This window comes from Macadamia integrifolia, chromosome 4 (genome assembly GCF_013358625.1).
Source record: "Macadamia integrifolia cultivar HAES 741 chromosome 4, SCU_Mint_v3, whole genome shotgun sequence".
Taxonomy (NCBI): domain Eukaryota; kingdom Viridiplantae; phylum Streptophyta; class Magnoliopsida; order Proteales; family Proteaceae; genus Macadamia; species Macadamia integrifolia.
Window position 1 is genome coordinate 11,951,199 of NC_056560.1, and position 117,761 is coordinate 12,068,959.

General features: G+C 38.7%; 11 protein-coding genes across 26 annotated transcripts; 6 read left to right on the forward strand and 5 right to left on the reverse strand.

Annotated features, from left to right (window-relative positions):
• Nucleotides 1-4,546: 4,546 nt before the first annotated feature.
• Nucleotides 4,547-10,440, forward strand: LOC122076757 (disease resistance protein RPS5-like). Its single transcript, XM_042642268.1, has 4 exons — nt 4,547-4,880; nt 6,060-9,774; nt 9,950-10,041; nt 10,322-10,440. Exons 2-3 carry the CDS (start codon nt 6,238-6,240, stop codon nt 9,986-9,988), a joined length of 3,576 nt encoding a protein of 1,191 aa, XP_042498202.1. The 5' UTR covers nt 4,547-4,880; nt 6,060-6,237; the 3' UTR covers nt 9,989-10,041; nt 10,322-10,440.
• Nucleotides 10,441-12,831: 2,391 nt separating this feature from the next.
• Nucleotides 12,832-18,328, forward strand: LOC122076241 (probable disease resistance protein At4g27220). The gene is made up of 3 exons (XM_042641570.1): nt 12,832-13,179; nt 13,270-13,346; nt 14,948-18,328. Exon 3 carries the CDS (start codon nt 15,245-15,247, stop codon nt 18,326-18,328), a length of 3,084 nt encoding a protein of 1,027 aa, XP_042497504.1. The 5' UTR covers nt 12,832-13,179; nt 13,270-13,346; nt 14,948-15,244.
• LOC122076760 lies at nt 14,482-46,661 on the reverse strand. Of its 4 annotated transcripts, none has more exons than XM_042642275.1 (4): nt 46,322-46,661; nt 46,148-46,190; nt 37,820-37,946; nt 14,482-14,744 (listed from the first exon to the last, which is right to left on the reverse strand). In XM_042642275.1, the coding sequence occupies exons 1-3, from the start codon at nt 46,556-46,558 to the stop codon at nt 37,840-37,842; spliced, it is 387 nt and encodes a 128-aa protein (XP_042498209.1). In that variant the 5' UTR covers nt 46,559-46,661; the 3' UTR covers nt 14,482-14,744; nt 37,820-37,839. The 4 variants fall into 4 exon arrangements, with proteins under 4 accessions (XP_042498209.1, XP_042498207.1, XP_042498208.1 ...); XM_042642273.1 differs by having other exon boundaries at nt 14,489-14,744; nt 37,820-37,960; nt 46,322-46,659; XM_042642274.1 differs by lacking the exon at nt 14,482-14,744 and having other exon boundaries at nt 37,652-37,946; nt 46,322-46,660.
• On the reverse strand, nt 33,981-35,593 carry LOC122076758 (DNA damage-repair/toleration protein DRT100-like). Its single transcript, XM_042642269.1, has one exon. It carries the CDS (start codon nt 35,537-35,539, stop codon nt 34,094-34,096), a length of 1,446 nt encoding a protein of 481 aa, XP_042498203.1. The 5' UTR covers nt 35,540-35,593; the 3' UTR covers nt 33,981-34,093.
• A 28-nt stretch (nt 46,662-46,689) lies between the features above and the next one.
• Nucleotides 46,690-65,174, forward strand: LOC122076759 (GTP-binding protein ERG). Its single transcript, XM_042642271.1, has 9 exons — nt 46,690-46,906; nt 46,993-47,489; nt 50,526-50,615; nt 54,859-55,007; nt 59,060-59,218; nt 59,297-59,363; nt 63,882-63,989; nt 64,063-64,202; nt 64,510-65,174. The coding sequence occupies exons 2-9, from the start codon at nt 47,001-47,003 to the stop codon at nt 64,592-64,594; spliced, it is 1,287 nt and encodes a 428-aa protein (XP_042498205.1). The 5' UTR covers nt 46,690-46,906; nt 46,993-47,000; the 3' UTR covers nt 64,595-65,174.
• Nucleotides 65,175-66,544: 1,370 nt separating this feature from the next.
• On the reverse strand, nt 66,545-70,192 carry LOC122075911 (mitochondrial import inner membrane translocase subunit TIM14-3-like). The gene is made up of 4 exons (XM_042641132.1): nt 69,972-70,192; nt 69,737-69,794; nt 67,844-68,022; nt 66,545-67,003 (listed from the first exon to the last, which is right to left on the reverse strand). Exons 2-4 carry the CDS (start codon nt 69,737-69,739, stop codon nt 66,847-66,849), a joined length of 339 nt encoding a protein of 112 aa, XP_042497066.1. The 5' UTR covers nt 69,740-69,794; nt 69,972-70,192; the 3' UTR covers nt 66,545-66,846.
• Nucleotides 70,193-72,092: 1,900 nt separating this feature from the next.
• LOC122075808 lies at nt 72,093-74,855 on the reverse strand. The gene is made up of 4 exons (XM_042640979.1): nt 74,628-74,855; nt 72,906-73,132; nt 72,650-72,770; nt 72,093-72,566 (listed from the first exon to the last, which is right to left on the reverse strand). The coding sequence occupies exons 2-4, from the start codon at nt 73,092-73,094 to the stop codon at nt 72,391-72,393; spliced, it is 486 nt and encodes a 161-aa protein (XP_042496913.1). The 5' UTR covers nt 73,095-73,132; nt 74,628-74,855; the 3' UTR covers nt 72,093-72,390.
• Nucleotides 74,856-79,189: 4,334 nt separating this feature from the next.
• LOC122075342 lies at nt 79,190-80,458 on the forward strand. The gene is made up of 2 exons (XM_042640337.1): nt 79,190-79,422; nt 79,513-80,458. The coding sequence occupies exons 1-2, from the start codon at nt 79,250-79,252 to the stop codon at nt 79,943-79,945; spliced, it is 606 nt and encodes a 201-aa protein (XP_042496271.1). The 5' UTR covers nt 79,190-79,249; the 3' UTR covers nt 79,946-80,458.
• Nucleotides 80,459-91,529: 11,071 nt separating this feature from the next.
• LOC122076750 lies at nt 91,530-96,067 on the forward strand. Of its 3 annotated transcripts, none has more exons than XM_042642252.1 (2): nt 91,530-92,377; nt 93,081-93,697. In XM_042642252.1, the coding sequence occupies exons 1-2, from the start codon at nt 92,011-92,013 to the stop codon at nt 93,158-93,160; spliced, it is 447 nt and encodes a 148-aa protein (XP_042498186.1). In that variant the 5' UTR covers nt 91,530-92,010; the 3' UTR covers nt 93,161-93,697. The 3 variants fall into 3 exon arrangements, with proteins under 3 accessions (XP_042498186.1, XP_042498187.1, XP_042498185.1); XM_042642253.1 differs by lacking the exon at nt 93,081-93,697 and adding an exon at nt 95,822-96,067 and having other exon boundaries at nt 91,531-92,377; XM_042642251.1 differs by having other exon boundaries at nt 91,537-92,377; nt 93,206-93,697.
• LOC122076751 (immediate early response 3-interacting protein 1-like) lies at nt 94,145-107,918 on the reverse strand. Of its 4 annotated transcripts, none has more exons than XM_042642256.1 (6): nt 107,705-107,918; nt 104,524-105,661; nt 97,093-97,405; nt 96,864-97,004; nt 96,612-96,674; nt 94,145-94,751 (listed from the first exon to the last, which is right to left on the reverse strand). In XM_042642256.1, the coding sequence occupies exon 2, from the start codon at nt 105,656-105,658 to the stop codon at nt 105,425-105,427; it is 234 nt and encodes a 77-aa protein (XP_042498190.1). In that variant the 5' UTR covers nt 105,659-105,661; nt 107,705-107,918; the 3' UTR covers nt 94,145-94,751; nt 96,612-96,674; nt 96,864-97,004; nt 97,093-97,405; nt 104,524-105,424. The 4 variants fall into 4 exon arrangements, with proteins under 4 accessions (XP_042498190.1, XP_042498191.1, XP_042498189.1 ...); XM_042642257.1 differs by having other exon boundaries at nt 96,612-96,747; XM_042642255.1 differs by lacking the exon at nt 96,612-96,674.
• A 1,580-nt stretch (nt 107,919-109,498) lies between these two features.
• Nucleotides 109,499-115,924, forward strand: LOC122076752 (pentatricopeptide repeat-containing protein At4g20740). Of its 8 annotated transcripts, none has more exons than XR_006139577.1 (3): nt 109,499-112,036; nt 112,846-113,165; nt 114,001-115,924. XR_006139577.1 is itself a non-coding variant. In XM_042642260.1 (3 exons), the coding sequence occupies exon 2, from the start codon at nt 109,834-109,836 to the stop codon at nt 112,021-112,023; it is 2,190 nt and encodes a 729-aa protein (XP_042498194.1). In that variant the 5' UTR covers nt 109,499-109,671; nt 109,739-109,833; the 3' UTR covers nt 112,024-112,036; nt 112,846-114,731. The 8 variants fall into 8 exon arrangements, 5 of the variants coding, with proteins under 5 accessions (XP_042498194.1, XP_042498195.1, XP_042498196.1 ...); XR_006139578.1 differs by having other exon boundaries at nt 114,337-115,924; XR_006139579.1 differs by having other exon boundaries at nt 115,473-115,924.
• Nucleotides 115,925-117,761: the final 1,837 nt, after the last annotated feature.

Consider the following 117,761-nt stretch of genomic DNA (forward strand, 5'->3'; position numbering starts at 1 on the left):
CATTTGAGAGGGCGAAAAGAAAGGAGAAAATGTTAAAAGGATAGACCTTGCCCACTTTAATGAAGTCATTATGGGAATAGGAGGAGAAAAAGCGACTATTAAAAACTTTGTTTTTTTTTTCTTCCAAGTGGCAGACATTGTCCTCTTTAGTCAAGTCATCATCTGCATGAGGATGAAAATTAAGTAAGAAAAGGTTAAAGGAGAGGTTCCCTACAAAAGGGGTGTCAATTCGTGGCCCGAACCGACTAAATCGATTGGGATCGATCATTTATAGATTGACCTGGCCTGAACCATTTATTAAACGTGTCGGGCTTGAACCCGGCCCATTTATAAACGATCGGTCTTGATTTTGCTACTTGGACCATTGGGTACCCGATTGAGACCGATCGTTTAACACCCGACCGAGACAGGCCTATTGTGCACCGGCCTAGCCCGACCCTTTAATGATTGTAGAATACCGATTTTACCCCCTAAATTAAAAAGTAAAAACATGTTCACATTTTAAATAATGGTTATATTTGGTATCATTTATTGATTAATTGTCATTTTTTGGGCTTACATGAGTGGGTCGGAATATAAGAGCACATTTTAAAGAAGACCCGTTTAAAAATCGGTTAAAGCCCGTTTAACATTAACATACCAGTCGCCCGGTTAAGCCCGACTAAAGCCCGATTAAGGTGGCCCGATTATAGCCTGAGGCCGACCGATCGAATGTAAAGCGTACCATGTCCTCAATAACTAAGCCCGATTAGTTAAATGGAAGGACACGGTGTAGCCTTTGAAAGTCTTCAAGCTCAATTAAGCCCGATCGAAACTGAACCGGCCCGACCGGTTAACACCCCTACCCTACAATGCCCATTTTATGATGTTTTAGATATTTCATTATTCTATATGAACAGTGAAATGTGAGAGATGTGCAAAAGTGATCCTCATAGGGATGTTGTGGGAATCTTCTTCTCATATTTAAATAATCTTTGAAGTGTAATAATTGATGCTGAAAAAATAATAGAAGAAAAAGTTGAAGTGGACAGCCTCCACGTTCTCCTCTTTATCTAGTCATCTTCCACTGGGTAAAGAACTCAATTTAGAAGGAACGAAGCTAGTTACTGTTACTCTTCCAGTTCTCCTCTTCTATTCAGAAACTGTTTAGCCTTTTTTTTTTTCTTGTTTTTTCCTTCATCAAGTGACATACTCATACGTAGGGGGTTGCTTTGGGAGAAAATTGATTTGAAGCTCTCTTGTTCACCTGATACATAGCCAATCTTGAAAACTCTTTTAAAATACAACATGATATGATTTATGTTTTATCTTAACTCCAATTTCATGTTATGATCACTTCACATTAGCTAATCTTTATAATATGTGTAAGTGTGAATATACTTTCTAGATAATGCTTTGTCCATATCAGATCATTCCATCTAAATGAAAGTGGTGGTGTAAGCAGATTGGCTATTGAAAGTGAATCAAGCAGAGTCTGAGGAGATAGAATTGAAAGAGAGTAATAAGGGATATTTTGAAGTAGGGAAAGATGCAAAGCACTTGATTGACCAAGTCAATCAACTCCTAAATGAAGGCCCACAATTTAGTACTGCTGTGTTAGATCCTTCTCCACCTCCACTTCCTACCATCCTAGAATCCATCCAAATGCTAGATTTCCAAATTTATGATTCCACCAAATCAGCCATGGACCAAATCATAGAAGCTTTGAAGGATGAGAATAAGAACATGGTTGGTGTATATGGGATACGAGGAATTGGAAAGACGATTATGATGAAAGAATTGTCAATTGTTTTTAAAAAAGATGGGCTTTTTGATCTAGTTGTGATGGTAACTGTGTCTCATAACCCAGTCTTGAAGAATATCCAAGGAAAAATCGCAGAGTATGACTTTCTTGCTAGCGAAGCTATCAAATTCTGCTTCTTGCTTTGTTGTATGTTTCTTGAAGGCATGCCTATTTCTGAGAATGATTTGCTTCGCAATTCTAGAAGTGTATGATTGTTCGGGTATAATTAGTATCATACCCTCTGATCTGCTAGCAAAGCTACCAAATTTAGAAGAACTCCTCCTATGGTGTTGTGATAGGGCTACTGAGGTATTCAACTCCAAGGGCATCTGCAGTCTACAAATATATTAACAAAGCTAAAACGATTGTGTCTACGAAGACTTCCTTCTCTAAGAACCATATGGGAGGGCATTATTTCACCATTAAGCCTCATGAGCCTAGAGGAGATACACTTGACAGGGTTGAAATTGATGAATTTCATGTTCTCACTAGCTATGGTGCAGAGGTTTCAACAACTAAAGCAGCTTCAGATTGATGATTGTCATAACATGGTGGAAATAGTCTCATTAATGGAAGGAGGAGATGATGAGATTACTACACAAATAGTTAGGAATTTGGGTCATATCCAGTCAGTTGTACCCTCCACACCCCGAGGGTGGAAGAGCTAAATATAATATTTTTATCTTTAAAATTTAAAATTTTAATTTTTATATCATTTGTATGTTATGTACATATGATAATTGATAGATAATATCAAACAAGTATTGCAAATATTGAAAATAACATCCGAATTTTTTGTCCGCTTTTTATTTTTGTAAACGAATAATTCCTGAATCCGAATTTGAACTCGAATTTTATTATCTCCACTTTTTTTATCGATATTTTGACCGAATCGTTGAATTAATGAAATGAATTAATCCGAATAATTCCCGAATCCGAATATAATAACAATGCTCACACCTTAGCTAGGGGTGTTGGATATCTACGGTGTGGTGGTTGTACCCACCTGATTTCATTGAAAATCCTTACTTGTTCTCGGAAAGAAAATATTTCTTTGAATTCTTTTAACTAAAATCGTTTGGTGGAGGCGTTACTCCATGCGAAAAAAAAAAAAAATTTAGCTTAATCGAATTTGATTTTTATGATCTCCTCGGTTTAAGTTCTGGAAAAGAGGATCTAACATTGAGAGAAATAAGGAAATGGGAAGAATTGTATGCTAAGGATTATTAGGACTGGTCTTGTTGAGTTAGGTTCATCCATCTGGCTCAGTCTTAAAACTATATCTCTTTCTAGAAGTAAAATTAAGATTTTTTCCTTACAATAGAAAGAAAAAGCAAAATATTAAGGGTTCTACATAGACTAATAAGTCCGGAATATTTCAAAATTATATTTGCAGACAAATAAATATATATATATATATATATTTTTTTTTTTGTTGATAATATAATAGATGTGATTTGGGTTAGAATTCAAGGGGGTTGCCGAGTTGACAAGGGATCTTCGCCTCAGGAAGCATGTGATTCCGACTCCTCTTACCTCTTTGGGGCCACTTACATTGGATGTTTAGTGTTCTTCACTGTTTTCGGTCAAAGTTGAATGGTTTAGTCCATACAATTATGGAGTCAGTATAGGCCAGCGGAAATAATCAGGCCAAAGACTTAGATAATCATTAAACGAAAAAGAAAAAGAAAAGACATGATTTTAGTTAGACAAAAGAAATCACCATATTGTTAATCCAGTGGGCCTCATATTATCAGGATGGTCTGACTGAAGATCTCAACTCTCCATATGACATTAAATGTTCAGTAATTAAATCTGCATCGTAAAAATATTTAATCTAAAAAGAGCTCCAAAAGTTGATAATTTCATTTAAAAAGAAAAGCAAAGAATATAAAAATGGTCATCAGAATAAGAAATAATTAAGGTTGATCGAATACTCATGTGAAGGGGAAGAAAAGAAAGGAGAAAATGAGATAGGCCTGGTCCTCTCTTTAATAAAGTCACTGTGGGAACAGAAGGAAAGGCAACTATATATCAAAAAACATATTTTATTTTATTTTATTTATTTATTTATTATTATTATTATTATTTTTAAGTGGCAGACATTATCCTCTTGATGAAAATTAAATAAGAAAATGTTAAGGGAGAGATACTCTCCAATGCCAATTTTATGATGTTTTCGAATCCTTGGTAGTTTGGTTTTAGAGAGTGTTGGTGTGATCCATAACAATTATTCAAATTAAGCTTGTTTCAATTCTGTTTGGTTTCAATTCTTATTCGATTATGACATTCAATTCTTACGTGGTTCGGTTCTAAGTCCTACACTTGGTTCATATACTATAATATAGTTGTATGATAATATCTAGTACTAATATTAGTAATATATACTATGATATATTAGTATTATAATATATTAATACATTATAGTATTTAAATATTCAAATTTGATTTGGTTTGATTAAATTCACACCCATGGTTCCTATGCTGAAACCGGATTCAACCTAAATTTGATTCCTACATTTCGATTCGATTTAATTGATCCAGTTTCAATTTTCGATTTTCGATTTTCGATTTCGATTTCAATTTGACACCCTTAAATAATCTTACTGAAAGAAAATAATTGAAGAAAAAGTTGAAGTGGACAGCCTCCATGTTCTCCTCTTTATCTTAGTCTCCTCTTTATTTAGTCATCTTCCACTGGGTAAAGAAAAATATTCTTTACGTTCTAATAACAGAGCTTATAAAGGCCCAAAACTCAATTTAGAAGGAACGAAGCTAGTTACTATTACTCTTCCAGTTCTCCTCTTCTATTCAGAAACTGTTAAGCCTTTTTTTTTCTTCTTGTTTTTTCTTTATCAAGTGACACATTCATACGTATTGGGGTTATTGCTTTGGAGAAAATTGATTTGAAGCTCTCTTGATCACCTGATACATAGAGAAAAGGAGCTAGCAGTTCAAGAGTTCTGTCTTGGAAGCTGAAAGTGATGACTCCATCTTAGAAGGTGACTGTGATGATCACTCATGACTGCAGGCAGTGGGAAAGAACACCAGGGGAGAAGAAATGACTGTTAACCAAAGGGCAATTCATTGAAGATAGGTATGTATTTAAAAAAAAAAAAAAAAAAAGTGATTATTAGTGGGTTTCACAAATTTTTTTTTAAATCAATAGTTGTAGTTTTTTTTTTTTTTTTGAAGTCATTAATAATTAAATATTTTATTTTAAAATATAATGGGAAATTAATAATTTGTAATTATATATATTTTCTAAGTAAGATCACTTATGCCTCGCTCCATTTCTGCTTTTGGTTTTGTTTTTTAGAACCATGTGTTTTGTATTGGCTGCTAGAGGCTAGAGGCTAGAGGCTTTTGCAATTGTGAAAGATTGAGGTATTTACATTCATGGTTTAAAGTATCTTCGATATTGATATGTATCTTAAATTTAATCGAATGATACGGGCGATTGATGTCGATATTTTAATCCTTATTTTTGAACATATCTTAGGGTATCTTTGATACGATATGATACCCTCTGATATGTATCTTAAATTTAGCCGATCAATATAGTAATCGATACCAATACTTTAATCCTTGTGTACATCTATTATTTTCTCTATCTTCGATCCATGGGATATATAGAAAACATGGTTAATTATCTTTTAATGGTCTAAATTATTTCCAAGCCTTTAGGAATTGTTGTCTGGGCTGGTCGGTCGCTTATTTTAAAACAATTTTAGATTTTGACATGCTATGATTTATTTTGATTGCATTCTCTTATTTATTTATTTATTTATTTATTTATTATTGCATTTTGCCATGCATATAAGGGAAATCTAGATTTGTTTCGATTCTAGATTGTTAGAAAAAAAATATATATTGGGGAATAATTTTTATTTTTATTTTTAAATTTGTTTTTAAAGTCTCAATTTGTGTGAAATTTTATGTTTAAGTTGTTAACAGATCTTATTAAATGTATACCCTTATTAAAAGCCAATAATGACAATTTTATATCTTTAAATTGCATGATTTTTTAGAGATATAGTCCATAAATAATTTATTAAATTGAAATTAGATTGTAATAGAGATCTAAACAATGAGATATAATTACAAGTAATCTACTACAACTTGGTGTTCCTAATATGGATTGTATTTTTGGCATGCAATCAGAGATTGGTACAGTTTGCATTGTCATAAGGGATGAGATGATGCGTCTTAGTTACCAAATTAAGGAGTTCCAATACATATGCATTTCCAATTGTTTCCCTTTCTCTATTTGCAGGGCCGGCTTGATTCAGATTTCCAGGCTCATCACTTCTTGCTCTCTGTATATTCAAAGCTACAACAATGGACATTGTTGTTGGAGCCATCAGTGAATTGATTAAAGTAGTGGTGTAAGATTGGCTATTGAAAGTGAATCAAACAGAGTCTGTGGAGAAAGAATTAGAAGAGAGCAGAGGATGCCTCCAACAGGATTGCTCTATCAAGTAGGAAAAGATGAAAAACACATGCTTGACGAAGTTAAAGTTCTCCTAAATGAAGGCCAAACATTTACTGTTGTGTCAGATCCTTCTCTGCAAAGTACCAGCAGCTTAGAGTTCATGCTTATCTCTAATGACCTTAGAAACCAAATGGCAAGGCTTAGAGAACTAAAAGAGGATGTACAATACACTGTGGATGAAGCTCGAATGAGAGGAAAAGAGATAAAGGTAGTGGTGGAAGATTGGTTAACAAGAGTGAATCAAATACAGTCTGAGGAAATGACATTGCATAATGCATTGGAAGAGAGCAAGGGATCTTTTCAAAGAGGTAAGAAAGTTGCAGAAGAGAGCAACACATCTTTTCAAGCAGGGAAAGATGTAAAGAACATGACTGAAGGCCCACAATTCAGTGCTACTATGTCAAACCCTTCTCCACTTCCTCCCATCCTAGAATCCATGGAAATGTTAGATTTCCAAATTTATGACTCTGCCAAATCAGCCATGGACCAAATCATGGAGGCTTTGAAAGATGAGAATAAGAACATAGTTGGTGCATATGGGATAGGAGGAATTGGAAAGACAACCTTGATGAAAGAAGTGGCTAAATTTTTGAAAAAAGATGGGCTTTTTGATCAGGTTGTGATGGTAACTGTGTCTCAAAACTGGGTCTTGAAGAATATCCAAGGAAAAATTGCAGAGAACTTGCAGCTGGAGCTTGAAGAAGAGCAGCTTTCTATGAGAGCAAGAATATTATCTAAGAGATTGAAGAAGGAGAAGAGAATCCTCATAGTCTTAGATGATTTATGGAAGCCACTAAATTTAGAAGATGAGGTAGGAATTCCTTGTGGAAACAACTGCAAAGTAATTCTCACGACAAGACATCTTCAAGTGTGTAATCAAATGAAAACCCAATTCAATGTTGAAGTGAAAGTTCTATCAGAAGGAGATGCATGGGTTCTATTCAAATGGGCTGCTGGAGTTCATATAGAGAACCGCAATATGCTGCGTGCACTGGGAAAGGAAATTGTTGGAGAATGCATGGGTTTGCCTTTGGCAATTATCACAGTTGGAAAGGCACTGCGAGGTAAGGACCCATCTGTGTGGAAAGATGCAGCTAGCCAACTCAAGAAGTCAAGCTCATCACCATCGGATATTAAAGGTGTGCATGAAAAAGTTTTCCAGTGCATAAAATTGAGCTACGACTCTCTTGGTAACGAAGCTACCAAATTTTGCTTCTTGCTTTGTTGTATGTTTCCTCGAGACATGCCTATTTCTGAGGATGATTTGCTTCCTTATGTGGTGGGGGAGAGGGTATTTGGAGATAATGATAGCCTTAAGGAAGTGAGGAATAAGTTGCAAATGCATATAGAAGGACTCAAAGGATCGTGTTTATTATTAGATGACAGTGAAAGGATGAAAGGCTGCATAAGGATGCATGATATTATTCGAGATGTGTCCATATGGACTGCATCAAAAGGATGCCATGGTTTTTTTGTAAAATCTGGTAGAGGATTGACATATTTGCTAGAACATAAGGAGAACCTAAGAAAATGCAAGCGACTTTCACTAATGCAAAATGAAATTACTGTACTCCCCAATCGACTTGGTTGTTCTGATCAGCTTATGACCTTATCCTTAAGTGACAATACTAATTTGAGAGAAATCCCAGATGGAATCTTTAAAAGGATGACATCATTGAAGACTCTAGATCTGGGAAGAACAAAAATCTCTTTGATACCATCTTCATTGTCAAGCTTAACAGACCTTCGAGTGCTGCGTATTAGTGGAAGTCAAAGGACTTTTTATGTCTCAGTGCTTGGGAAGTTGAAGAAACTTGAAATACTTCACATAACTGATTGCAATGTAAGAAGATTGACAGAAGAAATAGGAGAGCTTACAAATCTAAAGTCATTGGATTTGTCAGGTAATTGGGGCTTGATTATTGCCCCAAATACTCTATCAAGGTTGTCTCTCTTAGAAGAACTCAATCTTAAGGGTAGCTTTCATGAGTGGGAGATCGATGAAAGATCAGAAGAAGAAGAGGAAGAAGAAGAAGAAGAAGAAGGCAGGACATTAAACAAGAAGGCATGCTTATCTGAGGTTGCATCTTTATCTGCTTTGACTCATCTAAAGATAAGGGTATCAAATGTCAAAAGTTTATGGGCAACTAATATCCCATTATGCTGGGAAAATCTGACACAGTTCTCAATAATTTTGGGAGATGATTGGGTAAGTTCTCCTGTTTCTAAGTGTGCCACTCAAGTGCATATTTCTGGATCCATCCCTCCATTTTCAAAATGGATGATCTTTTTGTTGGAACGATTGGAAGGGCTAATGCTAAACCAGTGTCATGATGTTAAGTATGTTCACATTCTAAGCCATGGTGCTAGTGTTTTTAATAACATTCGGGTTCTCCATGTTAGAAAATGTGGTGATGTGGAATATATTTTGAGTAGTACTACTACTACTACTGTTGAAGTTGATGAGGCCGAAGATCATCTTCGTCATGGTCAAGAAGTTCTGCAAAATATCACAATAATTAGCAATTTGGAAAAGCTATACTTGCATTCTCTGCCAAAATTGAAGGCAATCTGCCATTTTAGAGGAGGATATAGCTTCTTCTTCAACAACTTAAGATTTCTAGATGTATTTGATTGTCCGGGTCTCATTAGTATCATACCCTCTGATCTACTGGCAATGCTATCAAATTTAGAAGAACTTGTGGTAAAGTTATGTTATGGGGCCACTGAGGTATTCAGAGTAGGGAATCTGCAAGCTACAACAATATTGAAGAAACTAAAACGATTGGATCTACAATATCTTCGTTCTCTAAGGACCATATGGAAGGGCATTGTTTCCCCTTTCTTAAGCCTGATGAACCTAGAGGAGATACATGTGAAACGATTGGACAACTTGAATTTCATGTTCTCAGTAGCAATTGTGGAGAAGCTTCAACAACTAAAGCGGCTTGAGATTCGGGAGTGTCCCAAAATGGTGCAAATAATCTCATTAATAAGAAGCCAAGCACTACTGCCAAGCACTCATCCAATTCTTGGCAACCTGAGGAGCCTAGGCATATATGAATGTGATAGCTTGAAGCACATCCTACCAATGAGTTTGGCTCAAGGTCTTCTACAACTAGAAGAATTGGATATAAGTGATTGCTCTAATCTGGAGGAAATAATATTTGTGGATGATGGAAAGGAGGAGGATGAGGAGAAGACTAAGGTATTATTGTTTCCTCGACTAAGGTGTCTAAAGTTAGTTGGCTTACCAAATCTCTCGATGGCTAGCAAACGGGTGTTAAGAGGCAACCATGACTGTTATTGTTACTGGCCTTCACTGGAAATGCTAAAAGTTCTGAGATGCCACAAGTTGAAAAAGTTCCCTGTGATTCCACAGACGATGACCCCAACAAAACTGAGGGAAATTGAGGTAGAAGAAGAATGGTTCAATGAGTTGGAATGGGATGATGACCAAATTGATTACAAGTTGTACCTACAAGAAAGAGTCAAGGTATGTAATTAAGATTCTTAATATTATTTCACTTTTCTTGCTTGCCTACTGTGTAGTATGTATATCTAATGAACAAGAAATTTTAATTTCTATTTTCCTTGTTCCTCATCAAATTAAATTTATGATGGTAAAATCTTTGTCCTAAACTATTTTGGTTTTTCTTCTTTCTTTTAAGGCTCAAAGAGGTCCATCCAACAGGCCGGTTATATTTTGAGAAGCCACAGAAGACCTCCAGATGATCACTAAGCAACAATGGTGGCTCCTTCGGTAAGTTTCTTAATTATATGTAACATAGCATGTCTTTAGCTGTCAATATGGGCAGGGATTTCAATTGGGCTTTCAGTAGGTCAAAAATTTCCATGAATCTATTAGTGGCTCAAATTAGTTTCATGTTTTTCTTAGAAGAGAAATGTTTTTTAATGCTTCTACACACTAATTGGATTAAGTCACAGACACTTGTAATTTCATTTACTGGTGGGAAAGAGTAATTATATTGAATATTAGGAAGAATTCCACTGACTCATTAATCATGTTTCTGTTGTTGCAGATAGAGATGGATGAAAATTAGCAGCTTCATGGCCTGAGTTTGTTGGACAATTTAATCACATGTGCATAGAACCTCAAAGTGGCTTATTCTTTTGGGTTTAATTATGATTTTTTTTACCATAGAGTTTCCTTCTTGATGTACAAATTGCACTAATAAATAGGGATTTTCATCTGGTATGATCCGGTCCATGCGGCTCTAGAGTCAGTATGGACCCGCGGGAATAGTCAGGTCGAAGGCTTGGATACCCGTCGTTAGCAAAAAAAAAAAAAAAAAGGATTTTCATGGGCTCAAAATCTCTACTTCATTGTAATTACAACAACCATAAGACTATTGAAACCTGCTTCTCATTATGGGGTGCTCAAATTGCATGCCTACAGCCTCTATGGTAGTCCATCCAACAAGTGATATTTGAAAAGCCATAGAAGACCTCCAGATGATGATCAGTAAGCAATTAGGATGGCTTAATTCAAGTATTGATTTCCATTTCTCAAAAATAAAGTGAAAAATTCAAACCAAACAACCTAATTTCATGGGGGACATCCCGTCCTAGAGCTAGGGATGTCAAAAATGTGAACTGAACTAGTGAAATCGAATTGGACCTACCTGAATAAGTTCGAACCAAACCGAACCAAAGCTTATTGGATCATCTTCCAATTGTTATATTGTGAAACCAATTGAAGCTGTGCTACATTGAAACTGATTGAAACCAAATCAAACATAGAGAACCGAACCAAATTCGAAACTAAATTAAACTGGACTGAACTTGATATCCAATAGATAAGAAAATCCGATAAGAAACCAAATTCGAAACTACTAATCAAAACCGAATCTTCTCTTAATGATTTGGTTTAAGATTCACTCGTTCTCACACTAAAATCAATGAAATCAGACCGAACGAATTAATTGACACCCTAGGCCTATGGTCCGGAGCAATGACTCTCAGACAAAGAGATAACGTTAGTTAGGTACCCATGTGAAAGCCTTGAAAAGGGCCGTGTTACTGATCAGCTCAGGACAATTTCATGAAGAAACGATAACTACAATAATGCATGTCTCTCTAGTTTCGTCATTTTCATAAAGAAAAATGAAAGAGATGGGAGAAAAGGGAAGAAGAAAATGATAAAGAGATAGGCATTGTCCTCTACCAAGTCATCCGGGGCACAGAATAAGAGGAAAAGCAAACATCAAAGTCAAGTACTCCATGGGGAAGAAAAGTAAACAAGAAAAAGTCCCGGGGGGAGGGGGGACAACCCTAAAACAATGTAGGAAAGAATGAAAAAAGAAAAACAAAATAATGCACTTGGACTTAAGAGGTTCGATAAGATTGTACACGTCCTCAATGAGATGAGATCAATACTTCATTATCAATGAAAAATAGAGTTATAATGTTCGTCCTCATATCTCTCTCAGATTGTTTACAAAGAAATAAAACCTCGCTATAAATATATAACGAATAAAACCCCAATATCAGTAAGTACAAAATTGCCCTTAATAAACGAGTCCCCCCATTCTATTGCGAGATAACCTGCACCAATATTCCCTGGATTGAATTGCAATGGAATACAAAACATCATATATTAACACTCTTCGATTCTCATTCTTTGATGCGGGCGTCCCAAGGCATTTGTTTGGTTCTAGAGAGTGTTGGTGTGATCCAAAACCAAACCTTGAACCAATTCATTTTTGAAAATTGATACTCTTTACAGATAATGCTCAGTTCAATTTTGATTTTTATTTGGTTCTTATGTGGTTCAACTCCGATTCATGTACTCAGTTTATATATTAATATTAGTAATATACATTGTAACATTGTAATACCCAAATTCAGTTCAATTTTAGTTCAAACCCAAGGTTCTTATGCTGGAGCTGATTTGGAAAAGTTTTACATTTCAAATCTAACACTGTCAACCTCTAAGGGAACTGATGTCATGTTCATAAACATGTGAATTAAGGATGTAAATGGATCGGATACGGATTGAATGTATTCAGATATTTTCTGACTGGAAACGGATACCCCTAAACGGATACAGAGACCCCTAAACGAATACGGATGTGGATCGAATTCGGATTTTCAGCTATCCATTTACTTTTTGACTTGTGTAATTTGGACCTTCCTCCTCCCAATGAATATAATTTTCTCTTAATCCATCTTTCTAAGTTATTTTAACTCTTTTCCTCATTCTTTAAAATCTGTTTAAACTTCCAAAAACCCTCAAAATTGTTAATTGATTATTTAATATGATCAGATAATTATTTTTTGGATTTTAATTCAGATACCTTTAACCGAATACAAATACCCTTAAACAAATACGAATACAAATTCGAATTTCAATTATCCGTTTACATCCCCACATGTGATAGAGGAGGTCATTAGGGTGTAATATATAGGGGAGGGTTATGTAATTTACTCTTTCTTTATTTGAGTTCTTTATCCAGTCATCTTCCACTTGGGGAAGAAAAGTGTTCTTGACATACTAACTGATGTCATCGCCAACGTCAGGCGTCTTTTATGCTTTTCAGATCTTGTAAAGGCCCAAAACTCAATTTAGAAGCCAGCTTACAAAGAATGAATGAAGCTATAGCTAGCTAGTTATTGTTAACTCTTCCAGTTCTCCTCTTCTATTCAAGAACTGTTAAACCTTTTTATTGCTTTGGGAGAAAATCGATTTGAAGCTATGGTGATCACCTGATGCAAAGGCACAAGTAGCTAGCAACTCATGAGATCCATCTTGGAATGTGATAGTTAGTGATAACTCCATCTTTGAAGCTAGGAGACATGCGATGACCCATGGCTGACTGTGGGGAAGAACACCAGGGTAGAAGAAATGACTGTTAAACCAGGCGGGTGAAAATAATAGGTGATTATGTGTTATTACATAAGATATTAGATACATTTCAGACTGATGCCTAACTTCTCTGGCTGCTTTTTGTTTTATTCTTCAAAGTAGGGTTTGTAAGTGGCTACTTTGACACAAGGAGGGTCTGTGAACAAGCTTAGAGGCTTTTGGGATTGTGAAAGATTGAGGTATGTACATCTATTATTCTCTCCGTCTCTTTTTTTTTTTTGATAAATTATTATTCTCTTTAATTGGTGGTTTATGAACATGGAAAACTCAATCCATGGGATATGGGTTCAAATTGTCTGCAGTGAGCATCCGGATGGATTGAACTCCTCTATGGTGCAACATGATGTTTGGTGAGTATCCCACGGTCAGAAATGCCTTGAGCACTGTGCCCAAGGCATTTCTGATAGTTGGATGCACGCTGAACACCATGTTCCGCCATTGAGGATCCAAATCCGCATCTGGATATAGAAGCTATGGTTATCTCCAACAATCCAACACCCAAGCCTTCAAGAATTGTTGTCTGGGCGGCAGTGGCCTATATATCTTAAAAAACATTCTAAAATAAAACTTGGGGAAAAAAAAAATCTTTTCCAATTTTGCATAGAAAAACGTTAGACATGCAGATCAATGAGAGTACAGGCGAGAGCATCTTCAGGACACACAAAAGGGAGGGCAACATGATCTTTTTGTGTCCGCCTGTATTTGGGCGTTTTCTACCCCATACCGACAAGATTCTTTTTCCCCAAAACATGATTTGATTTATGTGTTTTTTCTTACTCAAATTTGACGTCATGATCACTTCACATTAGCTATTATTTATAAGATGAATATGTGTGAATCTACACTCTAGATAATGGTTTGTCCAAATCAGATCAAGCTTTGTCTATGTTAACTTTCCATCTAATTGTTATAAATCTACTATTCATCTATTAAACTTATTCTTGATGGCATTCAATATCTCATGTGTTGGGCCTCATTTCTCTTGGGTTGATATTCTGGAAAAAAGGCCGGAAATTGAGAAAACAAGGATATGGTATAGCTGTATGGTATGGATAATAAGGTTCTAAAAAAATGAACTGGTGGTCTAATCATAAGGGAACTCCCCTTTTATTCCTGGTATGATCTAGACACAAGATCCCTTCTACTAAAACCAAACACTCTATAGAAGAATTGTGACCTAGCTTGTCAAATTCATGATTTGTTCAGTTTTAGAAAAACCAAGCAGTCTTTTTTTTTTTTTTTTCCACAAATTAATTGGTAAAATTGAAACCTAATCAATTTTCATATTAACTTGCCATTTACAATTAAAACATGGGAAAAATCTGGGTATGCCGCTTGAATACCTAGATCTGTGTCTTTCTCTTTCCTCCCCTTGGAAATGTCCCCTATGCCCCTCTCATCCCAATTCTCTCATTGGTTGAGTCGCTAACTCCAAGAAAGCCAGTGGCATTCCGAACCTTCTCCCAAAAAAACATATATATTGATGAGAATGAAAACTAGGACAACTGCCTAAAATAATATGAAAGATGTGGTTTCCCTCTCCATCAAGAAGAGTATAAAGAATGCCCAAATCATCCCTGAAAAGGAAAATGGATAACTTGACATTAATCAAAATTAGTCCACAAGATCTAATTAACACTTGTTCCATATATAAAGCAACAAAGCATGTTTAAATTTGTGGGATCATCTCAATATTTGTCACTAACTGGACATCACAACACTTCCAAATTGAAATTAATAATCGTGGAATTTCCAATTGTTTCCTGTTCTCTATTTGCAGAGCTTGATTCAGATTTCTAGGGCAGATCACCTCTTGCTAGCTCTCTGCATATTCAAAGCTACAACAATGGACATTGTCTAAGACTGGCTCTTGAAAGTGAATCAAACGGAGTCTGAGGAGATAGAATTGGAAGAGAGCAAGGGATGCCTCCAAGGTGGTTCCTATATCAAGTAGGAAAAGATGCGAAACGCATGATTGACAAAGTCAAAGTGCTCCTGAATGAAAGCCTAACATTTACTACTGTTGTGTCAGATCCTTCTCCTCTAACCACCAGCTTAGAGGTCATGCAAATCGCTGATGACCTTAGAAACCAAATGGCAATACTCCAAGAACAAAAAAGAGGATGTACAACGCTCTGTGGATGAAGCTCGCATGAGAGGAGAAGATATAAAGGAAGTGGTGGAGTGTTGGTTAACAAGAGTGAATCAAATACAGTATGAGGAAATGGCATTGCATAATGCATTGGAAGAGAGCAAGGGATCATTTCAAGTAGGGAAAGATGTAAATAAGCACATGATTGACCAAGAAAATCAGCTCCTAAATGAAGATCCACAAATTAGTACGGCTGTATCAGATCATTCTTCACTTCCACCCATCCTAGAAACCATTCAAATGCTAGATTTCCAAATTTATGACTCCACCAAATCAGCCATGGACCAAATCATTGAGGCTTTGAAGTATGGGAATAAAAACATGGTTGGTGTATATGGGATAGCAGGAATTGGAAAGACGACCTTGATGAAAGAAGTGGATAAATTTTTTAAAAAAGACTGGTTTTTTGATCAGGTTGTGATGGTAACTGTGTCTCAAAACCTAGTCTTGAAGAATATCCAAGGAAAAATTGCAGAGAACTTGGGCCTGAGGCTTGGAGAAGAGCACCTTTCTCTGAGAGCAAAATGTTTATCAGAGAGATTGAAGAAGGAGAAGCGAACCCTCATAATCATAGATGAATTGTGGAAGCCACTAAATTTACAAGATGAGGTTGGAATTCCCTGTGGAAACAACTGCAAAGTAGTTCTCATGACAAGACACCTCAAAGTGTGTAATCAAATGAAGACCCAATTCGATGTTGAAGTAAAAAATCTATCAGAAGGAGATGCATGGGTTTTATTCAAACGAGTTGTCGGAGATCATATAGAGGACGATGATACGGTGCGTCCAGTGGCAAAGGAAATTGTTGAAGAATGCGGAGGTTTGCCATTGGCAATCATTACAGTTGGAAGGGCACTACGAGGTAAGGATCAATCTATGTGGAAAGATATGGCTAGCCAACTCAAGAAGTCAAGCTCATCACCATCGGATATTGAAGGTGTGCATGAAAAAATTTTCTGTTCCATAAAATTGAGTTACGACTTTCTTGCTAACGAAGCTACCAAATTTTGCTTCTTGCTATGTTGTATGTTTCCTGAAGACATGTCTATTTCTGAGGATGATTTGCTTCCTTACATGGTGGGGGAGGGGGTATTTGGAGATACTAATAGCCTTAAGGAAGCGAGGGATAAGTTGCACAACCACATAGAAGGACTCAAGGGATCCTACTTATTATTAGATGACAGTGGAAGGATGGAGGGATGTGTGAGGATGCATGATGTCATTCGGGATGTGTCAATATGGATTGCATCGAAAGGTCATGATTTTGTTCTAAAGTCTGGTACAGGATTGAGACATTTTCCAGAAGAAGATAGGGAGAACCTAAAGAAATGCAAGCGACTTTCACTAATGCAAAATGAAATTACTAAGCTCCCCAATCGACTTGATTGTTCTGATCAGCTTCTAAGCTTATCCTTAAGGGACAATAGGTCTTTGAAAGAAATCCCGGATGAATTTTTTCAAGGGATGATATCATTGAAGACTCTAGATCTAGGAAGAACAAAAATCTCTTTGATGCCATCTTTATTGTCATGCTTAACTGACCTTCGAGTGTTGCGTATTAGTAAAAGTAGTCAGATGACTTTTGATGTCTCATTACTTGGGAAGTTGAAGAAACTTGAAATACTTCACCTATCTGACTGCAATATAAAACAATTGACAGAAGAAATAGGAGATCTTACAAATCTGAAATCATTGGATTTGTCATGGAATCAAGGCTTGACTATTGCCCCAAATACCCTATCGAAGTTGTCTCTGTTGGAAGAACTCAATCTTGAGGAAAGCTTTCATGAGTGGGAGATTGACGAAAGATCAACATCTGCAGAAGAAGAAGAAGAAGAAGAAGATGACAACGATGATGAAGACGGGATATTAAGTAAGAAGGCGTACTTATTTGAGGTTGCATCTTTGTGTGCTTTGACTCAGCTAAAGATAAGGGTATCGAATCTCAAAATTTTGTGCCCAAATAATATCCCATTAAGATGGGAAAAGCTGAGTCGCTTCTCAATAATTTTGGGTAACAATTGGGAAAGTTCTCTTGTTTCTAAGTGTGCCACCCAGTTGCATATTTGTGGATCCATCCCTCCATTTTCCGATTGCATGATCTTTTTGTTGGAACGATCAGAAGGGCTATTTCTAATAAAGTGTCCTGGTATCAAGTACATTCACATTCTAAGCCATAGTGCAATAAGGGTTTGGAATTCTATTCGGATTCTTCATGTTGAAAAATGTGATGATGTGGAATATCTTTTGAGTACCACTACTGTTGATGTTGATGAGGCAGAAGAAGAGGCCATTCCACAGCAAATAATCCCAATATTAAGCAGTTTGGAAAAGTTATACTTATGGTCCTTACCGAAATTGGAGTCAATCTGCCAATATGGGTCTCTTCCAGTTCCAAGCGAAGGAGGAGGAGGAGGAGGAGGAGGAGGAGGATTCTTCTACTTTTTCAACAACCTAAGATTTCTAGATGTGTATGAATGTTGGAGTATAATTAGTATCATACCCTCTGATCTGCTGGCAAAGCTACCAAATTTAGAACAACTCCAGGTAAGGTGGTGTCCTGAGACAACTGAGGTATTCAACTCCACAGGATTATTACTTGATGAAGGGGGGCATCTGCAGGCTACAACAATATTGACGAAACTGAAACGATTGCATCTAGAATTCCTTCCTAATCTAAGGACCATATGGGAAGGCATTTTATCGCCTTTAAGCCTTCTGAACCTAGAGGAGATAGAAGTGAGAGAATTAAATTTGAAATTCATGTTCTCACTGGCCATGGCACAGAGGTTTCACCAACTAAAACAGCTTCAGCTTGAGGGTTGTTCTAATATGGTGCAAATTATCTCATTAATGGAAGGAGATGAAGAAGAGATCAATACATCCTCATCAAGACTACAGTCGAATTATTCAACAAATAATGATTTGTCTTCTTCTTTTTCTTCGTTAGTACTACTGCCAAGCACTCCAATTTTTGGCAACCTAAGTGTCACACCCCGTTCACCCTGAACCGGAGCGGTGACCGAGTTAACACCGGTTAACCCAACCCTGCCAGGATCATCAGATACTGTATTCCACCACAGCATACACACACTAGCATCAATTCATCATATCAGCGGAAGACTAAGTTTTACCTGTAAATAATTCCCATATACTTGATACCCAAATGGTGATACAATAATTATATACATTTGGGCCTGTAGGCATGATATATACACAAAAAGAATAAAGTTCAAATATCAAATATATACAGGAAATCATCAAATCATCAGAGTACACAGCTCGGCTCAGAACCGCTGTCCCGCAGCACAGCTCTCACACGCGCAGTCTATGCCGTGCTCAAACTCCTTAGGGGTCCACCAGTCCTCCTCAGGAAACTCGACTGTGGGACCCACCCCATGCTCCTCAGATGCATGACCTGCAAAATCATCTAAAAAGGGGTGTACACGTGGAATGAGCTCACTAGCTCAGTAAGTAGAGAGGTGGACCACACACAACAGTCCACACATCACAACACATCATATGCACTACATGCCATGCAAGTCATTTTAAATCACATACACCTAATCAACATTACTAAGTCTTTGGTTTTAGTGCTACTACAACCACAGTGCGCGTATACTCCGGGTACGAGCCGCGAACTCCCTCCCGCGATACGCCCATAGGGCTGTTGGAGAAGGCCCACCGTGAGTACTCGGAAAAATAAAGACAATGCCGTCCACCGGCTCTCAACAGAAATGTAAATAAATTAAATGACAGTGCTGACTCCAACAATTTAAAAGCAGTACGATTGGCCCTCTTGAAATACCACCGGGGTTGCCGACTGTCCTACATGACTCGCCGGGCGTAATGCCTAACCACCACAGTGTCCGACAACCGCGACCCCTGCTTCCCCCCAAATGGCAACCCAACACCTTAACCCCTGTTGGGAAGGGTCGTAGCACAGGATGGTGAGAATCCTAATACTGCATGCTCCTATATGTAGTACGACTGCATAGTGCCACCGTGTCCCATACCACGGGCCACCGATGCATTCGTTTCCAAGCCGACCACGGCCTCTAGTCTATCAATGCATTATGCAACATGATGTCCACATTCAACATATAACATCTCATTCAATTTGCATTTGAAAAGTAAACGTAGCATATATGCACATCAAAGTGTGAAATGACTAATCTATATAGCATATTCATGATGACATGACTAGATTAGATATAGTTATATGAATGCCAAACAAATGCCTTGAAACAAGGCCAAACGTCCTCTCTCCACTTACTTGTAGCGTACAAGGAGTCCCGATTCGGTACGGGTGAGATCCGGAGCGAATCGGGTAGGATTTGGTGAACCTAACATAATTGAGAGGGGTTAGTACTTCACCATTTTAGAATCAAAATTAATGAAATCCGATGTCAAAATCGTGTTTAGAACGTCGAAAGAAGGTCACACGTCCGATTTGGGCTCGATCGGACCAACGGATCACCTTCGGGGCCACTCAGGTGGGTCAGACAGGTGGGCTGTCTACCCACCGGTCCTACCCGCCGGTTTGGACCGGCGGGTCGGTAGGACCCGCCGGTCCTACCCGCCGGTTTGGCCAGGGACCCCCTGCCCTCTCAGGTGGGTGCTCTCAGGCGGGTAGGGACCCGCCGGTTGTACCCGCCGGTTTTGGCGGAAAAACCCCAGTTTCTTCTCAACTTCTTCCATTCCTTGGGGACCCAAATAGGGCTTTTCTCAACCCATTCTTCACACCTTTAAAGTCCTATAGGATGGTTCTAGCTTAGATCTAAGTTAGATTCAAGTGAGGGGAGCCATCTTACCTTCTTTGTTCAAGAATGACTTCAAACCTTCCAAATCACTTCCAACTCACAATGCTCCTTCTACCTTGTCAATATCTCTTCAAATCCTTCAAGATCAACACATAAATCATCTATTAAACCATAGATTCATCATTTCAAAGGGTATTTACAAGATCTCAAGAAATCACACTCGAATCGAGGGTTTAAAGCTCGGGTATGGTGAACGTTCATAAAACCCAACTTCTCTTACCTCCAACTGTAGATCTCGAGTTGAAGATTACTCTCCCGGCACCGGAGTGGCAAGATCTAGCTTCGGCGCCACGGAAATCCTTCCTTTCTTCCTCTTCCTTCCTTCTTCCCTTTTCTTTTCTCTCTCCTCTTTACTTTTCTCACCAACGTACGAGGGTAATAAATGGAAAGAAAAGAAATCATAAAGTCTTATATACTATTCCTAATTAAGTGAATAGTGTCGGATGGGTCACTCAGGTGGGTGGGTGTACCCATCGATCATACCCACCCGAGAGTCAAAACTTGGGATTTTGACCGGGCTCGGACCTCGGCTCAAACCCCACTCCAGGCATACATTGTAGCATACGTATATATCTTAAAATACAGATATAATACCTGTTTTATCCATACATAGCCTTATGGTAGGTGCACGTACACGGTTTGGGCACTCCCGTCTCTTCTGGCACTGGCTCGGACTTGTCGGGCCAGCCGGTGTTTAAGGTCACCCGTGCCATCATAGCCCAAAAGGAACCCGCTCTAACATCCTCTGGCTCGGTTCCTGCATGGTTAAACCGGTTCAACCGCGAAATCAGACCGGGTTTAAGAAGCGGGATATTACATTACCCCCCCTTCTGAAAAATTTCGTCCTCGAAATTGCGTACCTGGTTGATAAAAAAGATGAGGGTACTTGGCTCGCATTTCTTCTTCTACCTCCCAAGATGCTTCTTCAAGTGAGTGATCAGCCCATCGCACCTTTACATAGGAAATGGAGCGGTTGCGAAGGGTTTTCACCTTCCGGTCCAAAATTTCAGCTGGCTGTTCTGTGTAGGTCATATCAGCTTCTAGGTACTCTGGTTCCACGGGTAGTACATGAGATGGATCATGCACGTACTTCTTCAGCATGGACACATGGAATACATTGTGAACATTTCCAAGCGAAGGTGGCAGAGCAAGCATGTAGGCTACTGAGCCAACCCGGGACAAGATCTCAAATGGTCCCATGTATCTTGGGCTCAACTTCCCCTTTCTGTGAAACCTTTGCAAACCTTTAGTAGGAGAGATCTTGAGAAATACCTTTTCTCCTAGCTGAAATTCAATCTCCTTCCTGCGGGTGTCCGCATAGCTCTTTTGACGGGACTGAGCTGCTTTAATCCGTTCTCTAATAACGTCGACCTTGTCACAAGTCATCTGGATCATCTCAGGTCCTAACATTCGACGTTCACCTACCTCATCCCAATACAAAGGAGTTCTGCACTTTCTGCCATATAACGCTTCATATGGAGCCATCCCAATTGTAGCTTGGTAACTATTATTATATGCAAACTCCATAAGAGGTATATATTCTTCCCAGCTGCCACTCATCTCCATTGCACATGCCCTGAGCATCTCTTCTAATATCTGTATAGTTCGCTCCGACTGACCGTCCGTCTGTGGGTGAAACGCTGTACTCAAATTCAGTTGCGATCCCAAGGCACGCTGTAAGCTTTTCCAAAATCTGGAAGTGAACCTTGGGTCCCTATCTGAAACAATGCTCACTGGCACTCCATGTAAACGCACTATGTTATCCATGTAAAGTTGTGCTAGTTTGAGCATGGAGAACTTGGTCTTGATAGGAATGAAATGAGCAGTCTTGGTAAGCCGATCCACAATCACCCATATCGCATCCATTCCCTTAGGTGTACCTGGTAGTCCGGTGACGAAGTCCATTGTAATCCTTTCCCACTTCCATTCTGGTACTGGGAGTGGCTGAAGGGTACCATAAGGTCGATGCCTCTCAGCTTTCACCTTCTGGCAGGTAAGACAAGTCGCCACATACAAAGCTATGGTGACTTTCATGCTTGGCCACCAGTAACTCTGTTTGAGGTGTTTGTACATTTTGGTACTTCCTGGGTGAAGTGAGTACTCGGAGCTGTGTGCTTCTCTCACGATTTTATCCTGTATATCCAAATCATCGGGTACACACAATCTGTCTCGAAACATCAATGCCCCATCACTGGCTAAAGAAAAATCTGGGTCGTTCATTGTTTGGTCTTGAACCTTAACTCTGATCCGCTGCAATTTGGGATCCAAGGGTTGCTTCATTATCACCTCTTGCCTAATTGCCGGATGCACCTGTAGAGCCGATAAGGATACCGTCAACCACTTAAGGTTTTCTGGTTGAGGTTCAAGCTCTAAGGTTGCCCCTTCATACAAGAGGGCTTCATCCATTAGCATCGCCTCTTGCACAAGTGGTGAGCTGACTGCTAAGTATGAGAGCGACACCGTCTGTGTCTTCCGACTCAATGCATCTGCCACTACATTAGCCTTGCCGGGATGATACTGAATGTCGCAGTCATAATCCTTCATGAGCTCAAGCCATCTTCTCTGTCTCATGTTCAAATCTTTCTGGGTGAAGAAGTATTTTAGGCTTTTATGGTCACTGTATATTTCACACTTCTCCCCATACAAATAGTGTCGCCAGATTTTAAGGGCAAAAATGACTGCCGCTAGTTCCAAGTCATGAGTGGGGTAGTTCTTCTCATACTCCTTTAGTTGTCGGGATGCATACGCTATTACCTTTCCGCGTTGCATGAGAACACAACCCAACCCAACTTTGGAAGCATCGGTATAGACCGTCATTCCACCTGTGCCTTCAGGAATAGTCAGCACAGGGGCAGTCACCAACTTCTCTTTCAGTTCCTGGAAGCTCTTCTCGCATTCCTCTGCCCAGTCGAATTTCACACCCTTTTTAGTCAACTTGGTCATCGGTGCTGAGATCCGAGCAAAATTCTCGATGAAACGCCGGTAGTACCCAGCTAAACCCAGGAAGCTTCTAATTTCAGTAACATTCTTGGGACTTTCCCATTCCACTACTGCTTTTACCTTAGCAGGATCTACTCCGATTCCAGCTTTAGACACTACGTGCCCCAGGAATCCAACTTGTTCAAGCCAAAATTCACACTTGTTGTACTTGGCAAACAACCGTTGATCTCTCAACCTCTGTAACACCATTCTCAAGTGTTGAGTGTGCTCCTCCTCAGTCTTGGAGTAGATCAAGATATCGTCAATAAAAACAATTACCCATTTGTCGAGCACATCCTGGAATACTCGATTCATTAGATCCATGAATGCTGCCGGTGCATTGGTTAACCCAAAGGACAACACTAGGAACTCATAATGGCCGTATCGAGTCCTAAATGCTGTTTTGGGTATATCACTACTCTTTATCTTGAGCTGATAATAGCCGGACCGAAGGTCTATCTTTGAAAATACTCTGGCTCCCTGCAACTGATCAAATAAATCATCGATGCGTGGCAATGGATACCGGTTCTTAATGGTCAGCTTATTCAACTCCCGGTAATCTATGCACATACGCAAACTACCATCCTTCTTCTTGACAAACAACACCGGGGCACCCCAAGGTGAAACACTTGGGCGAATAAACCCCTTTTCCAATAGTTCTTGCAATTGCAACTGCAACTCCTTCAATTCAGCTGGTGCCATCCTGTATGGAGCCTTAGATACTGGAGCTGCTCCAGGAGTCAAGTCTATGGCAAACTCCAACTCTCTATCAGGGGGTAAATGCACCAGATCATCTGGGAAAACATCGGGAAACTCCTTAACCACTTTTACTTCTTCTAGAGGTGTAACTCTTGCATCAACATCGAGTACCGAGGCTATGAAACCCTGACATCCACTTTCTAGCAACTTTACCGCTTGGAGAGCGGAGACGAGGACCTTCCTCACCCTTTTCATTGTGTCTGCTCGGTACACCCACTCTTTCCCTTCGCCATCTGTCACCTTAATCAGCCTTTCCGCACAGATCACGTTAGCTCGATGAGCCGACAACCAATCCATACCCAATATAACATCAAAATTCTGCATATTGAATTTAATGAGTTGTGCATCAAAGTTCTTCCCACTAATCTCCACCGGGCACGGTCCATACACTTCCTTCAACTGTGCAATTTTACCAGTAGGCATACTAACAATCATTCCCTGGTCTAGGATCCTGGGTGACATCCCAAGCTTCCCTACAAACCTCTTAGATGCGAATGAATGAGTAGCTCCTGAATCAAATAAAACATAGGCTGGTATGCCCGATATGGGTAGGATACCTAGTATAACAATGTATATAATTTCAGCAGGTCATCAATATTAATCATAATGAACTTCTTAATTTAAAATGTACCTGCTACAACTTCTGTACTAGCCTCAGCTTCCTCGGCTGATAGGGCATACATCCTTCCCTGCGGTTGACTGCCTCGAGGTAAGGGAGGTCGGTACGCAGAGGGCTGACTGGAGGGCAAGGCTGGTCGGGCCCGACAGTCTTTCGCATAATGCCCATAGGAATGGCAGTTGAAACAACGAATCTGAGACGTCGGAATCTGAGCGGGGCCCCTCTGTACTTGACCCGCTGCAGATGGAGGTCGAGGTGGCCTTGGAGCTGTAGGTGCCACACTAGTGTTCGGGCGAAAGGAAGTAGAACCCGAACCACCAACCGGCCTAGAAGGGTAACCAGATGGCCTATAGGGCTGCCTATACATAGGCCCAGAACTGTATGATCCACGGTATGCTTTGGAGGAATTTCCCACATCTGGGAATGGATTTGTTCTCTTCCACAGTCCAGGAGTGAGGGACTGTTCACCCTTTTGCTTATCTTCCATTGTTTTGGCCTTCTGTACAATCTGGCCATATTCTGTCAAATCCAAGACTTCAAGCACAGACCCAATAGATGCCTTTAGGCCTTTTAGGAACCTTGTTGCCTTCTCTTCAGCTGTTCGCATATGCCTTGGGGCAAAATGGAACAAACTCTCGAACTGCTGTTGGTATTCAAGGACAGTTTTACCTCCTTGAGTTAAGGCCATGAACTCAGTCTCCTTCCGATCTCTGAAACTGCGCGGATAATGGTTATCCAGGAACAATTCCTTAAACTGCTCCCAAGTAGGTTCTGGATGAGCAGCCATCAATATAGGCTTGGAAGCTTGCCACCAAGAATTTGCCTCTTTCTTGAGTTGTAACCCAGCACAAATGAGCTTCTGGGCATCCGTGCACTCAAGCACCTCAAATATCTTCTCCAATTCTTGGATCCATTGATCCGGTTCTAGAGGATCACTCCCCACCTTAGAGAATACCGGTGGTAAGTTCCTCTTGAACGACTCCACCACCCTTGACGTATTACTCGTCGCCGGGAAGTTAGGAGCATAGGCAGGATAATAGGAGTATGGATGAGGCATCCCATGCTGAGGAATACCGAATGGTGGGATTGGAGGTGTACCCACTTGTGGTCCCGTTCCCGACCCTACAGGTGGGTTCTGCGGCGTGAGTACCCGGGGAGGTTGACCCGGTTGAGAAAAATCCAACTGTTGCTGGATGGCAGTCATAAATGCTTGCTGTTGCTGAAGCATTTGTTGCTGGAAAGCTTGTTGGGACTGCTGAATTATTGTAGCAACATCTCCCGGTGTAATGACCGGTGGAGGGTCCGGGAGTGCAGTCATAGGTGGGTCCCCATGTGCCCCACCCTGACCAAGGGTCTCTGGAGGTAGTGGAGGTGAGGTATGCCCCCTAGAACGGGACCCTCTGGGATTTTGTGGTCGACCGACCCGACGAGGACCCCGCGAGGTACCTCGGGCATTACTACCGGATCTAGTACGTACCATCGTATCCCTGTACCTGGAACATATCACACACCATATTGGTTAAACACCATAGAACTGATTTAGGCACACAATCATATGCCATTATATGAGGTGTTGTAGTGTATGATAGCCTGTAATCAATCATAGCTAAATTCCAAGATACAGACAAAGTCCACAATCATACATGCTAATGGTCCCACTTGACCATAACATATTGATCATAGGAATAATATCCACCATAAAAATCAATGAAATCATAATAGGAGAAGAGAAGGGAAAAGAAAAAGAAGGAAAATTTCAAAATTTTTAAAATTTTCCTCTTCTGTCTTAACCGGTGGGATGAACCGGCGGGTAGGGACCCGCCGATCTCAGCACCCCAAACCGGCGGGTGTCACCGGCGGGTAGGGACCCGCCGGTCTGACCCACCGGTCCTGCCCGTGATAAAACACGAACAGGGCCCTTCAGGCCCTGTTTTGCCTGTCACTCTCACTCTCTCCCCTCTCTTTCTTCCTTTTCCTTTTGGACGATCTTGGGAGTCTACTCAGCGCTCCTACTCGCGGTTCCACTCATCCACTCGGCGCTTTAGTGAAGAGTCAACTCATCTTCATCCAAGTAAGTTCCTCTTCTTCTCCTTTTTCCAGAATTTCAATTTGGGTGAAATGCTTGAATAGGGTTTACTTTCTAGGCTTTCTTTCTCTATTTTTCACCATAGTATAGTCTTTCCATGTGTTTATGATGATTCTACTGTAGTCATTCGTAGTTTATAGGAATTTGTTCCTTCATTTGGGGAAAAACCCCCAATTTGTGCCCTAGGTTCCCAAATTTGGGAATTTCTTACATTGTTGATCCTTTTCTCAAATTGGTGATTCCTTTGTAGTACATTCCACTTGTTTTATGCTTAATATGCTTTAGATTGCATGAATCACCCATTATGCTTGGAATCCCTATGTTTTCCCATGAAAATTCCTATTTTTGGCATTGAATTCCTTGGTTTTCACTCATACTAGTATTCATAGAACTCTATAGTCTATTTGGGGCATGTTCTTGCATTTCCATCATCCCACTACTATGTCATTTCGCCTTAGTCCTATGGTTTCCGGTTGTTCTCCATTATATTCGAATTTGCACCATGTACTTGAATTCCCTCATTTTACTTATACTCTTTGCTTTTGCTGTCCTTTGCTGTTTTGACATGTTCCTATGCGTTGTCAACTACCGTGCTTCATGTCATAAGTTTCCTATCTTTCTCAGATTGTCGCCGTTCCCGTTTTGCATAAATTGGATTTTGGGTTTCCCTTCTTTAATGCTGCTGTCTTTTATTGCTGTACTAACCCAACTTTCTTTCCTTATTGCCAGAATGTCGTCACGCACCGGCAAAGGACCATCTTCCTCTGGCGTTCGACGCAAGACCACCGCTTCTAAGCGGAAGAGTGCGGAGACCAGCACTTCAGCTCATCGCACAGGGAGACCTGCACCTGCTCAGTCTGACCCTTCAGACTATGATGAGGAGCACTTCACTAGTGCAGAGGCCGCAGCCAACTGGCCCAACTTCCTGAAGGGGTCAGTGTTGATGGAACAGACCGTGGTAGTCGAGGACTTCCACAAGGCCAGGCTTCAGGAGAGGTTCTCAGCATTGGGCTGGGACTCTATTCTTCAGGTGGACCGACCATGCTACGAGCAGCTCGTCCGTCGGTTTTATTGCAACCTGGAGGTGTCGTATCAGTACGGGGAATTCACCATCAGCAGCTTGGTGAAGGGAGTGGATATCCAGCTGACGGTAGGCACCCTGGCCAGCATATTGGGTATATCGGCGGCAGGACACCGATACTACAGTCCCCCCAGGAGTAGGCCTCAGGGACCGTTCATGAGCATGGAGACACCGGACTTCATCTACGAGACCATCTGCGGCAGCAGCAGTCGCCCGGAGTCCGAGACATCTTTCTTCCCTGAGGTCCGTCTCTTCGCCCGGTTGATCCAGTTCAACCTGCTCCCCAGGGGAGGTCATCGGAACCAGGTGGGTTTCATGGCGGCCTTCATTGCATTTTGTATCTTCACGGCCGCAGAGGGAGGCGGGGAGCACTTGTGCCTTCCCTATATCATCCTCCGAGCGATGGAGCACCATGCTTCCCACCCAGAGGACGGAGGATTCCCCTACGGCAGGATCCTCACCAGGATCTTCGAGTTCTTCGGGGTGAATCTGAGCGGAGAGGAGGGGAAGACTCCGGCTGATAGGTTCGATCGGAGCAACCTCTTGAAGATGAGTCTCCATACCCTCATGGATTCACCTCCTAGATCAGGAGCTCAGAGAGGTAGGGGTAGAAGGGCTGCCCCTATGGTGGATGTCCCCATGGAGGAGGAGTCCAGTGAGGAGGATGAGGACTACGTTCCTCAGGACGAGGAGGAGGATCTGATGGGCGGCAGCATCCCTGAGGAGGTGCCTCAGGAGTCGAGAGGTCCGGGTCCTAGTTCTTCCAGAGCTGCAGCCCCACCACCTGGGAGTGGTGACTACGACTATGAGGGCAGGACAGCCTCCATGCGGGCCTTGCAGGATGGCCAGGTCCAGATACTGAGGCGGCTGGACGAGATTGCCTCCAGGCAGACCACCTTGGAGGATTCCTTCCGTAGGCTGGGTCAGGACTTGGACACCAGGGCCAATGCTATCTCAGCAGACTATGGCCGGCTTCGGAGGGAGGTACAGGTGGTGAACGCGAGGTTCGATTATTACGATCACCGCTTCGATGTTAACTCCAGGCCTCCAGCGAACGTGGTGATCATCGACGACGATGACGACGCCCAGTGAGGGCTTGGCTTGCCCACCCAGCTATTTATCCATTTTTCTCTTTTTGTAGACATTGTACCTTTCTTTATTCTCATTCCTTGTAATTGCAATGTAACTTGATTTCATTTATGGAATGAAATATCTTTGGATAATGGATTGTTGTGGTGTTTTCCTATGTGGAGTACCTGTGTGGTTTTGTGGTGATGTGATTTTTCTACCTGTGCCCTTGGTTATATTATTATCTGTTGTTTATCAGGTTTTGTGTAAAATTTTTGGAAATCCCACTTTACGCCGTTATGCTGCCGAAATTTCATCGAAATAGTACTTTATAGGTTATAGTTCCAATCTAATTACCTTTTTATCTACACTCACGCATGCCATGAATGCAACTTATAATATAACTCCATTTTATACTTTCTTTCTTTGACTTTTAATCTTTAAACTTTTATCTTTACCCAACCCCATTTTCCTATTATAGAGTCTACGGGATTCTAATGGTATGCTGTAAGTGGAGCAGAGCATCACGCTCTGATACCACCGTTTGTCACACCCCGTTCACCCTGAACCGGAGCGGTGACCGAGTTAACACCGGTTAACCCAACCCTGCCAGGATCATCAGATACTGTATTCCACCACAGCATACACACACTAGCATCAATTCATCATATCAGCGGAAGACTAAGTTTTACCTGTAAATAATTCCCATATACTTGATACCCAAATGGTGATACAATAATTATATACATTTGGGCCCGTAGGCATGATATATACACAAAAAGAATGAAGTTCAAACATCAAGTATATACAGGAAATCATCAAAATCATCAGAGTACACAGCTCGGCCTCGGTATCAAGGCTGGAGCTCAGCTCGGCCTCAGAACTGCTGTCCCGCAGCACAGCTCTCACATGCGCAGTCTACGCCGTGCTCAAACTCCTCAGGGGTCCACCAGTCCTCTCCAGGAAACTCGACTGTGGGACCCACCCCATGCTCCTCAGATGCATGACCTGTAAAATCATCTAAAAAGGGGTGCACACGTGGAATGAGCTCACTAGCTCAGTAAGTAGAGAGGTGGACCACACACAACAGTCCACACATCACAACACATCATATGCACTACATGCCATGCAAGTCATTTTAAATCACATACACCTAATCAGCATTACTAAGTCCTTGGTTTTAGTGCTACTACAACCACAGTACGCGTATACTCCGGGTACGAGCCGCGAACTCCCTCCCGCGATACGCCCATAGGGCTGTTGGAGAAGGCCCACCGTGAGTACTCGGAAAAATAAAGACAATGCCGTCCACCGGCTCTCAACAGAAATGTAAATAAATTAAATGACAGTGCTGACTCCAGCAATTTAAAAGCAGTACGATTGGCCCTCTTGAAATACCACCGGAGTTGCCGACTGTCCTACATGACTCGCCGGGCGTAATGCCTAACCGCCACAGTGTCCGACAACCGCGACCCCTGCTTCCCCCCAAATGGCAACCCAACACCTCAACCCCTGTTGGGAAGGGTCGTAGCACGGGATGGTGAGAATCCTAATACCGCATGCTCCTATATGTAGTACGACTGCATAGTGCCATCGTGCCCCATACCACGGGCCACCGATGCATTCGTTTCCAAGCCGACCACGGCCTCTAGTCTATCAATGCATTATGCAACATGATGTCCACATTCAACATATAACATCTCATTCAATTTGCATTTGAAAAGTAAACGTAGCATATATGCACATCAAAGTGTGAAATGACTAATCTATATAGCATATTCATGATGACATGACTAGATTAGATATAGTTATATGAATGCCAAAAAAATTCCTTGAAACAAGGCCAAACGTCCTCTCTCCACTTACTTGTAGCGTACAAGGAGTCCCGCTCGGTACGGGTGAGATCCGGAGCGAATCGGGTAGGCTTTGGTGAACCTAACAAAATTGAGCGGGTTTAGTACTTCACCATTTTAGAATCAAAATTAATGAAATCCGATGTCAAAATCGTGTTTAGAACGTCGAAAGAAGGTCACACATCCGATTTGGGCTCGATTGGACCAACGGATCACCTTCGGGGCCACTCAGGTGGGTCAGACAGGTGGGCTGTCTACCCACCGGTCCTACCCGCCGGTTTGGCCAGGGACCCCCTGCCCTCTCAGGTGGGTGCTCTCAGGCAGGTAGGGACCCGCCGGTTGTACCCACCGGTTTTGGCGGAAAAACCCCAGTTTCTTCTCAACTTCTTCCATTCCTTGGGGACCCAAATAGGGCTTTTCTCAACCCATTCTTCACACCTTTAAAGTCCTATAGGATGGTTCTAGCTTAGATCTAAGTTAGATTCAAGTGAGGGGAGCCATCTTACCTTCTTTGCTCAAGAATGACTTCAAACCTTCCAAATCACTTCCAACTCACAATGCTCCTTCTACCTTGTCAATATCTCTTCAAATCCTTCAAGATCAACACATAAATCATCTATTAAACCATAGATTCATCATTTCAAAGGGTATTTACAAGATCTCAAGAAATCACACTCGAATCGAGGGTTTAAGCTCGGGTATGGTGAACGTTCATAAAACCCAACTTTTCTTACCTCCAACTGTAGATCTCGAGTTGAAGATTACTCTCCCGGCACCGGAGTGGCAAGATCTAGCTTCGGCGCCACGGAAATCCTTCCTTTCTTCCTCTTCCTTCCTTCTTCCCTTTTCTTTTCTCTCTCCTCTTTACTTTTCTCACCAAACGTACGAGGGTAATAAATGGAAAGAAAAGAAATCATAAAGTCTTATATACTATTCCTAATTAAGTGAATAGTGTCGGATGGGTCACTCAGGTGGGTGGGTGTACCCACCGGTCATACCCACCCGAGAGTCAAAACTTGGGATTTTGATCGGGCTCGGACCTCGGCTCAAACCCCACTCCAGGCATACATTGTAGCATACGTATATATCTTAAAATACAGATATAATACCTATTTTATCCGTACATAGCCTTATGGTAGGTGCACGTACACGGTTTGGGCACTCCCGTCTCTTCTGGCACTGGCTCGGACTTGTCGGGCCAGCCGGTGTTTAAGGTCACCCGTGCCATCATAGCCCATAAGGAACCCGCTCTAACATCCTCTGGCTCGGTTCCTGCATGGTTAAACCGGTTCAACCGCGAAATCAGACCGGGTTTAAGAAGCGGGATATTACACTAAGGCTCCTACAAATCAGTTTTTGTATTAGGTTGAAGCACATCCTACCAATGAGTTTGGCGCAAGGTCTCCAACAACTAGAAGAATTGTGTATTGTAAGTTGCTATAATCTGGAGGAAATAATATTTGTGAATGATCATCATAATGACATAGATGAAAAGGAGGAGGAGGAGGAGGCCATCATCATGTGCAAGAAGACTACGCTACTGTTTCCTCGACTGAGGTATCTACAATTACACACCCTGCCAAATCTCTCAATGGTGAGCAAAGGGGTGTTACACTATGATTATTATTGGCCTTCTTTGGAAACATTGAAAGTTGAGGAATGCCCCAATTTGAAAAGGCTCCCTGTGAGTCCACAGACGATTGCAACAAAACTGAGAGAAATTGTGATACAAGAAAAATGGTTCAATGCGTTGGAGTGGGATGATCATGACGAAACTGATCATGACAAGTTGCAACAACTACTAGAAAGAGGAGTCGAGGTAATTAAAATTCATTCTTAATCTCTCATTTTTATTATCTACTGTGTATTATGTTATATGTACATCTCTAAACAGAATTTTTTTTTTTTTTTCATAAAATTAACTTTACTAAAGCTAATATCCATGTCTGTTGAGTTTATCTCAAATTCTTGACCCGTTTTGAAGATTGACCCGCTCCGACATATTTTAGTGGCAACCTGAATGGAAAAATTTCTGAGATATGTGATGGAAGCAGAGGGGTTGGGCCGATAGGCCCAAGCCCAGAGCCCATCACTGATCTCGTATTGGGGTGCGAGGCTATGGTTCGACCGGATTGACTGTGACCTGATGGGTCGACCCGCAACTTGGAGTATATAATGTACTGTTGTCTTGTTGTGAAAGTCATTGTAATTTTTGGGGGTATTTCGAGCGAGGGTTTCAGGGCGAGTTTTCTCACCGCTGCTTGGGTGTAATCTCTCTTTTGCATAGTGAAACATTTTCTTCTCCGCCAGAAGACATAGCACACCACACCGGTGTGTGAACCTCGTTAAATCTCTATGTTGTGCGGATTTATTGTCTGTTTATTTTCGTATTTCTTGGTGTTTGCTCTAACAATGTCCTAAATTATTTTAAGTTTCCTTTGTTTTAAGGGTTAAAATTGACCTTTCTTCTCTAAAGTTTTTTTCCCTCTTAATTATCTTGACACAATGAAGGATAGATTCATATTCTTAACTGAACCATCCAACAGGTGAGATTTGTAGAGTAGGATGACTCGGAATAGAAGACCTCCAGATGATCACTAAGAGACAAGGGTGGTTGGGTTCTTTGGGTAAGTTTCTTATATAGCACATAGCATGCATTTAATTTCAATTGGAATTTCTGTTGGTTCTATTAAATTCCTTTGTTGTTCTTTTTGGAGTAATTCCTCGACTCATTAATAATGTTTCTGTTGTTGCAGATGGAGATGAAGATTAGCAGCTTCATGGCCTGAATTTGTTGAACAGTTTAATCTCATATGTATGGAACCTCTAAAGTGGCTTATTCTTTTGGGTTTATGATTTTGTCAGTTTTGAACAAAACAACCTTATATTTGGTTAGTATATGGATCACTTATGAGGAATTAGCTTTCGACATCATGTCAAGACCAAGATATGGATTTTGTAGATAAGGGTGGTGAACCCTAACTGATGGCAATGTCGAAGGTAGGGCTCTTCATCCTGCTTTGTGTTAGTTTCTTTGTTTTGGCTTTGGCCGTGGTGTGTTCTTTTGTATTTTTGTCCTCTTTTTAATGTAATTTCTGATCTTTTAGCGAAAAAGACTATATGGCGGGTTTCCCTCTTGATGTACAAATTACACTAATAAATAAGGGGTTCTCATGGGCTTATTAAAATCCCAATTACAGCAATCATAAGACTATAGAAGCTTGTTTTTAGCTCATTAATTATTGGGTGCTCAAATTGCTCACAGGCTTTGTAATCCCATCGCTCTCACAATCCTTTTCTGGATTCCATTAATGGACCATTGAAAGCTTGCAACTATGCATCAATGTCATATGTCTTTTATCAAGTGATACCAAGAAATTATACTGAAAAAACTAACAGAATAAAAGTTACATTTTATTTCTTCTAGGATCGGTTTGATACTATCAAAATGAGATAAAAGGAAAATTAATGGAAAACAAACAGATTGAGAGGATAACACTTTTTTACTAAACTTTGCATGGAGGGAGTGGAGAGCCACACAAACAATCATTCCCGACAAATGTCGATGCCGGAAACTTATTCGCCGGAATCTGACCACACAAATGGTTATAACTCACATCCAACTTTTCCAGCCCTGAGATACTCGCCGGAACTTTCCCAAACATCAGATTCCGAGACAAATTCAAATATTTCAGCGTTTTGGGCATTCTCAAACTCTCCATCTTGAACTTTAATTGATTCCCAGAAGCCCAAAATCCAACTAAGTAATCTGTGCTGTTCAACAAACCCACTGGGCTACCTGTGATTTCATTGTCAGACAGATCTATGTAGTCGTAGAAATAGGTCTCTGCTGGCTTCCAATCGTCTAATTTGATCTTAATCCCACACCCAGCGAGCTTGAGAGAGTAAATGATGGGTGATGAAGTAACCCATTTCGGAATTCCACCTAAATTGAACTTATTGTAAGAGAGATCGAGTGATTCAATCCCTTTCACGTTCATTTCAGGAAAAGGATCAACTAGTTGATTATGAGAGAGATCGAGATTGAAGATCTTAGTGAGATTATTGAAACTCTTGGGTACAACACCTGAGAAACTGTTCCAAGAAAGATCAAGTGTGTCTAATTGCTTGAAATTGCTAAGAAATTCTGGAATTTTTCCTGTAAGTCTGTTGTGACCCATCTCAAGGTAGATTAGTTTCGGTGCTAGATATGAAATTGACGCCGGAATCTCGCCGGAAAATAGGTTATGTGAGAGATTCAGGATTCGGAGATCGGAGAAACCTGAGAAGATATCAGGGATTTTTCCTGAAAGCCTATTCTGTTCGAGACTTAGATATGTCAGGTTCTTGAGTTGCCGGATTCCGGCGGGAATCTCGCCGTAGAGAAGATTCCCGCCAAATTTGAGCTGAGTCACCTGGGTGAGTTGAGAAATTGAGCTTGGGATCCGACCCGAAAACCGATTTACTGAAAAACTCAGAGAAGCAAGTTGAGAGAGCCGACCGATGTTACCAGGTAAAGGACCCGAAAGCTTGCTGTTCTCAATGTAGACGTACATCAGCTTGGGTAGATCGAAGAGTACCTTGGGGAATGCTCCAGTGATGTTCTGGAGATTTTGGAAGTAAATTCCATCCAAGTTTTGAACCTTTGATAGTGATGAAGATATTGTACCCGATAGGTAACCTTTCGGGTTGTTGGGTTGCCCGGTCAGTGAGATTGTAGTGACTCGGTTGTTCTCTCGGCACTCAACCCCGGACCAAGTGCAGCAATCGGTACCGGATTTCCATGAGGAGAGAATGCCTGATGGGTCTTCGACGATGCCTGATTTGAAACCCAATAAGCCAGCTTCATCGTCCACGTGGCATGATGAGGAGGTTACAAGTAAGCAATGGTGTGAGAAGAGGGAGAGGAGAAGAAGAAGAAGAAGGAAAGGGAGAGGGTGGGAGAATGTCATAACTTCTGCAAGGGGAGAAGGTTGGTGAGAGACTTGATAAGTGGGATGAGTAGCAATCCATAGATTTATAGGGTCTGAAGGAAAGAGATAATTACTACGATGGTGGGACTTGGGAGGCAGAATGGCAGTGCCTAGTGGGGTGAAGGTTGACCGTTGACTTATCCGTTCAAAAGGTTGGACAATGGAGGTGGCGACTCGCGTTAAAGAGCTTGTACGTGTAGTCGAGCGGGAAGTGGGTTTGAGTCAAGGGCGTCGGCTAAAAGGTGCATGGACGCGGCCTTTATGGCTGGATTTGGGCGGATCTGGTTGGGCAGATCTATCTAACTCTAGATGTGGCAACCAATGTAAGGACTCCAATGGCAATCTGTGGGTCCCACTGAAAGTAAATGAATGGCTCCTGATTGGTTTTAAGACTACAGCAGTGGAGTCCCTGATGATAGACACGCCCAGTGGTTGTAGTTTGAAGGAGGAGGATGGGGTAACGTCGGTGAAGACTGGAGACTGATTCATGAAAGGCTAAGATATGCGAGTTGCAAGGGAGGAGGGCTTCCTACTTTCCGTCAGTTGGATTGAGACTAGGGAGGCAATTATATCCACGGTTGTTGAGCACGAGGCCAATAACAGTGCGCGTGGGAGTATTAATAATGTTGAGATTTTTTACAATCATGGGCTGAAATCATCATTTTACCTTCCATTGTGTCTTGATGCAAATGCCACACTATCAACTATCATGTAAGGTTTTCTTTCCGTACAATATATTATCTTTGAATAAAAGAGAATATATAATTTTTTTTAATCCGGGAGCATAACCTACCGTTGCAATCCAATGAGTGTCCTTAGAAAGGAATCATCAAGGGATAGAGAGATCATTTCTATCAAAGGAGGAGAGATAGAGGTGGAATACTAAAGGCTATGATCCAAGATAACAACCATTTGGTTAATCATTAAAGAGGAAAGAATGCTAGCCACTAGTGTATATATGTGCTAAGATCATGGGTACAGAAAGACCATGCTGCTTCCGCACCGAAGATGCTTGCACTAGTCTTCCCATTGGTTGCGTGCGCTACTATGCATTTATGTCAATGGGTAACGTTTCCTTACCCAGTCATTAATTATGGCAATATCATATTTCAGAGAAAGAACCCTACCTACTTGCATGGCTTTAGGACGAGAAAAGATCCGACCTACCCCCACCCCACGAAGGTGGATAGGATTCTATCGCCCTTCATATTTACATGGACCAATGGAGAGAGACTTGGCTAGCCAAATGTCATAAACTAAAGTGGTAATTATTGTCCACACTGAGATAGACAAAAGGATGGGCTCGATTTGTTACTTCTCAAATTTTATAGTCAAAGTCAACTATATAAACCCGTATGTACTGGCATACATAGTAATATTAGTCCATAGTCAAATAGTCCATAAGTCCAGAGTCCATACAAAGTGTAAGTTCTCCAATCAATAGCCTGCATTCTCCCATTTCCTGAAAAATTGAAAGTCATATTTTGCTTCTCGGCAAACTCTTTTTGACTTGAAATTTGAAATGTGAGGAGGCATAGGGTTTAGACATGTTCACAAATTTGAGCCCAAATCTCTCATGTGACAAGTCTAGATGCTAGGTTTTTTGCCCTTATCTTCTTCGCTCTACCGACTGAAAAATCTGATATATTGGAAGAACTCGTTTATGTCTCTCTTTGTTTGTCCAAGGCTTAGTGCCATTTGGTGACATCCTTCCTTATAATCTATTTCTTATGTAGTGGAAGCGTCTCACAATCTACTATTTTACACTTAAGGGAAGAAATGCCCTTGGTGGATGCAAGACCTAGGACCCCCAGAATTTGTATGCAAGATGAGCCTACAGGAGTGCCAATCAACCGAGCCACCACGTTTGAGAATGAAGTGGGATCCCTAGATGTAGTGGCTGGTGAATCACCGATCAAAGAGAAGCTTTTGGAGAGATTCTTCATCGATTTAGTGGCCAGTGAATCATTGAAAAAGAACGCTACCCGTCTATGCTCTCTATGCCCAGACACAAGACACTGTGAAAACTAGAGGAGAAGGTTTCAAAATAAACGAGTTGGGCTGAGGAGCTATGCACAAAAAAGTCCAACCTGAGTAAACCCAAACCACTCTGCTAAAGTTCCATCCAAAATACAGTTTTTATACAATATTCACCATCAAACATGGTCCAACCGATTCAAGATGAATACAAATAGATTCAGAAATTATGCTCTTTGTTTCAAAGAAGAATAAAGAATAGATAAAAACCTCGAAAATTACCTCAAAAATTCAATGAGACATCAAGCTGTCTGAGCTTCCGGTTTGAGTATGTTCTCCATTGCTTTCTTTGAATCTGGAATGCACCTCCAACAGCGCTTATGAACCCCACTAATTTTTTTGGGAGAATCTGCAGCTGGCACACTGCATGAGATGCTTTAAAGCATCAAGTTTATGTAATTCGAAGATAAATCGAAGATCTAAATATAAAGAAAAAACTCAATCAATAGTATAAAAAGTTAAAGGTGGTCTCTTATGATTAGAGAATTTTTATAAGGAAGCCAAGGCTCCTCATGATAGAATATAAGTTACTGGCCCTTGGACCTGAACAAGTACCTCCTCCTCCACTGGAATGGTGTTTTGCCATGATAAGCTGATATGACAAGATCAAATACTCGAAAACTTGTTAAGAAAAGGCATAAAATTTCTCGACTGCCACATCTACAGAGGTTCTCTAGACAAGAACTGTAGTTCTGTCATGTGTCATGATGAATGGGGCTGAAATTGTCAGGACATATTGACCCCAAGGTCCCATGCTCATCATATCAAGTTTCATCCCATTTGGAGTTGGACAAGTGCAAACCGAAGCATTGAAAAATCCAGGACTAATTCGACACCTGCTCAATCAAGAGCATTCTCTAAATGTCCAACAGACATAATTGCATCACCCTTCCACGTGGAAAAAATAGGTGCCTGACTGCAGAATCTTTACAAACAGCCATTTAGAAAAACTTTGGCTCCCAAATAAAACAGAAGAATAAATTCATCTCACAATCTTGGCAAACATTTTTTGTTCTGCTCAATTCATAGTTTCAAACCCAAAAGAACCAAAAGCATACCATATGCCCATAACATTTTATGCTTCAGTGATCTGAGCTGTATTATAGGTACGGAAGACACTCTAGAATCCTTGAGAATACATGTTTCCTTAATGCGAGCATTCTAGTAAATATGTTGATATCAACAATTAGGCAATTGACCCAAAAGAAAAGAAAGAGGAGAATTAGGCATAAAAGTATCCATGTATGAATATTTGATGTACCATTAGTAAATCCATAGAAATAATACCACAAGGGATCCTTTAGGGGAAAAAAAAATATACTATGTAAGAAATAAGACAACAAAAAGTTGACATGATGAGGAGAATAAACACTAAGGATCACAATATCTGAGCCTATGGAAATATTAAAAGGGCAAATGGAACTTTACATCAAACATGATGTGTGAAAAAACAGAAACTATCCCAAAAAGGTCTCAGAACATATATGCCCTGAGCAACTACATGTTACCTCTTATTTGCAAATTTCAAGCACAATAGGAGACTCACGTGAAATTATAATAAAAGACAAGGGCAGAGACTGAAAATAATAAATCAAAATATGATCAGTTTTAGAAATAGAGTTCGATAAAACCTAACTAGACTAGACTGATATGGGAGAAATCTATCACCTTCACAAGAACTAATCAGATCAGCATGAAACTAAGGTTGCGTGGCCTATTAGATGGGCCATATTGGCACCAAACTTACTAACAAAATAATTAAGAGCTAAGGGGTGTGATAGGTCAGGTATATAGAATGTGGAAAACAGAGCAGGTAACAAAGATAATTTATATATGATAATCAAACAGGAAATTAACAATGCATTCAAGAAAGAACGATAAAAAAAATGTAATCAAGAAATTTTAGAACAAATTAAAGAGTAACAAAGGAGTTATGATGGTTTTAAAAAGGTTGAAATAAAGAGGTAAAACAGGGAGTGTGGAGAGTTGTTAATGAGTTAGGAAACTAACCTGAGACAAGAAAACTAAAAGGAGAAGTAATGAGAGGGAAGGTAAGAGAGGAATGGATGAAGAAATCACCTACTGTATAAAAGAGTTAAAAACAATATATATACCAACTATGACTCCAACTTCACTAATTAAAAGGGTAATTCTTGTAATCCTCGCTTCTACCCACAATATATATACCAACTATGACTCCAACTTCACTAATTAAAAGGGTAATTCTTGTAATCCTCACTTCTACCCATACTCTCATTCCATTAAAGTGACACATCCATTGGACCAAAGATCCAATACATGTGTAACCAAACCCAAATCTTATTTCCAATAAAATAGCCCACAACAAAGATTTTTCTCCATCAGCAGGGTTTGGAATTAACTTCGTCCCATGCACCACAAACAAACATATGTGCACACACATGGATGATCTGGTTGAATGGCAAAGAGCTAGACAACTCTACAGAACATTTTCTCCAATGAAAATCATTTACGTAACAAGAAAAAATTCAAGATGGACCCTACGGTCCAAAAGTGGTGGTGTCATTGACCCATGCAACCTTATAAGATTGTTGATGTTTCTTGGTTTTCAATTTCAGTTTGTCAATGAGCTCCTCTGACACAACATTCATGTTGTTGCCTCCTTCAATGATTAGCTTTAAGGATGGTCTCCACATTGTACATTGGTGTGGAAAATATTTGTTGGAAGCCAATCTTCTTTTACAGCTTCTCTAGGAGCTGTTAGGATTTGTCACACAATCATTATGACTCCAGGTGTTCCTTCAATATTTTCAACATCTTCTTCTTGTTCCTCAAGCAGCTTCTTCTTCTTGCTGTATGATAGCTCATCTTCTTTTTCACAAAGATTAACGTTCTTAGTTGGACAAATGACAATAAAGTGGACTCTGATGCTGAACTTGAAACATTCAATATCACAACCTCCCCACTTTGCTGGAGTTTCCTGTAATAGACTTCCCTTTGACATCTCCTAGTGATGAAGCGGAGTTGGCTCCCACTAGGCTATTCTGGATAGGCTTCCGAACAGTAAAGTCCACAGCTTGAGAACCAAAGTGTGTGGTTGATGGCTGCTTGAGTTGATTCTCAATCTTGAGGGCCATTTGGTAAATTTCATCAGCGCTGAAAAATCAGGGGGGCGTCATCTCTCGTCTAATTGGCATGAAGTCTTGTCTCGTATCGAGACATGGCTTGGTAATCATCTTCATTAATTTGGAAACTGTAAGATCATTAAACTTCCATGGCTCCTTGCTTCTATTGGATCAGTTGTTCATACACAGTTTTCATAACCAAATGGAAGATATATTTCCCATAGTTTAAGCTTTATCTCCTTCCAATGGATCATTGGAGGTTGACTAAGTGTAAGCATACGTTCTTCAATGCTGCACCACCACATTCAGGCTGAATCCTTAAGTTTAATTTTAACAAATCACACCTTTCGATCCCCAGTCACACCATATCAAACAAAATAATTTTGTAGAGCAGTTAACCAAACTGGAAATGCATTAGGATCTAAATTTTCAGACATATCAGGTACATCTGCATGTATCCTTTTAGTGATATCAATAGCCATTTGGCATTCATACCTATCTTGGTCAAGCAGTTGTTGATAGGTACTTAAAAGGGATGCTCTAGGAGTGGCTGATGGAATCCATTCCCTTGCTGGTCGAGGACTTGTCCTCAGCATTGGTTATCCAACTGGATGGAAATTGTTGTCTTCTACTTCAGGAGTGTTACCAGCCTCTTCCTGATTAAGTATTTCTTCTTTTGCTGCAGGTGTAGCTTGATTGGCCGTAGTATGAAAACCTCCAGCTCTTCTTGCTTCTAGATTGGTGACTTGATTGGTAACATCATCAATTCATTGTGCAATTTGCTGCTGTTGCATCGCCTATCTGTGAATCAGCCTCGATATTCCCTTCTACTTTTGGTTACCATAAGATTGAAATAGTGGGAACTGCAAACCTAGGGCTTTGATGCCAAACTGATGCAGCCAGGAAAAGCAGCACCTGATATAGGTGGAAATATTAGGACTACCGAAAATGGGTAGGTTGTTTAGAAGGTGATATGAGGATTATAAGTGGGAGGGATCTGAAAAGGGTGAGAATGGGAGGAGTCCACCTCCTTGGACAGGCCTTGTTCAAGGCCTGATCAAATATTGTTGAAGGAATAGGCACGTTCAATTACTAGGATTAGCAGTAGCAACACGAGAATCTTTCATTCAACTTGCTCCAAATTGCTTACAGGCAGCCCTTTTAAAGGGTGGCTGGAAGGATTCTAGACTCTCATTGGGACTTTCACACCTAGTACTGGAATCTTAACTATTTCATGAAATGTACATTTTCAAGGACTTATTCATCCATCAATGAAACTGACTTGTAATATCTTCTAGGACTCTACAATTTTAGAAAATATCTATAACTAACTAGGTAATGCTGCTCATGTTCCCCACTCATGTTTTAATAGATTTTGACCCTTGTTTAACTGAGACTTAGACTGGATTAATTAGGCGTGGTCTAGACTTATTCAGAATAATCTCATAAACAGTGACAAGCTTATCCCACCATCCAAACGTCTAGGAACTCTAGCATCCTTTTTATTTTTGGTTTCTCCTTTTGTAAGTTTTCAGCTGGTGATTCTCATCACCCTTGCAATCATGCAGACCTTGGTAATTTGATCTTTTCTTTCTTTTCTTTTCTTTCTTTCTTTCTTTCTTTTTCTTTCTTTCATTCTTTCTTTTTCTTTTTTTCTTTCCTTTTTTTTTTTTTTTTTTTTTTTTTTTTAACAAAGAGAAAATAAAAATACCCATAATGCTTTGGGTTGGTTGTCCTCTAGTGGTCTACTCAATCCTCATGTTAGTCGATTCAAGCGGATAGAGTGATGACTATTCGCCCAATAACAAGAATTTAGCTACAAATTGGAAGGAGAAGATCCTACTTTATACATTGTAAATTTGATGTCTCGTTTAGATAGTTTACCCTTAAGCTAGGGCCAGGATTGTGGACTGTCCTTTTACAATGTGATTGTTATTTCAGTTTACTGATTTAAACCACTTCCTATTGATGATTCTAAGCTGACACTGAGAGAGGGGGGTGAATTAGGGTCTTCGAAATTTTTCAATACACTATAGTTCTTCTGCACTCCCGTCTTCAACCAAGATTGGTCAAGCCTACCAGGAGTGATGGAGGACCGGTAGGGGTAGGGAAGGTGTTAAGTTTGTCTTGTATTTTTGACCCGTTTTGAAGATTGACCCGCTCCGACATATTTTGGTGGCGACCCGAATGAGAAGTTTTCTGAGATCTGTGATGGAAGCAAAGGGGTTGGGCCGATAGGCCCAAGCCCGGAGCCCATCACTGATCTCGTATGGGGGTGCGGGGGCGTACCGGATTGACCGTGACCCGATGGGTCGACCCGCGACTTGGAGTATATATAATGTACTGTTGCTTGTTGAGAAAGTTATTATATTTTGGGATTTTTCGAACTAGGGTTTCAGGGAGAGTTTTCTCGCCGCTGCTTGGGTGTAATTTCTCTTCTGCATAGTGAAACATCTTCTTCTTCGCCCGAGGACGCAGCACACCACCCTGGTGTGTGAACCTCATTAAATCTCTGTGTCGTACGGATCTATTGTCTCTTTATTATTCGTGTTTTTGGTGTTTGATCTAACAGAAGGAATACCTGAGATGGGTTTTAGAGTTGTAGGGGAGAGGGAGAAATCGCACTAAAAAAAGGGGGAAGATCACTCACGAAGCACAAATTCAACTAATTCAAAATAAATTCACACTAAGTATTCCATCGGTTATAGCCTATATATAGGAAAATAGAGACATGAAATTAGAAACTATTTAGAAGTAGTATCCAACCTAAACTTGGAAACAAGCATAAAAGGAAACTAATATAAGGAAAGAAGTCCTAACTCCTACGTTCAAGTAAAAACACTTATTTCCAGCCCTTGTTGGATCAAAACCCTGGGCTGGACCGGGTCTTCTTGGCCCTTGGCTTCCACAGCCGGTCATGCTGGTCCAACCAGGTAAGTGCAGCTGTATCTGCATCAAGGAGTGCACACCCACTTTGCAAAAACACAAGCATAGCTCTTCTATCCAAAGTAAAATGCAATCAATCATAACACAGAGGTTTTATGTGGTTTGGCAACGTGCCTACTCCATGGAGCAATACCCACACAGGGTTTCGTATATTGCCCAATATGCTCCTCTTGGTTTGGTTTTTTCATTATACAAAACCGTAGCTACAATCCACCACTCACAGCTACAATTGTGGATCCCTAGATAGTACTAGGCATTCAACAAATACCTTATGAGCACCCACTCACAAGTCCCTTACAAGAAATTTCAAGTGATAAAATTCAAAGCCCCCAACACAATTATAATCTATTGTCATGCATACAACTCTATTCAACTTGCAATAGCCTAAAACAAATGGGGATTGAGAAACTTTACCGAGCAAGTCACTTGAGCAAACCCACCATCAATACCCATTTCTCCACTAAGAAATGGGTTCCTTCAACATTGGGATACCGCACACAATTTCTTCAAACAAGCACCAATTGCTTCACTCTCAACTTTCTTCCTTTCCTTGGCAAGAATCACTTCTAATCTTCAATAGACTTCACAAACCCTCTTTGGCATCTAATATAGCTTTAATGCAGCTAAAGAAATGAGTTGAAATGATTCATTGCAATCTTCAATAACCCTAATGCATAGACTTAGCTTCACTTTCAAAATCTGGACTGAGGAGGTGGATTCATCTCACTTTTAACTCCCAAATCCCAATAAGTTTTTTTCGTTCTTGTATGAAATCCCCAGTTTGAATCACCTAATTCTGCCCTAGAATGAAGAAGTGATGCCCAAAATTTGAACAAAGACAGAACTGTCATTTTCTGATTTGTTTTAGGGACTAATTGGGTTTTTTACAATGAAATCATGAAGATTAGCAAAGCACTACTTAAAGTCGTGACATGGTTGCACTATCACATCATGCTTGTTTGAAGAACCAACTCCATGAGTTGACCAACTCCTATGGCCCCTTGGCCTTGCCACCATGAATGGATGATTACATTTAACATCAGGCTATCATTCAACCCATTACCTTGCTTACACATACAAGATTTCACATTTGCATGCATGCCCATGACATCTCTTGCATCCTTATGCACTATAGCATCTACCATCATACCATCCATGCACCCCATCATCACATCATCAAGACACGAGCATCGACCACCGCAGCGTGACTCAAATAGAGCGTACAAATACGCTACTCAACCAAATGTATTTGAAATAAATTGGGAAATGCTATGCACCTATCCGGCTCATCTCAACGCATCCCCACACTTCCCGAATGGAGCGTACAAATACATTATGCCTCCGAACTCATCCAAAACCATCCTAAGCCATCACACAAGACATGTTGCCAACAATGACAACAATGTCGCACAACATACAACTCCACCACTGCTACCATCACCGCAACGCCAACGCCAAATGCCTAACACCTGTATCAACACATACACATTCAATCGTAGACCTTATTTAGTCCTAACTTCAATATCACATTCATGGTGGAAGAAGTACAAAGAACAGAAAAGTTCGAGGAGGTTGATTCTTTCGAAAAACCAGAGGGAGCCTCCAATTTTTTTTATTATGTAAGTTCATGTGGAAACCAAGAATCATGTATTGTGAAGCATATTAGAAGTACCGATGATGACATCAACCTTTTATGGGTGAGACTACCTTTATTTACGTTTCACTTCTTCTGAGAGATTTCCTATATTTAAAGTAACTTTGAAGATGGCATTCCTGAATGCTGAGACTGTCTCTACCTACTTCTCACCAGAAGCACCACTTTATGTTCCATTTCTAGCAAGCCTTCTCTTTCCAACTCCTCAAAATTAAACATCTAATGAAATGAGCCTTAAAACAAACAAACAAACGCACGCAAGCACGCACGCACGCACTGACGGACAGACGGACGGATGGACTGACGCACGCACGCAAGCAATTATGATTCTCAGGGCTTGAAAATATGATCTTCTTATAAATGTTAGTAAATTTAATCAAATACTCCCCAACCTATATTCACATTATAAGTAAGATTCTTGAACCTTTCAGTCCTTAATAGCTTAATAATTAGATAAGCACTCCACTATTATTACTTTGCATCCCTGACCATAAAAGCTCAACTATGCACATCCTCACTTAAGAGGTTCCATAGCCCCACCTTGGCTAACACTTGTGTCACACAGAGTACTTCAAAAGATCAAGGAAAGCACATTATGGTCACAGTATAGATTAGTTATTAATAAATGTTGGTTTCCTTGACCAAATCCACCACTGGCAACTGCTGCATCAATTTGTCAAGAAATCTAAGATCAACAATCTTACAACATCTTCTGTATTACTTTTTAGAGATAAAATAGGCTGCAATTATATCTATCGAAAACAAAAGCTGCAAGAATCGAAGAAAAATATCAAATGACATCCTTATTAGAAATTTACAACCCTCAAGCAGAAAGAAAGACTTCACCATTTTTGTAGACAATCCCCCATGCCTTACCATGTCGTCCATCCTGCAACAGACCATACAATGCAAACCTAAAAACGATAAATTAATGAAAATAAATGTAAGTTGAAGTTCCTTTTGGGGGGAGGGAGGTTTGTAGGGGTGGGCATCAGAGGATAAAACAGAGAAACAAGAAACCTTGTAGAGGTTCATCTTCGTGATCTGGTATAAGACTCCAACCCAGTGACTATTTGCCATCTGATAACCAACTCCCCACTTGGGAAGAAATTGAGCAACTTCAAAGAAGTTCTTCTTCTTCCTACGCTTTGGTTTCTTTGATACTACTACTGTGGCCGCATTTGAAGCAGGAGCAGAACTGCTGAAGCTTCTGATTAGACCAAATGAACGTCTGAGGAGACCAATCGCTTTCTCCATCTCTGATCTCCTCACAGTAATATGCAAAGAGTAGGAACCATGAAGTCTTCTTCCCCTCCACTTTTAGCCTTTGCTCCTGAAGTCAGTCTCTCTCTTGTGGTATTTTTACCTCTCGGGTTATTTATTTGCCTCTAAATTTCCTAAAAACAGAGTAAAGTTCGAAGGGTAATTTGGGATATACAAATTTGGTAGATAGGGCATTTCAGATTTTTCAAAATATAAGGAAAACGGAGGAAGATGAAACGATGAATGAGGAGCGAGAGAGAGAGAGCCGTTAACTCCCATAGCCGACTGTGTTAAGAATTCAGAGGAAATATGATAAAGGACGAGTTCTAGGGTTTCTACAAGGTATATTTCCATCCAGTTCCTTCGATTACTCTCTTTCTTCAAAACTTTGTTTCATTCTAAGCGTAGCTGTGGAATTTTTTTTTCAGTGCCTGAAATGAAAGCTTTGAGAGCTCTGAGGGGAATTTCTACCCTTTCTACGTTAACCCACAGAACTCATCTCAGCTCTATCCATTTCATTCGATTCTATGCATCCGAACCTCAACAAGACGACCCCATCAACACCGGTGAAGACAGTGATGACATTCCTGCCTTTGACAGTAGTGATTATGCATTGCCTACTATCGATTTGGATTCTGAAGCCAAACATCCAAGGCAGCCTATATGGAATAAGGAATATCGGATGAGGGTTGATCAGAAAATATTTGGGATTGAAACCCAGAAGGAAAGTTCTAAAGTTGTGGTCCAAGATGAAGAGGGACGGCGTGCTTCCTTGCTTGCAAAAGCTTTGCTTCACGCAGCATTGGAGAAGCCCGATGATGTTGAAGAAGAGGACATGGTTGTGAAGGAGGAAGATCAGAAGTCGTTGTCTGTTGGGATTATTGGAGCTCCTAATGCTGGGAAATCAGCTCTCACAAATTTCATGGTTTGTTGCTTGTCCTGTTCTTTCTGCACTCCCTTTTTTTTGTGGCAATTTCACTATTTTGTATTTGAGAGAGTGGAATAGTCAATTTGGAATTGCTGTTTTTTCTTTTCTTTGTAATACTTTTCATAACTCTTTATTGTATAGACTCTGATTGCAGAAGATCTCAGCAGGCAGAGATCTATTATGGCCTGCGCAGGCTAATCGTAGTGATACTAGGAAAACAGGGCTGCAGATACAGTATTAGTATTCCTACAGTTCAAACTCAATATTAAAAAATCAGCTATTCCAAAAACAATTATTCAGAAAGTTGAATACCAAATCTGAGATGACACTAAGCTGTATTCTTGAAAGTATGACAGAAAACTAGCAGCAAAACTTGATAGAACAGGGGTGCCACAGTTGTTTAGAAGCTAGAAAAAGCTGGTCTATTGTTGAGATAAATTAAGTAGAAAATTCAGGAGAGAACAGGCCAGGAATCCACCAGAAAGCTCCTTGGCATCTACCAAGTTGAACCTGAGAACTCAGAGGAAGTACTGATTTAGCAGTGTATAGAAATTCACTCAGAGAAAGTACTGATTTAACAATGTGTAGAAGAAAACAGAAATATGATTCATAAAATCATGGGGACGGGGGTTGAATGTCTTCAGATCTATTTATAGAATTGACGCTGGACAGTTTCAGTCTCCAATATGGACTGCCAAAAAACAAATCCAAAACTTAAGTCTATAACTGAAAACAAAAACTAAGCTATTGACTGGCTAATGGAGAGTCCTATTCCATCTAAGACATTAACATAACTCTCAAAATTCAATCTGGAATGATACCGACCTAATTCTAGCCAACAGTACTGAATAAAAAGTCAAAAGTGACTCCTGAGACCAGGACGTATTAGATTCCTAAACTGGTTTATTGTTGAGATAAATTAAGTAGAAAATTGAAGAGAGAGAACAGTCCAAGAATCCACCTGGAAGCCCCTGGCATCTACCAAGTTGAACCTGAGAATCCACTCAGTGCAAGTACTGATTTAGTAGTGTGTAGAAGAAAACTGAGATATGATTTAGAAAAGGGAAAAGGTTCTCTGAGCTAGCAGGGTGGACACGGACTGTTAGTATTTATCTACAGTATTACTTGTAAGATTGTTGGATACAAATGTGCACCCTTATCTCTTAGAAGGAAAAAACTGTAATGGCCATCCTTCAAAGCTGCCTCATCCTACGGTTAAAACTATGATGATGTAGGAATGCATGGGAGATGCCTTTCCACCTTGCTTGCTCAGAGAACCCTTTCACTTCATAAAATCATGAGGTGGGGGTTGCATGCCTTTAAATCTATTTATAGAAATCTCCAATTCGGAGTTATGGACTGACAAAAGTCGAATCCCAAACTAAAAGTCTATAACTGAAAGCAAAAGCTAAGCCATCAACTGGCTAAGGGAGACTCCTATTCCATCTAGGACATTAACATAACTTTTGAAATTCAAGCTGGAATGATACTAACCTAATTCCAGCCAAAATTACTGAATAAACAAAATCAAAGTGACTCCTACTTACTACACTAAGACCAGGACTGTATTAGATTCCTAAAGACAAAGAAACTCTATAGTAGGACCATACCAGCTGATCCTTTTCTTCTTCTTCTTTGATACTGCATGTAGAAGAAATGAGTCTATTGTAGAAGTAAGAAAGACTGTAATGGCATATCTGATCTCCTAAGCCTAGAACCCATGAGGTGGAATTGCAGAATGGATCTCCAGTCGACATGGAAGAATATGGAACTGACTAAACAAGAGACCTCTTCGAATAAATGTTAGATATGAAATTTCTGACTAAACAGATCAATAAATAAGAAGACATGATGTATAGAAGTTCACTGGGATAAGAATGAAAACAGAGGTCGCTGCAAGGTAGGAAATAGGTAGAAGAGTGGCCTGAGGCCCTGAGATATTGGAAAATAAATAGAAAATAGAATATTGAATAAGGGAAGAGAGGAACAGGAATCAACTTGCAAGGTATCCCTTTTGATGCTCTTCATTTTTTGCTTTTTGACCATGGGCCCCACATCATTCCCAACACCAGCCCCCAAAATAGAAAATTCCAGATGCAGCCTTAGTTTACACTCCTATATTTGTTGCCTGTTTCCTCCCCCTCCCCCTCCCCCCACACCACCCCCCCCCCCCAAAAAAAAAAAAAGTTTTCTGTTTTAAAGCAATTATGATGCCAAGGTATGTTTTTCCTCATGATTCTACTGACATGTAACTCTTGTTTACGAGTGCAGACATTTTTTTGGGGGGGGGGTGGTTGGGGGGAGGATGGCAAATAGATTTAGATTGTTCTGAATTTTTTCAGATTGAGTGAATTTCTTTCACGCAAGAATTTTGATTTCTGATTATCTTTTGGTGTACTGGAGTTGAGTTGGAACCTCATCTATGAAACCCTGTGAGAAATCATTATTAATGTTTGTCGAAATTATGTTTTCATGGGATTTAAGGTGCTATGGAATTTCCAGTTATCGACTATCATTATAAAATAAGTTTGATTCTGCATTTATGTCTTCTTGTAATTGACTGAAGCAACAGTTTTGGTTTATTCTTATTCTTCTTCTTCTTCTAATGCCCATGCAGCTTCCATTTCTGTTCCTTTTTTTTTTTTTTTATTGGGGTTGTTAGATTGTTAAAATGGAACATCAATGTTGTAAATCAAGATGTTGAATCATAGGTGGCAAACCTATGTAGGCAAAAACTGTGGCATATAGTAATTGTATTTCTGTTAGTGGTCTGCTCATCTCTCTTCTGGGTTTTTCTCTCATTGTAAAATCTCTACCTTGTCAAAAGAAAAGAAATATGGAAATGATTTCTAATTCTCTCATTGTAAAATCTCTGCCTTGTCAAATGAAAAGAAATATGGAAATGATTTTTAACTTTTAAAGCTAAAATAGTGTTGTTTGTTATTGATAATGAGTTACTTTCCATTATGGGAAAAAATATCGCAATATTTATTGATGGTTTCCTTTTATGCTGATGTTTTCGTTTTTCATCAGGTTGGAACAAAAGTTTCTGCTGTTTCACGGAAGACAAATACAACAATCCATGAAGTCTTAGGAGTGATGACTAAAGGAAACACACAGATTGTATGTCCTCCTCATCTTTATCATGCATCACTTAGCTTTTATTGGTATGGAAGCAAGAAAATGAATGTGGTTGACATGCCCTTGGTTGGTTACGAAGGTGTGTGCATGGTTGAACATTGCATTGGTGATGCAGTTGTACAAGCCTGTCTGGGCAGACAAGACCTAGTTTGGAAGCCCATGCCTAAGTTCCCTCCAGCTCAATTTGAGTTTTTAATAATTGTTTCTGCCTAAGCTTGACCAATCAGACAGTGGAATAATAGAAGAAAATTGTGTTATGTACTACTGTGCATGTATGCTGGTCAACTGTTGTCTTCTTTCTCTCTCTCTGATTGATTCAGATCTGAGTTATTTGTCTCAGGTGTGACCCATCCTTCTCCTCGTCCTTTATTCTTCTTCTTTTTCTTCCTTTATTCTTTCTACTGTTCTTTCTTTCCTGCTACAGGCGGCTTCCCTGTTTTCAGCTATATTTCTAAGACTTATTTTTCCTCATAGATGCTTATCTTGTAATATGACTGAACTCAAATCTGTTTCCTAACGTTCTGTCATTGTATTCTCTTAATTCAGTTGATTGGTTACTGTTTTATAATTTTTTAATCTTCCCTCTTAGTTTCTTGCTCAGTTTTTTGAATTTTCTGCAACTGCAACTGACCCATTGTCCTTCCATAACTCTATTATTTTTCCAGTTTCTTTTGTTTGGGTCAGCTCTCTAAGCCTAATAGACTCTATTGGTTAATTTGCAGTCCAGTTGGTTTAGGATTTGGAAGTTGTAGCTCTTATTTTACCCCTCTGGTTCACCACTTCACCATCAAATATTCTTGTTTATGATCATTTTGAAATTATCTACCATTGATTACAGAGTCTGGGATCTGTTGTTTTGTTGGCAAACTGGTTTTTCCTAAAATTTCATTAATTTATGAATTCTGTCTAGTTTTCTGACCTTTTCCTTCAAAAATTTTAGTTCAGATCCTAGTTTTAATTGTGGTCCCTGCCTGTGTGGTTTCCTAGATCTTCTTTCTAGACCCTGGACCCCACCTGTTGGGTTCACAAAGTTGGAGAATCATTTGCACGCATCATTCTACTTTTTTATGTTTTTCAGCTTCTGTGTTTTTTTAATCACAAAAAGCAACCTGTTCACATAGGGAAGATGCAAAATTTAGGATTTCACCATTTCACCCTCTGCAAACAAAAATATTTTGGTGAAATTTTGATAAATTTCCCATATACATTTCGAAAGTGATGTAGACTGAAGTGTAAAGAAGACAAGAAGGACCTGTTGGACTGATACACATAGGGAAGGTTCAAAAATTAGGATTTTACCCCGTCTCACCCTCTACAGACCAACATATTTTGGTGAAATTTCGATAAAGTTTCCTATATACATTTCGAAAGTGATGTAGACCGAAGTGTGAAGAAGACAAGAAGGACCTGTTGGTCTGATACACCTGGTGAAAGACTTCATTGATACGCATAGGGAAGGTTCAAAATTTAGGATTTTAGGTGAAATGGTAGTGAACATTGAGGGGGGGGGATTGTTGGGGGTGCACCCAAAATCCCGCACCAGACCCCGGCTCATTCGTGCCGTGGCGCTAAGGGGGCCAATTTAAGGAAATGAAGTACTTATTCTCTACAAGTCCGGGCTTTTAGATGACTGGTCAGCACTTGATCTCCGAGTTCCCGGTAAGTGGTATAAGAGCCGAGTCACAGGTTTGAGTCTCCCCAATTGCATTTTTCCAGATTGTGCTGGGAGCTTGGCTTTGCGAGGGATGGTTGGGGGTGTACCCAAAGTCTCGCCCAGGACCCCGGCTTGTTAATACCGTGGCACTAAGGGGGCTAGTTTAAGGAAATAAAGTAGCGCCTTCCCTACAAGTCCGGGCTTTTAGATGACTAGTCAGCACTTGATCCCAACAAGTCTTCGCTACCGTTTCACCTAAAAGCTCGAACTATTAGGGAAGGGTAGGATCAATGTATACATCAACACTCCTTTGCATGAACAACCCAAATTCCCATGGTCCTTGCACGTGGCATTTCCTTCATGTGGCACCGAGGGAGAAGAAATGTCAGGAAAACTCTTCTTGCCTTCTATTTTACAGTTTATCTTTCCCAACATATTTGTGTTCACCCAGCTTGTTGTTGTGCTGGGTCAGATCAACTACTCTAAAATAATAATAACCTTGAGTTAGTCTTTCTCCCTAGCATATCTGTTGCACATCGGTACTCAACTAATAGTTGATGCAAGAGTGAATACAAGTACCCAACCCCAAGTAAAACACTCCAACACAGGTATTGATAACAGTACACTACCAACCCCAAAACCAGCAATAGAAACTCACATATACTGCCTAACGGCTAGGACAAAATAGAAAATAACCCAGCAAACAATCAATGTGCTATCCTACCGATTAGACAGCAAATCAGGACCAAATAACCACCGGGAATAAGTTCTAAACCCAGCAAATAACTGCCTGTAACAAATCAGAAATAGGGACAGAACACAGTACTTCAGATTAGGGATTTTTAACAAAGTACCTCAGATAAGGGATTCTTACGTCAAATCAGAGAAATATTAGAACTCACAGTAGGAAGCGCAAGAAGGGCTGATTCCTTGGTTGAATGCTGTTGATGATGTCCTTAGACAAACCTAAAAATTAGGGCCTGAACTGGTGGCTGATTGGGAAGATATGAAGATTCTTGAATTAGGGAACCCAAAGGAAGATTTAGAGATTCCAGCAACTAGGCCTCGATGTGGCCTCAAAGCTAGTCAAGTGGCCCTTTGCTTGTCCTTGTTAGACCCTCCAAATTTGGCCTGCAATGGCCCACAGTCTGGAAGATATGAGGGGTCAACTGCTGGCCTGGAAAACTAGTCTTCAATGGCTGCTGCAGGTCTCCAACAGAACAGTACAGCAGGGCTTAATGTTGACCTTCGAAGACTGGTGATCGAGACTCAAAAAAAAAAATGATAATTCTCTGGAACTAATGGAAATAAAAGAAAAGGGAAAAGGAAAATCGATGGAAGGAAAGATGGGGATAGAAGAAAGGGATAATGGGTTGAGTTTTTCACTCTTCCTTAGGTATTTCACCCACTCAAAGGCCTCTCACCTCAACTGTATTTCACAGCCAACAAGTTTGTAAACAAATCTTCTTTCTTAACTTAAAATCGTGTGTGATCTCTTAAGGGCCATTACATTATATAGAGATAAGACTTGCCTCACAAGAAGGAACAAAATAGAAACAAACTGAAAAAGGAAAGTCTCTAGAAGATTCTTCCTTGTACAAAGAGAATAAACTCAAAAAGGAAATCAAATAAATAGGAAACCGAGACTTCCAAACACTGTTAACAAAGGAAACAAATCCAGCAAAGTCTTTACTATTCTAGAACGTCCCAATTGATTCCTCTTGCTGTCTTGCTGTTCAAAGCTTGACAAAAACCTTCCAATATCTTCACACAAGGCAACTTCCTAGATGTGACACTATTCACGACATCACAGTGTTCTGGCCCTGTCGAATTTCACTTCCTTAAGGAAACTTATACTCAATGGTCCTCCGTACAGCTGGCATTGGAACTCCCACACAATCTGGAAAATACCTTTTAAATATGCTGCTCGATAAAGGTGAGATAGAACCCAAACAGGCTGAAAAGATAACCCAAGTTATGGCTATTTGTGAACCAACTTTGGAATTCCAATTGTGGTAATTTTACCTTCAGTTTGCACTCTTCCCCTGGCTTATTTTTTTTCCACGTCGTCACTTGGTACATAATTTTTATGATGCCCATTATAAGCCATACTGTTCATAATTAGTTGTTTTAAATGAAATTAAGAACTATTGGTATTTCTGGGGTGTACCGTGTACCTGTGATTCGTGATGCTTTGAAATGAAACTAAGAACTATTGGTATTTCTGGGGTGTACCTGTGATTCGTGATGCTTTGACCCATTCAAAGTTAAGTGGTCCTATGGTCCTATGGCCTTCCTAGTATATAGGTACGTGGATTGGCCAGGTCTGTTGGATGCTGACGTGGCCATATTATTAGACTTTGAGTTCCCGTTGCCTGTTGCAAAAAAATTAAATATATTTGCTTCATTCACTGAATTTGTAATGAGCAAAACATATTTGGTATGTGTTTCATTTTATCGATTCTTCCTTTGGTGCAAATAAATCGTTAAATATTAATCAACTTTTGGTTTTTTTACTTTCTTTACAGCATTATATTCTACTTCTACATGGCTCTGATTGCCTGTGAACAGTGCTTCTTTGATACTCCAGGTCTAATGTTGAAAAGTAGTGGTCACCCTTTTAAAACTGATGTGAAAGTTCGTGTAGTAAGTGCTTGGACCTCTGTTGATCTGTACGATGTGCTAATAGTAATTTTTGATGTCCATAGGCATCTTTCCAAGTAAGCAATTTTTCCCACTTGACCTTTCATATATCTTCTATATTTTTTTCAATTTGGCATCTCTTGTTAAATCTAAACCTCCTGTGCTTCTTGTTTAGCTCACAAAAATTCAGGAGAAAGAGAGGGGGGGGGGGGAGTGATTCATAAAATGAAGGGAGAAAAATTCTCTCAGGAATCTCTCCTAAATTGTGTATATTTCATTCTTGTATTTCTGACCATTTTTTGTTGGAGTTTTGGCTCCTAAGTCATTATATTGAAAAAATAATAAAAATTAAACCACCCTAGAAGAGAAAAAAAAATCATAGTCACGCGAGAGAATCAAATCTGTGCCAAAGGCAATTACTTGCTCCAGAAGATCAAATACCCTTATGGTTTAGGATGACTATGGAGATATGATCCCAAGTATCCCTTTCAACTTGTGATGGAGTTGCTTTTGAAATTAATTGAGGAGTGGGGCTTATGTTGCTTCTCCCAGGAAACATTCTGCACACTAAATCTGCCAAGTGCTCTTATTGAAACAGTTTGTAACAAATCCCAACCTATAAACTTGGGAATAGGCCCATAATTTTGTGTTTCCTGTTATTAATAGTTGTATTTTCATTGTTATGCTTTTCTGGGAATCAATTGTTAATTATGTTTCTAGCTGGTTTAAGAATATTACATGAGTTTAAAAGTTCAGGGCTGTTGAAACTTGCCACGTGACTCAAGTTTGGTAACAACGGAGAGGTTTTCAGTCACTTACCTAGTCGGCATAACCTTGCTGATATTTATGTCATTTGATAGTTATGATCAAAGTATGGACTTATATATCGTGAAGTGACATGATATAAATCTTGCATTATGCCCCATACATCGTAGCCGATCTAACGATTGTCCTATAGAATTTTCCTTTAAGCTTTAAAGGAATACATCGATCACACAACACCCCGGACAAATCTCTCCACTTCATCCATCCCATTTTAATTCTTTGTGAGGCATCATTCTCTATATCACCTTCTTTATTTATGGTTGACCCCAGATATCTAAAATAATCACTTTGCAATATCTCTTTGTCTCCCCTCAGCCTTCACCATTTCATTATCTGTCTTAGTATAACTAAAGTTACACACCATATACTCCATCTTCATTCTACTTATATTAAAATCTCCTAATTCCAAGGTTGATCTCTATAACTCCAACCTAGCATTAACCCTTGCTTTGTCTCATTCACCACCATAGTTGTCAAGGCGTTGCCTTGGTGTCCAGGCGGTTTTTCTGGGGCCTCGGCAATTATCGCCTTATTGCACTGCATGTCGTTTATATTTTGGCACTTATTTATGCCAAATATCATTTAAGTAAATGTTATTTACTTAAGATATTATTTACGAATAAGCAAACACACCCTATTTTAATCCAATAAAAATAGTTTAAAAATCAAATTCCAAAAGGATAAAAAGTCAACCCCCAGTCCAAGAAGAAAATTTGATTTTTGGTTGTAGGGGCAATTTTCAACTTTCAAATGTTGTTTTTCTCAATTCTGAAAATTTTATAAATCTTTTCATTGTAAAACATCGCTAAATACCAAAAGTCCGGTAAAAACTAATCATTTGTTTTGATGTCCATAAAATTATTTTATTCATACGATTTTAATAGCATTCGTATACTTTAAAATAAGTTTGACTAGAACATAAATTTGTCATTACAACTCAGATTTAAGTAATCTTAGACTTGTTGGAAAGCTGGTTTTATGCTATGCCTAATGTAAAAAGTCTCCTGTAAAAATAAAATCATATGATCAGTCAAACTTATTATGGAACAAGAACATTTTTTTAAATGTTGATTTTTTGTGATTTGGTGTGACTTGATGTAGATTTTTTATTTCTTGATGTCGCTTAATGTTGATCTTTTATGACTTGATGTGGTTTAATGTTGATTTTTTATGATACAAGGTATATGTAGTATACTAAATAATGTTAGAAAATAGGGAAAATAACAATTGTTTGCCTCGCCTTGTCGCTTTGTTGCCTAAGCACTTAGGCAGCCCTCCAACACCTTGGTTCACCTTGCCTCCTTGCCAGCTATGTCCACCACCAAAACAATATCATCAGCAAAAAACATACACCACAAAATCTCATCTTGAATTTTCCTAGTTAGATCATCCACAATAAGTACAAACAAATAAGTGCTTAAAGCTGATCCTTGATGTAACCCAATTGTGATTGGGAATTCATTACTTTGCCTCCCACAGTTCTCTCAATATTCACCACACCCTCAATATATATCTTTAATCATATCCACATACTTACTTGGCACCTTTCTCTTCTCTAGTGCATGCCAAATTAACTCTGTAAAGACTCTATCGTAGGCTTTTTTTAGGTCAATAAAGACCATATGGGGATCCTTCTTGCAAATTCTAAATCTTTACATGAGCCTCCTGAGTAAGTAAATAACTTATGGCATGGATTTACCTAGCATAAAACCTAATTGGTTCTCCGAGACAGTAGTTTTTCTTCTCAGGTGGGCTTCAATAACTCTCTTCCATAATTTAACAGTATGAGTCATTAGTTTTAGGCCTTTAGTTATTATAGCTTTGAATATCGCCTTCAGTTATTATAGCTTTGAATATCGCCTTCAGTTATTGTAGCTTTGAATATCACCTTTAGTTTTGATGGTGCTTATTCTCCATTCATCTGTCATTTTCTTGCTCATAATCTAGTTAAATAGATTGGTTAACTAAGATACACCACATATCTTAAGCTCTTCTACACTTCTATTGGGATCTCATCTGGGCCTGGTGTCTTATCTATGAGGTATCTTGATGAGCAGTGCAGTCATCCGGGCGATTCTTATTTGAAACGTCTCCAATTAGTAGACCGTAAAAATACTCTTTCCATCTCTTCATAATGTCCTCATCCCTTATTAACATTATACTATCATCAATTTAATATATCTGACATGGTCAAAATCTATATTCTTCCTTTCTCTCATTTTAACTATCTTATATATAGTTTTGTTCTCCCTCCGTTATGCTTAGATGGTTATAGAGACCTTCATACTTCTTTCTTCTTGCTTTCTCTACAATCTTCTTAGCTTCATTTTTGGTAGACTTATACCTTTTTAGATCTTCTACGTCTTTATTCCCTTGCCAAGTTGTAAAGCTAGTTTTGTTAGTCTTAATGGTTTCTTAAACGTCATCATCCCACGACCAAGTCTCCCTAGTGGGATGATGCTTTCCTTTTGATTCCCTTAAGACATCTTTAGCAACCTTCTTAATACAAGTTGTTATCTTGTTCCACATCATGTTAGTGTCCCCCTCAAAGTTCCACTTTCATTGTTTGACCATTTTATGAGCGAATGAAATCAAGTTATCCCCTTTAAGTTCCAAGACCTTATTATAGTGCAAGTGTGCTCCCTTTCCTTACGCTTCTAGGAAGTGCATATATTCATGACCATTAATCTATGTTGAGTGGATAGGCGCTCCCTTGGTATATTAAGGTCCTTACATAAAAATCTAATGGACATGTACAAGGTGTGTCTTGGAGAAGAAATTATCAAAGACATGTACGAGGGCGTGATGACGATTGTAAGAACTGTGGGAGGTCAAGGCAATGAAGACCCCTTAACTAGAAGTTGAGAGATTTTCAGATCAGGCATGTTTGGGTCACTAACATAAGTAGATTAACAAATCCCAGCTTCCAAACATCAAGTTGAGTATTTTTCTGCAAATCTGGCATATCCATGACTTGTTTTGTTAGATTCCCCTCTAATATAATGTATATTAAAACAAAAATCTTATTTTTTACTTTATTAGAACCTAAAGTATCATTCTTGTGCATATACTGAGTTGTAGTAATACATTCAAGTAGTTTGTCAAAATAATGCTTGAGAAATTGGGTTGGTTAAATTATCCTATATTTTATCTGTTCATGTTTTTCTTGATCCTATCTGCACTCTATTTACTGAAGCTTCAGTTGCATTGTAATTGACTAAATGATTTTACAAACATTTATAGCTTGTGTAGTATGTGTGGTAGCACTGATATCTCTGACTGTTTAACACTTTCTTTAATGTAGACCTGACAAGAGGGTCTTAAAGTTGATTAAACATTTGGGAGCACAGGCACACCCAAAGCAAAAGCGGGTGTTATGCATGAATAAGGTTGATCTAGTTGAAGTGAAGAAAGACTTGTTGAAAGTTGCTGAAGAATTTGGTGATCTTCCTGGATATGAAAGGTATTATTATCTTTTGCTTTTAGATATTGTTATAGTTGTGTAAGGTTTTGATGCATTGCTCAATCATTTATTTTGTAGATATTTTATGATATCGGGTCTCAAAGGTTCAGGAGTAAAAAATCTCACTCAATATTTGATGGATCAGGCATGTTATCATCTTTTTATCTTATTTCGATGGTTTATAGTATTTAGACAATTTTTATTCTTATTCAAATATGATTACTCAAATAGTTACCCCTTCCCCTTTCTAATCAAGGTTCGAGGTCTCAGTTTTGGGCATGGTTTCAGTCTGGCCTAAAACTGAGATATCTCGATATCTTGCCAAAACCTTGCATTTTTTTTTTCCAGCAAGTTTAGGGTACGGTTTCGGTGGTGATATGGCCAAGTTAGCTCCTAAATCTTGTCATCCAGCCTATTTTAGGTCTTCTAAACATGGTAGAAACATTCAATTGTAAAAAATGAAAACCAAAATGGTATTTTGACTTCAGACCCTAGGTTGGCAGTCTACGCTGTATATAATCTCTACCCTAAGCTATTCTCTACGCTGTATATAATCTCTACCCTAAGCTATTCAATACAATCTTTAGTAAGAACACATAATTTAAGTAGAACAACTTAAATAAGCATTAGGAATTAAAGGAAACTTCAGCATTTTGGAGGTACCCTCACCTTGGGTATATATCTTTGAAACGTAAGGAACTTGATCGAGAGCCACCGCCACTAGATGCAACCTGTGGAATCGGAATTGGCCTTGGCATGTATGGTTGGGAGTCGAGATTCCGAAGATGATGTCCACAAAACCTGACCTAGTGTGTGACTAACACTCATACTTAGAGGTAGAGGACAATAATGATGAGCTGACCTGCCCAAACTGACCATACCCAGTATAGTGACTATAGTCGAAACGGGGGCTCCCCGTGCCATATATGGATGATGGTGCACACCACTACTCCCCATGAATACCATTTCCATATTCATGCCGCCAATAGTGTCAGTCAAACTCCTGATCGTGACATCCATGGACTCCATGCTATCTTGGTCCTCAACTGGTGCTATAAATCGACGATGTGAGCCTCTTGTGTGGGCTACACGTGCGGGATGTCTGTGAACGCACACGGCCCTTGTGAGACAACATATGCCCATCCATGTCAGTTCCCATCTAAGTAGCTATCTTGGGGTCAGGCCTACCTCCATCTTGATCCATAACAAGGTCACCTCGATCCCTGTCATCCCACTAGTATAGTGGATCCTCCTTATCATCTAAGTCAATCTCGAAAATGTTGGCAAGCTTTATTGGATTATTATGACCCTCCATGCCTTGACATTTGTGTTGCATCTTCAATCCCATGTTGTAATGCACAAACTCCAACTACTCCAATCATTTTTTACCCAGTAGGTTCCGCCTCTTGCTATGGATGAATGAGAATATACTCCAGTTGTGCTCTCATCCGAAGGCAGGACAAGTTTGAGAGATCCTTGGTTGTTATCTTTCTTAAGTTAAGTGTGTCTTTTCCTAGATGACCCACCATTCACCTGCATTAGAAATTTAGAATATTAGGATTTTTTATTAGTATATGAATTCAATGGAGACAAGATGATAAATAATACAGTGGACCTACCAAGGGCTACGGATTCTCTAGCAGCCATTGCAGCTACACAACTGAAACTCCCAGTAACATCTCCAAAGTCCTCTGTCTAATGCCATTTCAAACATGTCTTACATTATTAGTAAATAATAGAGTATTTGCATTCCTTATAGATAAGCGACTATGAAGTCTCACCTCATTGTTGCCTTTTACTTTTAAAGTTGCTTTAGGACCAACTTCACCACCACATTTGCCACTACTACGAGCGATGAATCATCCATCCCAGAGATTGAGACAGTATACTGAAAATTCCATAAATAACTTGTCAGTGCTTATGAATATTTAAGTCGAATGTAAATTAAGTATTTTGGACTACACATATAAAACTCACCAGCTCTATGCAGTGGATGCATCAAGTGCTTTTCCCATGGGCCCTCAATGATTTTAATATTGGCCTCCCACCTCTAGGTATCAGTGCTCTCACCTTCTCCTGCATTAGCTCCATGGCAGCATACAAGTATGGAAATGCAGGCTTCTTCTCTGAGATACTCAGGACCCTTACCACGTGATCCAATATAAGGACCTTCTTCAAGTCCTGCTAAACTAGTCACTAGAGATGGTGGCCTGTGCTGCCTTACCACCTAGCGAACCCGACTCCCTCCAACTAAAGCACTTCTCACTAGCAACCATAGATCTCAAGCCAGCCATCTTTACCTAAAAGCTCATCAATGTAATGTGGTAGGTGGAAAATCGTGTTATGCCAGGCCTCACCAGATCCCCTTCACATTTCTCCCTTGATAATTGTAAAGAAAGTCCATGGTTATAGACAAATGTGGTCACTTGTCTTGCCTGCTTGGCCACACGCGCTACCAGGGATCTCTTCCCCATGTCTTTAAGCACGAGGTCAATGCAATGGGCAGCACATGGTGTCCAAAATAGGTGGATCCTCTTGCTTTTTCTATTCATTAGTCTCTTCCTTGCCTTTTTGAAGTTACTCCCATTGTCTGTCACTACTTGGAAAATGTTCTCTAGCCCTACCTCCTGCACAACTTCCTTCTGTCCTTCAGAAACTTATATATATATATATATATATCTACATACATTGCATCATTTTTCTCCTTGGATGCATCCACTAACTTTAGAAAGACAAGACTCACCATCACAATACACCTGAAGTTGATGATGGACCATCTAGTGTCTAGTGTGGGTCTAGTCCAACCATCACACATCACAATAACTCCATAGTGTTCCCATGCCCCCTTAATCGATCAATGGACTCATCTAGCTCCTTTTGCTGGGGAAAATAAACAATCAATTTCCATGGAGTGGGACCCTTGACTCCTGGGCCAGCCCTCCCTGCAATGTCAATCATGTCCTAGTAGTATGTCCCCTAAGCAACATTAGTTGGGATGCTATTATGGAATAAGAACTTGAACATTGCATCACCAAGTTTCTCTTCCAACCACCCTTGACTTGCTTTATAGTTCTTTGTCTAGTATCCTTCTAAAGAACCTCAATGTGATCATCATCTAGGGGTGGGGGTGGGGGTGGGGGTGTGACTGCTCTCACACTCTGGTTTATCTTGAAAGGCAAATCCCCCTGCCTCTGCTTCTTCCTCCTCTCCCCTATGGGCCATGAATTTGATGCAGCTGCTCTAAAGCCAGAACCACTTGCTCCTTTACCCATCGCTGCAGCCCTAACCCTCTCCATGTGATGTGAGAGTTGGCTCTCTGCCTTAGCCTGCTAGTATTGTCTCCATTCTGCCTGTGTCTCGAAATCAGCAGGCATGTAGTCACTGTCAAAGTCATCAGAGGCAGCCCCTGCTAGTTGATGTCTGTGTAAGACTGCCACATCAAAATCTTCTTCCACCCTTCGCTCATCTGCCTTCTTTAGCCTTCCTTCCTTGAGCGCTTAGACTTGGCATGTTACACCTAGTAAGGAACTTGGGTGCATTATTAGCTATTCAACGTCATTTCAAAGTCCTAGAACAATCATTTAGTTATTTTCTATTTTTCCCCCAACTCTTGTAATTTATTATTATTATTATTATTATTATTATTGTAATTTTTTTTTCTAGAGATAATAATACCATTGTTAATATAAAAATATAGAATAATGAGACAAGAATCATCATTTTCAAGTTGAAATACATTATCAATCCTTGCATCAATTTTAAAGAATTTTAAACCAAAAGGTCTATTTCTTCCCTATTTATCACAATTTTTATAATTTTAATAATTAATTTTAATTGGAAGATCAAAAAGCGAATCTGTGAGGCTGTAGATCATCCAACAGTGTCCAACATATATATAAAAATGGGTTCTAAAAAATTACTTAAACACTATTTTTTCTTTTCAATTTTGCTTTTGCAAGAAAATCATTTTTTTTTGCATAAAAATTAAAAAATGATTTAAAAACATTTAATACAACTGGACTCTGTCAGAGTGTCAGGTCATAGATCGGGCAATATTTTTTAACGTATAAAAACTTCAATCCAAACAACCAAGTATTCATCATATTTTTTTGCGAAAAAATGAAAAAAATATGTTGTCTTCAAGTTTTATTGAGCAACAAATCCACTTGTTCCATTTGCCTTTTGGGTATTATTTGGTCTAAAGATGCACCAAAAATCCAATTTGGGGGAGAATTCTTCCATTAGGTGAGAGAAGTCAAGCTTACCAAGACTGGGTCCAAATTTTGACCAAGTCCTGTCAAGTTGCGCTATTTATATCAATTTGCACGTGCAATTTCAACCTGGAAAAGACGATACAAAATTTTGGTCAAGATATTGAACTTCTTCTATCTCGTAAGTGGTTTTGACTTGGTTGTTGTCGAAACCAAGAAAAATCTGAGATCTCACCAAGACCTTGAACCATGTTTCTAATCAAGCTTTTCATTTGGAATTAGTTAGTATTCTATATTGCTAAACATGCTATGTCTTCTGTTTTTCAGTAAAATAATTCTTATCTACTTAATTTTGTAGCCTTTAGTAGTTTCCGGAGTAACAAAAGCACTTTTGCTTCTTCACCAAGTTACATTAAATGCCCCTAACTGGCAATTAAACGTTTATCTCTTAGGCAGTTAAAAGACCCTGGGATGAAGAACCCTCCACCTTGAGTGAAGATGTAATGAAGAATATATCATTAGAAGTAGTCCGGGAAAAGATGTTACACCATATTCATCAGGTACTGCTGCTATTCTTACCTCTCTAAGTTTTGTAGTAGTTTTATTTCCCTTGTAATTACTCTCTTGTTCCAGGAAATTCCCTATATTATGGATCATCGCTTGATGGATTGGAAGGAGCTGAGGGACGGTTCTCTTAGGATTGAGCAGCATTTTATCACTCAAAAACAAAGCCAGCGCAAGATTCTGGTGGGAAAGAATGGATCTAAAATAGGGTAATTATATTCTCTGAGCCCAGGTTTCTTTTACTTTTGAGGTCTACTGTCTTTGGTACAGTAACCTATTGGTTATCAGACTATAGACGGAGAAGAAATTAGTCAATTACTCATGTTTAATTTGGTCTCTTTTCTTATTTTTGGGCTGGGAGATCTCTGTCTGTAATCACTTGGATGGTCTTGATCACTGAGGTTGCTTTTAGGATTTTTGCCGTCCCTTATTACCTATAATTAAATGCATATGATTTTTATTGACGATAATTTCTTATTCCTTGTTTAATATGAATGTGTGAAATGTTAAATATAGGAGAATAGGTGTGGAAGCAAATGAAGAGTTGAGGTCCATCTTCAAGAGGCACGTACATCTTATCCTCCAAGTTCGAGTGGCTTGAAGCAGGCATAAGATGAATCCTGTCCCAGTGAGTTAACACTTTGGATCTGCATCAAGTTGTACAAATGTAGCTTATGTATTCATAGCGGGATTCTAAATTTTGAAGGCCATCTAGAGTTAGGTTTCTTAGTAGTCTTCATGGTTTATTAGCCTTACAAGTGGAAGCTGAAATTGGGGACTGTCTGCTCCCATTTCAGTGAAACGGATATTGTCTGGGTCCGGGTGGGGATACCCATAAATAACCTACCGGAATAAAAAAAATTTTAAAAGATGAAGGGTTCCATTTTTTTTGGGTGGGGGCGGGGTGTTGGGGGTGGGGGGTGATGGGTTTAATGGGTTTAACATTTTTCACTTCTGTAATTACCTTGGATGGATGAAGATATTCTGGACTTTCTGATCCTATACAAAGTGAAGGCCGAAGTGACAATTTTACAGAAATCCTATTAAAAATGGATGTAGTTAATCTTTGTTAGGGGTTTTCCATTGGCTCTGTTTGTTTTGGCGTAAAATAGCTGAAAATGAAAATTTACTCTTAATTTTGTTTTAGCGTAAAATTGATGAAAATGAAAATTTACTCTTAATTTTGTCTCTAAATATTTAATCTTCCATTGGCTCTGTTTGTTAGGCATCAGCAAATTTTACTCCTGATTTGTCTGTAAAATATTTACTCTTCCTGCTTTGTTTGAATATTGTTCATGTTCCCAATGGACTCGATGCCACTAGTGAAACTCAATACATTTGACACACCTAGATCAATGCTCAGAGGATTTAGATCCTCTCCGGCACCGGAGAGAGTTCTCCTGCACACATCCAGCGGCTGAGAGCCCTTTGGAATGCATGCCCAGGTGTTGGGTTGCATTTCTGCTGCTGCATCCATTAAACAACTAGATACAAAAACGCACACCAAACACAGCCCAAATTCCCTACTTGGGTGTGGAAGGCTTTACAATGTTCTTCCTACCTTAAAAGAGATGGTAATCAATAAACGGGTTGGAAGTGGGTCCACAATTTCCATTTGGGACGATTTGTGAATCCATACGATAGATATGCATGCAATGGTCAGAAACGCTTTGCCACGGAGTCCAAGGTAGTTGTATGCAACCCAAGGCATTTTTGGGTGTTTGATGCGATCCAGACACTGCTGCGTCACAAAGGAGCCAAATCCATGATAGATGGCTTTAAAGCAACTAGACATGTTCTACTGATCGTCTCCTTGAGCCTCAATTCCTCTCCAGTCACTTGAAAGTACTACTCAGAGGGTATACATTATTCGTAAAATGGGTGGAATCGATATAATTTAGGATACACCAAAATCAAATCATCTGAACTATTGTCCTTATTCAATCTAACAAGAACCTTTGGGAAATTCTTTGCCTTTGAATTATTGGTATTCTCTTACTCATCACCTATCTACTATTTATTCTCTTAATCTCTTTCTCGTCGAAATATTTGATGTCAATGCAGGATCAACTTTCGAAGAGATGAACTTGCCGGAACCCTACCCGAATATTTGGCATCAATGCCGGAATGTAGTATTCAGCAAAAGAAGCAATAGACAGAAATATACAAGAGATTCAGAAACTAATCAACTGATCTATGCCAAAGATTAGAAACATGGTTTTGCTGGGCAAGCCTTGGCGCCTTGACCCTCCTGTAGCACCTTGATGCCTAAGCAAAGGCCTTGACAACCATGATCATATCAGTCCTTATGGTGCATACCTATTTCAAATCCAATTACCCGAACCAAGTCTTGACATAAGCATAACATAAACATAACCAACTACACTTTGAGAAAGAACCATTATAGGCGACGTAGACAAAACCTGTTAATAAAAATGTTTGTCAAGATTGGTATACTCCTCCAAACAGTTAATTTACGCAAATTTACACGCAGGATTAAAACTAAGACACAAACTCAACATCTTCACAATCAAAAAGTGATCATGAACGATTTGCAAACCCTGGTCCACATTCTCATTAATTTTTCTAAAGATTACATAAGCTACAAAGGCAAACCTAATAGCTTAGAATGAAGGGATTCTGTTTCCAAGTCCAGCTTTCCTGTAAACCAAGCTACAAGAATACTAAAAATTATAAAGAAACACAGTTTTGGAAACAATTCTTTTCCTCCCCTCTTTGAGATGAATGACACTCCTTCAAAAACAGTTTATTACAGCAGTCACCTTTTACAAAATTTTGGTGCAATAATGGAAATGAAAATCAGATTAAATAATCAGCCTCTTATACATTGTTCTACAATGCAGAACCACTACCCTTCGTTCGCCCTATCATGACATCCTTGGCTTCGTTTATTTTTTGAGCAAGATACTTGTTCCCCCCACTGTCAGGGTGGTTGGCCATCATCACTCTCCTATGAGCCTCCTTGATCTTCTCCATGGCAGCATGTTCTCTGCAACCAAGGTAAATTTATTCTCCTTAAGAAATGAGAATTTGTACTAGGATAAGAGTAGTTAACGTTCATGTAATGACATTCATCATTTCCAACCTAGATTGTCAACCGTTGAATCAAAAGATCAAATCCTATGGCAATTTTGTGCTTTCACATCTGAGGTCTGACATCTGAAGCTATAGCTCAATAATCTGAGTAACATCCTTTCAGAACTATTTTCCTTCCATTTGGTTGATGGGTCTTTTTTGAGTTGGCGAAGAGAAGTCCCAAAGAGACCAATTAAATATAAGGACCACAGGATCGACATTAACGACACTAGTTTTTTCTTTTCCATAGGTACTGAACAACTGCTGTATACAGGTGCACTCATCCTTATGCATGCTTAAGGAATAATATTACGATGATGATGAAACAGAAGAGAAAATGGTATGGTGTCACTGCCAATGTATTCAAGCTACCATACATCTCAATTTTCTCATAGTAGTTCTAAATGAACCTGCAGTTAGCTACCTATGTTGTCTACCGTTCGACTGGGATCTCACCCTAGAACATTTTCAAATTCACTGTCCAACAGTTGACAACTTAACATTGCTTCAGCATCATTCACTTCAGTGATTCTTAATATCCAAATATCAAAGTGTTCCCGGGGGAGTAATTTTTCCTAAGCCAATGGAAGCCCCAAAACCAGACCAATTAAGTATGTCAACTACAAGGCACAAGGTCATGTTCAACTACAAGGAACAAGGTCATGTAACAGATTTTTCATATTCTTTGGTCCTGATTCAAGTGCTCATCGTAAAGTAGTAGTTTGAGAGGAGTTACATGAAAACAGAATAGTACCTGATGCCAAGTATTAATGCAGCTTCTCGTCTATTCATATTCTGGTCAAATCCACCCTCATAGAATCTTCTCACTCGGGGTACAGCAGGACGAGCTTTGAATGCTTGCCATGCCCGGATCAAGTATCTGCCTCCCAAAGCAGCAGCTGCCACTGAAACACCAGCTACAAGTGGGGTCGTCTGGGGAACAAAACAACTAAGCAGATGAGAAGAAGCCAAATTGCTTGATGCTGCCAGAAAATCGAAAACACTGTCAGCAGTAAAAGAAATGCTCTACCAACAAAGTTTGGCAGATTTAAATATACATGGTAGTTGAGACTACACTTACTGTTCAGAAGCTATTTTACCTGGACACGTCAGATTTATACTTCAAATAGACATTGTAGATATTATTTGGGGCAGTTTTCCTACACCGGCCATTAAGGAAGCATTTCTAAAATAGCCCTAAAAATCAGGAGGGACCCAAATCTGTAGATAGGTAGACCCCAAGGTCCCTTGCTCACATGTCAAGTTTCATCCAAACAAAGTTCACCATGTGAAAGAGCTTTGAAAATCCAAGACTTGGGGAGGGTGCATAGTAATGGTTGGAGTACAAAACGTGAATGGGAATGTATGAGAATTTGATTGAATTTAGTATGAAATTTGACATATGGCTAACCTAAATCATATCCACTCTATCCAATGGCTGAAATTGCCACATCACTGTGCATGCAGCTCAAAATAGTGGACCATTTAGGAAGCCCTAATTAAAAGTGGCCATCCAAAACAGTTTTTCCGTAAGTCATGCACAAGCATAATCTAAGAACTTCCTGCACTTTCAAGTGTTATTACACATTTCTGTGAGATCAATCCACCAAAGAAGATAGCTCATAGTCTTTATTTAATGCATAAGAACATTTGAATATTTGATACGCTTGATATTTCCACAAGAGGAGAGTTCAATAGACCTCTCCCAAAACACCAACAGGCACACCTTTCTATATTTCCATCATCTTTACATTATGGACTCTATTTCCCAAATCTTATTGTTGCTTGAATAATTACTTGTTTTATTTATATATATTTTTTACTCCCATTGAAGACTGGAGGATAAAGTTCAGTCTTAAGTATCTAACATTAATGTGGGTTTCCCCAGTTCTCCAACCTCAATAATCACATCTTGACATTGACATTGAACTACATATTGGGTTAAGCAGTATTTTTGTAGAAGAACTGTGGTCTTAGACCTAATTGTGCACCATGATATCAATGTTGTTCTGCCTCAACAGTTAGAGCCAGTGTTGAAATTGAACAAAACGAACATGAAGTTCTAGGCCCTCCTCAAAACTTAACATTTTCAGGCACCTCATTTTCGTCTTATATCTCCGAGGAGTGAGCAATCGATGCTATGTCAAGAGTCAAGACCAAGATTTCTCTTTTGTTAGGTAATGGGTGAGATCCCTGCTGATGGCAATGCCAAAGGTGGGGCATCTCTATCTACGGTTTTGGGTGTTCCTTGTGTTGGGCAAGGCTATGTTTTCTTTGTAATTTTCTTCCTTTAAATAATATTGATCTTTTATCATAAAAAAATAAAAAATAAAAAATGCTTTAGCTTGAATTATCCCACCATTGAGAATTGAAGTAACAGTAGCATAGTTCTCTTCTTCTTTTTTTTTTTTTTTTTTTCTTTTGGTGGTGGGGGGGGGGGGGGGGGGGGGTGGGAGGGGTGGATTTGATTGCATTCATTACTTTCTGATAAAAGTTAACAGTTTTAGAAAATAACCAAAGTTAAATTTTCTGGAAATATGAAATTTCCCATAGAGTAGCTCATAGACTATTCGTATAAACAGGAAACTAAGAGGCAAAAGAACCAGCCAGAAAACAGAGAGAGACCCAAGAACAGGAATGGTCTTACCATCAAAGCAAGTCAATCGTTCCACAAAAGTAAAGCTTCAACTATCAACACCGAGTATCTGCAATGCAAAAACATAAATAAGTAACACTGTTAATAAGAAAACCAAATGGTTCCATCTAATGAACCCAATTCGACTTGAAATAACATAAAATGATCTCCACCAACAACTCCCGAATAGTTGGAACCCTAAAGAATGAAAATCGAAGCTCAGAATCGTGAGAGGGAGAAATCTTACATGATCAAAGACGCTTTCAGATTGAAAATAAATACGACTCTTCTTTGATGAGAAGATAAACAGAGAAACAAAATCTGGGTTTTGTCTCAAAAGAGCTCTCTCGTAATGGTTTTTATATGCGAAGATTTAGAGCTATTTTATCTTCCGCCCCAAGAAAAAACAGAAAACCGCTCTGAGACGGCGGCGGTCTGAAATCTAGAAGGTGCGATGGCAGATTCGTATTTCGACTTCGGATAATTAGGAAATATTTAATCTGTACCGTCTATATTACATGGATGGGAACTTGAAATCTTAACCGTCCATATTTGTGTATATTATGCGTATTGTAAACGTATCTATACCCAGCTAGATATGAAAAAAACACATTTTTTTATTTGAAATGCGAAAATTCTAACCTTATTAATGCCTAGGCGTGTGCTCTCATTGGCCCTACATTAGTGTAGGACCACACAACCTGATTGTGATCAATGTTGAGAAGGGCTCTTCTATCTATAGTTTTGCAGAATGCTTTCACTTGTGAGCAAATGTATCAACAGAACTAATCATCAAAACCCTAATATTTTACTAGGAGACGTCTCTCTGAGCAGGAGGTGTGGGTCATGCCAGCTCGTCACTATTCCTCCCTTCCACCTGTATTGACAAATTATCGAAGCACATTCTATTGGTGTATGCTCTCCTATGGCATTTGCTTAGAGGACCCCCCACCCCCTCTTTCTATTTATTTGATTAATTATTTTGCAAAAGCACACCCCAATTGTACATTTATCCCTCCCAAGCCTTGTACTAAGCAAAAGCCTCGTGCACTTGGGTTGCCTTTTTTCTATTCTAATTTTTTAATTTAATGATGCTATTTTAAATCTATATCTAGAAGGCTTTTTACTTGGTTTTTCATTCAATTACTCAATGATTTTAACATCAATCAAAAGTATATTACTCCAATGCATCAAAAAACATAAGAATTATGGGATTCCTAATAAACATACGAGTTTTAAAGCTCTGAGTCCCATTAGAAGCTCAAAACTCCAGTCAAGCAAAGCCCAAACCTAGTAGAGTTTTATGGGTTTTCAGATTCTAAATCCCACTAAACTTCGTCCCCACATCCTAAAACTTGTTGGCTCTGTTTGATTGAAACAGAAATACAAATATTTTTATGACAAGTGAAAATACGTTTTAAAAGATCATTCATTTTTTTGTGTTTTGTCATTTCCCTTGAAAGTGCAATATATTTTACAAGAAATACAAATATTTCTCTTCATTTCCGTTTTCTTCACATTTCTTTCCTCGCTTCCCTTGCAACCAAACGGAGTTATTTAGATTCCAGCAGGTTTTCTACCTCATTTGAAAGTTCTAATAGTTTGCAACACAAGAATTGGCCTCACCTCACATTGATTTGGCAACATCACACTGTAATGAACACAAATTGGCATTAACTGGGGATGTCTATTTTAAATATATTGGTTTTAAGAGATTCATGATGCAAGATGTTCCTAGGAGGATACAACCTCTTTGCTATAAATAATACCAATCATGCAAGTTTGCCTTTTCACCTGAGTTGTGGACAACTTCATCTCCCAAATTCTTTGATTTTATTTACATAACTGACTTAGTGCACGAGAGTCTAGGAAGGATCATAATATACACAGCCTTGCCTCTAATTCGCAGAAGCAACCTTACCGTTACACCAAGGTCAGATCTCTCTTTTTATGGTGATAAACATTATGCATTCGTTTTGGAAAGCAATGCTATGTATTGATTTATTTATTTATTTTATTCTTTTTTTTTTTTTATCATGCTTGGGTAAATGTTAGTATTACTTTTCTTATGGCAGTTTTATATTAGGTAAATTATCATGCAGGAATTCAGATTTACTTTCCTTAAATAAGTTTAAAATTGTTGGATTCATGTTTAGAGTAAGTTTTTATAACCTTATCCTTTTAGACATTTTATCTCAGATGAGATTCATGCCTTTATAAAATACTTCTTAATTTCTAATTTTGTTGAGAAAATAGTATTTTGAAAATATGAAGCAAGGCCGTCTATAACCTAACCGGCCAGAACCAATTTAACCGAACCGGTATAATCATGGAATCATGTTTCATGTGGTGAGCACTCAACAACATATGATTCAATGTTTCAGTTGCAGGGGCTCATCATCCTTAGTTTAATACCGTCCATGTTTCAAAGTTTCGGCCAATAGACTATTACAGGTATGGGATAATATAGTGTTAGCAGGTAACTTTTCTTACTAGTATGGTTTCAGCTTCCAAGAGATGGTTTATGGAGGTATCACTAAAATATTTTCCCCATTGGAAAATGAATGAACATGAGCAAGCTAGAAATGAGATTGCCCCTGCCTCCCAGATCCTGCAGTAGTGGAAGCATCGTGCACTGGGTTGCTCTTTTGAGCTAGAAATTAGATTCAGGAGGAACCACAACCAACACTATATAGCTTCTTCAAGGTGTTGATTGCTGGGGAAAAGTCTGAGCGCAGAGGAAAGACGGAGACAACTCGGAGATGCTGGGCATTGCCGTTCTTTGGTTTGGATAGTGTCATCTGGAACATCTCTCCTTCTAGTACCTTGCCTACTGTCACAGCTACACATCCAAACAAGTCCACAGTTAGGATAATACCCATATTACATTCACTATGTCCATGTTCCAAGAAGTACCGAACCAACCTGAACAAGGGTTAAGCTTGCCGAACTCAAAGAATTCATCAGCAGAGCAACCAAACAGAACTCGAGCTGCCCTATCAAAGCATATCACCACAAAGACCTTGTTCTCTGTTGCGACGGACAGCTGCGAAATAGGTGCCCATGTTGTTCATTGCCAACAATTCATGAAACAAGAACAGAAGGTTTCTTCATTAGATTATAATTTTTAAAAAGTGGAACAGAAAGGCTAAAAGTTGTACTAAAAATTATGACACTTAACGAGAACACGATAGAGACGTTTGAAATCGGAGGAGCCTGAGTTGAATCCCTTCATATCGCAGAATTTGCATAGAGAAGAGCCCTTGTCGGGGAGTGTCTTATCACAGACAGAGCATACTCTATAACAGAAGCTGGTGGGATCTACAGCTACAACTGTGCAAATGACCGTTGAAGGTTCCTCCCCTTCCATTTTCTCTTTTCTACAGTGTCTACTACCTGAGCTGCAATCTGTAAGGGAAAAAAAAAATTTGTGGATTCAAGTTTGAACATTTAATGGAGGTTAAAGATGGGGCTTAGGGTTTTTTGCAAGTCCCCTAATAAAATTCCTGTCCTATCTGTTTCTTCCACCAAAATCCATCATCACCACAGCTTCTACGGTAAGGCACCAATACCATGACCCTGACCCGATGACCTGCTGGGTTATCATAACCATCCAATGTATCACTCTTTTTCATAATCATGATCTTCAGACCACCTACTTTAAATTCTTAATTCCTGGCAAAAAAAATCCAAATCTACCTAATTCATAAATAAAGTCTAAAACAAGGTCTAAATTAGTAATGGACCTAGATGAAATTGACAAAAACTTCTACAATAAGGGATAGTTGCTCTTGGATCGAGTACAATTCAGTCCTTCACTTTCAAAGGTTTCTCAGGAAAAAAAAGTTAATAGCCAACTGAGAAATGTGTGAGGGACTGATAAAAGAAAGAAAAAAAAAATATCCCTTTCTTCTTTCTCCTCTGTTTTCTCCCCTTTCTTCTCACAAAAAGTACTACCACAAAAAAGACCATAAAAATCAGAAAATATAAATAAAAAATATATATATCAGAGCACCTGCACTTACCTCACAGTTCAACCTCTGTAACAAGGATGGAAAAAACAATTCTACGATGGACAAAGAACTGGGAAAATGGAAACAGAAACAAAAAACTCCTGAATAGAGACATTGTAAGAACAAAGATTTTAATTTTGCAACAATTAAGCATCAATGGTTATAATGGAAATAGTAGTATTCTCTTATATTTTTTTACCTTTACTTGAGTCAAATTGTCGCAGAATTGAGAAGGGGAAATGGGTGAAACGTTCAAGATCTTATCTTATTGTTCATCCTACTTCCCTAGAATTGTAGAGAGTGCAAGTGAAATGGATCACAAGCTGCAACTAGAAGACTAAAACTAAGAAAATCCAGAGAGGGGGGAATTAGAAGAAGAATCTAGTAAAAAAAGTAAAATACTGTTGCAACCATGGAGATTCCTGATAAAATGTTAATAATCCATAGTATAATAAAATCAGTAGCATTATGAAGAAATTATAGTATGGAGAAATCCTGACCTTATGTTTCAATGGAGTTATACATCAATACACACAGACATGTCAGAAAAATTATGTCTTTCACATTTTATCAAGCAATTGGTATTCAAGGTCTCAATGTAATTGCATTGTCCCTAGACAACAACTCTAGGGCCAAAAGATTCATATTATAATTCAAAAATTAAATCAGAAAACTTATGTAACCTACCATCAAGTCATAAATCAGTAACTCATTCAGAAATTGAATCATAAAAAGTATCTAACACAGTGAGGTTGGGGCTGGATTCCATTTCTCCACCACCCGATAAAAAGAGAGCACAGAACCCCCAAAACAATTTAATAATTCAGAGACAGAGAGAGGTATATGGGTTCAAACACGAGAGAGGGAGAGAGAGAGAGAGAGCGACTGACCTGGGCTGAATCTGATAGCCACGAGCGTGAGAGTGGACAATGGGGAGCCCTCTGCACCTAACCCAAATGCACAGAGGACTATAAAATCAGTTTAGCTATAAAAAATGAATCTTCTCAACTAGTCTTTTGACAACAAGATTCGAGAGTCGCAGGGTATTTCTCTGGTGATAGGAGAAGCCAGAAACAGAAAAGGAAAACATAATTATGTTCCGTTCTTCCTTGCAAGCTGTGTTTGGTTGGTAGGAAAACAAAAGAAAACCGTACATAATTTTCTCCCCTCCCACAAATTTCAGAGGGTATGATTGTTCTTGAAAAAAATTCCTTTTCAATTAATTGAGCATCCAATGAATGATCTAAGGGTTGAAAGGAACTTGGACATGCATCCCAATACATGGGCACTTGTCCCCAACCTTTGAATCATTTAAGAAAAGCACTTCCAATCTAGATTTGGATAATTAGTGGATATATATAATATAAAAAATCAATCAAATTTGGACTGAAAAAAAATAGAGAGATACTCATGTGTTGTAAGAAAACTTCACTTGCACTAGAAAGCTTCCCTAATTCCTTACACAATAACTATTTAATTCTAGAGCATTGATATCTGGGCTCAAGAGGCATCAACCATTGATACATTAAAACACACAATATTCAAGTACAGGGAAAAAGATCTATCAGGCTTAGGATCAAAATTAAACAATTGTTGAGAATATTGCTTCTCATTTAATTGACAATACTCCATATAAGACTCTCAAGTGATCAAATTTAATATGCATAATTATGAAAACTCACATTTATGTTTGGAGTCACCATTCGCATCAACAAACACAATGAAATAGCCATGTGAACAAAATGTCCACTTAGTACTAATTGCCAACAATTTAAAGCATACTCTTAGGACAATCATACACCAAAATATATCAATGCAAATCAATTTCTTATTTAAACCATTTAATTTGGATTTTATCCTTTATGAACACATAAATCTAACAAAATCAACACAAATACTAGATGAAGAGACAGAAAATCCATTAAATGAGGAGAGAGAAAATAGATGCTATATCCACAAACCAGGGACGTTCACATACATTCGCGTACATGAAGATTCACGGGGCTTAGACTAGAGAGTGCAGAAGTTCTTGCTGATTGCTCCTCCCGATGTGGAGTTCATTGATTTTCTTAAGACACCACGAATGCCAGAATGGATTTACTGAAAAAGAATTGCAATGCTTCACTGATAAATTTCAAGATTTTGGGTTCAAGGTCGATTGAACTATGTTCTACCATACAATAGAGTAGAGGCGAAGATCACTTGCCAACTCAGCTATCCCTAAGGGTTGTAACATGATTTGTTCTCCACATCACCCTTCCTGCCACTATCAACTCAAGCTTGTCCCTTCAACTTATTTCCACAGCCAGCCCTACAACTATTCCACACACCACACCCAATCGGCCTGCCTCCTATACTTTCCCACCCTTACATCGCCACCCCAGCCAACCCTTGCCCGCTATGCTTCACGCAACCCTCGTCCCCCGTGAGAAACCCACCTCCCGCAACCATAGACCCTGCCCCTCCATGGAATTTGAAATTTTTGTACTTGGGATCTTAGACCTGCTTGGCATGATTTAGTTTTTCAGCTCAGAATGCGTCTGGGTTTCTGCACCTAAAGCCCATGTGCCCATGTGATTAGCAAGAAAGAAAGATAGAGAGAGAGATTCCCATGTTGCAGGGAGAAATTTTATTTTCGTTACCAAAAGGGAGAGATTTTATTTATTTATTGATAGTGAGGAACTAGTACAAATGTTGTTTCTTTCTCCTTTCTCCGGGATGGCATGATTTGTAGTTCTGGACTGTTTGCTGAGCGGCAAGGACACACAAAGAAAAATACAACATTGCAAGAGCTCTACGGCTATCCACCCAATATAGAGGCTCTGCCGCTGGTCACAACTCTGGAAGCAAACAGGTGACAAGTCTGAGTCGGCCAGAATCAGGATTGAATCGGTCAGGCCTGGTTCTGATCCGAGTTTTTCCTGAAACTAGCAGAAAACTGTTCAGAATCGACGGGAATCGGCATGAATCGACCGAATCCACCGATTCTTGAAACCGAGCCACCATTAAAAAACTGTCAGGATGATGACCCAGATGAGTATAACCAGAGCTGAGACCATCGATGCACCACCCAACCATCTGCAAAACCTCGCGATCTGCGGATAAATTTTATGGAGATAGACTGCACAAATCGACCCAGAGAATGCGAAGGTAAGGGCGAAGAGGAAAGCATGAAAGATCGACGGCCGGCCGGAGAAGATGACGGTTGGAACTGGGTTCCCATCAATGTACTCGAAGGGGAGCTGAAATATAAAGAACGCAGTGATCCAAGATGAAGCAACAATCAGTACTTCTAATGGAGGCAATCGTAAACTGAATTCAGAATTTTGCATCTCTTCTGAAAGGTGGAATAGAAAGGGTAGGAGCTTATATGATTTCTTAGAGCTCTCCATCATCTTCAATACTTGTTCCAATCGAATCTCTGATTCTGGATGGGTATTTAAGTTTGGGAAACGTATTGTTTTTCTTTCACGCTTCTTGTTAAAAAGCAGCAGATTCATCGGCGAAGATTTCCATGAAGGTGTCAATTGCAATTCCACGTTTTCCCCACTTTACCTTTAGTAGTAAATTTCGGAGAAAGTACTATCAAAAAAAATATTCGGAGAAAGTTTTCTTCCACAAAGTTTAAAAAAACATTCATCACTCTATCCTAGTGGGTCCAGTGGAATTTTAGCTTGTTTTCAAAAATACTCTCTCAATATCGAGCATGTGAACCAATCGTAAGAATGGATTCTCATTCACGGTGGTTAAAAGAAAACTCGATCCATCAATTTTTGTACAATCAATTAAAAAAAGTCGCCATTGAAAATCAAAAGTCTTGAAACTTTTTTATAAAGAAAATTTTTCCTTCATCACGCAATCAAAAGGATGAGGTTCCATGAGAATGTATTTCTTTTAGGTCCTTTCCTTTCTTGTTTGAAGGGAAGGAGGAATGGTAGCAATTCTTTAAGGTGTTTTCCTAAGCTTTTCTCCTATATCGAATTCAAGTAGTTGAATCCATCAATTATAATGTCCATCTCATTTGTTTTTTTAAAGGTGTGTTGACATTTCTGTGTGGCATTTCCGTGTTTCGTCTATTTCATGCAATGCTTTTTTTTTTCCCTTTCAATTTTTGTCCAAAGTAACTTCTGGGTTCTCCTTTGATAATGAGTTATTTATTCATAAAAAAAAAATAATAATAACAAAAAAAAAAAAAACTTCTTAACTATTGTTAATTAGGATTTGTTTGTCAGTTAGTAGAAAATTTCTCTCCAATATTACTTTCAAGCTTCCAGTCTAGAGAGCTTTGATAGATTTCAATCCACGCCAAAAATAATAAATAAATAAAACTTGGATAAAGTTAAAAACTTGGTCAACAAAACTTTGGTTAGGGATTTCTGAATGCTTTTCATGATATTCTATTGTAAAATGTATTTTAAATTGAACTTCCAAATGTTTTTCCTTTTTTACTTAAATTGGTTTTTGGTGTTTTTCCTCCCACAAGGTTTTACTCATGATTTCTCAAAAAGTCATTTTTAACAAAACATTTTATTTGTGAAAACTTTAATCTCCCATTGAAAATGAAAGATAGAGAAGAAATTAATATAGTACTATGGGATCTACCATGGTAAGATTCTTTGAAGAGAAGGATCTCTCTCATCTCTTGTCAGAAGGAGGTTTAGGGTTTGTTTCACATATGTGTGTGCGCTAGATTGGAATGAAATGAAGCGAGGCCTTGAAATGTGAATTCATTTTTACTTCAAATCATAATTTTATAGTCTTTTCTTTGGCGGGCACTAGTTGTGTCCTGATGAATGCTGAGCAGAGAACATGGGGTGTTGGGGTAATCAGGATCCATTCGATCTAATGCTAGATACGTGAGTGTCCAGCATCAAGCCGATGTCGATTGGCATGTCGTCAGCACCAATGGTGCCTCATCTCGTGTCGTCCAACAATCATCCTTTTGGAAAGGGTGTTTGATAATTGAGTGAAACAACTACCGAAAACCAAAAGGGATTGTTTCATCTTGAAGGTCGAATCTCAAGTACTCATATTACATCATAGAGGATAATTACGATCTCAAAAAGAGTGACTGGTGCTATTGCAAATGCTATTCAAGACTTTATTTGCCTACCCACATCTTTTATTGTTTGTGTTGCTTCATACAATTAAGCATCTCAATTTAATTTCCTAACATCTTCAATATTTGTTGGAACAAAAATCTTTGGTTATAGTTGGACGGATATTATTGGAAAATCATCTAAAAATGCCTAAGTTTTTCTATTATACCATGAAGTTGCGTTGGCAATTCCTGCTTTCATCCACTTCGCAATGCTTTCTTTTTTGTTGGTCAATTTTCTTCCCGCGGTAACTTTCAGGTTACTGTTAATTATGATTTCTCCATCGATTACTAGGGAATTTCTCTGCACGCTCGCTTTCAAAGATTTTGGTCTAGCTATTATAAATCTTCTGTGATTCCTTTCCTCAATTAATTTGTAGTCACAGGACACAACAAACCCTTTTCTTCCTCTCTATGGCTTCACTCATGCTGCCGCCACCATCATCAAATGATCAGGAGATGCGAATTGATGTTAATTCACTCATTGATTCACCACAATTATCAATTGAATCAGGTGCATCATTGTCACTTCAATCCTCTGATTTGGGAAAAAAGTTAGTAGCGTTTCTCGGATTTATATCATTCAGGTATGCTCTTTTATTTGAAAGTGTTTTTTTTTCTTTGAGAAAGATATTTGCGTAAGGCTCATCAAACGGTCTTTTTATTTTTGGTACCAGAGCGGAGTCTGTCAAGAATCAGATAGGAAGAGCTAGTGCATTGGAGAATTTGGACTTGGGAAAGACACTGATGGGATTAGCTTTTCCAGCTGCTACAGGGCTTGTGGGTCTGATATCCCAGGCTACAACGAACCATCACGAGCTTCTGCTGCAATTATTGACTACTGGGTTTGCAATTTCATTTGGAGCTTCATTCATGGCGGTTCTGCTGCGACAGAGCTACCCGAGGATTGCAAATACAGGCGAGATTTTGGGAGCTGTTTCGGCTGTGATTACTTTCTTCACGTTGGTGTGTTGCTATGTGCCTAACAATCTGGTGTGGGTTTTGGGTATATTTTGCATTCTCTGTCTTTCTCCATTTATACTACTACTCTTCAAATCATCTGAAGAAAGCGAACAGCTGCCTAGCGCAGCTGGCTTAGCCCCTGCTTAGTGGGCACTAGGTCCCAGGAGGTTCGAACCATGGTTTCAAAAATTGCCTTGATCGAATTGGTATCGATCGAGACCAACCCCAGTCTTGATCAATCTGATATCGATCTATTGTGATTTTAACAGAAAAAACAGGAAAAAATCTATTCCATCCTATCCGATCCCTGAAATCAGAAACCTTGGTTGAACAACTCGAGCCTCCTGGGTTCCAAGCATCTCGGCAATTATTCTTGGCTCGTTGGTTGCCAAGTCCCAGGGGAGGTGATTACTCTCTCTCTCTCCCTCCTGGTAGCCTCTACGGCTGTATCCATCTAGAGAAAGGGGAATAGTCCCTAAAAATAAGGGGTATAATAAATCATCCAAGACTGGGAGAGTCTCGTACTCTTGAGTCAGTCGTTGGTGTGCTTGTCCAGGGTTTTAGATGTACGTGTGTTTGTCCGGAGTTTTAGATGTATAATGGTTCTCTCTCCTCCGTTCAATAGTGATAGAGACGTCATTTCATTCGGGAGAGGGGAGAGGGGAGAGGGGAGAAAAAGAAAAAAAACAGGCTCCCCATGGAGTTGCCACGCTCTCGAACAGAAAGATTATCCAGTGATTAAATTGAAAGTCCTTTTCAGACCTTAAAATAAGGGAGCCTCGTGCATTGGATTACTTTTTTTTTTACCTACTCATATCAATCAATGCCTTGCCTGGAGACGCTCCCCAAGTAAATCTGTGTCCTTCAAAGCTTGGCTAGTATTCTGGTGGACAAGATATGCGCTGCCCTTCTAAAATATCGGAGGAAGCACAAGCGACAAGTCAAAGTTAAGATCCCATCAGAATCGAATTTGGGACACTGTCTAAGAAAGAGAGAGGGAGATGGAGTCAGATGGTTTCATGGGTTGAACTTTCATGTCTTCACCTTATGTCATAAGGCACACTTTATCCCTTGCCTGCTCACTCCACTTTTCCCTCTCTTGTAAGTGGAGTAGGTTGGGTTGTTAGATGTGTTTGGAATCCTTTAAACCTATCAGACTTTGTAATATCTTTAATAAAACAAAGGAAAGGTCACTCTAAAATGTATCCTACCCTAAGAGGCATTGAACATTTTATCTATTTAACCTCATTCGATCCGATCCGATCCTATCCGATCAAATGCGTTTAGGCATAGGGTACGTTGTGGGCTCAAGAACCCAAGACTCATCTATTATCCCAGTAAAATTAATAAAACAATAAACACCATTGCCTTGAAGGGAGGAAAAAAAGAAGAAGCTAGATGTAGGCAAAAGTACAGTTAGGCTAAAGATTTGATTCCAACGTGAAAATATATATCCGCTTGATTCAAAAGGAAATTTAAAGGGTAAGAAAATGAAATTTTCATACTTAAAAAGAGAAATGTTTGTAATCATTACCTCATGTGATGTAATGTGATTGTATAAACTACTTGATTCTTTTAATCATATTTAGGAATGATACATTTTACATGTAATTTTTATTTTACATATTTTAGCTAAGGGTTTTGGATGCATAGTAAAGTAAACTTTTATAACCAAATATGGAATGACTTGAAATTAATGATATAGTCACAAGGAATAATGATTACATACATTTATTTTTTAAGTATGAAAATTTCACTTTCATTCTCTTTAATTCATTTTACAACAAAAAATAGCCACATTTTAATTCCTAAAAAGGTTCACAAGTTACACCAAACACTCATCAATACGAGAAAAAAAGAAAAACAACATGATCAAAGAAAGTATGTGAGAACAATCTTTGTCGCTCAATTATTCCATCATCCAAATCACAAATTGGCCTGTTATGCACGACACCCCTTTATAGAAATTGCTTCGCAATTGCATGATTCTATTTAAGCTAGAAACACTCACCAATCTCTCTTGCTAAGATAATTGACCTGTGAAGTAGCTCATCTTTATTCTCTTAATTGCAACCTCTATCCTCCATTCTCTACAATAGACATGCAGTCCCAAATGTGTGAAAACTAAGCTCCTTCCATTCTTCATGATCTCCATGTTGGATATGTGTGTCCATCAAACCCGATTTATTTAATAAAAGTATTAAACCGCTGAACTTGGTAGAATCACTCCATCAAATCAGGATGTTCGATGGATATGGTCTCTGACAACAAATGAACGTTTCTCTACCCGTTCTGGAGCTATTTTTATCAATCCAGGTCAGAAACTCATAACCATCGGAATTTGAGAATTTTACTTGGATGTTGGTGGAAATTTTTATGGAAAACAAAGATCCATCCTAAATTTAAAATGTTCTTTCGGCGTACATTAAACAATGTGATTCCAGTCAGAAATGTCTTAGGTAAATGGTTGGATATCACCAAAACATGTCCATTCTGCAATTACCAATCAGAATCAATAAACCATCTCTTTTTACATTGCAATTTCACATCACACATTTGGATGGCAGGACCATTGGGTCTTTGTTTGATACTTAAAAGTAACCCACAAGCGTACAGATCATCATATCTACAAGTTGAACACCAAGAGGTAGCCACTTTATTTTTAGCTTATTTTAGTAATGCAAAAGTGTACGGATTGATGATTGTGATGTATTTCTAACTACTGCCCTAAAACACATGCATCTAAAATAACGTTCTAACCAACACAACTAGGAAAATTGGAATTGCAATTGAAATTAAAAATTAATCATTCGCATCTAACCCTAACCATTCATCATCTAGGAATTTAAATACTTAAAGCAAAGCAATTAAAAGCAATAAAGTAAAAGAAAAAAAAAAGTGCTGAAATAAATAAATAAATAAATATATATATATATATATATATATAAATGCAAAGAAAGGGGAATAAAGCTAGAGAGAAGCACACAAATAGGTATCTCTACTTAGCCCGAGGGATGCACCATAAATAATACGAGCTTCCCTACCTGACCAGAGAGTACTCTTACAATGGCTTATCTACTTGGCTTTATAGAAAATAATGCAATATAAATAAAAAAATTAAAATGATGGTTCCATAACTAGAGAGGGATAAAGCCAACACATAGTCTAGCCAAGAACCTTGGGGGAAAGGGAAAGTATCAAAGTAAAACTAAAAATTAAAATCCTAAATTAAGAATGATTGGTAGCAAGAAGAGGGAATGAGAAGGGGGTGAAAAGACTAATATAGAAGCCCACCTACCTGAACTTCAATCCTTGAATTAAACTTGGTTCAATTAAAATACTACTAGCCCTAAAAACCAGATCTGGAATAAACCAAATTTGAAATTGCTAGGCCTAGAGAACAAATCCTAAAGCGAAACTTGCACTTGAACAGAGATGCTCCAAAGCTTGGATCTTATCACCTAGATCTAAACCTTGAACTAGAGAATCAAAATTATTATAACTTGAATAACTTGAATAACATAAACAAATAAACATAAAAGACTTTGAATTAATTTAATAAAACCAATTACAAAAGTGTTTAAAGCAAAAATAAAGAACTAAAACTAGAACTAAAAAGAGAGCATAACGAACTAGGAGAACTAGAGAAGAGAAGAACAAATGAAGGACACCCCCCTCTCCTTGGTTGACTCCCTTTTATAGGGAATTGGGGAGAAAGGAAAAGGACGCCAAAGGGTGATCCCTCTTAGATGATTTTGATGAGGTGGAGGGGAGAGAGGAAAAAAAAAAAAAGAGAGAGAAAGTAGGGGGAGAAAAGGAAAGAAAAAGATTTGATTGGAGGGTTTTCAATTTAGTTGGGAGTAGGAGATTGATTGTGATGAGGTGGAGGGTAGGAGGAAAGAGAAAACAAGAGAAAGTAGGAGAGAGAAGTTTCTCACAATTTTTCTTTCTTATTTTTTCTCTTTATTTTCTCTCTCTTCTTCAATCTTGCTCAAAACCCCCTCTTGGACAATTTTCTTCCCTTGCTTTGATCGATTTGGACATCTTTTATTTTAATTTGAAAATTCCATCTATGCCTCGTCTTTAAGTAGGTTGAAAGTAGGAGAAAGAAAATCTCCACAAAATCTCCAAAAAGAGAGAATGAGGAGAGAGAGTGTAGCGCCCAAGTGTGTGGGTCCCTCCATCTTTGTTGACTTCTTGGAATGTTTCTTGTACCCCTGGGACAGCTGCAGAATGGCTGGTCCTTTATCTCGGTTCTTTTTTGGTCCATTATTCTTTTACTGACCCGAAAAAATAATCACATGTACGAGTGTCTAAAAGAATGTGTACTTTTAATGCAACACATCCATCTTACTCAGAATTTCATCCTCTTCGAAGTTATGAAAAGAAACAGGACTCTTTATGTGCAAACTTGAAGATATGAAACCTGATAGTCCTTAAAGCCTTGTAAATGCAAAACCTGCAAAAAGAAAGAAAAATCCAAGGTAGCTCCATTCTAAGTATGTAAAATGCATGTTTTACTACCTAAGATTTCACACATAAATGTGTTCATCGGTCTCCGATTGCAGAATCTTAACACATTCTCTTTTGTGCAGGTGGTAAATCATTTTTTCTTTCACAAAGCATTATCAACATCTGATCGTACTTAGCTGTTTAATATCTTTGCAATCACTATATATTTCATTTGGAAACACAGGAATGATGCCTTGCTCTCTAATGTGCCCCCTAACCCTTTTACTATCTTAAAAAATATTCAGCAATGGATCACTGACCTTAATCTTTATAACAGAACACTAAATAATTCTGCTCTCCTTCCTACAGATGGTCCAGCAAGCATGAACCAAAGCTCTGCTCTTCCTTTTTTTACATATACAATTTTAGTTTGTGCTGATACATCTAATATTTTGCAGTCAGCTTCAGGATGGGCATTTGGAATCTTCTCACAAGCTAAGTTTAGAATCCTGGAGTCAAGTGCTATCGACACTACTCAGCAAGAAGCAGTGGAGGCAGAAGGTTCTCCAAGGACTGAAGAAAGCAAAGGTAAGGCAATGGAGTGTACATGAAGTGTGATTCTATAATAAGAATCTACTTCATCTCCTTCCACATCCAACCGAGGGTGTTTGGCCATTTCTCCATTTTTCTACTTTTTGTAAAATATAAGAATTATCTAGGTCCATCAAGTTTGTGATTAAGGGTAAAACAACTCGGCTATGGAAACTATATGGGGATTGGCTTGTAATATTACTACTATTAATAGGGCGGATAACCAATCCTTAGGAACTATACCTTCTCTTTCTTAATCTATGTTTTTTTCTTTTAATAATAATTAAAAAAAAAAAAGTATTAAACCAATACTTCAGTCTTTCTAATCTGTTCATGGCCATTCAAGAGACACACACATACAACCATTTATCAAAAATAGAGAAACGTTCTCAGCATCCTTATGTGTTAGAATTTAAATTATTATAAGATTCAAGTTACCTTTTGGTTTTTTGTGTCTTTTCATTTTATTTGGCCATCTTTTAAAATTCTTGTATGACCTCTTATATGTTTATCTCTATGTATTCTCAATGACATTTGATGTATTTACAAATAACACTTAATATGGTCTTTTCATTTTTAGGACTTTGTCTCTTCATCTTTGGGACTCTTTTACTTCACTTTATGAGAGTCTTTGTTCTTCAATTTGAGAAACCTTATCTCTTCCTTTTCTTGTGAGAGACTTAAATCTTTGTCTCTTCATTTTGAGGGACCTTATCTCTTCCTCTTTTTAGAGACTTGAGTCTTGTCTCTTCATTTTGAGCGACCTTATCTCTTTCCCTTCTTGAGAGACTTTGTCTCTTCATGTCTTTTCTAGAAGTATGTTTTCATCTATAAATAGATGGGATCTCTAGGCATTATACACACTAATGACCAATTACAAAGTTCACTCAAGTTATGGTGTGTTGTGAGGATTGAAATCTTGTTTTACTCTTATTTTGAGTGTCTCTACTTAAGTGTATTTTGAGTTTTATTTTATCTTTAGTTTGAGCACAATGTTGGAGTACTCGAAGGGGTCTAGCAGTTGAGTGCACAACTACTAGGGGTGCCATTGGACTATTTCATCTTGGAGGCCAATATATAAATCACCGGTTGCACAATTGGGAGCATCCACGGTCTTAATTAAGGAGAGTGTCAAGTGACACAACTCAGTCCATCTATTTTGCTAACATATTTTGTTACAGGATTCCTAAGAGTTCGTAATTTGAAGATCTCTTGAAAGCTCAACAACCAAAGATAAGTGTGCTCTCCCAATATTCTGATACACCATTTTTCTAAATTATGCTTTATTGATTAGAAAGTAATTGGTTTTCTCCGTTTCATGGGTTTTTGTATCTTTAAAAGGCTGAAGCCTCTTTTTTCCAATTCTTATTAACCAAATTTTTATTAGAAAGCTCCTTTTTATAATATTGTAAGGTTCTGTGCAGGCTTGCAGCTTGCTTGTGATTCTGTAATTTTGGGCTAAGCTCCCTTTCTTCTCCTCTCCCACCACCCCCTCTTTTTTTTTAATTAAAAAAATAACAATAATAAAATGGATACTTCACTGAGATAGTAGTACCGAAACCAAACCAAACCAAATTGATATTTCATTATTAGTTTGGTTTCGTTTTAATCATTCACACACTAAAATCAATTCAATCTGGACTGAATCGACGGATTGACACCCCTACTTGCATGCCAGTGTTTTCCATATTTTTATTAGGAAGAAAGCACGCTACCCACTAGTGTATGTGTCTAGATACAATGAGTACGAATAGATGCTGCCATAACTATGGTGGCTCGGACAGGGATTGGACACTCAAAGGGGATAGGATTAATGGTGTTAATCGGTTTGGTTTCGATGTAGACGATTCGATTCGGTTTGGTGCAAGATTTTTTAGGTAAAATCAAAACCGAACCATTTAATAAATGGTTTCATGTATTAAAACCAAAATCATTCATAAACGGTTTCAGTTTAAATGGTTTTCTTATATTTTCTAATTTTTTATTCAAACAACTTCTTTACCTTTAAAATTTTTAATGATGTAAATTGTAACATTGAATTGAATTTTTTATTGTTATATGATTTTTTCTAATAGTATTTTAATGTAAACTTAAACATTGAATGACTTAAACTTACTATATATATGTTAGTCGGTTTAATGGTTTATTTAAACGGTTTACCATCGACTTAAAATTTAAAACTAAAATCGAATCATGGTTTCAATTTTAAAACCAAAATCGAACTATTTAATTATCGATTTCACGGTTTTGGTGTAAATGGTTCGATACGATTTCGGTTTCAAATTCACATCCTTAGATAAGATATCTCTCCATATAGCCTAGGACCAGAAAGTGATCCTAGGGCTAGGGTGACCCAGGGACACATGCCTAGGTCCTCCCAGCCATAGGATCACTCTCTGGTTCTAGGCTCTATGGAGAGGAGCCGGATCCCTCAAAGGGGGCAGTAGGGGAGGGGGATCAAGAAAGGGGGTGCATCAACTACCACCACTAAGATGTTCATTTCTAGCAGAATCTAAGAGAAATTTACAGTGCCACCCCCTAGAGAATATCACTATTAAAGAGACACCCCTTGCATAATTCTAAATTATCCTCACATCCCCTATCTTTAATCTCTATTACGAAACATATCTTAAATGCTGACATTAGCTGGTATATTTTTTTTTAAGGGAAAAGGACAAGCATGCTAGTATGTCACCTAGGAATCAGGTATGTTAGTGCAAGTTTAACCATAGGATTGGGTCATCTTAAATATAACCATTAGATGACGAAAAAAGATCTAAACTTTCACTCTAAGGCAGCTACATCTGATCTCCATCTTCTTCTTCTTGGGCTTGGCAGATACATTCCGTGATCCCCAACGCCGGCAAGTTTGGTGAGGTAGGATGACTCCACGGCGTTCAAAGGAGACGCCTTGGAGAGAAGAAACGATGGTTTGGGTAAGTTGTTGCTAATCTTCTTGTTCTAGTAACGGATCAAGAAGCTTTAGTGGTGAATGGATTGTCTTCTCCAATCTCTATAAACCAGCAGACCACAGAAACAACAAATGGGTTCATGAAAATGTTCAAGATATCAAGATAAAAAATAATAATAATAAATAAATGAGACATAAATGCAAATGCGAAATTTTAACAGAATAGGTTATCGAGAATATATGATGTAACAATTCTTATAGGCATTCAATCTGTTGAAAATAATAGGAAAGCAAAATAGCATAGATAAACCATAAGCTTGGAAAGGGCTTCCCAAGCCAAATCTTGATAATGGAACCACTCGATTCGTAGAGTCGTGCTAGGGAAAGCTTCTTCTCCCCCAAACCCTTCTTCTGAAAATTCAGACTTCCTCTGCGTGATTCGAGTGAGACTTCATGAGGTTTCGCTTTGTGATAAACTAAGAATGAAATTAATTTCTTTGATGATAACAGAAATAACTGTGGGAAGAACCGAAGGGGAAGCAAGAAGCGGGAATAAGGTATGGATTTCAAATCCAAGAACGGGATTGTCTTCTTTGATGGAATTTTGGGAAGTTTTTCTGGTGCAAGAGACCTGCATTAAAAAAAGTGAAGATGGGTTGTAGAGTGGCGGTATTGGGAAGGTTGTGTAAGGTAATGTTTATGAACGGATGAGATCTTTTCTATTCCATCTAATGGTCAGTAAATGCTAGCATTCCTAATTCTTAGGTGACCTGCTAGCATACCTATCCCTCTCCTTTTAAATACCTTTATAAAAAGTGAAGTACTTAATATACCTCTCTTAACCCCCTAACCCCAAATCGAAAAAGACCTCCTTCATCGCCAAATCGATACTGAGCTCCTTCATCCCCAAATCGAAAAAGACCTCCTTCATCGCCAAATCGATACTAAACTCTTTCATCCCCAAATCGTTTTCTCTTCATGAAGAGCGTCAACGATTTCTTTCCATGAAGAACAACGGCTACAAATTGGGTAAAATATGATTTAGTCATGTGTTTTAGTTGCATCAAGAACATTAGGCCTGTTGGTCGCATCAAGCACGATTACACCGTTGTTGCTGGAGAAGACGTCTATATCCGTCAATAGCTGGTTAATGGTCTACTCCCTCTTATCGTTTCCATCGGAGATATCAGAGGTTGACTGGGTTTGTGGTTTCGGGGGCATTGAGGATAAGGTTCTGAGCGAAGGGAGACGAGGAGGAGGAGTTAGGTTTTGCAGCTTCAACTTCCAATATTGGTGGAGGAGACGAAGAAGAAGAAAAAGATGGGTTGTTGATGTTATTATCAATAGCTAGAGCGGGAGGAATGTTTTTCGAAATTGAAGTAAAAATTACAGTAGCAAGAGTGGCCTAGATTCATCAGATTCATGGCATTGGAATCTACTTTCCCTTGAAGAAGGTTTTGAGTGATCAAAAGCTTTCTTATATTAGAAAAGGAAGCCAAGGGTAGGTATAATCTAGTGTTTCTCAGGGAGAGACTAACAGTAGGAGGTGTGAACATAATTTGCAGAGTGTTTCTCTAATAGTGAATTAGTGATATTCTCTAGGGGATGACAGTGTAAATTTTCCTAATAATAATAATATTATTATTAGCAAAAGAGGGGGATTCAGAATTCCCAGTAAGAGATTTTTATTTATTTATTTATTTATTGAATATAGGCAACTAATGCTACAAATATTGATTCTTCTTTCCCTCTCGCCAAAAAAAAAATAGAAGTATTCTTTCCCAGTCCCGGAGGCGGAGATGGCATCTGATTTGACTGTTTGCTTGTCGAGCTCCAGAGTAAACAAGTGACGAGTCTGAGTCGGCCAGTATCAATTCCGACCCGAATTGGCCGGAATCAAGTATCTCCCAATTGCCCCGTGGGAATCTGCCAGAATTGGCCGAAAAGTGATCAGAATCGACGGGAATTGGCTGGTTCAGTCAGCAACGATTCTGATTCGAAACCGAGCCGCCACCATTAGAAACCGAGAGAATGATGACCCAGATGAGTATAACCAGAGCTGTGGCCATCGTTGCACCACCCAACCATCTGCAAAACCTCGCGATCTGCGGATAAATTTTATGGAGATGGACTGCACAGATCGACCCAAAGAATGCCAAGGTAAGTGCGATTAGGAAAGCATGAAAGATAGAAGGCCGGCCTGCGAAGACGATGGTTGGAACTGGGTTTCCATCAATATACTCGAAGGGGAGCTGAAATATAGAGAATGCAGTAATCCAAGATGAAGCAACAATCAGTACTTCCAATGGAGTCTCTGAAAGATGAAATAGAAAAGGTAGGAACTGCTTAAACGATTTCTTAAAGGTCTCCATCATCTTCAATACTTGTTCAAATAGAGAGTCTTTGCTTAATGCTTATGGATGGATGTAATGGATATGTTCTTGCGACTACTGGGTATTTAAGTTTGGCAAAAGTTTAGTTTTTCTTTCACACGTTAACCATTAGCCGAGGAAAGTCATTCTGTGGGCTCTTCTTGTGATTTTGATTTTTTCTTTTTGATCAATTACTAGGAATTAATCTCCATGACCTTAGTGCTTCCTTAAAAGTGAATGGCAACTCCACTTTTCATCCATTTCACCCAATAGCTATTTTGGTATGAGTGATTATTGTCTGCAGTGAGTGCGGCGATGTGGTGAACATCGGATGGCTGAGAGCATTTGGACATGCATCCCAAAATCCTCTTGACCAATCCGATGCCTACTACACCACCGCAGTCGCCGTAGAGAATTTTTTTGCATTCTCATATATCTCTTGCTAAGATATTTGTATTTCACCAAATGGGAGACAAGCTTAATGGAGGAGAGAATAAATGAAATACATGGGAAGGGCATACAAGAATGATTCTTATACTGATATTATGGTCCGAATTCAAGTTTTTATTTTTCAATTTCAATGGCTTTTAAAGTTTATTTATTTATTTTTATTTTATTTTAATTTATTTTTTTGAGAGAGGATTCTGTCTGACACCACATATGGCGAGCATTGGAGGATGTATATCATAGGAACTCCTCAAATAATAGGATATTTAGGACCTTTTACTGGGGATGCTATCGTATTTCAGGTGGGGAAAACAATACCGGCAGCATACAATTTGGGTTTTAAATGGGATGTAATGGATAATTGAAATTCCAATCCGCACTTGTATCAGGTCAAAGGGTATTCAGATTAAAATCTAAATTATCCAAAAATAATTATTTGATCTAATTAAATAATTAATTAATAATTTTGAGGGTTTTTAAAGTTTAGATAGGTTATTGAGAATAAGGAAAATAGCTAAGATAACTTAAAAAGATGCATTAAAGTAAATTGTATTCATTGGGAGAAGAAAGAGTCTGAATTACACAAGTCAAAGAGTAAGTGCATGGTTGAAAATTCAAATTCGATTCGCATCTGTATTTATTTAGGGGTATCCGTATCCTATAAGAAAATATCTGAATCCAATCATATTTGATTCAAATTCAATCTGTATCCAATCCATTTACATTCCAAGTTTCAACTGAAGGTCGTGGCTGAAAACTTTAACCCTTTCCTTTTATGTCATATGAAACTAAAACCAGCTACAAAAGGTGTGAATGGCAATTCCGCGTTTCCCCACTATCTTTAACTATCAATTTTGTCCCATTTCATTGAGGAAAATAAAAGTCTTGATGCTTACCTACCAAAATCTTTAAGTCATGGTTGGAGGGATGGATTCTATTGAAAACCCATCAAACTGCCTAAGTTTTTCTACTATATCAAGTCTACGTAGACGAACCCATCAATTTTCAGTGCAATGATTGTCCGCCGTCGGTGCAACGATGTGATGAACATTGAACGATTGAAACGATATCAACATACATCCTAATGCCATGCTAGTCATCGGATGCTCCTCACACTGCCACACCCGTAGCAGAGGATGTTTTCACCGATTGTCAAGCCTTTCTCATCTGTTTTTCAGAAAGGTGTGTTGCAATTCCGCGTTTCAGCCATTTCAATCAATGCTTTTTTATCCGTCAAAAAAGTCATTTGTGGGCCATTGTTATTATAATTTCTCCAACAATATATTACCAGGAAATTTCTCTACAGACTTACTTTCAAGCTTTCTGTCTAGCTATTCTATTCTAATGCTACTGTGATCCCTTTCCTCTTAAATAAATCTGTAGTGACGCTACCCTTTTCTATTGTATGCCACTAACCCTATCCTTCCTCTCCAATCTCCATGGCTTCACTCATGCCACCACCACCACCACCACCACAACCACCATTATATGATCTGGAGATGCGAATTGATGTTAGTTCATTCACTGATTCACCACCATTGTCACTTCAATCCTTGGGAAAGAATTTGGAGGCTCTCAAGAATCAGAAAAGGAAAGCTAGTGCATTGGAGAATTTGGAATTGGGGAAGACACTGCTGGGATTAGCTTTCCCAGCTGCTACAGGGCTTGTAGGTCTGATATCTCAGGGTACAACAAACCAGCATCTGCTTCTGCTGCAATTATTGACTACTGGGTTTGCAATTTCGTTTGGGGTTTCATTCATGGCGGTTCTGTTGCGACAGAGCTACCCAAGGATTGCGAATGCAGGTGAGATTTTGGGAGCTGTTTCGGCTTTGATTACTTTCTTCACGTTGGTGTGTTGTTATGTGCCTACCAATCAGGTGTGGGTTTTGGGAATATGTTGCGTTCTCTGCCTTATTTGCCCATTTATACTGCTAGTCTTGAAATCATCTGACCAATGTGAACAGCTGCGCTCTGCAGCTGGCTAAGACCAGAGGATACTTTTCCCTTATTGGATGCCCTTATTGGAAGATGAATAGGGATGCCCTTATTGGATGCCCTCACTGGAGAGCGTGGATCAAGTTCTCATATGATCCTGAACCCACATATGGTATCCACCACAGGGCTTTACCTTGTATGATTCCATGTGTCTGGATCAGGGCCGCACGGAAATGTTTTTCGTGCAAGAACCTGATCCACTCTCCTCATTAGATGCCTTTATTGGGTGAAATGAAAAATCCCACCCTAAGTGGATGCCCTCATTGGATGCCCTTATTGGGTGAAACGGATAATCCCACCCTTAATGATGCCCTCGTTGGAGAGTGTGGATCAGCTTCTCATACGGGAACCATTCTCGTATGATCTTTATCCACTCTCCTCATTGGATGCCCTTATTGAGAGACATAAAAAATCCCACCCTTATTGGATGCCCTCATGCATGTTCTCATCAGCCTTCGCAATGATGCAAGGGCTATGCAACCTAGCACTGATCCTAATAATAAATCATCAGACAAGGGAGTCTCATCAGTTGATGCATGCTTGGCTTTAATACCTCATTTCATAGAGGAGAGTAGAGAGACACACAAATAGAGACGCCACGCTCTTGGGCTGAGAACAATTTTATCCCATGACTAGAAAAATTGAAGGCAACTGCTTGCGTACCTTGCCTGAGGAAGCTTATGAAGCAAGCCTCTGACATTCGAAGCTTGGCCAGCATTCTGGTGGGCAAAGATGTATACTGCCCCTCTAAAAGATCGAATGAGGACACCGAGAAGTCAAGATTCCAGCTGAGATGAAGAACATCAAACATTAATTCTAAGGATTGAAGACATTGTCCAAGAGAAAGATGGAGTCAGATGGTTTTATGGGTTCGACTCTCTCGTCTTCACCTTGTGCCATAAGGCACCTCTCCCTGCCCCCCTTCCTTCAACTTCTTCTCTTGTAAGTGTTTTTAGTTGATTATAAAATAAGGGAAAAGTTTTCCCTAGTCTAATAAGGCATACTATGCCTCCTTGTTTGTATTATTATATTAGTTTTTTTATTAAGTGAAAAATGATAATTAAAAAAATAAATATGAGACCTAAACTATGCATGTCTTTCCATCAATTCTGATCACTTTTTGACCAATCGATTCCTATTCCTGCTGAAACAATTCCATGTGGCCTGTGCAAAAACTCTCTTTACAATACTTGATTTGCAATTCACACAGAAACATGCATGTGTGTATTTGTTGTTTTCTGATCACATTGCTTAGTTCAGTTAGTGAATTGCCAGATAGGAATTGAGTTTTTGTTATTAATTATTTATCACTCCAACGGTTTCCCGGTTTTCATTGTTATTGTTGGAAGCTCTTGGTATGGCCTCTTGGTATTGCATGGTTAGATAAAACTACAGTAAAAGTTGCTCTTGGTTTTGAATATTTTCAAATGGTAAAAGTTGCTAAGGATAATACTCCGGCTGTTACCAAAATACAAACAATATATATATATATATATATATATAGTAATTACATCAATACATTGCTCATTATATAAAAAAAAAAAAAAAAAAAAAAAAAAAAAAAAAAAACCTACATCCATATAAGAATGCATTGCTTTCATTTCACTTTAAAAAAATGCTACAATCATAAGAAGCCATTGTTTTAATTACACTTTTAATATTACACTATCATATATAATCAAAATGCATAGACAATGAAGCTTCATAAACTTTGCACTCCTCATCAGCTGGGTTTGTTTTCTAGAACTCCTCCAATGGATCTCCACTCCCTTTAACAGCCTTGTCTAACCACTTGCTTGCCACCAAGTGTGCCAAATCCACCCAGATTGAGCATGAATCAGTTCAGGCTCATGGTGAGGGACCTCCTGGGGTTCATTGACTGCTTCCCCCTCTGGTGCATCTTCAACTAGTGTGTTTGTAGAGTTACATGATACGCAGCCATCCAAAAGGCAAAGAGAAGTTATACATGAGAATTTCATGCATAAAGTTTGGTAGGTCCCTCTAAAAGGATGCCAATGGTAAGAAAGAATTTAAAACTACCATCTGTTCTGCTGCTTGAGTCTGTTGATGAATCTGGCAGGACACCACAGCCCTCAGCGGTTTTCCTGTACATCTGGAGGCCATTGCTTTCTGTATCCAAGGCATCTTTTGCACCAAACAACTGTATATTGGACAAGAGAATCTGCTCCAAGGTTTGATTATTTGCAGATGTTAGAAGTGGAGTCCTGTATAACCTGACATGCTTTTGCAAAGGAAAAGTAACATGAACAGCAACAAAGCACATGCGAACATAATCTCTCTAACAGCAGTGTCGCGGATTAAGCAATTTCTTGAAAGTTTGTCAAGGTTTTCAGAATTTAATGTTTCTAATCTATTATGAAATTTTGATTTTTTTTTTAATACTACACTTCAAGATTTCAAACTTATGACAGAATCTCAGATTGTACCTACTAGTTGAACTTGACTGGAATATTGAAATGTCAAAGGTTTCCTCGAACTTCCAAAGATAATCTATATAGAAATTCCAAGAATGGGATCCATTTCATGCCTCCCACAATGGCAAAGGAAAACTTATGGGCTTGGATTATGAGACTGCATTTGAAGATTCTAAAATTCTCTGAAGTCCCTAAACAAAATAAAACCAATAAATGGCTTGAATGCTTAGAATGATTTTTTTTTTTTTTTTCTTTTCTATGACAAGAAAATGTTTAAAATGCATTTTTCTTGTTTATGTACAAAACATCAGTATCTTCCTTCATGATCATAATGTCCATCTTCTTATCAGTTGAATCAGTTGTTTTTAAGTCATGTTCAACTAGTACAAAATAAGAACTCTTAACCTGTATATCATTCATTTCAGTAAGATATATAGCATAAGAAACACAGCCTAAATGTGGTTCCTTGTTGAAGATTTGAGAAACCCATAGTCAATAATAGGGAGTTTTAGGCCCATAAAAGACTCTGGGGATCATGTATCACACACAACTAAATTATTTTGGTCATTGGTCAAATCACACAGAACTGAAAACCTTACAATTGGAAAGTGCAAATGAGATTGTTAAGTCTGAATTGATTGAACTGCAATTCATAGTGAACTGACTTTAACCTCAATGTCTGAAACACAATGAGAAATTTCTCCCCTAGTTTTGCACCAACATGATTAACTTATGCAATGTTCTCATCTCTGAACTTTTGTTATTCAAAAGTTTTACTAAACAGGATTCTGAAAAACCTTGTGTGGCATATTTTCAGAGCTGGTCACAATTTTCTTGTGATATCTAAAAGGATGTCAGATGCCACTACATTCATACACTCAAGTTCAGGACTAGAGAGAGGCCTTGAAGATCTAATAATGGAACAGAAAAACTGAAATAGCTCTTAATCTCCAGTTGCATTATCTTCCCATGCTTCAGATTCTGCATATTGGAATCCTCAAGTCAGCAGTTTTCTTTGTTGTACAAGGGTTAAGAACATCAATAAAATACTCCTCTTCTTCCAGCTGCAGCAGTATCATCATAACAGACACATAGTTCAGCACCAGTAAATGTTTCTTTTTTTTTTTTGGTAATGCACCAGTAAATGTTTCTAATGTGTATACACCATAGACATTAAAAATGAGGGAGCAATAGGACACTTGAGTGCAAACATCTGACGAGAAAAAAAAAATTTCTTCATTTTTTTTTTTTGGGGGGGGGGGGTGGGTGGGGAGGGTGGAGAGGTGGGGTGGGGGATGAAAGATAGAAATAATCAACCACCGCTAAAAGTAGTTGCAACAAGCATTTACCATCTTCTTGGTGATCAAATAGGCAAACTCAATCAAGATAGGTTAACAAGTTCATCCATTACAGATAATTCGAATTTATGGCCTTAACAGAGCCTTCAAGGTACAAAATTCTGACCAATTCAGTGACATTTCCATCTTGGCCTTAACTTTTCCATTTTGAAAAAAACCAAAGAAGCTTCCTCTTACTAAGAAATGTGTATACCATAGTATCCTCAAGAATCCTGTAATACAGTGCATTGCTATCATGGTGGTACTCACAAATCATAGAGCATGTGTCAACCCCTTCCAGGAAATGTGTATATCATAGTATCCTCGAGAATCCTGTAATACAGTGCATTGCTATCATGGTGGTACTCACAAATCATAGAGCATGTGTCAAACCCTACAGGGAAGGCTGATGCACAACAATCATACAAACAGGAAAAGAATGTCTGAAATGATAAAGAAAAAAAATAAGTCCAGACAGATAATTCCAGTATGAACCAGAAAAGTTGTACAGCCAAACTATACCTTCCTCAGAGAGAAGACCTTAACCAACTGCTCTTTTACATTTGCATTGCTCCTCCAACCGTCACTACAGTTCCAACCACAATATCTACAGGTCCACTCTACAATATGTACAACTACGAAACATCACCGGCACGTCTCCATCTTATGGACCAAAACAGACCAACCAAAATCAATAACATGGCAAAAACATGTGAATTAACTGAAAGAATATAGAAATTAAATTATATACCTCTCCTTGGGAAGACTGAAACGATGTCATGAATTGCATAACCGGAACTATTTGGGACTTCATTTCATTCATCTCTGCATCCTGTTGAGCAATCTTTTCATGCTGCTGAGAAATCTCCACTTTCAATTGGGAATTCTCCTCTCAGATCTGCAACCTGTTGTCGTTGCCTCTGGGTGCGCATTCCCTATGTGCCAAACATCTCTTTCATGGTTACTGCAACCCCATATATGCACACCCACCATGACAATCTCATCCCGTTGCTTCTTCTTCTTGGAAGACTTCATTTGATTCTTTTTGCCACTTGTCAAATGCACTGATACGTCAACTAGGGGAATTGTTAGTGTTAACCATTAACAACTGGGTATGTAATTAGAATACACTATTCTTAATTACATGCCGCATGAATTTAAGATTGGTTGCCCATGCACAATCCTTTGTGGATAAAATATTTAATTTACATTACACTATCTTTAATATTTAATTTACATTACACTATCTTTTTCATAGATATATAAGCACTAAAATGTAAATTTGGATAACAGCTGCATTACCTCATTGCATTAAAAAAAAATAATAATAAAATAAAAAATAAATTATCAATTTAAAAATTCCATAAAATTGATTTAAGGGTGTACATTTCTAACACTACAATATCTTCATTCCTAGAACCAAGAGAAGACAAAAATAAATATGGAAAAAATAATCAAAGTGAAGATCTTAATGGAAGACATGCTTTATTAGCTTCCCAAGAAAATAAAGAACTTTGGCGTGCACTTAATTTTCCGTACCAAAATAAATAAATAAAAGGTTTGAATGCAAATAATTGATGCATTATTCAAATAACTCAAGAATGGTCCACATGTTAACAATAGGTTTAGGTCAATGCTTTCAAGTTCACAAAATAAAAACAAGGTTAGGGTTCACTTATATTGTCCCATCTCATAGATACCTTTTATCTGTTGTATGGCAGATCAATTGGCACCTGAAATTCGTGGAATGTTACAACAATCATTTCATAGTAACTGATGAATTTCAGTCCTAGAGCATTATACCATATGACACAATTCACAAGTCCATTTTAGTTTTAATATTTGGATGGACAAGAAAAGATTCAACATAAATTTATGCCAACATGATCGAATTTGACTATGAGATTTTATAGATGGCCAATCCAAATGGTCCCTCATATATCCAACAATTAGATTGGCCAGATTAGACTCCCACAGTTTTAGCAGTTGAAAATACAAGAAAAAATAATATCAATAAAATGGTGGGTCATATTAGTTAAGCTGGCTACGAGATTTGATGTTGGCAGAAGTCCCAAGGGCCACCCTTGCTATCTGATACTGGGAATATATGACTGCCCTTAAAATGGTAATAATCGCATTCCCATGTAGAGATTCCTATCTAGTCCTCCAAGTAGTAATAATCATATTTGTTAAGATTGAGGCGTTAGACTCAATCAGCGATAGGATCGATAGGGGCAGTTATGTCCCATCGATCCCTGTTTTCTGTATTAGGGCTGACTAGCTGAGTTCAGGGGTATTTTTGTACCTATATATTTATTTCTGATATATAAATATTAGGGTCTAAGGCAGCCCATTCTGGTCTGATCGCAGGTTATTCCCCTCTCTTGGGAGAATCTCGATCTCGCCTCTCTCTCTTCTCTTCTCTCTTCTTTTCTTCTTTCTCTCTCTTTCTTTGGTTTGGTTATAGGTTTCTGGGATTGTAACATGGTATTAGAGCCTCTGTGATCAAACTTTGGTTTTTCAGATTCACTCTCTGCTGATCTCGTTTTTTCCGCTAAACCCTTCTGGTGTGAAGCCGCCTACTACTGCATTTACTATGGATTAAATCACATGGAGTGATTTATTTTATTTATGGATTGTGCTATGCTACTGCTAAACTGAAGTTTGAAGACTTGGATTGCAGCCACAAACCTTTCTGCCCAACTCAATTTTAGCAAGGTCATTGATCGTCCCTTGTTGTTGTGGTTCTGGTGTGTTTTTTTATTGTTCTCTTTGTGACCCTATTTGTTCTCTTTTTGGTCACTCATGGTTGAGACCAAATCTACCACCCCTGCGACTACTACATCTGCTTCGAATAATGTGAATGTTTAGATTACCTCCATCAAGCTCAAAGGAAGTTCGAATTACCTACTTTGGGCTCAATCTGTGAAAGTTTATCTTATGGCCAAAGATAAACTTCAGTATACTACCTCTGATCCTCCTCCATCATCTGATAAAGGTTATAATGAATGGATGAAGGAAAATGCTTTGATCTTAATCTGGTTGTGGAATAGTATAGAACCAGATGTCGTTGCCAATGTCATAGTCCACACTACTGCAAAAGGTGTATGAAATGATTTGAAGGAAACATATTCTCAGGAAAAGAATATGATTCGTATCTATGATATCTATGAGAAGTTGTTTCAGTTTCGCCAGTTTGACAAGTCTCTTCCAGAGTATTACAGTGCCTTCAGGGGTATGGTTGAAGAACTCAATGTCTTCCAGCCCTTGACCACAGCTATTGATAAATTAAAGGCTCAACGTAATGAGTTGTTTCTCTAAATTTCTGGCTGGTTTGAATAATGACTCGAAGGCAGTGAAGGGTCACTACTTGCAGGCGATACTATCCCTACACTGAATGACACTTATTCACGACAGCAGCATATTACATCTTCCACCAAACCTGATTAGTCTTCCAAAGACAATTCAGCCTTCCTTGCCAACTGTGGACGTGGTCACGGTCACGGTCGCGGTCGTGGGGGAGGCCGTGGGTCTGCTGGTCAAGGTTCTAGTGGACAGCCTGCTGATCGGTCTTCTCGCCATTGCACTTACTGTGGGAAGTAGAGACTTGTTGCCCAAAGCATGGCAAGCTAGAGTGCGCGACCCAGTTAGCCAATCATGCAGTGTCAGACGATGGTGTTGACACAGTGTCTCCCACTGATACTAAATCGAGAACTTCCTCAAGAGATTCGTCTACCAGTCTACGTGATGACATTAATCAATTACTCAGGCGCTTGCAGACTCTTGAGGCATCCTCTAATACATCCAATAGTGCATCTACGTCCTCTGCTACCTTGGTTCATGCAGGTACCTCAGCCCTTCTTACCACTACCTCTACCCCCTGGATCATTGATTCAGGTGCCTCTACTCATATGACTAGTAAGTCATCCCTGTTTAAGTCTTACCATGGTGATGAGTAACAACATAGCACTAAAAGAATAATGGTAGAATAGTAAATAACTGGAGGCTTAAAGGGCAGGGACAGAATAGTAAATACATTTTATTTTTTTTTGGAAGTTCAAATTAAACCACAAAAGGGTGTGTCAGTCACGTGTGGGACAGGGGTTTGATTTGGAAATAAAAAATATATGGGACAAAAAGGGAATAAAGGAGAAAGGGAGGGGTATTTCTGGCAAGTCAAAAGAATTTAAATTAAAAGAAGGAAGAAATAAGACTGGGTTGGGGTTTCACCGACAAAGGAGGGGAGGTTTCTGCCCCTCGGAGATGGAGAACCAACGAACGCCGCCGCAACAGAGGAGGGATGGAGACGATGACTGCGACTGCAACGAAGACTTCGACTGAGCCTTTCTCCTTCGCCTGGAGGAGTAGCTATTGCAAGGCGACTCACGGGAGCCTTCAAACCAGGTATGTGAGTTCTCCTCTTTCTCTTGCTTTACCAACTCTACATCTGTTATTCTTGCAAACGGTGCTTCAACACCTGTTTTAGGTCATGGTACTATCTCACCTACATCCTCACTCAATTTGTCATCTGTGTTACATGTTCCCCAATTTCCATTAAGTCTCCTCTCTGTAAGTTAGTCAACCAGGTCATTAAATTGCTCAATAACCTTCTTTCCTTCTTATTATGTTTTTCAGGATCTTCACATTAGGAAGACGATTGGTGGAGGGCGTGAAAAAGATGGTTTATATTCTCTCAACTGTGGCACTTCTACTTTTGTTGCTACTACATTTGTTGGGGATGTGACTCCTTTCCAATGGCACTGCCATTTAGGACACTTGTCTTTATGTAGGTTGAAAATTTTATTTCCTAGTTTTAAGTCTGTGCTCAAGTTAGAGTGTGAAGCCTGTGAGTTGGGAAAGCATCACCTTGTATCCTTCCCATCTCGCTCTGTGTCTCGAAGTCTGTCTTTATTTTCTTTAGTCCATTCTGATGTTTGGGGTTCTTCTAGAGTCAGCAATAGATTTAGATTTAGATATTCTGTGACTTTTGTGGATGATCATTCTCGTCTTACATAGCTATATCTGCTAAAGGATCGATCTGAATTTTTATTTGTATTTCAAAATTTTTATAATGAAATAAAAACTCAGTTTGACATGTTAATTAAGATTTTTCGATCTAATAATGCTTTAGATTATGCCCAAAATGATATTTCTGTTTTTTTATACTAACCGTGGGATGATACACCAAACTAGTTGTGCTTATACCCCACAGCAAAATGGGTTAGCCTAGTGTAAAAATCAGCATCTTCTCGAGGTAGCTGAAGCTATTATGATACATTTGCATGTTCCGAAAAAAATTGTGTGATGGGGTTTTAACTGCATGTCACTTGATTAATCGTATGCCTTCCTTGGTTCTTTCTGATCGGTCTCCCTTTTCTATTATGTTCCCTAATCAGCCGAGTTTTCCTGTTCCTCCTCGTGTCTTTGGTTGTGTATGTTTTGTTCATAATTTGCATGCACAGACAGATAAGTTATCTCCTCGGTCCACTAAGTGCATTTTTTTGGGCTATTCACGTACTCAGAAAGGGTAAAAGTGCTATGATCTTGTTACTCACCGACAATTTGTTAGTGCCAATGTGTCCTTTTTTTAAGGCACATCATTTTTTTCTCCTCAGGCGTTCCAATCTGGGATGGAGTGGAACTCTCCAACTCCTCAACCATTCCATCTCTCATTCCTTTTCCTGATGCTCCTAGTGCCAGGGACACACCTCCAATACAGGTTTATCAGCTCAAGAAGAAGCTTGGATAGCCTAGTGCCGATACCAATACTCCAGATGATTCGCTCTCTCCATTGCCGCCTTCATCTGGTGAAGCTCCTATCCCTCCTATGAATGATGACTCACCAATTGCTCAACGTAAAGGTACACGCTCTTGCACACAAAAATCTGTGGTTGTGCATCCTATTGATAACTTTGTTTCCTTGTCTCATCTCCCATCGATCATCCATGGTCGTGCCTTGTCTCTTTCTACTAACACCATTCCCCGATCTCATATTGACACCTTGCATATTCCTGGATGGAAAGCTGCCATGGATGTCAAAATGGATGCTCTTTTGAATTGTGCTACTTGGATTCTGGTAGATTTACCTCTGGATAAGGATTTTTACACTATTAAGTATCATTTTGATGGCTCTGTTGAGTGGTTGAAAGCCCATCCGGTTGCCAAGGGGTATACTCAGACATATGGGGTTGATTATTTTGAGATCTTCTCCTCGGTTGCTAGGATGAACTTTGTTCGCCTACTTATTTTTCTTGTTTTCAACTTTGATTGGCCTTTGTTTCAGTTAGACATCAAGAATGCATTTTTTATATGATGATCTACAGGAAGAGGTGTATATGGAGCAACCTCCTAGTTATGTTGCTCAGGGGGAGAATAGAGGCCATGTGTGTCGTTTACACAAGGCTATCTATGGCCTTAAATAGTCCCCTCGGGCATGGTTTGACAAGTTCAATACTACCATACTAACTTGTGGATTTTCTCAGTGTTGTTCTAATCATTCTATCTTTGTTTGTCGCAGAGGTAATAAGTTGGTTGTCTTGGTTGTTTATGTAGATGATATTATTCTTATTGGTAATGATGAGATAGGAATTTCTGGAGTGAAGAACTACCTATAGCAGCACTTTCAGACCAAGGACTTAGGTCAGCTTCACTATTTCCTTGAGATTGAAGTGATTCGATGTAAGAAGGAGATCAGTTTATCTCAAAGAAAGTATGTGTTGGACCTTTTATCTGATACTGGTATGCCTGCATCTAGGCATGTAGATATCCCTATGGATCCTCACCAAAAGTTTGGTGTTAGTGATGGTGAACCTCTCCAGGATGTGCATCAGTACAAGAGTTTGATTGGCAAGTTGATATATCTTACTATTACACGACCTGACATTTCTTATGTTGTTGGGGTCCTTAGTCAGTTCATGCAGTCTCCTCAGAAAGCACATGGGACGTTGTTGATCGTATTCTTAGATATTTAAAGGGTGCACCTGGTAAAGGGTTGATCTATCATCCTAATCGGCATATGGAACTAGTTGGCTACTTTGATGCTGATTGGGTTGGCTCTGCTAGTGATCGTAGGTCTACTACACGGTATTACACATTTGTTGGAGGTAATCTGATTACATGGCGAAGTAAAAAGCAGACTACCATTGCCCGGTTTAGTGTTGAAGCAGAATACAGAGCTATGACTCACACCATTGCTGAGTTGATGTGGCTACGGTCGTTACTTTTGGAGTTGGGGTTTCTAGTAACAAAGCCTATGAAGATGTATTGTGACAACCAAGCTGCTATGTTCATTGCTAGTAACCCGGTCTTCCACGAGAGGACCAAGCACATTGAAGTGGACTGCCACTTTGTTCGTGATGTTGTTCTGAAGAAGCTGGTCGAGACCCCCTTTGTCCCTTCCTCAGATCAGTTGGCAGACATGTTCACTAAATCTCTATTTGCTCATAGTTTTCGTAATGGTTGTACCAAGCTGAGCATGAGTAATGTATATGCTCCAGCTTGAGGGTGAGTGTTAAGATTGAGGCGTTAGACTCAATCAGTGACAGGATCGATAGGGGCAGTTATGTCATATCGATCCCTGTTTTCTGTAGTAGGGCTGACTAGCTGAGTTCAGGGGTATTTTTGTACCTGTTTATTTATTTTTGATATATAAATATTAAGGTCTAACCTGCAGCCATTCTTGTCTGATCACAGGTTATTCCCCTCTCTTGGGAGAATTTCGATCTCGCCTCTCTCTCTCTCTTCTCTCTTCTTTTCTTCTTTCTCTTTCTCTTTCTCTTTCTCTGGTTTGGTTACAGGTTTATGGGATTGTAACAATATTCTTATGTAGATATTCTTCTCTATAGTGCTAGTATTGAGACCTATTTCCCATTCTGAACATATTAAACACCATTTAAGGGGGTTTTCCCTCTTCCATGTTCTTCAAAAAGAGTTATTTGTTACATAACAATTTAAAACATTATTTTAATAAATGACAATGATGTACTAGTTTGAATATCAACTCAGGAGTCATGACTAGATGATGACATAGACAACAAATTTATAGTTCAAGCATCAATATGGCCACATGATAGTAGAGATGTGCTTGTACAGAGAAATATAAAGCTAACCAAGAAAATTGAAACTTCATAAACCAATGGGAATTGATACATATAAATGTGATCTGACCACTAAATAAATTCACCTTAATTTGATGTCATCTCAATCAGACTATGATGGAACTTGAGGTCATGATTGAATGTCATTACTGCCCAAATGTGCCTCGCAAAGTTGCATGTGCATGCTTCTTTTAGTTTCCAATAGGGGTGCAAACAGACCAAGAGTAGTCATTAGTAGCTTCATGGTTGTATTTCTATAAAATGTCTGAATAGTGGTGTCCGATATCAGATGATATTAAAAGGGTAGACAGATTAAACTTCATACGTAGGTCATACTAAGTTCAAGATATGATACACTTTTATATGTATAATCAGGCATATATAAAGAATCCTCATAATTAGATGATTTCTTCATATAAAATTTATAATTTCTACAAATGAAACACACTAGATACCCCTCAGTTCATATTTACAGTTTTGCGTTTAGATTGAGTATATATGTCTTGAGTAACAGACCAGATCTCTCAAAACTGGATGGGCAACAAAATTGCATCTAACTGATTCGCTTCCATTGGTTTGTCTTGAGTTGGGTAGAATTGTGAAGAATACAGAAAACCATCTAAACTTTCAGCAGTACAAAACCTAGGACAAGAGAAAAGAGGAAAAGTTCTGCTAAGTGGTATTCATATTGACCATGCAAGAATCAGATGTGTTCTTCAGTGTCTTAGTATGGGCTATGGGGTAGAAGTACAGAATTTGATGGGTTTCAGTTATCAAATTGTTTTCTTTCTAGTCCTTTTGTAGCTACCTTGTTCCTATCCAGAATCAATTTGTCCAAACAAACCAAGACAATATATTCTACCAGACCATTTAAAACTCTTACATTACTAGGACACCCAAAAAAAAAAACAAAATTTCCTTAGTCTTGCAACAAGAGACCAAACCAATAAAAGACACCATTCATTTATTTTCTCACCCTGTTCAAACTCAACCAGACACCAGTTTTACAATGATAAAGATAATATTGAGAGGTATGAGGGGAAGTCTCAAGTACTGGGTTGCATATATTAGCCCTATAAGCTGCCCCTTGAGCGACTTTGTCCTGACTCCTGAGACTTCTGAGAAGCCCCATCCTCTGAGAGCAAGAAACCGTTCCTCATTCAGTATTGCCAATGCATTTGCACGAAGTAGAAGGCCTTCCACCAATGTCCACAAGCCCATATCCTGCAGGACAGAAGATTCACTAAAAATGGAAGACAATATCTGTAAAACCATATCCCTACAAGTCAATCTTTCACCAGTTAATCTTGAATAATTCTTTATTATCCATACATAGCTGTTAGAAGCACAATAATTTTTTATGATAAGGATCAAGGTTGGCTTCATTGAAAAACAACAGAGTTCACTGTAGTTCCATTTCCATTGAGGATCTGCATCAAGTGAACAATGTTAAAATATATTTTGTACTTAGAACTGCAAATGGTGCCACTCATGCTGTAGCTGATTGGTTAGTCAGTTCACTGTAGTTCCATTTTGGTAGGAGAGAATATGGTCTGTTTCCTAGCATTATTTGTCGTGAAGAGAACCTGAGGAAGGGAGAAAGAAAATATAGGAGAAGAGTCACAAATAAAATGGATTTTCTGACAACTTTTCCAGATAATAGGAGAGGATTCTAGAAAGGTGTACGTTTCAAGGTATAAAACTAAAAGCTCGGAAGAAAAAACAATTGAAATGTTTCTGTAGTAAGAAAAAAATGTACTTTTACAAATTTTTTTTCTGTAGTAAGAAAAAAAATGTACTTTTATAAATTTTCTTCACTTTCCAACATTCTCACGATAACCAAACAAATCCTCATTTACTCAACAAAAAGAGGAGAGTAAATCAAATCAGTGAAAACAGGTGCCTAAAGGTTTCAGTAGAGAACGAGGGAATAATGAACTTCTCCCCTCAAATCCTGAATTCCAAGTGCAGAAGAAAACTATTAAGTATATCTATCACATATTGTCAACTAACAATAATGCATCTTGTACACTACAGTTTATCTGATCTCTTTATACACATCTAGGGATGGCAATCCTTGACAGTTCAACTTACCCAAGCCACCACTCTTTTGTTTTCGTTTTCCCTTTCCTTTTCAAAATATTTCAAAATGTTGTAGATTTTCCCGCTGAATTGAGCACATGGCATCCCGAAATTAACCTTCACTGAAGATACTTAGCTAAACACCTGAAACCACCCACTTTTCCTAGATCTTTGGTACTTGGTATACCTCTACCTCATTAGTAACAGGTCTGATCTGATAGGCTGTTCCAACAACCCAACCTAACCAAACTGTTAGGTTTTGTATTAACCATTTATAAACTCCAAGAACTAGCAAAATTGTGTCAAAGAATCTGCTATTATATTTTCATATGAAATTTACTTATTTTAGCACTAAAAATACTAAAAAGGATTAAATAACTGAATCTAGAAGGGAATTTTTGTTGGACTATTTTCAGTTTTGTCAAAAATAACAATGTCTGACATTGTATACAACACAATGAAAACACTGTAGACAGCACATACACACAGAGATTACAGATTATGAACCTAAGAAAAATTTTCAATTGAAAGAACCAGTAGAAGTAGACTATTTCCACATAAGTTCCACTCAGGCACCATTTGATACAGCAGACCCTATGATCCATTAGGGCATAAAAAGCCATCAAGGGCTTCTTAAGACGGGCGGCCACCGGGTTTATATACATGGAAACATTTTAATCATAATAAGGAAATGAAATACAAAAAAAAAAAAAAAAAAAAAATCCTATAAAACACAGTTGGTGCAAGTTCTGCAACAGCTAACCATCTTCCATTACAGAAAAGTACATTACAAAAAGAAAAGATATAGGCCTTGAAAGATGGAATGCCTGATCAAAATAAATGATTTTTGTTATCATGGTATATATTTAATATTCTTTCCTATAACCTGGAGAAAGAAACCAAAAATAAATAAAAAATAAAAATCCCACATTGGAATGCAAACTGAAACAAACTCTCAGTAGCTATGATGAAATATTAAGTTTTGAAATCAAACTAAAATGGTTGCAAATAACCTATCACCATAATAGACCAGACATATTGACAGACAGCTATTCTTCATTAAAAAGGAGCTCTATAGAGACAAATCCATTCCAATAATCTGAAGCAGACCTGGGTTTTGTACTAGTCAAACGAAACAATAACAGGGCATTACAAGGAAGTTGAGGAATCCATAGAGAACAATACCTGAAACTTTGAAGGAACAGATCAACACGATTTAATTCGAGAAACTAAGCCCAAAACAGAGACGACCATTAGTGGCAGAAATAATTGATCTAGATGTTTTAAGATTGGAACAGCTGCTGCTCGGAGATTCAAAGCAGGTGAATGTGGAGACACGAGGCACAAATAAACATATATGTATGGGTGTAGCCGTGTAGAGCCGCAGAGGACCCTTGGTTCCAAATTGGCAAAAACCCAAACCCAACCCAAGTACCCAACTAAACCAAGTCGTCTCTCTAGCCAAAAATTAGTTAGAAAAAAAAAAAAAAAAAAAAGGATTTGTCAATCCAAATGCTATGGTGGAAGTAAAGTTATTTTTCTTATACAAATGGATGTATCCGAATGACATCTTTATAGAATATTATCAGTTTTTATGATTATCCATTGTTTTATTTCCAAAATTTTGTTTAAGTCAGGAGCTAAAAAAGTGATTTCATGAATAATTTAAAAATGATTTATCATTATGTTATATTTTGGAGCTTCTGTTGTTTGCACAGTCTCTAAGCATGAATGCAAAATGATAGAATTTTTCCCTCATTGAAAGAAAATAGTATGTTATATTGAAAGGGTAAAGTTTGGGCTTTTTTTTTTTTTTTTTTTTGGGCTAATGACGGGTATTTAAGCCTTTGGCTTGACTAGTCCCGTGGGTCCATACTAACTCCACACACTTTCACTGAAAGCAGTGACGAGCGCTAAACACCCCTGTGTGAGTGGCTCAATGTGTGCCTAGTAGGAGTCGAACTTAGGACGTCTGAGTTTACAGCTCGTACCAAGTTCGTTGCTCACCAACTGTGCTACTCCATTGCCCAGCACTCTGTTTGTGTTTCTCCTCTCCTTTAGGAACCCCACTCATCCAAGCCCCCCACTTGTTGAGTTGGTAGCTCCAAAAAACCTAGCAACTTGCCCAATCTCGAGAGTGATTATCCTCTGCAGCGAGCATCTAATGGCTGAGAGCATTCTGGCACATGTCTTGAGGTCCTCTCAACTGTCCGATGCTCACTGCATCACTGTACTCACTGCAGAGGATGTTTTTGCCAACCTCCACCCCAAAATAGATGTTACAAATTATTTTGTCAACTTAAGGGTGTAAATGAGAAATTCTCTACAAAATGTAGTTATTGCATGGTCCCTGCATCGGTTCAAGTGCCAATGAGAGCCTGCACGAAGACATTCAACAAGAATGGAAAATTTCATTTCACTGGGGGAGGGGGTTATTTTGCACTCCATTTGTCTAGCACAGACTCCACACAACCTAACAACCTTCTTTTCTCTAATAAGATTTGTACTTAGGATTTATTCAATACAAGCTCATTGTGTTTTATGCATACTATACCAAATTACCATTCAAGGTTTTAAAACTCAGGATTAGTCTTGGGATTGATTAAGGCCAAATTAATCTGGATCACCTTATATCGGACTGCATTTGATAGATTTATCCTTGTTTTTTAATATAAATAGTTTTTTGTAATCATTTTATCCGTATGCCTTACAAGTGGATCCATCTTAACCAATCCATTTTGAGTTTTAGAATTATAATACCATTGTTCAAGAAATAGGTGCAAAAAAACCATGTTGTCCTATAATGTAAATGCTCTCGCAAACCTTCTTATTGATCCATATGCTTTTTTTAAACATACGCTGACTTATAAATTATAACTATGTCAATAGGGTAATGTGCCCCAAAAGAGAGTTGAACTCTTGACCTCTTAATTTTGATAGTATCAAAATTCACATATTAAATCCCTTTTGGACTCGGAAAAGAACACGAGTCTAGAAGAAGTGTGAGAAACTCCGGTCTCTGGCCGATTCCGAAGAAACCAATCAGAAGAGTATCAGAGTTCACAATTAGCTGTTGGTCTCTTCTTCTTGATCTAATGTTCTGAAACTCCAGTCTCTGGCCGATTCCGAAGAAACCAATCTCGGATCATAAGGTGCAGTCTCTCCGTTATTAATTCCATGTAAATTTGTTTATTTAACTAGATTCACTACACTATCCAGATGACAGAGTAAAGCAGAGGACCAGAGATTCAATGACAGTACTCAGAGTTTGAATCAGTGATGAACATTGAGGAAGTACATCAACAAACCCTGAAATGCCACCTGAGATCCGCCCTCTCGCCACCAACACCAGCAAAAAATTCTACTTCTTCTATGGCCACCGCAAACCATCTCAGAATCGACCAACTGTCCGTGGTGGAATCTTCTCCAATCGCAAAACCTCAAACCCTAATAGTTTTAACCAGTCTAAAACCCAATCAAACCCTTCTTCTACCTCATTCGACCTACAGAAATGGGACCCCAATTCTCCTGGATCCCTATCAACCCCACCAACAAAAACCCCATCTGAGAAATTCTTCTCAATTGCTCAGACCCTCTCTCCAATTGCTAGATATATCTGTGATTCCTTCCATAGAAACAAACATTGGGGACCGTCTGTCATCACTGATCTCAGTAAGCTTCGGAGAGTCACTCCTCAGCTCGTTGCTGAAGTTCTAAAGGTCCAATCTGATCCAAGGATCTCCTCAAAGTTTTTCCACTGGGCAGGTAAGCAGAAGGGTTACCAACATAATTTTGCTTCATACAATGCATTTGCTTATTGCTTGAATCGAACAAACCAATTTCGGGCAGCTGATCAATTGCCCGAGCTCATGAACATGCAAGGAAAGCAACCTAGTGAGAAACAATTTGAAATTTTGATTAGGATGCACTCTGACGCCGGCCGTGGTCTTCGGGTTTACTATGTTTATGAAAAAATGAAGAAATTTGGAGTCAAACCTAGAGTATTCCTTTACAACAGGATCATGGATGCACTTGTAAAAACGGACCATTTGGATTTGGCATTGTCTGTTTATGAGGATTTTAAAGAGGATGGGTTAGTGGAAGAGAATGTCACTTATATGATCCTGATTAAAGGGTTGTGTAAAGCAGGGAGGGCTGATGAGGTTTTTGAGCTTTTGGGTCGGATGAAGGGGAATTTGTGCAAGCCAGATGTGTTTGCTTACACGGCAATGATCCGGGTTTTGGTTTCAGAGGGAAATCTTGACGGATGTTTAAGGGTTTGGGAGGAAATGTGTGGGGATGGGGTTGAACCCGATGTTATGGCTTACACCACTTTGATCACAGGTTTGTGCAAGGGGAATGAGGCTGATAAAGGTTATGAGCTTTTTAAGGAGATGAGAGAGAAGGGTTATTTGATAGACAGGGCTGTCTATGGTTCATTGATTGAAGCATTTGTGGCAAATAGGAGGGTTGGTTTGGCATGTGACTTGCTGAAAGATTTAATGGACTCTGGCTATCGGGCTGATCTTTCAATATACAATTCTTTGATAAAAGGTTTATGTAATGTGAACCAGGTTGACAAGGCTTACAAGCTTTTCCAAATCACAGCTCAGGAGGGTCTTAGTCCTGACTTTGTTACTATAAATCCCATCTTGGTGGCTTTGGCAGAGCAAACCAGAATGAATGACTTCTGTCAATTGCTCGAGCAGATGCTGAACTTGGGATCTCCAGTCATTCATGATCTTCCCAAGTTCTTCTCATTCTTGGTTGAAAAGGGGGACAGAGAACTGACAGCTTTACAAGTGTTTAAAGACTTGAAAGAAAAAGGATATTCCAGTGTTGCAATTTACAATATCCTTATTGGGGCTCTTCACAGCAGAGGGGACATCAAAGAAGCATTATCACTCTTCAATGAGATGAAAAATTCAGATGTTAGACCTGACTCATCTACATATAGCACCATAATTCCATGCTTCGTAGAAATTGGAGATCTCAAGGAGGCAAGCGTATGCTATAATAAGATGAACGAAATATCTGGTGTTCCCACTATGGTTGCCTACATATCTCTTGTCAAAGGGCTCTGCAAAATTGGAGAGATTGATGCAGCACTTTTGTTAGTCCGTGACTGCTTAGCAAGTGTAACGAGTGGGCCCATGGAGTTCAAATACACTCTTACCATTCTCCATGCTTGTAAGTCAGGTAATGCTGATAAGGTGATAGAAGTACTGAATGAAATGATGCAACAGGGATTTCCACCAGATGATATCATATATTCTGCTGTTATCTATGGTATGTGCAAGCGGGGCACTTTAGAGGAAGGAAGAAAGGTATTTGTACATATGAAAGAGCGTGGCCTTCTAAGAGAATCAGATATGATCGTATATGATGAGTTACTTATTGACCACATGAAAAAAAAGACAGCAAGTTTGGTTCTGTCAGGGTTGAAATTTTTTGGTTTGGAATCAAAGTTGAAATCAAGGGGTAGTACACTCTTACTGAGTTGAAGATACATTCCAGGTAATGAAAACTCTTGAGCGCCACACATTAGATATCCATAAAGCTACATCACTTATCTAGTCACGTGAATTACATTCCTAATTTTTTTTATCTGGCACCAAAATATTTTCTTTTATGGGGGGAACTCTACGCTTGATTCTTGTCCTTTTGTTTTGTTCTACAATGATTACATAATGCATTTGAATTCAACTATTAGCAACAGAAGGAACAATTTTTTTGACTTGGTTGATTAACCAAAATCCAAGCTTACCTTTTTTTGGTGAAACAAGTCCTATGACTTCTTGTGCTCATCTTTTTGGTATTAATAGCTCTTATTAATAATGAATTATGCCTTGAAAAGTTTATAAACGGTCCTTAATATTGATAAATGGTAGATTTAGTAGTTCTAACTTCTAAAACTTTGAAAATTCCAACTAACTTGAAGGTAATTAATCTAAATACAATGAGAAATAGTTCATAGATGAGTCCTTAGGTTTACTGTAACGTAGCATATGAGTTGTCCTCAAAAAATATATGAAAACTATAATTGGTTATCCATAAATAATATTAAAAGAAAGTTGTACCTGTAGAACAGGGTTAGGCCGACCCGAGGACTTTATTGGTTCTGTGCATTGTTTGGGTTTTAAAACATTGATACAAGCCAATGATGGTAAATTTGGCTAATTTGGTTAAGCCCAACTAAAAAACCAGCATACATGTTACCCTCTTCTCTTTTTATTTCTCCAAGGCAGCTTATCCTGTGTTTAGGGTTGGCTATTGATAACTTGTTTTCAACTGGACTGAGTAAATTGGCAATCTGGGTCCAGCAGGTACTGGGGGTGTTTTTGCAACCATGATAGCAGATTCTCCTTGTATTTTTGGACCCAGTGGTGTGGCTGATTCAGTTTCTGCTGAGCTCAGGGAAATTATTCAAGAATTGGAGATTTCCTTAAGAATGGGTGGCTTAAGGTCTATGTGGAAAGGGATTTCAGTTGGTGATTCAGTGGCTCCAAGACGGTAGAAAAAAATACCTTTGAGATCTCCCTCTTATAATAAGAGGCAGGATACTCTCAGCTCAAGGGAAATTTTCTTTCACTTGGACATATAGGTCAGCAAACTCATTGGCTGATGAGCTTGAGGCACATTCTTTGTAAGTAGACAGTAGTTCCCTGTAATGTTATTTCCTTTTGATGTTCTCCCATAGGCCAGCTATTGTTTTTAATAAATCTTTATTTGTGAATTAAATGCTTGGCCCATAATCTCATAGCTCAAACTCTGATTAATGCTCGAATTAACCCTTTTTTTTGGTGCGCGAATTAACCCATTTAGTATAGTCAAATCGGGCTATGTTTGATTCATACCTTATTTCACTAGTCCTATAAAATTTAGATGGAAAGAAAAGAAAAATTGACACTCAATCGTGAATTTCCGTTGGCAGTTGAGTCACTTAATCCTATCAGTTTGTACTAAAAGATTCCAATCTCAAGTTTCTGATCATAGAATGCAGCCTTTTGGTGCATTAGTTGCATCTGCATTTTATGAAGCATTTTTTGTGACAATGACCTAAATGTAATTTACTTGTCTCATTTTTTAGTTAAGGGAGCCATAGAACTTCCTAGTGATGTGATACACTTATGATTTCAACCACACAGCCTGGTCATTGTCAGAGCTGGACCAAGGGATTGTAAGTAGAGGTGGCAATGAGCTTAACTGGTTTTAGTTAGGGCTGTGGTCGATCTGAATCTAACTTCTGCACTAGGGAGCTATTAGATGAATTGGGCTCAAGCACCTCAAAAAGCTTTAGAAACTTGAGTTTGACAGAACATCTGAGTGGTAATTTTGGCTTTTATGCCAAGAATGCTTCCTATGAACACAGCTTAATTGATTTCATCATTGTAGGTCAGTCAAAAATTATATTATGATACATATCTAGTTATGCAATTATTTGAACTGATTGAGCATTAGAATTTATTTCATAAATTTAGAACATGGAAGGTGATGAAGTTGGCTATGATATCAAATTGGGAAGATATTTCTATATGCTGCATAATGTACAACACATTCATTTCCTATGGCAAATATCCAATAGTTAGACAACTATATGTGGAAAAAAAAAAAGAAGAAGAAAAAAAGCGGACCATTCAGATATTGCTGACACCGTAGAGTCATCGGACTCTGCAACTGAGGTAAGAAATCAGAATCTCTCTCTCTCTCTCTCTCTCTCTCTCTCTCTCTCCAACATGGGATAATCCCTATTACTGACTGAGCTTTTAGAGAATATGTTCTTTTATGGATGAAGCAGTAATATTTTCATTTTGCAGGTGTTGTCTGGGCGGAATATTACAAGAGAGCCTGTTGTCTCTGCTTTTCTCTCTGATGCATATCGAATGTCAAAGAGCTTTAATGCCTCAACTCCTTGTACTAGAGGAACACGACTAGAATGAAGTATATGAACTTGAGAGGGCCCTCCATGCTCAAACTGGTGGTTCAATTTCATTACCAGAATGACAGAGCATGGCTAAGGAATGGTGTGTAGAAAGATCTGAATTGGGTTCTGATGAGAATAACTCTTTTGAGTTGTTCAGAATGCCCAGTCCATATATGTGTAGCATGTCACAAGTATTTTCATGCATTGTGTTATCTTTTGTCTTAATTTGTTAAGAACACTTTTCCGAAATCTAAAATTATTGAAACCTCAGAGATGGTTAAAAGGCTATTATTGTTGGATCTTAAAAAGGCATACTTTAGATCAAGGAGTGCTTCCATAAGTTTGGATCAATTGCTTCAAAAAATCTTGTGCAGAAAATAATTTCCCCACTGAATGTGTTTCTTGTTGCTCTTTCCTTGGAGAGTGAAAACTGGTGACAGATGGGTGGGTAAACTCAATTTGAGTTGTTATTACATTTGAAAGTATTTTCTTGATGTCATATTCCAAGCGTCACTTCCAGGATTTCCTGCTCGGCTTGTTTCTTTCTCCTGGCCCAAGTTTTGCTTTAAATCAAGTTTCATCATGTTGTGGAAATATTGAGCTACAGAAGAAACTGTTAATGACAATGTACATTGTTCTAGCTCTATTATTTATTCTCTTGAATTATAATGCCTCATCTTTGTTTAGAAAAGCTTGCAAATCTGTCTCTCTTTATGCTTGCAAAAGATTCTATTCAAAAACTTTGCAGGTCTCTGTCTGAACTTACTTATCTGTTATTTTGTAAATGATATTGCAACCATCTTAATACTTTCTGGAAAGATGAGCGTACCAAAAATCAGCTTGAGTGAATCATTCCAATGCTTGGCCTTGTTCATCTCAATCAGGTTGCCTTGAGTCTTTTTTTGGATCATACCATCAGAGTTGGGAAGATTTAAAAACTTTTTTTTTTTAATCTAATTTCTAGTCTTTCCCCAAATTCAAGTTTATCTCCCTTCTTATGCAGTATTTATTTGGATTTACGCATGACAGGTTGGTACATGCACTTGTTGCGATGAGAATTGGTTACTAACATCGGAAGGAATGACATCAATGTTCTTGCATTTTGGTTAGGCTCATAAAAGAAATTTTAGTAATTTGCTACAAGAATGAAGGCTTTTTTAAGTGGCTTCAAAAGAGGTGTTATTGGTGTGTGTTTCTGTTGGCTGTTTTAGGAAGATGTATCGCAGCTGTGGGTCTCGGTCTAGCTGCAAGGGACTTTCAAGCTTTGGATTATCTGGAGGGATTTTGGTATTCTACTTGGAGAAGCTGGGTTTCTTATATCTGTTTTATATGTGAGGTTGAATACATGTAAATGAGATGATTCCATTAATGAAGCTGCTTTAGAGATGAGTTAGACAATTTAGGATGTATTCAAATTGTTGTTACGCTCGTGACAGTTTGATCTTTAATAAAAAAAATTCTTAATTCTTTGCTCTTTGCAAGTTGAAATGGGCCGCTCAACTGACAACTTGATCTTTGATAAAAGAATTTCTTTGCTCTATGTACGATTCAGGGAAGTGGCAATTAAAATTCTACTCGGTGACTTGATTGAAATCCGTGTCTGTGAGTCTTCATTTAAATTTCTGACATTTAACGTTATCTTACTAGAATCAATCTATGTGAATCGTCGTACAAATTTCTGACGTTGTGAGGCTAGTGTATTTTTTTCCATATATTTCGTTTGGTCATTTTAGAGGGTTAATGGCTGAAGTAGCAGAAATTAGTGAAATAAAATGACCGAGATGGCCGAAATTTAGATCAAGTAGTGTATTTGTTTTTTTTTTTTTTGCCGAAATGAGCCGAATTGCGAAACGAAATGATTGAAATCATGTACCTTATCTGTGTTCATATGCCATATCATTTTGGTAAAAAAAAAAAAAATTTGAGATATATAGGATATATCTTACAACGAAGTACTACAAAAATGACATTATGTACTTTAGGAGTTTTTGAAGTCCCTGAGATATTTGTGGGTGAACATTGTTGCTTCTCCTCATCAATATTGCAGGTTGTTCTGGTTAGCAACGGTGTTTTGTCTCTTCAACATTTTAACCATATATGATTTGGAGGGCCTGTACTTTGAAATTTCTTGTACATACGAAAGGCCTATTAAGGGTTGATTCAGAATTTTGTTGTTGGCCACGAATTATTTGACATGGCATCCACAAAATCCATTTCCATTCCATCGCCATTGCCATTGCCATTGCCATTGCCACTGCCCATCTTCTGTGTGGTGGAAATCACAACATGAGTCTCATCTCTGTGCAAATTATTGAATGAGCCAAAACATACTTCTGTGAAATACATGACCCAGAGCATATTTATCCAAGTTTGTGTGACACTGCAACTACACTTCTCCATGGTCTTGAAGAAGGAAGAGTATTGGGGTATGAATCCATAGAGGTGAGTGAAGACAGACTCTAGGGAGCTGATGATGTTTATTCTCAAAGAGCGATCCAAGTAAATGGCCATTGGAGCTATTTCATATTTTGTTTTAACATTGAAAGTATATTGAAATGTTTTAAGTTAGTTACTTGGAAGGAAATTTTGGATTACTGTATATGTTGTGTTAATGCTATGGCTGTGAAGGCTAGAGATGATAGAATTAGGATTTTTGGTGTAGAGTTTGTATGTGCCACTATATCTTATGTGTGTTCTTGTTTCTTCCATTTAAAAAAAAAAATTGGTGACATTGTTTTTCCCCGGTGATCTACGTTGTTAATAAGGCTTTCAGTGACAAAAGAACGAGTAAGAGATGATATTATGAAATATCATACAATCACCATTAGTGATTATGTTTGGGGTCAAGAGTTTTTGGTATCGAAGAGAAAAAGGCTCTTTACAGCAGGAATAAGATTGAAAACCGGCCCTTGGAAAACCTTAGAATGGTCTAATAAGGTGTTCAGAGCTATAGTGATGTCCCAGATTCCCAGTATGGAGATTTTTCTTCACTTATCATCTCTTTTGTTGTTGGTTTGGACACTCAATGATAGTTTCAACACTTCGTACAATAAGGGAGGAAGAGGAGAAAGTATGACCATTAATTGGCATGGAATATCTTTACCCTGGGTAAAGAGAAACTCTCTCCTAGATAATATAATATAGCAGTATTCCTCTTCATTTAAAATATCAGAAAAATATACTAGATTTAAATAGTTATCAATACATCAATATAGTAACCAAAACAGAGCCAGATTGGGTCACCAAATGGTATAATTGAGCTCCCGAAAAAGACCTTGTTGATCTCTACAAGAACCCTCGCCCCTCTCCCCCCCCCAA

Bases quoted from the DNA above. Each gene is read 5' to 3' on its own strand.
- LOC122076757 (XM_042642268.1), top strand. From the start codon at position 6,238: ATGCCTCCAACAGGATTGCTCTATCAAGTAGGAAAAGATGAAAAACAC. The intron at 9,775-9,949 runs GTATGTAATTAA...CTTTCTTTTAAG, and splicing joins ACCTACAAGAAAGAGTCAAG to GCTCAAAGAGGTCCATCCAA.
- LOC122076241 (XM_042641570.1), top strand. From the start codon at position 15,245: ATGACCTTAGAAACCAAATGGCAATACTCCAAGAACAAAAAAGAGGAT.
- LOC122076758 (XM_042642269.1), bottom strand. From the start codon at position 35,539: ATGACATTCTCCCACCCTCTCCCTTTCCTTCTTCTTCTTCTTCTCCTC.
- LOC122076760 (XM_042642273.1), bottom strand. From the start codon at position 46,558: ATGGAGAAAGCGATTGGTCTCCTCAGACGTTCATTTGGTCTAATCAGA. The intron at 46,191-46,321 runs GTTTCTTGTTTC...GGTCTGTTGCAG, and splicing joins CGAAGATGAACCTCTACAAG to GATGGACGACATGGTAAGGC. The intron at 37,961-46,147 runs GTGAAGTCTTTC...CATCTCATGCAG, and splicing joins GGGGATTGTCTACAAAAATG to TGTGCCAGCTGCAGATTCTC.
- LOC122076759 (XM_042642271.1), top strand. From the start codon at position 47,001: ATGAAAGCTTTGAGAGCTCTGAGGGGAATTTCTACCCTTTCTACGTTA. The intron at 47,490-50,525 runs GTTTGTTGCTTG...GTTTTTCATCAG, and splicing joins CAGCTCTCACAAATTTCATG to GTTGGAACAAAAGTTTCTGC. The intron at 64,203-64,509 runs GTAATTATATTC...TGTTAAATATAG, and splicing joins AAGAATGGATCTAAAATAGG to GAGAATAGGTGTGGAAGCAA.
- LOC122075911 (XM_042641132.1), bottom strand. The intron at 67,004-67,843 runs GTACTATTCTGT...CCTTGGTTGCAG, and splicing joins GCATTAATACTTGGCATCAG to AGAACATGCTGCCATGGAGA.
- LOC122075808 (XM_042640979.1), bottom strand. From the start codon at position 73,094: ATGGAAGGGGAGGAACCTTCAACGGTCATTTGCACAGTTGTAGCTGTA. The intron at 72,771-72,905 runs GTTAAGTGTCAT...CCTATTTCGCAG, and splicing joins AACGTCTCTATCGTGTTCTC to CTGTCCGTCGCAACAGAGAA. The intron at 72,567-72,649 runs GTTGGTTCGGTA...TTGGATGTGTAG, and splicing joins CAAGCTTAACCCTTGTTCAG to CTGTGACAGTAGGCAAGGTA.
- LOC122075342 (XM_042640337.1), top strand. From the start codon at position 79,250: ATGGCTTCACTCATGCTGCCGCCACCATCATCAAATGATCAGGAGATG. The intron at 79,423-79,512 runs GTATGCTCTTTT...TTTTGGTACCAG, and splicing joins CTCGGATTTATATCATTCAG to AGCGGAGTCTGTCAAGAATC.
- LOC122076750 (XM_042642251.1), top strand. From the start codon at position 92,011: ATGGCTTCACTCATGCCACCACCACCACCACCACCACAACCACCATTA. The intron at 92,378-93,205 runs GTGAGATTTTGG...TCCCATGACTAG, and splicing joins CCCAAGGATTGCGAATGCAG to AAAAATTGAAGGCAACTGCT.
- LOC122076751 (XM_042642255.1), bottom strand. From the start codon at position 105,658: ATGGGCTTGTGGACATTGGTGGAAGGCCTTCTACTTCGTGCAAATGCA.
- LOC122076752 (XM_042642261.1), top strand. From the start codon at position 109,834: ATGCCACCTGAGATCCGCCCTCTCGCCACCAACACCAGCAAAAAATTC.